Here is a 110,942-nt window from a genome sequence, read left to right as displayed (position 1 = left end):
ACCAGTTGCTAGTCTACCAACCTTTTGAAGAGAAAGGCTGAAAAAGCTTGAGTTTGCCTATTCACCAGTCGCCAGTTTGCCAACATTTTGAAGGGAAAAGGTTGAAAAAGCCTGAGTTCGCCTGTTTGCCAGTCGTCAGTCTACCTTCAAAAGGCTGAAAGCCTGAATTAGATTTTCAAAAAAATAAAAAAGTCAGTCAGTTCAGTTAACCACCGGTTTTTTTAAATGGTTAACTGAAACCAAACTGAAACTGCCGATTTTTTGAAAACTTCGAATCAAAACCGGACTAGCCGATTCGGTTAATCGATTTTTCAATTCAATTTCGGTCGGTTCGGTTTTTTTATTTTTTTTGCTCATCCTTAGTTTCAACATTAATATTTAACTAACGACAAAGGTGTTGTTTGGCATCATGGCGTTGCATGCCCGTTTCCATCCACGTATGCACCACATAGGCATTTAGGCTCCAATGGTCAAAAATCATATTTGGTTAGGCCGTTTTTAGTTAAAAACGTGAAGAAACGAAAAAGTGTTTTGAGCAGGAGTAGACCTGTTCATGGGTCGGGTCGGGCTTCACTCTGTATTAACAGATTTTTTTAAGGCCCGAGCCCGAGCCCGGCTCGACCATCAAGCCTACAACTTGGGCCCGAGCCCGACCCTCATAAAAAGCTCAAAGCCCAAGCCTAGGCCCGGGCCCGAAATTTAGCCCATGTTGTTACTACTACTGAAGCGGCTGAATAGAGAGAAAGAGAGAGTGAGAGAGAAATTATAAAGAAAAAAATAAAAAAATGTATATATTAAATTATAAATATATATATTTCAATAAATGTTATATTATTTATATATTTTATATAATATATAAAATACATATTATGTATTTTATAAAATATATAATGCTGAGTCGGGCTATGCCGAACTCGGACCGGGCTTTTTTGACAAATCTCGAGCCCGACCCGTAGCACAGTCGGGCTTACTGTGTTAGGCCTGAGGTCAGGCCCGCGGGTCTAATTACATGACCAAGCCCGACCGGGGTGCAGGCTGGGCCATCGAGCTACCCGACCCATGAACAGGTCTACGCAGGAGACCAACATTTCTCCCAACGCCAAGGTGATGTGGCTCTGATGTGTGTGCTGAGTTGGCAGTTAGTGAACATTATACAGTGCATCGTGAATTCGTGATGCACTATTGTTTCTTTGATGTTTTATGGAACCGAGCAAACAATGAGCCCTAACAGGAGAAGAAAAGAGTGCCGCCGCTCGTTGCTTCAGGTTTGGAGCTTGGAGCTCTCCCTTCTTCCATCCTCATTCTTGATCCATTTTTTTTCTTTTTTTTTTTTTTTTGTTTGCATTTATCTTAAGATTAGTATTTGTAGCAGTGACATTGGGGAAAGGAGTATCGAAGAGAGAACTTTTGAAAAATATAAGAAACTCAACTGCAGCCGCAGGTAGAGTTCATTCTCGTCTAGTTGATGGGTGTGTTTTTTCTTAATTTCAAGTATTGTTTGCTGCCATGTGAATGATTCTCTCCTTTGTTTTTGTCTATTTTTAAATATTATCATCATATTTTTTGTATTTTTTTTTGCAGGTGTCAAGAGATTTTATAGGAATTTATTTTCATAATGTATGTTAACGATTAATTCATATGCAATAAAATAATCGCCCTGTATCCGTATTGTTTTTATGTGTTTTTTATTTTAATTTTTTTGAAACTGGTTCAGAGAACCAATTTAAGGCCAGTCTATCCCCTAAATTACTCACTAACCCAAAACACCCCTTATAGGGGCATATCGACCCATATAGGCTGATACATGACAATTTTGATTCTTGGTTGAAGCTAGGCAAATATTGTTCATAGATTGATCATCAACCTACACTGGTACATTATACGATACATTGTATAAAAAAAACAGTTTCAAGAAAACGGTTTAAACCAAACAAAATATAGGTGAAAACGTTGCATGCTATCCTATGTGACAGCAACAGTGCCAAACAAACAAAAAACTGTTGTGGCCGTTTCAAGTGAGGTATTGCACTATCATTTCCTCCAGGAAACACCTCGCTAGAAACATCCACGATGCCTAACACCTACAAAATAAACCTTCACCAACTATTCAACCTTGTTAAATAATTTTTTTATGATAAAATATTTCCGGTTCGTACATTTTTATATTTTATGTTCTTCATTCATTTTACCACAATAATAGCAGAATGGCCTATGCCTTTCTTTTCCCCTAAAAATAATAGGTACCAGTACTTGTATTTTGGGGTTAGTAGCACTTAAGGCCAAAACTTTCAAGTGTAACATTTTAGTACCTTAAATTTTAAATCTTTAACCATTGTTTGCTTTTTAAAATTAAATTTTAGAGAAGGAAAAAAAATCTAAAAATACATTTTAATGTAGGGGTATTTGGCCGATTTGTAGATCTTGACACGTGGCATAGGTTGGATGCATCCCAACCATTATGTGGATCCTGACATGTGGCATTGGTCGAATGCACCCTAACCATCCATCACCAATCACTTCCAACTGCTACCACCTACTCTTTTAAGGCAACTTCAACTAGGGGTGCTCACGGTTTGGTTCGTGGGTCTTTTTTGTAACTAAACTGGTACTATCGCTTTTTCGGAAAACCGGTAACCGAAACCAATCGATTAACCATCAGTTTGCTTCATCGTTTTTTTTTATTTTTTTTTATTTTTATAATATATTATAAAAGTATATATAAATATATAATAAAATATTATATTTTAAATAATAGATAATATATCATATTATATATTTATTTATATATACAATGCATGTTTGTTAATTTATAATATATAAAAAATATTAAATATATATATAATATACATAAATATATATAAAATATATAGAAATATATGTATACCGGTCAGTTTGATTAACCATCGATTTTCTATATTGGTTAACTGAAACCGAACCGACTAGTTCAGTTAACCGATTTTTCGATTTGGTTTTGGTCATTTTTTTCGGTTGGTTCAATTTTTCGGTTTTTTTTTGCTCACCCCTAACTTCGACTACTAAAAGGGGCTCCCACATTGAGGTAAAGACACATTGGAACTTAAGCTCTAAGTCTCCTTTCTTGCTTGGCCTGACCCCTCGTAGCCCTTTGCTAACTTGACAACCGTTAGAGTCTTCGCCCCCGGGATAACTCTTGGGCCTTTGACATCTTCTTTCTTTCAATAAGTTGGACTCATCGGCCTCGGACGCTAGAAATTATGTTTTGCCCTTGGCTCTATATTTGGCAACAACAATTGGCTTTGTTTGTGGGAACGTCTTCAAAACTCTCCCTTAAGAAAAAAAAAAAACAAACAAACCTAATTTAATCAACTAGTGTCCCTATAATGGCTGACAAGCAAGACCCCATCCTTGATGTCCGAAACTTAGTCACAATTGACTAGTTCAAGCTGGTCTTGAACATATTGGACAACTTGGCCTAGCGATTGGACAACATAGGGCATCCGATAGGAAGCCACCCATAGGGTGGCCACCCCGTCGGAAAGCATGGACAACACAACAGACGATCTACCCATACCACACTAAGCCAGCACTTGGGCGGCCCGGAGAGAGTAGACCCCTCGAAGTCAAACCTCAACAATCGATAGGCTGGCAAACCTCGTTCCAAGACCCCTCAGCTCCCTATCCGAGGGGCCGATCCCATGGGGTCCCACACCAAGCACAAGAACCTCTGTCGTCAACACCATTGCGTGGCGACTAGTCGAGATGATGGTGGGCGCTCAAGCCACTACAACCCTCCTCCAAGGGTAGGAGATCGGTGCCACACCTCTCCCCCACTAGTTTTCGACCTTTGTAACCTTCTCAACGATCACTGTGCCCAAAAGGCTCAGGATGTGCCAATGTCCGAGCACTCTAGGAATGGAGTTGACTTGTTCCGCGTGAGAGAGAACTAGGACCAGGCCGAAGTGACGATACCTTGCATCGACCAGCGCCTCAAAGTTATTAAAGCATAGATTGGCGCCCTTCAAGATTAGATTCAACAAGTAAAGGAGGCCAAGGTGATGCCTCCACTAGATGTTGTGCCTTATCTAGCCAAATGGAGGCGTTCGTAGATTCCATCCTCTTTGAGCCCCTTCAGCCAAATTTCAAGGCCTCAATGTTGGAGACCTACGGCGGGAGTACAAACCCCGAGGACCACCTGGAAAGGTTCCAGGCCTTCATGCTCCTACATGGATACCCCGACACCCTCATGTGTTGGGTCTTCCAAGCCACCTTCAAGGGAGTGGCATGTTGATGGTTCTCCATACTACCTCCACACTCCATCACCTCTTGGGAATAGTTCGTGGACCTCTTCCTAGGTCACTTTATGAGCAGCCAAAGGTGTAAAAAAACCGTCATCTCCTTGATGTTCGTCAAGAAGAAATGCAGGGAGAGCCTTCGGGCATATATGAAGAGGTTCAACTAGGAAGAACTCAATGTCATGGACCTTGAACCCTCAGTCTCCATGCATGCAGCCATCAGTGGCCTCTAGCCTGGACCCCTTAGTTGGTCCATTTCCAAGACTCTGCCCAAACTAAAGTCAAGTTCTTGAAGAAGGTTCATAAGTACATCACTGTCGAAGAGGCCAAAGCCAACAAACGCCTCTAAGAAATGGAAGTCGAAGCTAGCCGAGGGCCTAGTGACAAGAAGAGGAAGGAAAGGGACGACCGCGGCAACGGTCCCACCAACAAAGGTGGAGAGAAGAAGTTGCCGACCCCTTGCTTCAAAAAGTACATGCCACTAAACTTCTCCCAAACGCACATACTAATGCAAGTTGGGAAGGAAGAATTCAAGAAGTGGTCGATTAAGTTGAAGAGGAACCTGAAAAGGGGGAACCCCAAGAAGTACTACAAGTACCACTACGACACCGACCATGGCATCAAGGATTGCTATGAGCTTAAGAACAAGATCGAGTCCCTCATTCATTGTAGGCACTTAGAAGATTTTATTGAAGGTGATGTCCCAATGTTTTCCTCATACAACTATAGGCCAAACCCTACAATCATCACCCCCTAGTCGAAGTCATTGAAGTCATAGCTGGAGGCTTGGCCTCGGGGGAGCATCCACCTCGTCTTGAAAAGCAGACACCCAGTAGTACAACATCCAAAACCAAACACCAAAGAAGCCGAGGTTGGAAGACCTCATTTCCTTCCCAAACAATGACCTACGGGGGGTATCTATACCCCACGATGACGCGTTGGTTGTATCACTGACCATCGCCAACTACATGGTGAAAAGAATCCTCATAGACAATAGCTCTTTGGTTGACATCCTATTCTATGAGACATTTGAGAATATGCAGCTAACATCGGACCAACTATAGCCCATTAATGTGCCACTCGTCAGCTTCTCTAGGGTAGTTGTCGAACACAAAGGAAAAATAACTCTACCGGTCACTGTATCCTCATAGACAATAGCTCTTTGGATGACATCTTATTCTATGAAACGTTTGAGAATATGCAACTGACATCAGACCAACTATAGCCCATTAATGTGCCACTGGTCGGCTTCTTCGGGGTAGCTGTCGGACCTAAAGGAAAATAACTCTACCGGTCACCGTAGGGATTGAACCTCGTCATATCACTCGGATGACTAAGTTCTTGATCGTGAAGATAGAATCACCTTACAATGCCATCATAGGGAGGCCGACTCTTCACACACTCAAGGCGATCGCCTCTTTTTACCACCTCGCCATAAAAAGGCAAGAACAAGGAAGCTGTACCACTCGAGGGGCTCAACCTCAGGGATGAACCATCCGGCTAAGGCTAGTCGGTTGAGGACCTCATCTCGGTTCCCTTAGACGAGGCCGAGCCCGAGAAAATGGTACGAATTGGGTCTCGTCTCCCTCAGGACACACTTTCCGAATTAGGAAGCTTCCTTAAAGCTAATACCGATGTGTTTGGTTGGTTTGCCACTGATATGCCAGGAATTGACCCCTCTATCATTATTCACAGGCTGAGCGTGGATCCGAACTGTAGGTCAATTCAACAAAAGAAGAACTTTGCACCAGAACATTGGAAAGCCATCAGAGAGGAGGTGAACAAGTTGCTCGGTGCCAACTTCATAAGAGAGGTACACTACCCCAAATGCCTATCTAATGTGGTCATGGTTAAGAAAACTAACGGGAAGTGGAACATTTGCATTGACTTCACATATCTCAACAAGGCCTACCCCAAAGACAACTTTCCTTTTTCGAGGATTGGTCACCTCATCAATGCCACCATAGGGTATGAGTTACTAAGCTTCATGGATGTCTTCTTTGGCTACAACTAGATAAAGATGCATCCCACTGATGAGGAGAATACCTCATTCACCATCGAGCATGACACCTACTGTTACAAGCTGATGCCTTTTGGATTGAAGAATGTTGGGGCCACTTACCAAATGCCGGTGAATAAGATTTTCAAAGAATAGATGGGGAGAAACATTGAAGCCTATCTTGACAACATAGTTGTGAAGAGTCTTAAGGCTACCTAGCATGCCTTGGACCTCGATGAGACAATTTTGGTATTGAGAAAATACAACATGAAGCTGAATCCCACTAAATGTGCCTTTGGGGTCACATCGGGGAAATTCTTGGGTTTTGTAGTCACCCAACAAGGCATAGAGGCCAACCCTAAGAAGATACAAGCCGTACTGTATATGGAGCCCCCTCGGTCAATCAAAGAAACCTAGAGGCTCATTGGTTGAGTCACGACCCTTAGCCAATTCATGTCCAAATCAGTCAATTAGTGCATACCCTTCTTCTGAGCCATCAAGAAGTTGAAGGATTTTCAATGGACAGAAGATTTCCAGAAAGTCTTCGATGAGTTAAAGTCCTATCTCGCATCACCACTATTGTTCACAAGGCCCCTCCTTAGAGAAACTTTATTCTTGTACTTCTTAGTTGGGGGACAAGGCGATCAACTTGGTGTTGGTTCGGGAAGACAAGGGAGTTTAGAGGTCAATATATTATGTTAGCAAGGTGCTCCATGAAACCGATACCAGATACCTAGAAGTAGAGAAAGTAGCCATTGTGCTAGTGATCTCGACCAAGAAGTTGAGGCCTTACTTTCAGGCCCACAACATCTTAATGTTAATCAATTAACCCATCGAGTCGGTGCTCTCAAAGCCTGATACCTTGGGTCGGCTAACCAAATGGGCTATCGAGCTGTCGAAGTTTGACATACACTATCAGATGAGACCTACAATAAAGGTGTAAGCATTGGCAGACTTCTTGGTTGAATGCACCTTTAGCCAAGGCCACAACTAAGCCCTAGAGAATGAGGAAGAGTAGTTGCCGACCTGGACTTTGTTCGTAGATGGATCCTCCAATGCCAAGGGAAGTGGAGCCAGCCTCATACTTCTCTCCCTAGATGATAACAAGATGGAGTATGCACTGCAATTTGGTTTCCTTGCTTCCAACAATGAAGACCTTATACTTAGCTTCATTGATTGTGAACTAGGTGAATGGAGAGTATAAGGCCAAATTGCCAAATATGGCCAAATATTTGAGCAAAGTTGAGAGATAATGGGACACTTTCGACACTTTGCTCTGCATTAGGTCCCATAGGCCGAGAGCACACGAGCCGATGCCCCGTCAGAACTTATAAGCTATTCAAGGTTAACCCTCGGCTGCACTGTGCACATCGAGAGCTTCACACATCCCAACATCGAAGAGAGACAAGTGTGCTCCATCCAAATTGAGCCTTGTTGGATGGATCTCATTCTTGCCTACTTGCAACATGAACAACTACCATTTGATAAGAATAAGTCAAGGAGAGCTGGATGGTATCAACACGGTACACCATACTTGAGGGCAAGTTGTATAGAAGATCATTCACCATGCCTTACCTTAGATGCCTCCACCGAGAGGAAGGAGAGTATGTGATCAAAGAGATTCATAAATGCATCTGTGGCAATCATATAGGAGGTAAGGTCCTGTTATAAAAAACACTTAGGCAACGACACTTTTGGCTGACCATCCAAAAAGACGCTATTGAGTTGGTACAAAAGTGTAACCGATGCCAAAGGCACTCCAACATCCTCTGTCGGGCCTACAACGACCCTCTTGACCTTCAGTAGTCCCTGGCCCTTTGCAAAATGGGGTGCACGTGAGGCTTATTGACCTTTCTTTTATGCCGAGGTCTATTGGGTTTGGCTATGATATCATAAAAACTTACAAACAATGAACTGGTTTCAAAGTATTAATCAATCAGATGGTATTTATCAAAATTCACTGAGGGTGTTGAATGGATTAACCTTTAGAGCATTCTAAAAAAATTGGAGGTATTGATTGGTCAAAGCCTTTCCGATATCATGTTTTTATAACACATCAATTAATGGTTTTGTTGATAGATCAACATCATGGATCGGATATTGAAGCTCATCCTCTAAATATTTCCACGCGTAAAGTTTGGACCCAATGAAAGATTAACATGTAAACAAAAGTTTGATGTCTACTTTGACAAAATTTCAAAGGATAGAAAGTGATTGGAAGATATATATACGATGACTAACTGGACTAATCTAATCGGCAATGGATATTTGGTGACTAATCTGCCAAGCTAAAAAGAAGATAATGTGCGTACAAAACACTACCAGTTTCTTTTGACTCGAGAAGGTAGACGTAGAGCTTGCTTCTTTCTCAAGGCAGTAGTAATGAAATTTCAATAGGACTTTGATAAAAATAATAGTATACAACGACAACAAGTAATAATGGTGGAATGAGGTGAAAGGATGGTTTTTGTCCATCCATGTAATCAACAATTGAGGTCAATGTCCTTTTATAAAGGTGAAGGGGTGTTTTAATATGTATGAAACTCAGAATCAGTTCAGGATGACCGTGCTTAAACCATCCTTATACCCACTTGTAGCTATATATATTGGGAATATTTCCTACGCATAAAAAGTATATATTCTTAATATACGGTTGTAAGAGGTTGTCAGTATGGTATAAGTACGATCTTGTGAGTAAGGGTGTCAATGAATCGGTTTTGAATTGGATCCCATCCAGTTCAAAATCAACTTGGATGGATTGGATGAATCAATCCAGTCCAAAATATTTATTATATTGGATTGGACTTGGTCTGTCCATAACAAATTTATATTTGATTAAGTCAATATTTGGTCCATTGATATAAGATAAGAATATATGTGTCAATGGACTGGGTTTAAGTTGAAACTAATATAAATCAAAATGAATTTGAATAGATTAGGCAGTCCAGACATTGAATTGGACCACTCCAAATTGATCCAAAACATTCATTGAATTGGATTGGACCTGGTCCATTTATAATGGACTCACATTGGACTGGATCGGATTGGACCACATCCAGTCCAATTGACACCCCTACTTGTGAGGACTAAATCTGATATCGTCCATCCATCAAGGTTGTTCCTACTGACTTTGAAAGATCCAGCTACACTCGGCCCAACCAAATTGCCACGAGTGGAAGGTTTTCCTTCACCTCCTTGCAAATTGGTTCCCACATGATAGGTTTGGCAGCTATTCTCGTCTTGGTGTCCAGTCATTGGGGGAGTAACTTCTTATTTGTATTCTATTTTACCAAAAGAAATGGGACTTCGTATCCTGTAATAATTGTTGGAACTTCTTATTTGGACTTTGTACCCTATAATAGCTTGTGTTTTATTTTATTCAAAATCGAAGTAGAAGGTTGGAACATGGAAATGAAAATGAGGCCTTCGGCTTTAATAAGACCCTACTTTCAATTAATGTTATGCATCTTTATCTTTCTTAATATAAAAAGATTTTTATTAAAAATAAAGAAAAAATGAGATCCTACTTCCTCTTCATTATTATCTTAACCCCATTCTTCTTCATCCTCTTATATTTGAAAGGCTTACGTCTCTTATGTTTTGAACTATGCCTTGCACCTCTAGGGAGTGGAACGTCTTGTATCATGTCTCTTTATTTTAACAGATTGATTATAATACAGTATGGTCAATCTTGAATCACTTTAACAAACACTTTAGATGGTTCTACATTAATTCTTATTTATAATGTAGCTCACCATGCATCGAAGATTGAACAACGAATCATCTTTATTGAAAGGAAAGAGAACAAAATCTTTTAACTCATCAGCTAAAACGGATGGGTCCCCTCAACTGAATGAGAAAAAAAAGGATATGGTAAGATTCTTAGATGCATGTGGTAGTACATTCAAACAGGGAGGGGGGGGGGGGTCCTACACTCCACAGACGTAGTTAGTTCAAAGGCGGGTGAAGGTAGAAAGATATGTTGCAACGAAGAAGGAGACCATAGAAAGTGTCAACTTGGTGGAGCTTGCATCCGATGTACTTCCACCTATTGATGGGCTGGTCTGGTATCCTCCTGCAACATGCTAGCCTAGCATTAATTACTATATTGAAAAAACTTGTAACAAAGTGACAACAATTTTTTTGGAAGTGAAATAGAAGCAACTGGTTTAAACTTTAAAGAAAGACCTGCAGAAATGCTTGGAATCGATGGTGTAATGCCAACTGGAGTGTCTGTTGGGGTAGCAACTGCAAAATAGACGATGAGGTTGAGAGAATGTCACAAAATTTTCATTCAAAGAGCTGAATATTGGTAAATAATCAATGTCCACCTAAGGACTAGGACTAGGAGGAAGCTAGCTATTGATTTGGGAGAATTTTGATATATATTGGGGAGCAGAGCAGGGGTTTTTTATGCCCTGTTTGCTTTTCGGTAAATTATTTATTCAGGTAAATGCATTTATCTGAATAAGTATTTCTTAGAAAAGACATCTGGGTAAGTGCATCTTTATTTTTCATGTAAATAAGGTAATGCCAATTATAGTCATAAAATTTCATTATTAAAAGGGGCATTTCTATTCCATTCATGTATGGTAGACTTTCCTCTACATAAAATAAAATTTTCCTGTTCCCACATAAATCTGAAAAATAGAACATGAGGTTCTTATTCAATAGGAACCAAAATCCCATTGACCAACTTTCCCCCTCTCAAAATCCGAAAAAAGAATTCCCCCTTAATTCTTACCATTACACCCGCTAAAAGGTGGAGTTGGGACGTTGCAAGCACTGGGGAGTGTCAAAGCTTGAGTCTGATTAACATTGGGCTCAGATGGCGATCCACCACTATTGAGAATCTTGCATAGACATCGTGGCTGTGATCTGCCGAGCAATGCAAGCTGGGAGCAGCATGTAGAAGATGGTAACGATGTTTTGCCTGTAATGTAGTTAAGGCATGGAGACATGCTAACCAGTACACTTAGGCAACTTGATTGTGCAGAAACTCCTGCAGATAGCATGGCCACGACAAGTACTACTACTAGACCTATCTCTATCTCTATACCTTTGGATGCCATTTATCTGATAAATGAATTGTGGAGAGAGAGCTTTAATTTGATAGGAATTTTGGGATTGAAGGAGAAAGAGAGTGGCTTTGTCTTATAAAAGGCATTAAGGCAAGATGCTAAAGATGAGACAAATGTGATGGGTACGCAGATGGCCAACTTCTTCTGTTTAACGGTTTTTTTTTGGTGAACAACTTAATAAGATATTCAAACTTCGAAGTAGGAAGTTAGAATATATTTATATAGGCATCTTCATTATTGTAGCTAACCACAATCGACCAGAAAAGAAAAGCTATTATAACTTGTCAATTAGGTAATACTTTGCTTTATATTATATATAGTTTTTTGAGGTTTGGTGGTCTTTTTAAAGTCTTCTCTCTCTCTCTAAGTGCCTCCACTGTTTTCTATTTTTCCTATGCAAGTTTGTTGGTTGGCATTCTTTGTCCATGCATTGATTAAAACCCTTGGTCTATCTTTCTTTTTCCTCTTCCTTCTTCTTCCTCTTTAAAATATATAAAAAAAGGATAGAAATATTGTTCATCTTTTTCTTCTTTCAAACCACTAAATAAATCTATCCACCTCTGGTCTCTATCTTTCTCTTTCCTCTTCCTTCTTCTTCCTCTTCTTTCTTCTTCTGTATCGTGTCAATGGCTTTTCGATACGCCCTTTCAGGGGTTGTATTAGGCTAGACATTGGTTCAGAGGGTAATCGCGTGCACAGCAGCACGCACCGCCCGGCAGCGGTGCACAGCAGGCCGGCAGCGCGCTACCGACCACCCAAACTCTCCTCACTCTTTTCTTGACTGGAAAACTGAATGGGTGATTTGTCCAAGAGACCACCCGAACTCTCCTCACTCTTTTCTTGACTGGAAAACTGAATACTTTATTTCAACTTGTAGCTTCTTAAATAGGAGATTACAAAAGGGAATTCCTTGTTGGATTCGGCTAGGCTAGGGTAATCCAACTCAAACTCAAACTCCTAATTACCTACTCCTAATAGTAACACAACTCTTACTTAAGATAAGATAAGGATAAGATAGGATAAGGGATAAGGGATAAGGAACGGTGTAGCTGGCGGCGAGTTGGCGGACAAAGCTGATGTGGTAAGATAAGTGTGGGCCCACCTTGATGAGCTGTCATGAGGGCCCTGCCCTATTGCTGCTATCAAGCGGTGCGCACATCTCGCAGTGCTGCTGCTGTGAGGAGCGTGTTGCTGTCGTGCGGTTCATGCTGCTGCAGTGCGGTGTGTGTTGCGCGATGCCGGGTGGTGCGTGCCGCGCGATGCCAGGCGGTGCGTGTTGCGCGCTGCCGGGCGGTGCGTACTGGGCGTTGCTGGGCGGTGTGTGCTGCTTGCTGTGCGTTGCTGAGCGGTGCATGCTGTTGTACGCGCTGCCGGGCGGTGCGTGCTGTGTGCTGCTAGGCGGTGCGTGCGCTGCTAGCCTGCTGTACGGCGCTGCCGGATGGTGCGTGCTGCTGGGTGGCCCGCTGTGCGTGCTGCTGCCTATGACTGCGCCACAGTGCGCTGCCGGGCGGTGTGTCCATAACATCACACCCCTCCTAGACTACGAGCTTGTCCTCAAGCTCGAATTTCGGATACGTGGCTTGGAACTTTACGAATGGATTAAACGGTTGCACACTATTTCTTAGTCCACCAACTGTATGAACAACAGGGGCTGTCCCATAGCTCAGTGCATAAAGCTGGTTCCATTCTTTTGCATCAATCCCATTCACGATGCCCTTCACCTTCCAATCTCATTTATTATTTGATGTAGACCCCAACCTCCTTCTTTAGTTTTCAGCCCCCAGGTGTAACCATGGCTTACAGTGACTACACGATCTGCTGCTTCCAAGCCAGCTGCAAGGACCTTGAAGTGTTCCCCACCTCCTGGGTCATGTAGTTTGAAGTAGTTTTGTGGAAGGTCCACATAACGAAAATCGTGTATTGGATCACGACCCCGGTGTGCTATGTTGTGGATCAAAGGAACGCACTGGGTATACTTACAGAAGAGAACCTCAAGAGCAGCCTTACAGAAGCGAACCATGCGTTTTAAAATATCCCCTCGGCCTCCCCCATATATATTTTTCTCAATATTGCGGAACATAGGGCTGTCTATGAACACAAAATCCATGCCACCAATATAAGCTTTGAGAGAAAGTTACCTCCATATCCTGCCCATCCACCTTATATCTCTTGCACACTCCTGTTTCTTGGATTTCTGCATAGTTACCATCCCCGACCAAAGGAGGAGACTTTACAGTTTCATCCTCTGTGCGCTGGTTATGAAAGAATTGCTCACAGTGGTACAGCCATCCCACTGGGTCGCTGCTTCCGCTGTATGAGGAAGACTCCAAATGGCTATCCTTAGCAATAACTACGGCTGTCGGAGCAGCGATCTGCTGTTCGCTAGATGCCTCCCCCCAGTCTGGACGGCGACTGTTTGTGTTGGCGATTCCCTCAGAACTCCATTCCTTGTGGGAGAGGAATGCTTCCAGCAGGCGTCACAGCTCCCAGACATCTTCCTTGACTTCATGAACCTCCATGCTGGTTTCTGCTAGCCTATGTTCTAGTTCGTTGACCTTGAATGATAGCTGCTCCATATCACCCGTGATGTTTGGCTCTGATACCAAATGTTATGGTCCCACGCGTAGGATCTCGTCACGGGTCGGTCCATGGGGAGAAAGCCCTGCTTTCCCTTGCATGCAAACCCTATTGCGGAAATTGAATGGGTGATTTGTCCAAGAGACCACTCGAACTCTCCCTTGGGGTGATTTGTCCAAGAGACCACCTGAACTCTCCTCACTCATTTCTTGATTGGAAAACTGAATACTTTATTTCAACTCATAGCTCCTTAAATAGGAGATTACAGAAGGGAATTCCTTGTTGGATTCGGCTAAGCTGGGGTAATCCAATTCAAACTCAAACTCCTAATTACCTACTCCTAATAGTAACACAACTCTTACTTAAGATAAGATAAGGATAAGATAAGATAAGGGATAAGGGATAAGGGATAAGGAATGGTGTAGCTGGCGGCGAGTTCGCGGGCAGAGCTGATGTGGTAAGATAAGTGTGGGCCCACCCTGATGAGCTGTCATGTGGGCCCCGCCCTACTATTGCTGCTGGGCGGTGTGCGTGTCTCGTAGTGCTGCTGCCGTGAGGAGCATGTTGCTGTCGTGCGGTGCATGCTGCTGCCGTGCAGTGCGTGTTGCTGCCTAGTATTGCTGCCATGCGGTGCGTGCTGTTGGGCAGTGCGTGCTACGCGTTGCCGGGTGGTGCATGCTGCTGTGCGCGCTGCCGGGCGGTGCGTGCTGCGGCCTATGACTGCGTTGCAATGCGCTATCGGGCGGTGTGTCTGTGAGAACACACTCACCAATTAGCTTTTGATAAAAAAAAAAAAAAAGCTTGGCACCAAACACAATCTGAATAAGTAGATCTATGAATTTTCTTAAAAAACTAGGGGAAAAATATAAAAAAATAATTTATTTTTGCTTCTGTTTACACTGATTTGATGGTAGGAAAACAACCATATGATGTTTGACGGACTCCATGTATCCATTGACCATTTATATAAAAAAATTTTAATGCTTGGAATTTATAGAAATTAAAATAAAACAATATACATAAAACATTTTTAGTAATTAAAATTTATTACCCGCACTTGCATAAAATTTTTCTCAGATTTATCATTAATGAATCTTCTACAACTCTCATGTATCTGATATATTTTTAAATTAGGATAACATAATATTAGTTGGCACCCCACTAGCGCCCCGACATGCACATCTCAGCGTGCATTGGGTATCTCTCAGACCTATCATATGAAGATGCTTCCAATACACCGTTGGGATGTGTTGTGGGGTGTGCTCTGTATGCCACTATAATAAATGTACCATGTAGAAACTTGCAATCATATTAGGTTATTTTTGGTGGAAAATCATATTAGGCTTTGAGCCACTGAATCTTTACTTTTCTGCTCATTTCAAAAAGGCAAAATAAATAAATAAATAAAAGGTTATATAGAGTTTCTCTCTCATGCCTCAGTGATGCTATTGGAATTACTTTATTGCAAATGGTTCCTAAAGATCACATCTCATATGTTATTTGCAGTTTTCTTTTTCATAAATGTGAATTAGTTGTCTACTAAATAATTGTAGAAAGTGATTCTTTTATTTAAAAATTCCTGTGTATTGTTGGTTTCTCTTCTGTGTGACTTGCTGAATACATACATCACTTGATGGAGCTGGAATGGGTGGTTCTCAGTGCATTAACATTTCGTAATTCAAACTGGTATATCTCAATTTTTTTTTGTATAGGCCCCATGAATTAATGGATGAAGCATCCTTATTCGAAGGAAAGAGTACAAGAATCAAATATATAACATAAGTAATGAAACCCATATCCAAATGTAGTCTCCCAAACAACCAAACAATAGATAAATACACCACCATTCAACCAGAAGACAACTTCCACACGCGAAGAACACGTGCAAGTACATGATGATTGATCAGAAGAATTCACAGATGAAGATAAACTCATAAGCCGGTGAAGTTTGAAGCATATGACGCAACGAACAGAAGGAAGAGGAGGAGAGAAAAGGTCATTTTGTTAGAACTTCCATCTGATGTGTTGCTACCTGTTGATGTAGTCTTAGATCCTCCTCCTGTAAACCAATAATCAAATTAAAAAGAAAAAAGGTTTGAATGAATACATTAAAAAAAATTGATCTGTTTGAGCAAAAGATAAATACCACCATATACCTGAAGGAGTGCTTGGTGTTGATGGTGTGGTCTTGTTTGCTGGCAGTGTTCCTGCTGGCGAAATAGCTACACAACCACAGATTAGACAAGTTGAGAGGATCAGAATTCAGAATTTCGTTCATAACAGAGATATGTTTGATCAAGTTCAACAACTTGGGCAAACTTAGTTGCAGAGTTGTTGGAGATTCATGAATTAATCACTTAGAAGCAAAAATTCTAGGGAATCTTCTTACCATTACACAGGCTGGCTGGCGGAGTTTGGACATTGCAAGCTTTTGGCATAGCCAAAGCCCGAGTTTGGTTAATTTCGATACCCAGTGAAGATGCACCTCCGTTAAGAACCTGGCATAGGCACTGTGGCTGTGATTTGACAACACTGGCAAGCTCTGAGCAGCAAGAGGAAGATGGGGTTGAAGAGTTCCCTGTAATGTAATTCAAGCAAGATGACATGCTGATTATCACATTTGTGCAACTTGAGGATTGCGCCGCAGTCCCTGCCCAGAGCATTGTAACGAGGATAGCCACAAGAGCCAACTCCGTCCCTCTGGGTGCCATTTGAAAGCACTGGGTATGTTTGAACTGAGGAGATGGGAGGCCAGAGAATTTGATCGGATCTGGGTTGCAGAAGAAGAGAGGAGTTATGGTTTATATAGGGATAATCATGAAGAACAGACAAACCCAATGCCAGCGTTGCCGTTGGTGGACAACTTTTCCTACTTGTGAACGGTTTTTTGGTGTAACAACCAAACCTCATCAAACTTCAGACAGTTGGAACTATGCACAGTTAATAGATATTTAAAGCGGAGTTGAAGCTATATTTTTATTGGAATATAGTTAATTAGCGAACGAATTGAGGAAAAGGATATGGAGTAAAGGGTTCCAATGCAATCAATATTGGATACCCGTGAGATCAATTATATATTGAATGTATATATAAGTACAACAGAGAGATAAGCATGATACAGTGATAAGGATAACAGAGATAACAGGAGTGATTACACAATGGATCTAATCCTGATCTTCAGGTGGTGCTAACCTCTTGATCCCAAGCTTCGGATAACTATGTTATCCGTTACAATTAGTTAAAAGTTGTTGATGATTTGGGAAGGAAAACGTTTCTGAGTCAGGGTGCTGATCTGTGATAGCTGGATTATAAAGATAAGAGAGAGTCAATGAACATATAACCTCTATCATATCTTAATATTTTTATTTTGTTATTTTGTTATAGTCGGGGACCCATGCGATCCACGGTCTTGTTAAGCAAGATTGAAGTAGAAAGAGCCTTATGACATTTTTAATTGAGCCAAGTCAATCCAAGCCAACTCAAGTACTGTTAAATGGTCAAGATGCTCATCACCTCGGTGAAGTCCTCTCTCTCTCTCTCTCTCTCTCTCTCTCTCTCACTCTGTGGTAATGTTCTTAGAGAAATCCTATGACAGGGAGCCAGATATGTTACTAGAACACTAGAATACCAGAACATGCCTACTTTGGTTTATTTAATGGACAAAGACTTTCCACCCTAGCTAGTCTGTTTTGCAACTGAAACTTCACTTAGGCTCAGTTTGGAAGGAGTACAAATACAAATATGTAGAGTGAAAAACCTTATATTTTATATTATTTTGTATGTATTTGCACTGTACATGTTTTTATTTGTGCTCCTTCCAAACTGAACCTTAGCTTCAGCAGCAGCAGCAGATGAGACGGCAGCTTCAGCTGGATCCCCTTGAATGTAGTCCTGCCACAGCCCAAAGTAAGGTCCTCCATGGCCCGAGGTTTAAGTTGGTTAGGCCGGGCCCATTCTTTTTAGGTCCCAAGGTGGATACATTGGATCCGCATGCCTCAGTTACCCAGTTACCCTTGCAAACTTAGCTCTGTACCCACCATGAATGGCAAAGGGTCCCTTTTGAAGCTCCATCTTTTGTTATTTAGAAAGAAATGCTGGATTGGCTTTCACTGGACTGTTTGGTTGAAACTTGCCCCATGAATTGAAGAGTCTAAGGCCCTAGCAAATTAAGTCCTAATGAGTTATGTCCCATCATGTGCAAAGATTCCTTGTCTTCCAGGATCTGTTCTAATAAACCCCTCGATTGTCTTGCAAACAACCATCTCCTACATTATATAAGATCTGGCATACTAACAGTTATAACATTGTTCAATGGATTCAGATCTACTTCCTTGATAATTCAATCACTATTTCTCAAATAAACCTTTCAAAATGTTCAGTCACTGTCTTCACATGGGAAGAATTGCATTAATGTGGACAAGGCAACCATCCAAACTTGCAATCCTCTATCTGGAAAAACTAGATGATTATGATGCATGGTTTTTCTTCATCTGGGTTTGGGTGCCACCAATTTGAAAAATTGTATCACCTATGTTTTTTTTTTTCTTCTTCAGATGGATCCTCAATAAATTTTTGAATCATGAGATCATTGAGAGAAGTATTGCAAGAGCAAGTTTTTTTTTCCTTTTTTTTAAATAAATATTCATTTAATGAATATGAAGTTTTATGATCTAGCTATCTAAAATTCAGTGAGTACACCAATACTTGTATGCTATAAGATGTTAGGGCCTTATTTGGTTTTTAATTAACAATAGTCAATGCAAAGCATGACCATTAAGAGAAGAAACTTTCATACCCACCAACAGTAAAACCATGCCATTCTCAATATCATTTCCCAATAATTATTCATAAGAAATGAATCAATCAGATTCTTATAATTAATTTACAGAAAGAAGAACATGAATCCACTTCATCAATACAAAGCTCAGACCCACACGTCTCTTTATTTAATGAGAAACCCAACAAACCCCCTTGACAGGTTTACAAAGAAACAACATATATAATATACTAGAGAAACACACTGGCTAGGAAACAGAAAGAATTTGGTTGCTAGAAGACTGAACAGTGTAATTTTTTTTTGGGAAAAAGGGAGACTGAATAGTTGAAGAGAACTCAAAAGCTAGCGAAAGCATATGATGCAGTGAAGAGAAGGATGAAGAACATAGAAGAAGTCAATTTGATGGAACTGCCGTCTGATGTGCCCCCAGTAGTCGATGGACCTGTCTTAGATCCGCCTCCTGCACCATGCCAACACTTAAATTAATATTAAGTTGAAACAATAATGAAGGATCGAATCAGATAAAGTTTTGAAATAAGTAAGCGATTACAGTATCATATACCTGATGGAATGCTTGGCACAGCTGGCGTGGCCTTGGATTCTGGCCTTGCTGCCGGTGCGGCTGGTGTAGTCTTTGTGTCTGGCGCCCCAGCTGGAGATGCTGTTGGGGAAACAGCTGAAAGTTACGGAAGACAGAAGATCAGAAATTTGATCAAGATCAATACTTGATATCATTATATGTTTTTCCATGTTAAAGAAAGAATATGATTGGTGGGTTGATTCTAAGCCAACTGAATTGCAGTGGATAGAGAATCTTATGGGGGGGGGGTGTGGATCACTTACTGTTGCACTCGCTGACAGGGAGAGTTTGGACATTGCAAGCATTGGGGAGAGTTAAAGCCTGAGTTTGGTTAATTTCAATCCCCAGTGATGAGGCACCACCATTAAGGACCTCGCACAGGCATTGGGGAGTAGATTTGACAACACTGGCAAGCTGAGAGCAGCAAGAGGAAGATGGGGTTGATGAATTCCCTGTAATGTAGTTCAGGCATGGTGACATGCTAACAATCACACTAGTGCAGCTTGAGGATTGGGCCACTGCTCCTGCCCAGAGCATGGCCACAAGGACAGCTACCAGAGCCATCCTCATCTCTCTACCTGCCATTTGCAAGTGTTGGTAAATGTGTTAAAAGAACTAAGGGAGAGGAGATATGTAGAGCAGAGAGCTTTGATTGGATTTGAGTTAATTGGGAAGAAGAAGAGTAGAGATGGGTATATATTGAAGCCATGGAGGAGATACGTGAAGAAGAGACGGATGCAGTGGACAGTGGGTTTCAATTCATGGGTCGACGTCTGCCTATAAAAAATGGTTTCATTGGTCGCCCAACTTTTCCTACTTTCTAACGGTCTTTTTGGTATACCAACCATAGCTTATATTTATATTACTTTTACAGTGGGAGATATGGAGATATCCATTTTGGGAACTTAGAAGTGTCAGTTGACAATATAGAAATGCTCATATTTCCCGAATTTTCTAATGTTATGAGGCCAAGCCTGGCAATTGACCGCCGTGAAAGTTGGGGACAAAAAATGGGGGGGAGAGGCGGGGGGGGGGGGGGGGGTGTCCTTGAAGTTTCTAAACTGAAAAACCTATTTCTTTGTGATACCGAAAAGACATTATATCCAAAAATTTAATAATAATCAATCTACCATAAACATCTTAACCAATCAGATGGTATTTATCAAAATTCACAGGTGGGTTTTGATTGATTAAAGCTTTTCTGGTACCATGTCTTTCCTATATAGATTTTCCCTAAATTAATTGAATAATAAAATTTTTAATGATATAGTGGTCCACCCAACTTCAATTTCTGCCATGAAGAAGCTCACTGATCATATTATCCATATAATATCTTATTCACTAAAAGACAAAACATTGAACTTTTCAGTTCAGCATCTTCAGCGGCTATCAAAAGGCCCTTAAAATATCCTCTTGATGGAGAGTTTTGTGTATGAGGATGGAGGAATCATACTGGCCACTGAACTGGTTCATCCAACACAAGAGGTCACCAAAATTAGCATCATAAGATGAATTTTAACCATCCTATCTTTCCGAGATGATCTATACTTACTACTACTAAAAGTATGAATAAGGGTGTGAAATTTTTCTTATTCACTAAAATACCCCTACTTATGAATATAGTCCCTCTCTAATTGTGAGGGGTGAAAGTATAATTTAAACTACCATTACTTTTTGAGAAATCACCCTTGACACATAGGATGTTACGCCACCCCACAAAAATCAAAATTGCCTGAAAACCAGGGATTCATCAAAACTGGTGATCCATAGATTTTCTGCCGGTTTCCCAGAAATTTAACATAATCGGCCAACTAAATAAAAAAAAAAAATCACTCATTCTTAAAATGCTGATGTGGATCCAATGTGGCACCGATTCTTGGAATATCGGCATCCATGCCAAATATGCAGTTAGGATCGGTTTTATTTTTTTAATGGGTAAGTAGGATAATCCCGCCCCTCTAAACTTGAAAGTCATTACAAGCTATTGGGCTCCAGATTGCAATATGAATACTGTGCCCCCTGAGGCCCAACCCATGTAACAAGCTGGACCACATAACGGCCCATTTCTTCGTGTCCAGGTATTTCTAATCCATATCCCGTTTTATATCTCTTTTTTACAGGTTGACTTGAAGACTTAATTTAATTCTTCCTACACTTTCTCAATTTATTGATGCTCCTTTAGGCACTTTCTCACGAGATCCTTTATTTTTCGAAACTACTTATACAAAGGCAATGGAAGAAAAAAAACCATGTCGTAATAAGTAAAATACTTTTTGGCAAAGAAAAAGGTTTTGGGATTGAACCCGACGTGAATCGAACACGCAACCTTCTGATCTGGAGTCAGACGCGCTACCATTGCGCCACGGATCCGTTGTGATTACGAAGTGTTTTCAACATAAAAATTCACTAAGCTAAACAGAGAAAACCTTCAATAAATTATCTGTGCAGGCAGTAAATTGAGTCTGCACCCGTGGATGCATTGGATGTGTGAATCCGCCAATCACAAGTGACTACGTTGACATTTCAAAAAAATACAAACTTTAACAGGTGTTTAGCCCTTGGCTGAACAAACCTCAATCAATCACCCGCAAAAAAAGAAAACTCAAAAAGCAGGGCTTCTTTTAAAGTTTAATCATTTGAACTCTCCCCTTCCTATCTCTTGTCTTCATCTCCTCCGAGCCCTAACTCGAGCATCTCGTTGGCCACTCACCACACATCGGGGTCCTTGACTATAGAACAACCACAAGAAATTTGGCATTCCAGCAAACAATTCATTTAAGCTATGTTTGGTTTGAAGGAAAAGGTAGAGAAAGGAAGGGAAATGTAAAAAAAAAATCTTTACAATTCTCTACATTTTCCTTTGTAAAGGTTTCCTTACATTTTCTTTCCCTTCTCTACCTTTTTCTTCAAACCAAACATAACCTTAATGGTTCTGTTCTGGTGAAGATGATCTAGAAGGGAATCGTTTTTTTGATGAAGTTCCTTCGTTTATAGGAGAGCTAAGGGATCTGAAGATGTTATCTTTTGGAGGAAATTTCTTCTCTGGCCAGATTTCGAACTCTTTCTCTAATTTGTATGAGTTGAAAATACTGAATGTAAGGCAAAACAACCTGACTTGCAGTGTGCTGACAGAGCTAATGCGGTTGAGCAATTTGACTACTTTGAATCTCAGTGGAAACAGATTTAATAGTGAAATGCCGCTCAAGCTTTCAGGTTTGCAAAATCTATAAATAATTGCACTGCAAGACAATGTATTATTTGGAGATGCATCGAAAGGTTTTAGTAGCTTATTGGATTTAAGGTATTTGAACTTCACATCAAATGCTTTTTATGGGAAGATTTCAACAACGTATGGCTTCCTCAAATCATTGCTTATTCTCTCCTTATCCAACAATCACATTTTAGGCGCGATTCTAGTGTAACTTAGCAACTGCTCTGATCTGGAAATCCTTTAGCTTTGTTCAAATCGTTTGAGTGGCCAAATTCCAATTCATCTTTCTCATCTCTCTCACTTGGAGGAGATTGACTTGGGGCAGAACAATTTCTCGGGGGAAATATCGAAGGAAATATCCAAATGCTCTTCTCTAACTTCTCTGTTATTAGATGAAAATCAGCTGGTGGGTTCCATACTGGACTCACTATCTAACCATGCTAAACCTCTACGTGAACCACTTGACTGGGATGATCCCAACAAATTTGACTCGCATCTCTAGTTTAAAATACTTCAACGTGTCAAGGAACAACCTAGAGAGAGAGAGAGAGAGAGAGGTGCTGGGTTCCGGTTCAATGACCCTTTTGCATTTGCAATGAATAGAAATCTACACCAAAAGCAATTGGATGTAAAATGTGAGAATGTATCCAACAACAAGAAGAGGAGAATGTGATGGGCAAGTTACACTATAGTAGTAGAAATGAATGTAAAACCAATCCTAGGACAGCAAGAACCTTTTCCCCAAATTTGTGTCAAAATGGGTTTGCCAACAACAATAATAACAAATAAACAATTCAACCAAGTAACAGAAAAACAAATAACAATCACTACACAACAACACACCCGAATTTTTACCTGAAAACCCCAAAATCGGGGAAAAACCACAAGACCTATGGTCGGTAAAAGTCTTCCACTAATTCAAAAATTAATGGGTACAAAAGTCTTTTCTAGTTGTAACTAGAGGCTTACAAATATCAAAGAACTAATCCTTAGCTCACAAGGACAGCATTAATATCAACAAATGCAAGGTGGATACAATACAAACAGAAGTTTAGATCTCACCAAGTTGTTGTAAATCTAAAATGAGAAGTAGAAAAATGAAGAAGAATCACCAAATCTGAACTGGAGTGAAATTCTTAACTACAACACTTAATATCATCAAGAACAGATTTGAAAGGCACCTCTGAACTTGATCTTAGATGAAATGATCTTAGATGAAATAAGAGCTAGCTTTTTCTTCTTCTTCACAAACCTCAAAAGAACTATAAAAACCTTTGGGTTCTGAGTTTGTTTTTTTCTTCATTTTTCTCCGTCGGGTGGTTACGAACTTATGCTAAAAACTGAAAGGTGGAAGCCTTTTTTTTCTTCCACTATCCGGCTCGTATATGAGAGCAAATGAAGGTGGGGTGGCCCCCTCCATATGGGCTGGACCCACACCCAAAAGAAAGAGGCTTATTCTGCTGGTTGTTGTTACAGTAGCCGGAGCCTGTCTTGCGACCTTATGTTTTTGCAGCTATGTTTTCAGTCTCTTATGGTGGCGGAAGTGCCTCCAAGATAGGGAAGCTGGGGAAAAGAAGCACAGCCCAGCACACGCAAGCAACAGACGGTGGCTACAGCAGTGGAGAGTACCGCTAGACGATTTGTCTCTCACCACCGGTGGCTTCATCGTTCACGGGGGCGCCGGTGTGGAGTGAAGGCGCCATGAGTGAGCTGCGACTGTTGGAGGTGCTAAGGTTTGAAATGAGTATAGGGAGGGGGAGATCGAACTCGTGTGAAATGAAAATGAACAATTTTATCTTTTTGTATCCGATCGGATGCAGTCAATTGATGGCCAAACCCACGTTACGGTTACACAGAACGTGCTCAACCGACATGGCCAAATGTGATTGACGCGGACTCCAGTGAATTAGCTCTTACACGGTTGGGTTTTGATCAGAGGTTTGGCAGGACAGGAGTGGTGTAATTGCATCTGGGAACCCACATAACTTGTCAGGTGGTAAATATCAGAAGATCAAGACCACCCATCATTGGATGGATCCCGCCTAGCTAAGAGGAGTTTAAATCAGCCCCCCACAACGTCCCACAGCAGATTCGAACATCTTCCGATAACGACATTATTATTTTTGGGATTATTATTGGGATATATTCCTAACACACGACAAGAATGTGGTGTGAGACGTTGAGAGGGGCAACTTTGTAGGGGGCTGATTTGGGTAAACCTTGTAGCAAAAAGAAGAAAAAAGAAAAAAAAAAGAAAAAGATACTGTCTGATTCTCACACACCATTTTCATAGATCTCATAAAGTATTTTTTTTTTAAATAGAAAATTTGATTGCCAACCCATCCCAATAATTTCCTTTGAAAAATGAAAATCCACACTTTTTTATAATATTTTAAGCTGAATGTTGGTCCAATCAATCATCAAGATGGGATTCACCAAATGGTGGGTTTCTGAACATCCATAGGAAGATGGCAAGTTGATCAAGTTATGGAGCCCAGACTTGTCAGTCTGTTATCAGTCCTGTTCTCCCAGATCCAAATCTTTTCTCGTGATCAGTAATTCAGTATGCCTTTTCTTCTCTTGGGCTGCACATACAGTGAAGAACTTAAAAGAACCGAAGATTTTGACCGGATTGTACACCTTTGTGTCTGGCTATGTATATGGATGTGCATAAAGAAGGGACATCTCTCTCTCGACGGGGAAGAAGCTGCAGCAGCACCTCACGAGAGACAAACCTAGATCATAATCTCATTATGATCATAAAGAGATAAACCCAGATCATGTCCATTATTCAATTAGTTCCAGTTCTCTGCATGAGATATCCGGAGCTCTCTTCTTTGCGAACCAAAGAGTATTTTCTCATTCTTTTGTTAGAATATATATTAGAAATTTATGTTGTAATATTATAAAAGTAAGATTGTGAAAGGTTGTAAGATCTTATATTTAACACAAAGCAAATCCACCAAGAATACAAAATACTGATTCTTTCCACTGATACAAAATCCAAACAATCCAGGACTGGTCTACAAAAATGTATAACAGTGCCACACAACAAATTCAAAGAGAAAAGGAGAAAAGGAATGTGACGATATTGGGCACTTCATATTTGAGGAGAAATCAAAAACCAATGAAGGATGAAGCATAAGATGCAGTGATGAGGAGGAGGAGAGTGAAGGTCAATTTGTTGGAGCTTCCGTCAGATGTGTTTGCCCCTGTCGTTGGAACAGTCTTTGATCCACCCCCTACACCATTTTAAGCCTACAGTTAGTATGAAATTCTAGAAGACCCAACCCAAAGATAAGAAATAAAAATCTTATACCTGCAGGAACGCTTGGCACTGCTGGTGTAGACTTGGAATCTGGTGCCCCAGCTGGAACTTCTGGTGTAGTCTCGGTATCTAGTGCTCCTGAAGGCCCTGCCGGAGAGGTCTCCGGTGTTCCTGCTGGAGATGCTGCAGGGGAAAGTGCTACCAAGGAACAGAACAGAGGGAAAGATCAGAAAATTTCTATAAAGAGAAACTTTAGTGGATGAAATAAGAAGGATTTCCAAGATACGATAGCAATATTCTGAGTGAATGCAGATGGGTCTGGCTTCTTACCATTGCACTGGCTAACAGGGGGAGTTTGGATATTGCAAGCATTGGGCAGAGTCAGAGCCCGAGTCTGGTTGATGGAAATCCCCAGAGATGGCACACCACCACCATTGAGGACCTCGCAGAGGCACCGTGGAATAGACTGGACAACGGTGGCAAGCTGGGAGCAGCACGAGGAAGACGGAGTGGATGAATTTCCAGTAATGTAGTTGAGGCAAGGTGACATGCTAACGATCACACTTGTGCAACTGGAGGATTGGGCTGCTGCTCCTGCGCAGAGCATGGCCAGAAGCATTGCTACCAGACCCATCACTGTCCTTCTAGGTGCCATTGATGGTGCTCGATCGAAATGTGTTAAAGGAGATCTTAAGGTGGAGAGCTTGGATTGATTGGAAGGAGAAAGAGAGGAGCTGCTGTTTATATACGGCGGAGAAGAGGTGTAAACTGTGAAGACGACAAATGCAGTGATTAATTGATTGCATTGATGGCCAACTTCTCCAACTTCCTAACGGGTTCTTTGGTATACCAACTAACCAACAGCAACTGATTTTCATTCAAAGGTCAGGATTGATATCCAATAATTAGTTAGAACTATGAATAATCTAGCTAGTATAATCAAACTTACCACTTACAATAAAAAAGAATGTTATATTTTACCCAAGTTACTTGTTTGATTTAAATTTTTGAGACTAATGTGGGGTTTGATAAATCTGAAATCTGAAAAGTTGAAAAAGATATTAAAAATGTTTAAAATTTGAAAAGAAGCATAAATGTTTTTTTACTTTACAAGGATCTAAATAGATAAGGTTGTTTGTTTTGTATCAAACCTTTGGTATTTGAAATTATCTGATTTTACTATTTTACCCCTAAAACAAACTATTTGATAATTTTGAGTTTAATTTGCACTATTTCATAAAATATAAATTATTAAATTAAAAAAATAATATTAAAAATATGAATAAATTATAAAACGTAGAAAAAACGATTTATTAAAATAAGAATAAAATTGAAAAATACATATAAATTTATAAATTAAAAATAAATAATTAAAGGTTAAAACAATAATGAAAATAATAATAAATTCCATGAAGCAATGGAAATATTTAATAATTAGAAAATTAATATATTAAAACTAGTAAAATATCTAATAATTATCAAATATTAAAATAATTAATAATTAATACAAATAAAATTTATAAAAAATAAAAACTAACTTATTAAAATAAGAATAAAATTGGATAGTACGTATAAATTTATGAATTAAAAATAAATCATTAACAATTAAAATAATAATAAAAATAGTAATAAAGTCTATGAAGCAATTAAAAAATATTTAAAATTAGAAAATTAATATTTAAAAACTATTAAAATATTTAATAACTAATAAAAATAAAAATAATTAATAATTAATTTTACATTAGTTGCAACAATGTTTTGTTTTACATTAGTTGTAGAAGCAGAGAATGGGGCGGAGATGACAATAGTGGTTGTGAGTGGAGAAGAGATGGAGAGAGAGAGAGAGAGAGAGAGAGAGAGAGAGAGAGAGAGAGAAGAATGGGATTTGAGAGATGATTTTCTTTTTGGTGGGTTCTCCATCATAGGGCTTCTTCGAGTTCTCCATTGCTATCTCCCTTCTCGTTCGATGGCAACAAATCGAATGGGCTTCTATCGGGTTTAAATAGGGATATAATATGCCATTATTAAAAGTATTGAGAATATTTTTAATAATGAGGATATTTTAGACTTTCGGTTACGTCTGAAATGAATCTTACCGCGTTCAGATTTGAAAATGCATTTTAGATCCTTTTTTTAGACTCAACCCAGACATAGGTGGTGTCTTAAAAGAAACAATTTTAGACTTAAGAGGTTGAAAAGTGTTATCAAACGTCACCTAAAGCCTAGATTTTGCATATCTAGATAAGTGGTTAAGAGGTAGACCAAAATTTTATGACATTTTTAAAATCTTCTTACATCAAGACATATGCTGCCATTCTGTCACTAGGGGAGCTTTGGCTCAGTTAGGAAGGAGTAAAAATACAAAAACGTAGATTGCATATCCTTGTATTTTGTATGTATATGTACTGTACACATCATGGTTTTGAATACTGGACTGGACAGGATGGTCAAACTGATTGACCCGGGAATTAGTTAGGTAACTGATTCCATTTCACCCCAAAATCACCCTTGGGCTAAAAATTGTTGATTTGCTTAGTGACCCATTGACTCGGGTGGTTGAACCATTGACCCAGACAGTGGATTTTTGCCATTATTTTATTTTATATATTTTTTATTTTTTTAAATTAGAATGGACCATTCATTCGAACTGAAAACTAGTGACCAAAACAGTTCCATGTCTGGTCCAGCTTTTAAAACCTTGGTACATATTTGTATTTATATTCTTTCAAAAGTAGGGGCAGGTTCGGGGTGGGAATCATATTTCCTGTCCTTGACTCCGATCAATTCTGATATAAATCCCTGTCCTCAACCCCGACCCCCATTAGGGATAAAAATTGTCCTCTATCTCCGATCCCTAATGGTGATCCCTAGGAGTTGAATCCCCAAATTTTTTTATTTAGCAATATTTTAAAAAATAAATGTATTTAAAATAAATAAACAACCCATAAGCAATGTTTGGTCATTAAAATCCCAAAAAGCCCAAATTTACTGCATTTGAGCAAAAAAAAAAAAGGATTTCTATTAAATATTTTTTTAGTAGCATTTTTCAAAGCAGCTTAGTCAAAGTAACTAAATCAAAAGCTTCAGCCCTCACAAATGGGTCATCAATTTCAGCTTGCTTGGAATGAGCCAGAACGAAGTGGGCTTTATTTACTTTAAATTAGGTTCATTTATCCTCGGCAACCCAGTGCACTCTCACCAATGTGGGGTCTGGGGAGGGACATATGTACCCAACCTTACCCTGCACATACAGAGTGGCTGTTTTCAAAATTTCAATGCTAGTCTGGTCACAATGGAGCAACCCAACCAATGCGTCAAGGTCCACCCTCTTACTAACCTTTTTTTAATATATATATATATATATATATATATATATATATATGTTTTGGGGTTCAGGCTGTGTTTCTGAATTCGGGCTTCAACTATGCTTAAAGAGTTGAGTTAAAAGAGCAGAGTGAAGTCTGAGTGCTGCTATTAGTTTTGCCACGTGGATTATGGTAGGGGGTTAGGGGCTTTTGGTCTGAATCTTGCTTATCAAACAGAGATAAAGAGAACCCCATGGGGCTTTTAAGGCACCAACCATGTGGTCCATGTCTCTTCACGTATTTGAAGCTTTTGATTCACCTCAAATCTAACGAGGAGCAACTTTTCCATTAAATATTTCATCTGAAGACAAAACCATACTAAGATTCAGTATCAGCGACTCTTAATATTAATTATATAAAATATTAGAGAAGTTCTCTAAATTAATAACTGCCCGTACAAATCCTACAGAGTAATTAATTGTTTAAGTGCCAAAAGAAACTGAAGCAAACTGAAGCAATGGGATGAATATATTATCTTTGTTGAAAGCAAGAAACTGAAGCAAGCTTTTGGTCCAGTCTTCCAGATGTGAACTCCCAATCTTTATGTACAAACAATCAATAGATTATCTTTGTTGAAAGCAAACTGAAGCAATCATTCCCCACACTGGTCTCCAAATTAACCACTTATGAAACAGGAATACATAACATAACAAAAGAAACAAATTTAAGAATGAATACAAAGCTCGAAGAATTTCCACTGAGAGCTCAAAAGCTGTTGAAGGTTGAAACATATGATGCAGAGAAGAGAAGAACGAAGAGCAGAGAGGTGAGTTTGGTAGAACTTCCATCTGATGTGTTCCCATTTGTTGATGGAACAGTCTTAGATCCGGCTCCTGCACCATGTTCACATTCACACATTAAGTTCTAATATAAGGGCCAGAAACCATCCACTTCTGAAATGGGATGAATATATAGTACTTTTAGCATACCTGAAGGAACGCTTGGCACTGCTGGTGTAGCCTTGGACTCTGGCTTTGCGTCTGGGGTTGCTGGGGTGGTCTTGGTGTCTGGGGTCCCCGCTGGAGATGCTGTTGGGGAAACGCCTGCCGTTTGCAAAAGAAATAAGATGAGAGGTTTGCCAACTGGCAAGAGAACTGTATTTAATCACTTTAGGTTACATGGGCAAAATGAACCCCAAGCAGTACTTACTGTTGCATTGGCTGACAGGCGGAGTCTGAACACTGCAAGCATTAGGGAGTGCTAAGGCCCTAGTTTGGTTGATTTGGATCCCCAGTGATGAAGCACCACCATTGAGGACCTCGCACAGGCACCTTGGTGAAGATTTGACAACGCTGGCGAGCTGAGAGCAGCAGGAGGAAGATGGGGTTGATGAGTTGCCTGTGATATAGTTCAGGCACGGTGACATGCTGACAATCACACTTGTGCAGCTTGACGATTGGGCCGCTGCCCCTCCCCAGAGCATGGCTACAAGGGCTGGTATTAGAACCAGAGCAATCTCCATTCCTCTGGCTGCCATTTGAACTGAAAAAGCTCGTAATATGTCAAACAAATATGGAGATGGAGAAATCTTTGATTCGATCTGGGTTGGAAGGATGCAGGAGGGAGCCATGGTTATATAGAGGGAGGGAGGGAGGTCAAGAACACTAGAACGAAGAGACAAACTAATGCAGTGGCTGGCCAACTTTTCCTACTCTGTAACGGGTTCTTTGGTACACCAACCGAAACTTAAATCTATCATTTTATATTCAAAATGCCAGGCTTGGAAGTAGAAATTATTTAAATAACGTATATAATTGGACATTCTATTTAAAGGAAATTAAGAAAGGAAACTCTGGGACGTTTGGGTCCATTCGTATTTTAATTTTACCAACCAAAACTTGTAGCTGCTGCTACATCGATCTTAAGCAGCAACTGATAGATTGTTGCTGTAGTAGTTAAATTAGTTGTAATGGGTCCCCAATCTCACATGCAGTTGTCACGGCGGGCATTTTGATATTTGGAAATAGATTGAATGGAACCAAATCTGGGAATCGATGACAATGCTGATTCATGAAGAAGGAACCTTCCATGAGACCTAACAGAAGGTGCTTCAGCTCAGGTTGGACTGACTGGTTGAAAGTCAGCTTGGACAGTCAACCAGCCTTGCCTAAGAAGTAAGAACAGTCACTCTTTCAAAGAGATAAATAGTTCAGACGACTAATCGCCTTTTTTACCAGTAAAAACTGTTGGATGATGGTGTCAAATATGCATCCTTCCCTTTTTCCTTTTTGAGCTTGCTACAATATATTAAAAAAGTTAATTCCAAGAAACCATGGCCAAATTAAAGGCTATATGATATTTAGTCTTTTTAACATCAAGATCACCATTTCCAAATGAATAACATGTTGGGATGCAAGTGTAAAATCCTACATTGGAAAGAGATAAGAATACAAAGGATTTATATATATATAAAGGATCGGTCCACAAGTTAATGACTTAAGCTTTGGGGCTAAAAGTGGTATTCAACTTTTATGTGCATAAAAGAATTAAATCTGTTGGTGCTGCTAGATGATTCCAGGTCTGCCATGATATCAAGTATAAAGGCATAAATTGAACCGGATACATAAATATCATGAATAGGATTTGTATTATTCTAAAACACAAGGGTATCTTTAAAGTTTCCTTATTTCAATTTGGGCTCTGTTAGTCTGTTTTCTCTAGTATCTTTTGTTTGAGTTTGCTGATTAGATTTCTCCCCGTAATGCAGGAGTTATGTATAGGGGCTTAATTGGAGTAAATTCAATGCAAATTAGGTCATATCTGAATTTGAATTCGAATTTATATCAAACAGATTCTTATAAGGGCCATCCAAATTCAAAATTGACTGGATATTTGAATATTTAAATTTGACCATTAATTCAACAAATCTCAATCACATCTAACTGATTTTTTACCATTACATAAAGAAATAGCCTGTAATATAATTTTATTAGAGAGAAATAAAGCATATTTAGGGCATCTTGTATGTCCATGAGTGTATCAAATTGAATCAGGCCATATTTGAATTTGATTTGATAAATTAAATGGTATGGGTTTCATATCTGGTTTTGATGGGATTACTATATTTGATTTGATTATGTCGAATCTTGAAGATGAAATTAGGTTTTCTTTACACCCTTAATTCTATATAGACTCCTCTTCTTTGACTTAATGTTGTGTATTTGCTTATTGAAAATAAAACAATTATTGAACATGGTCTTTCACAAACAATGAAAGAAAAAATGTAGCCCAATTGGCTCAACTGCCTACATAGAAAAAGCTTTTCTTTAGCAACTTCTGGCTGAAACTTAATCCATATTAATGGAAGGTGGAGAAAGGAATACGTAGGTCCCCTTTGGGCATTCAATCATGTTCTAGTCCTGGCCTTCTGAGTTGTTTTCTCAATTATTTGTTCTTATACGGTCATTACCTTCATATTATCTTTTAATAACTAAAATTTCTAAACTTTCATGATTCTTATTTTTTTTATACAAAATTTTGAAGGAAGCCATCTAAAAAAAGTTTCTAAATTTCTATATGTTAAGTATAATCCTCATAGATTGTTAGTGTAACTACACTATCAAATTAAAGAGATAAAAAACCTGCATAGAAGAAAGAAGACTTAAATATTTTCATTGGAATATGGCGTTCCAAATTATCGAAAAGATTGGTAATTTTCTCTCACTTCAAATAATTTGGGGGCCGACGGATGATAAGTCTCTCTGTCTGGTCTGGCATTCCAAATTGAAGCTTTGGAAGTTTCTACCTGCTCCATTTTTAAATGGATCTTCATTAGCTGATTAGCTCTAACTACAAACTCCTGGCCCATCCATGCAATGACTTAAACACAGTATTCATTTTACGAGTTGGGCTACCAAATCCCGTCTCCTTCTAGAGTTGGTAAGTAGCTGTTCACATTATAGATTGGATTTGAGATTTAATTTTCAGAATTAATCTTCTAGCGGTCGAGTATATCCAGCCCAGTAACTATTTTCCTCTCCAAAAAGGAAAACTAATTATCCAGAGCCACTGAAATATTAGCCAAATTTAATTATTCAGAAATTCATCTCCATTTGCAGAATTGCAGGGGTCTCATAATATTGTCCTCTCACACTGCTCTGATTTACATGTTTCTCGCTTCAGCAGAGCAGATTGGTCTGTTTTTTTTTTTTTTTTCTTTTATAACTGGAATATTAGAGTTATTTCTCTGTCTTTCCCGTTCAGTGTACTCTTTTGGTGTGTATCTAAGCATTGCTAAATGAAGTTCACCTTATCAGACTTTGAAAAAATTAATGTTGTTACCTTCGCAGATTTATATTAAAACACAATATGTCAATAACCAATGTTTTATGGAGATAATATAAAATGGGGAGCTTTCTCTACACACACTCACTTACTTTGCCATGCAAAGGGAATTTTATGACCAATGCAGACCGTCCATTAGACATAGGGGATCCCCACTGGATTGGCCACTACTAGGTTAATTCCACAGGCCACAGTCAATATTCGCCATATCCCGGGTGGGAAGAAAAGCCTAGTTTGCAATGCAATTTCATTCGTATTGGCTCAGTTTGGGAAGAGTATAAATATAAATACATACAAAATACAAGGTTTTACACTCTACAAATTTGTATTTGTATTTTTCTCATTTGCTTTTTGTAGTAGTGCAAATGAAATTGCATTGCAGACAAACCAAGCCTTAAAGACACTTTTGGAGCTCCAAACTAATTATATAATTTTCCATGCATGAGATTCCTTGATCGATCCCTTGGTGGTTTAGCAAAGCTTACTAAACGAACGGAGTCACGGACCATTGAACTTTTGAAGTTCCTGAATTATTGTTCTTTTGATTCCCAAAATTATACAGCGTGCAATAAACCATACATCCCCTTGTGTTCTCCATATGATGAGTTGTGAGCTCCAATACTAAACCATATACCATAATATCGTCTTTTATTGAAAGGAAACAGAATATACAAGAATTCTCTTTAGACACAAAAAATTAATCCACTCTCTCAAAGGAACCGTTCAAGCTGTTAGGGTGATCAGGTCCCTGATGAATAGATTTATTCTCTAACACAAAATACAATGTCTCTCACTAGGGGGAAAAACAATACCCCAAACTTAAATGCAACAAAATATGGAGCACAATACCATACAACAATCACAGATTCACAGGTCAGCAGGACTGATCAGAAGCTGGCGTAGTATGCAGAGAAGAGAAGGAAGAAGAGGAGAGGAAAGGTCAATTTGGTGGAGCTTCCATCTGATGTATTCCCGCCTCCTGTTGATGGAACAGTCTTGGATCCGCCTCCTGCACCATGTTGAACATTTATATGAAATTATAGTAAAATGAGAAAAGGGGGATTATTAATTAGTAATTTTGAGATTAATCATATATATTCCAGAAGGAATGGTTGGCACTGATGGTGTAGCTTTGGATTCTGGATTTGCAGCTGCAACTGCTGGTGTGGCCTTGGTATCTGGGGTCCCTGCTGGTGATGCTGTTGGGCAAACAGCTGAAAGTTGCAGAATAGATGGAGAAGTTCATCAGAAATTTGATCTAGAGTTCTATTAATTTATGTTTATCTATGTTGAAGAAAGAACGCTAAATTGCTGGTGGACTAGTAGAGGTGTTGGTTGAGCTATGAACTCAACAACCCAAAAGGAGTTACTTACTGTTGCATGCACTAACTGGCGGAGTTTGGACATTGCAAGCATTGGGGAGAGTCAAGGCCTGAGTTTGGTAAATTTGGATTCCCAGTGACGAGACGCCACCATTAAGGACGTCGCACAGGCACCGTGGATTCGATTTTACAACACTAGCAAGCTGCGAACAGCATGAGGAAGATGGGGTTGATGATAGAGTTTCCAGTAATGTAGTTCAGGCAAGGCGACATGCCAACGAGCACGCTTGTGCAGCCTGATGACTGTGCCACAGCTCCTCCCCAGAGCATGGTCACAGTGACTGCTGCCACCAGGGTCAACTCCATCCCTCTTGGTGCCATATTGTGTTATATGTAGTTGCCCAAAACGCAAAGGAGAGGAGAAGCTTACAGATTGAGGAAGGAGATGAACTTGGGATTGATGGTAGGACAAAGAGGCGCTGTGGTATGACACAAATGCAAATTAATTAATATGTTGTTGGCCAACTTTTCCTACTAACTGTTTCTTTATTTGGTTCAACTGCTAACTGATTATAATTTATAAACTATACTATACTATGATTGATAAATATATTAAATGGTGTCATTTGGCTATTAAATCGTGCTTACCTATTAGCTTCCTTCAGCTGGAGAAAACCTGGCAAATCATTATGAATCATAAAATGATAATAACATTTACCAGGAACAGGAATAGGATGAGCATTCACACTAGCAAGGGTCCAGGGATACTCTTTCTCACGGTATGGTGGATCAACACATTATTCCATAACAATGTTATCCCAAACCCGATTTTTGGTCAGAAAAACTGTTGAATTGACCAATAATTCATTACGCTATAGTGCCAAGGTCCAGTCCACGGGCCTTAAGCTTTATAGGCCCACATGCATATCCATCTCGCCCTTGCTGGGACCAACATTACGCATGACCTTTTTATATTTATGGTATTATATTGTATATCTATTTATTTATCTATCAATTATTTCTTACTATAGAAGTACGAATACACAATTTATTTCTCTTTTCACTAATATTTTTTCACCATAAAACCCTTCACTTGTCTTTTGTTTCACTGAGATAGCTTTTTATTATTAAAGTACAACCACAATATAAGTAAGGGCATATTGGTATATAAGAATATTTAAGTTACAGCGTTTTTGCCCTTCGATTCGTCTGTTACTTCATTCAAGTATAGTCATACTAGAACTATATGAACTGCCCACTTATTAGTTTTTTGACTTTTTTTTCCCTTTGCTTGAATTTAACAATCAGCAACATTATAACAGGAAAGTGATATCAAAGTTCTAGTGAAGATAATTAATGGCAATCTCCTTAATTGGGTTATTCATTATACATTCTAATTTAAGAGAGATTATGGTTCTTTGTGTATATCTCAACATTATTTTCGCTCAGTATTTATAGAATCAGACTGGATTGGCGGGTCTAACCGATGACACCATAAACCAGTTCATCAGATAATTCGGTCAAACTCTCAAAATCGGTGGTAATAAAAACTGGTCATAACCGGCCAACCGGGAAGCCAACGAACCATTCATGCTATCACAAAATTGGTTGTTTTTATTCATTTTATTATTTTTTTTTAATTTCAACCTACAAATCACTAAGTATGTATTTGGTATAACTTTTGTTTATTAAATAAATGCTTGTACTTGATTTGTCTTTAAAACTAAAAAAAGTACTTGATAAACTGTTTATGAACAATTAGGCATACTAGACACCACATCAGCAGAACAGTGAATAAATACCAATCATTGGGGGGGGGGGGGGAGCGTTAAAATGAAGCTTCCCCCACCGGTTAGTGCACACATAAATCAAAATCCACTTTTGTGAATATCATTGTGTATGAATAAATATGATGGAAAAAATACTGATTTGGAAATGATATGGTGATGTTTTAATAAACACCTATTACGAAACGTCCATATAATAAAACACACACTAAAACTATGTAGTTAATACAAAAAAATAATAAATAAAAGACTTAAATATACCTTGACTTTTCACAAATAGACTTAAATGTACCCTGTATTTCACAAATAGACTTAAGCGATACGCGTTCAGAACCCATTTCACGTCGTGAAATGCACCTCCGTTCATTCCTCTCTTACCCAAAAGCATTTCTTCTCCCATATTCTTCCATTCTACTTCAAACTGAAACCCTTGGCGCCGGCCCCCTTTCGTGACCCACTCACCGGAGATTAATCTAGTCGAATTCTGTCGGCCGACGTCGACGGCCATACCAACAGGAGGCAAGTACTCTATAAGTTTTTCTCATTTCTTATATATATATTTTTTGTTTTTTCTCATTCATTTTCTAACATTCATAGACCTAAACCCGCCGGAGTGGGAGCCCCCTGACGCCGTTTCAAACCCTTGACACCCCGGAATTCGAAAGCCCTCCAGAATTCAAAACTCTGCGGTCATAAGCAATTAAAATTCATAATGGTAAACAGTAGTTTGGAAGGAAACATAACTGCCATGCTAGTAACTGTTGGTGTGTTTCAACACTTTTACTATAAGAGGATATGGCTGACAATTTGCGTTGATGCAGCATGGAGTAATCTACATCAGATGAAGTTCGGGAGCAGGATTATAAAGAGAGAAGCCTGAGGTCTGAGTTCTTTCAGCAATTGGTCCTATCAACCATTTTCTAAAACCCTCTGCAACTTGAGCGGGTTATCGGAAAAAGTACCAAAGAAATGCAGCGATATCTTCGAAACACCTTGTTTATTGCTCATGTATGCATTTAGATAGCTGCTATGTTTAGAAGAGGGATTTTGGTAATAACCAAAGACAAGCAATATTTCTGTAGTAGTAGGAGTCATAATGTTGTGTAGCAAGTACTCAATAGATATATACTCTCATAAGCACTGATGCTCCTTTAAATCTTTTGTTTTCTATTGTTCTTACATGATCTTTGCAGATATGGCTTCCAGGTCTAAGGCTACATTTGGCATTCTTTATTTTAAGGACTCGTTTTTGCGATTAAAATGCCCCCAACGCCAATAAGAGGTAAGTCCTTGAAAATAAGGAAAGGAAAATGAAGCCTAAGACTTAAAAATTTTTACCATTGTTGAAACCAAATTCCTCTTCTGAGAGAGAGAGAGTGTAGATCTAATAAAGAGAGACAGAATATTGACAAAGAACCTTTAATATTTCATCAGAGAATACATGACAATCATTACAAAGGGAATTATGATCAAATTCATTTGTCGCAACTGATCTCTCGGCTTCAGCAGTGTCCTCTTCTTCCACTCCCTCCGCTAGGGCTGTTCATAAGAATGCCCAACCCGACCAAACCGACTAATCCGGACCGATCCAATTCGAGTCGGCCGGGTTTTCATTCGTACTGGCCGATTTCGGGTTGGGCACATACAAAAATCGATATCTCGGGTCGGTTTCGGTTTTCTTATGTGAAAACCGAATCCGACCCAACCTGAACCGAACTAGCCTTTCTTCTACTAGTTTGGTAGTTCCTACTTCCTAGTTTGAGTAGTTTCCTAATTCCTACTAGTCTTCTAGACTTCTACTAGAAATAGAAGGCTCATTAGGCAATTACAATTAGAATTTAACTAATTAGGTGTCATTTTTTAGGTTTTTATCTAGATTAGGCAATTACAATTAGAATTCAATTAATTAGGTGTCATTTTTTAGTTTTTTACCTAGATTAGGCAATTACAATTAGAATTCCTACTAGAACTAGAATGCCCATTAGGCAATTATAATTAGAATTCCTAGTTTCCTACTAGTCTTCTAATTCCACTTTCGTCTTCTCTTAAAATCTTCTATTCTCTAACTTAACTTGGTTGGTCCGCCCCCCTCAACTCAAGTCCTCAACTAATTCAGAGTTTATTCGGCTTTGTACGGGAGCAAAACTGAAACCGACCCAAACTGACTCAAACCGATCAGGTCGGTTTGGCCTATCAGTGAGTCGGTTTCAGTTCCCACCTCTGATAACCCGACTAGGTCGGGTCAGTTGGGAAAATCCCATGAAACCGACCCAACCCGACCCGTGACCACTCCTACCCTCCGCTACCTTGCTCCACCACTGAATCAAAAACCGGTACTAGTAGTGTAGCAGCAGCAATATAATCTTATCTTCTTTTCTTTCTCTTATAAACGAAGTCGTCGTCGTTGCACAGCTCCCACTCCTCCTCCCAGGCCGTTCCAGCCATGGCCAACCGCCTCAAGTCAAAACTCAAATTCTTGAGAGTTTTGAATTTTGGAGGGCTTTCAAATTCCAGGAGTGTCAAGGGTTTGAAACAGCGTCTGGAGGCTTCCACTCCGACGGGTTAAGATCTGTGAATGCTAGAAAACGAATGAGAAAAAACAAAAACAATATATATATATATATATAAGAAATGAGAAAAACTTACAGAGTATTTACCTCCTGCTGGTATGGCTTCCGGCGTCAGCCGGCGGAACTCGACCGGGTTAATCTCCGGTGAATGGGTTACGAAAAGGGGCCGGCGCCGAGAGTTTCAGTTCGAATTAAAATGAAGGAGAATGGGAGAAGAAACGCTTTTGGGCAAGAGAGGAAATAACGGAGCGGCGTGAAATGGGTTCCAGATGCGTTTCACTTAATGCGCGTGTGTCATGACACGCGTCACGTTCCGGTTTTGTGGGACGTTTTGGGGGCAAGTATGTGGGGTGACGGGCCAGCGTAAAAAATTTTAGGCCCAAAGTATAATTGGAATCGATGCCAGCATGGAATTGATGCCAATTGAATGTTTATTGTTGTGAAATAAATAAAAAATCTGCATTCGATTTATCCGTACTTTTCCATTATAATTTTCTATTTTTTTTTATTTTTATATATTTTTTAAATCCATGTAATAATATCTAAACCAATCAAATAGTTTGCAATAAAAGTTTTTGCAGGAAATGTTTGCCATTACGATGCGTCTCCCGCTATCAAAAAATGTGTATTTTGAATGTCTTTCCAGCTTCTTGGTAGTATGAGGATGAGTTTGCTGCGTCTTCAATAGTCTGAAAATGTTGGAAATAAGCTTTGGAGAGGTTTACGGATCGGTAGCCTGAAAAAGTTGGAGATAAGTTTCAGGTTAGTATTATTTTTTTTTCAGAACCGGTTTATTTTTTCCAATTTCTGAGATAAGTTCAAGGTTTTTTGTGTTGTTTTTTCGTTTCCAGGTTTGCCTTCTTCCTTGGATTTTCAACTGTGCCTTCGGTAATAGAGAAGAAACACATCGTTCAAGTTAGTTCAACTGCACCTTCTGACTTTGGATTTTTAACAAGTATAAATAGATATGATTAAACTTCGTTCAAGTTGGCTTTGTGATTTCCTATTGCAGATGAAACTCAAACCAACTCACTAGATGTCAAAAATCTGGAAAAAACGACAAAAAAGGAAAAACATGGTAAAAAACAGAACCGGGCTATCGCAGGACCCGTTTTATCATGCGGTGAAGAAGACGATCTAATTGGGTCATCCTAGACACACTTTCGGAAAACCTATTCGGATACGGTGCTGGTTAAGAACCCCGTGTATTACACAGGTAAAGCAATCCGTGTATTACACGGGCAATGCAATTCGTGGGCACGGGATCAACAGCCCGTGTAGGACGGGTAGAGCAATCCATGTAGTACACGGGTTGCTTAATAATAAGTAACTTATTAAATTACTTTTAGTATGGTTAAATAGTTTTTATTAATTAAATTTTTTATAATGATTGTATTAATAAGTTTTATTATATTAATAATTAATAATTGTATAAATAAAATAATTTATATTAATTACTTAAATAAATATAATAATAATATTATCAATATTAATAACAATAATGTAATATTATATTATCATATTAATCCGTTGATAAATTAATTAGACCATTTTTTTTTAATTCTTTCAAATTGTTTATAAGATTTGATTGTTTCATTGTTAATTAACAAAACCAGTGCATCCCACCGATCTCCACTAATAGTGAAACAAAAAGTAAACGCAGGAATCATACAGGCAATTTTTTGGTGGCCAACTTCTCCTATATTGGTAGGTTAAACGGGTTTCAAAGATGAGACCAATTAATATCAAAAGACGAAATCTCACTCGAATCGAAAATATTATTTGTAGAGATATCTAATCTTAAAGTATTATTAGCTGTGGACTTCTGATGTCCGATGCCCTCCCTCAAAAGTATCCAAATACATGAATCCCTAAGCAGTTGATGGCTATTGAGTATTGTCTTGAGATGAGACTTGAGGTGACGTACTGACGTGGTGTCTGGTTGTGATCGTATGAAACATATATAGTTGATCAACTACCCGAAGCTTCTAAGCCCAACCGAGTTCACGAGTTAACTGTCAAATCGGAAAATCTCGGGCGGAATGAACTCGATTAATTGGATTGCATTCTGAACGAGAGTACTCTCCGAGTTCTGAATTTCAAAACAGAACCACATGAAGGGTTTTTTCTCCATCAATCTCAAGATTTCAAGAGGTGCTCCTTACTTGTTGGACACCCCTGCAGTATTTTTTACTAAAACGAGAAGACCGGATCTCCTACCCACAAACTTTTTCCACATTCCATTTGTCGACGACCCAACATAGGAAGCAATTACAATAATTCCTCACTAAACAATTCTTAGGCTGTGTTTGGACAATAGAAATCCCACTCTGTTAATTAAATGATTTCCGAGCCAATTCCAATATCTTGCCCCGATTAATTTCTTCTTTTGGGTCCAATTCCTTAGCAGAGTGGAATTCCGAAAACGTACTAGTGGCCTAAAAGAATCCTTCAATTCCGTGCTTTTGAGGAGTTAGTTCATGAGTGTCATAATACAACCTAGTAATTAATCAAGATTAAACCAGAAAATATGGCTTGGAAGATAGAAGAAAAAACATTACCAGGAAAAAGAATTTCTCTATTTCTAGTACATAATACAAACAGATTAGAGTATAAAATATCGACAATACAATCACAAACTTTTGTTCTTTTCTGGGTAAAAATTGCCTTAAGCATCCAAACACTCACTGAAGCAAATGCAACAACCTGGAGCAGATTCAGAAGCTAGGGAAATTCGAAGCACATGATGCAATGAATAGGAGGAAGATAACAAGCTGAAGGGGCGATTTGGTATTACTGTTTCCGTCAGAGAACCCCGTCGCCGAGGAATTAGTTCCTGCATATATATGGTTTGAAAATGTATCAGATCTGTACACTTTCTGGTTCAAAACTGTAAATGACGATCTGATCTATTACTTGGTATAATTAATTTGGCTAATATCCTATATATACCTAATGGGAAGACTGATATTGACGGTGTTGGAGTTGTAGTTTCAGCAGTTTTGTTGGATAAATCTGATGGAGAACTTGCCGGTGAGCCCGCCGGAGAAGTTGCAGGTCCGTTAGCAGCTGTTGACAATAGCAGGTTGAGAAGTTGATGTTAGTATATGTATACCAGCTGGCTAACGTACGTCGTCTTTATTTAAAAGCTTTGAAGACATAAAGATATCGATCGATATAGCTGTTTCACTTAGATAGACTTACTTACCCTTGCACTGGCTAACTGGTGGAGTCTGAACATTGCAAGCCGTAGGTAGTTCCATAGCCCTAGTCTGGTTAATGTTGAAACCCAACGGTGTGGTAGTGCCATTGATCACCGTGCACAGGCATTCTGGCTGTGTCTTAACAACATTTTCAAAGTTGGTGCAACATGATACAGTTGGGGTCGAGAAATTTCCCGTAATGAAATTGACGCATGGTGCCATGCTAATAAGCGCAGACGTGCAAGCCAATTGAGCAACAGCTAATTCAACCCAAAGCATGGTCACAATGAAGACCATGACCAAACCCATCTCCACCCGTTTCAAAGCCATTCTAGGTTATTGGATTTTCTGGCAATGTCACCGGTCGGTGATATCAGAAAAGGTGGCTTCTGAGCTTTGTGTGTCAGGTCTCAGGTTGATGAAAATGGGGGGAATATGTTTTCTGGGTTAGAGTTGAATGAGAAGGGAGGGGGATGTGCATCAGCTATATAGACAGATCACAAACTAGTAGCTAGAGAGTAGAAACAAACAAATGTAGGTGTTAGTGGTGATTGGCAAGCTATAAACAGAATTCAAAGGTGAGAGATCTAGAGGAGAATTCGACAGTTTGAAATATTAATATCAATAGATAACGACATGGCCTTCGTCATCTTGAAGAGGCTGGGAAGGCACGTGCTATTGCTACCTATCCATAATATATACACAAGTTTTGGTGGACTAGATACCTTCAGAAATTTCAATTCAATTGTGAATCAAGTTTCAGATTGAGTTCATGAAGCAAAAGTAAGAATGCTCTTTAATTTTCTGTGGGCATTTTTCGAACTAAACGATTAGAAACTTCAATGGCAAGTGAGGATTTTGATTTTTGAGAAAACAAATGGAGAAATCTGGCACTGGAAACAAGTCCCCCACCCCACATGGCTAAACTAGGGGAAAGTCGTCCAGTGAAGGGATTTCTATTGACTGCATGCTTAATTATTATGAAACCAATTGCTTAACAATATTTATTTAATGAGAGAGTTTTTTAGTGTGGTTAAGATGCAATTAATGCACATGAAACCAGTTATATAGTATGCTTCACTTCTCATTGACTGCAGACTTGAATATAATATAGAATTCGTTCACACTACAAGTTGGAAGTTGGAACAATATATGATGGTATAGATTTGACTAACTGGGCACGAGTAACTGGGGCAGTAAGCCTACTTGTGCTGGAACTAAAATGGAAATGCTCTTATTTTGGCACAGGCTGAGGCTGGCCGGCAATCGGTTGAGCTGAGCTAATTAACCAATCTGATGGATGGAGGCTATGTATAAAGTAGAAGGAAATTTGGATCTGAAGACTGAAGAGGCCAAACCTGATTCTGAGTTCAGGCCGGTCTGGACACCTAGGGCCGGCTAGGAAACAAATACTACTGTCTACTATTTGTGCTTTTATTTATTTATCATTTTTATGCTTCATGGGGCTACACAAGGGAAGGAGGGTAGCCCAGCCTGCCCTTTGGGCTGCTCTAAGGGTGCCCGTAATTTCTCTAAAGTCAATTGGAGATGCCAATTAGCTAGCTGGTAAAAGTCAGTGGGGAGAGAGAGAGAGAGATTTGTTTAATTACAAGCTTTTTTTAGATCTGCAGATAAAAGGTTAGGTTTCAGCACATAGAATTATAGTACATGAAAATATTGATAAAGAGATGTTGAGCAAACAGTCAACTATAATTAGATCCTGTTTGGCCCAATATTTACTTTCAAGTAGGCACTTAACACGTATGGTGTTATTAGGGACCCTGATAAAAATGATATTGGCCTATTGGGTATGACTTCAATAGTAAACTTTCATGTAGTGTTGTCCCTATGTAAATTACCATACCGACCTTCCTTGATCCTACAATCTGTTTTCAAATGCCTTTAGCCTTCTTCCTTCTGTCTCAAGGGCCCACCATGAAAAAAAACGACCAGAAGGATTTGATGGGAAATAGAAGCAGTGATGAATAAAAATTATATCCTACAATCTGACCTGGTACATGAATTAAATTCATGGTCTCTCTCTCTCTATTTTTCTCATAAAAAGAAATAAGGGGTTACAAAATTGTGAACTGGGTTAGTCCAGGCTTAATAGGCGGCTTGGATTGGGCCCGCCCTGGGAGAACCCCTATGTAACCCCAACCCTGGTGACAGAAGGTGGTTTCTCTTTGGGCGGATGACACTACATACGTTATATTTAATATATATATATTAATAATAATTATACAAAATTTTAATTTATTGAGAGACAGGTCAGGCTGGGCCAGGCTAGAAATGATCATCCTCACCTAGATGCACTTCTTAATTCTTACTTATATGCTCAAATCCACATCGGGATTCTCGTAGAAAACCCAAAACATGTCTGGGCCTTTATTCTTACAAAGGCCATTACCCATTTAGGGGCGTGTAGAGATGAATTCAATTTTACAGATACAACTAATCTAAATATAAATGATTGAAAAGAGAATAAATAATAGGAAATTTGTCTCTCTCTAGATCTCTATGGAGGCAATTGCTCTCTTTATGGTTATTAAAAGATACTTATGTGATGCACCGGCCACTGTTTAAAAATGTATCTTTTAGGCTGCATTTGGTTTGAAGGAAATAGTAGGGAAAGGAAGGGAAAGGCAGGGAAACTTTTATAAACCTTGTATAGGTTTCCTTCCTTTCCCTTCCTTTTCCTATATTTTCCTTCATATATGTATATATATATATATATATATATATATATATATATATATATATATTAGCTTATTATATAGCTTATATATTAGGAGAGGTATATAAATCAACTGCTTAGCATGAGAACCTCTTGATGGTGGCTCAATTGACAAGATCTCTATCTAGTTGTAGTTGAGACCTGGAATCAAATCCTACTACCACTAGAGTTGGGGGTTAAGGGTTTGGGGGATTCACAACCCCTGTTGTGTAGTCCTATAAAGCCAAAAAATGTGCTTCGCATGAGATCAATAACCAAGTTAAAGAGAAAAATAATTTCAAAATTAAACCGATGAAGATAACAAAGGTTCACATTACATGTTTTTTATTACATTTTATTACTGAACCAAAGCAATCCATGAAAAAATCTACACTAAATTAATATAAAAAGAGATAAAATTTTGATAACTCATGGAAAGGAGCAATAAATCCTTTAGTTTGGATCATCCCATGTAATGGGTGGACAAACTTGGGTTTTGACACATTAGTTTGGATCCAAACTAGGGTTCAGATTTAAGTTGGCTCTTAACCTAACCAAATCCACCTAATTTATTCCTCTAGTTTATTATAAAGAGCCAAAAGGGTTAAGAGAGACTTAAGAGAAAAATAGGGATTTAATGGATAGGGAAGAGAGAGAGAGGTTTAAGAATGATATTATTAGAGAGTAAATATAGATTTTATGAGAGACCATGAAAATATATGAGAGTTTTAATTTTGACATGTTATATTTTTAATGGTTTAATTTAAAAACAAATATGCACATGTGTAGGAAAAGAAAGGGTAGAGGAGGTATATTTGAGCTTTGCTTTGAGAGGACCCCTATCTTCCACTATTTCTTTTTTCTATTATCTATTATATACTAGAGAATGACCACCCTATACTAAGTATAGGGCCGGTAATCTAATCAATTTTTTTGGGCATCCATTATTTATATTGCAATTTTAGGTTGTTTTTTATTTCAATTTTTTGTTATATAAATTTGTTATTAAATTTAAGATGTTAAATCAAATTTTATTTATAAACAACCTATTTGTTGGATCTTATAGAAATGATGCTCTTTTTTTTATATATACCATTTGAAGTGATGATCTTTTTTTTCTTTTAGAGTGGGTAAACACGTATGTTTGAAAAAGAATGTTTCCGTTTGAGAGTGGAAATAACTACTCTTTTGATACTCTTTATTAAAAAAATATGATGCTACTTTTCTATAGATAAGATCATATTCAATTTTGAATATCAAGGAAGCAAAATTGGGTCTACCTATCACTTGTTTGAAGCCCTTCCCCAAATGATAAAGTCTTCTTCATGTTTCAATCAATACCCCATCCACATAATAGGATGCAAAATGTGGTGTGTCCATATCAAATTAAATCACCTATGGTGAGCTTATAACAAAATAAATCACCTCTAGTGTGCCCATATCGTTTTTGTGTCAAAAGTTAAACCATTTTATGACGTTTTTGCATGGAGTTATAACTAGGGATGGCAATTTCTACCCTACCCAGTGGGTACCTGCCCTTACCCACCCTGACTGAGTGGGTTTTTTTTTGGTAGGTTTTGGGGCAGGGATGGGTTTTGGAATTCTACAACCCATATCGGTATGTGAACAATGTGGTATTAGGCTAAACCCGATACCCTCCCCAAGCCGCATATTGTTGGAAAGCACATAAACTATATGTATTAGACATTGAATTTAATAATAGTTTGAATTTTATGTGAACGATAATTGATAGTCCATGTTTTTTACATGTCTTAAAATCAAATAATTGGAAAATTATTGTTTGTTTGTGTTATTTCACTTATTTATTACTAATATATAACAAGAAATAATGAAAAATTAAATGCATATTCTAAATCCAACCCACCCCTACCCTTGAATGTGGGTCGGGTTGGGTCGGGGTGGATTTTGTATTTTTCATGTGCGGGGAGGGTTTGGATTCTCAAAATCCAATTCAATATGTACGGGTTTTGGAGCAGGTACGGGTTGGGATGTTTAGGGAGATAGGTAGGATCTAGAATTTACAACATAACATCATAACGAGAAGTAAAGTCAATGTGCAAAATTAAATAGAAATTATTAATTTTAATAATTACTATTTCTTAGGGAGAATGATGATTCATCTCAGGGTCAGAATTTTTAGGCCCAAAGTATAGTTGGGTTAGGTGCCAGTTCAGAATTGATGCCAATTCATAGGTGGGCATTAGTGCATAGAGTGGAGATAATTAAAATTTTGAATGTTTATATATCTATGGTAGAATTCAGAAATCTGCATTGAGCCTGTCCATACTTTTTCGCTATTTCTTTCACAATTAATAATTATTATAAGAAAAATTATGATGGACCATCTATCATGTCTACCTTATCAAACATTAAAAGCTTTTTTATTGGAAATCGAGGGTACGTTAGCTAGTGATGGATAGGTCCATAAATATCTTGGCTATTACGGCCAATATGCAAGATATAATTGTACTCTCTCGCTCTAACCTTAGAACTTAGAAGACTACTTTTCATTTTAATCTCAACCAGCCTCTCATAGTTTGTTACTTAACCCGTAATTGTATAACAAATATCATAATACTTTTTACAAGTAGAATTCGATAAGAAATTTCCATTAAAGTAATAACTTGAATATATATAACTTTTCTAGATTACAGGTTGTTAGAAAACACAAAGGCTAGTGAAGTTTCTATTCAATTTGAGAGCATCTAACATCGCCACATATTAGTAAACTATGTTTCATGATCAACCGAGACCACATTCACATTGCAACAGTTAGAGCTTATAGTATTTAGAAAAATAAAAGAAAAACTCAAAAAAAATAAGAAAAAAAAATATTCTTGAACAACTTAATATGTAGATATGGATTTGGGATTTAATAATAGAACAGAGGAAGATGATACAAAATACAAACACTGACTATGAGAGAGAGATCTTATGGCGAGAGCAGTAATTAAATTTATTAGAATCAATTCAGGCCTAAGAGAGGTTTTTATTTTGACTTTTAATTTTGATAATTTAATTTAGAAACAACTAGCCATGTGTAAGAAATGAAAAGAAGAGATTTATATGAGCTTCGTGGTGAAAAGATCCCTCAATATACATACATACGTAGAATTAATTATAATAATTTAAAAAAATATATATGAATAAATTCAATACAAATTTCTAAATTCCACTGACCCCCCATCAGATCCATGACTGCTCCCTAGTCAAGTACTCAATTACCCATTCTTGAGTCATAGGACAGGTGAGAGAGAAGATTCGAGACCGAGTACCAACTACAACTCACCGAGTCACTATGTACAAAACCATACTTGGCCAATTTCTTGTAATTCGAGAAGTAATCACCGGCACGTAATATGAACGACTACAAACATCTCTCCACGTATAAAGCTCAAAAGGAAATGTCATGTTCCCAACCAATAACAACCCTACCTAATTACTGTTTTCTTTTCAATCTTATAATGCAATAGAATATTTGACAAGGGGAAAATGTCAGCTCAGGTTGGTGAACTCCAAAACCCTCTCCAAATCTACCAGCTTTTCCCTCCACACGCTTCTTAAACCCATCCATCTATAAATTAAACTGCTTTCAGCTTCCCTTCTCCACCTCAGCAACCAACCTTAAACCCTTGTATCCCCTCAGAGCTTCTCTTCACTCCAAGAAATAAAACGTACAGACCCCAAAACACAGAAGAAACATGGCGGGGCTCAAGGTTTCCTGGCACATAACTGGTGTCCTTGGCCTGGTGTTGGCGACATCAGCGATGCTGGCTCACGGCCAAATCGTCTCACCCTGCACCAACGCCATGATTAGCAGCTTTGCGCCATGCTTCAATTACATAACTGGGAGTAGTGGCAATGGGTCTTCGCCGACTGCCGACTGCTGCCAATCGCTTCGGTCTCTTATGAGTACTAGCATGGATTGTACGTGCCTTGTGGTGACTGGAAATGTGCCATTCCAGATACCATTCAATCGAACTCTGGCAATCTCACTTCCCAGAGCCTGCAAGATGGATGGTTTTCCCGTCCAGTGCAAATGTGACCTTCTCTTTCTATATATCTTATCATTTTACCTCATAACTAAGCCAATGGCTTATACTCTGAAGCTTGCTTGTCTCATCAGTGTGTTTAGATACTAATTATGAATTTGTTTTCTCTCTGCAGCATCAGCATCTGGCTCTCCTCTTGCATCTCCAGGTATATAACAAGCGAGATGCTGATTTATTTTTTATATTGATGTGCTGAAGACAAAGCTAGGATGGTGTAGCTTTCTTTGTTTCCTAACTACACTCATGATCTTTGACAAATGGCAGGTCCTGCAACAGTCGGGATTGTTCCTCCGGTTGTGATACAAGCTCCTCCTCCTAGCACCAAAGGTAACCTGATGATCATTGTTTGCTTGGTTTAAGCTTAACTAATCATACTGAAATTGTGGGGGCGGGGGCGGGGTGGTAAATATAAAATTTTCAAGGGATGAAGATGGGCTTTGGCCCAAGATAAACCCCAACTCTCAGCTACATCAATATCAGGTCTCAATCCTGGGCTGGAAGAGTTCTTCCCAAAATTAGATAGCTTTGGGTAGTAAGCAGTAACTCCAGCTGGTTGGTTGTAGCGGAGAGGATAGAATTGAGTGCATTCTGATGCATTAATTGTTTATTACTTGAGTTTTCGCTGTGTTTACACTTTACAGTATGGATCACCAACACCAAAGCTTTTAGTGATATTAACGGCTTTTTTCTTCTGATCTATTGGGCAGCTTCTATCCCTGAATCTTCACCACCAGCTCTGCCTCCGGAGAGTGACACAACCGTGGCATCACCACCACCAGCGGATTCAGCGACTCCAACGTCAATACCCGGGATGCGTCCCCTTCTCAACCCATCAGCAGCTATGCCCTCTTACATTTACTCACCGTCGCTCTTCCTATTTGCTCTGGGAGTAATGGTTTTGTGTCATCATTAAGTCTGGACCTTGGATTCTACATATGGGCCGGCCTTTCTATTCTTTGGGCATGAATGATTGGATTGGGTTTGTTTTATTTCATTTTGTTTGGGAGACGTTTGAGTGACTAAATGCATCCTTTGATTGAGATTGTTGTAAAATATGGGCACAATAATGATGAATTTGCAGTTTCTTACTTATAATTCGTAATTGGACATGGATGGATGAATATAATGCGGTCTCGGTGCCACATGGCTAATAAAGCATAAATTTTCCTAATTATTTGGCACGAAGAATAGTGTGCAAATCCTCTACTAGAATTGAAAACTTTTTTAACCATCACAAAGTTGCCACATCATCTTGACATGTGAGATCTACGTGTACAGCACTGACATGGGTGTATTGGTCCAAAGGATATTGGATCATTCATTGCATGCCATGAGTACAAAGCAGATTCCATATCTCAATATATCTGGCATTTGTATATTATTGATTGCTTAAGTACCCCCGAGATGTTGCTTGGGCCAGAGTCTGAAATTCATGCCACAAAAAAGAACTTCCTTTTCATTAAAATAAAAAAAAAAGCATTTGACTCACAGCTAGCAAATATTTTCATATTCTGTTCGTTCTGAAATTTAATTTTTACAAGAATGAAAATTGCACCAAGCACAGCCTGCCTTTAGTGAATTCACTATCACAGACAATTTTAGGCTGTACAAATTTCGTTGCATTGGTGTAAATGCATGGGAGTGCAAAAAGGCTGAGTGTAAATTTTATTTACTTTTGCTTCGAATTTGAATTTTTGGTTTATCAGAAGTAGGGAATAAAATGAAGTGACCTCCACATAATGAAAGAGAATGGAGGTGTATTATCTGTCTCAGAATATGGTATGATGCAAAGTGATGTGGTTTCCATTTTATGTGAGAGAATTGAAGTAGTAAAAAAGTGATGCAAATTTTATATTAGTTTTTGAGATGTAAAATTTATACTGTTAATGAATGCACAAAAGGCAAAAAAAAAAATATTATATCAGGTAGGAATACAAGTCATATAAAAAAATAAAAGCAAAACTGAATCATGCATGTAAAAATTTTGCACTGAGTCAAAATTTGTACTGCAATCAAATGCACTCTTAGGATTTAGGAGTTTTACTTTGATACCAACAAACAGTTCTGATTGGTCAAAGTTCTTGCGGTACCATATATATGCTTCCGACATCGTAGAACTTGCCTACTAATTTTATGTAATTGTAAATGATTAAACATTATCAGATTGATCGGATCATATATGGATCAGATTGGGGTAATTCCAAATTGCAACAAATATAACAATATCAGATTCATATCACCCATAGCTAGATAGAACTAGATTCAACTTCCAATTCGGCTCTCGCCAACAAGATTTTGAAAATCAACCTTGAAACAGAATTGCTTTAGCCATCATTTTTAAGGTTAATGGTTCAACCGTTTAGGTCAAGTGGTTCAACCTGTGATATTATAAATTCAAAAAATATAAAAATATTTATAAATAATGAAAAATTACCACCAAAATTATATAAATGCAATGTAATGAGTCATATTAGGTTGGATCTAGGTTTTGAAAACATGTTTGATGCCCCATGTACTATAAAATATGACCTGTGAACCACTCCTGAGTTAAAAGGTTTAACAGTTAGACTGGCTGGAAGGGGGTTTTATAGTTTAATCCATCCCTGTGGTGGAGCTAAAATTTCTAAGAGTGGACTGAATACTACCCCGTGGATTGACGTCAAATTCATGGACAAGATGTAGTACTGATAGACTAACAGGGTGCTGCCATTTCAGATTTTTGAGGGGGAGTACATGTACAGTGTACTTATCCCAAAAGAGTCATTACCCAGATGATCTGACCATCTAATTCGATCAGGTTTTTGAAACAGTGATCGTCAATCAAGATGCATTGCATCCACTGGAAAATACTTGGCTCATGCGATGTTGGAGGACATGCATCCAACCTGATGAGGAGTAATTTGGCTGACTTGACATGGAACAACACGTGGACGTTAGCACCAAGTACCACGTGTAATTCGATTTAAGGAGATTGACCGGACAACAAAGCAGTGCACTCTACCTCGGTAAAGAAGGCCGAAGGCCGACCTGCAACCAGAGACCCGAACAGCCAGCCGACCTCCAGGGTACCGACCTGCATGGCAGATTAACCTTATACAGAATAATGCGCCTATCGGTTTCTGAATCAGGTGGTAGAACACCCCCATCCGGTGCGATGACTCCATTCTCCGTATAACTCAGGGAGATCGGATGACGATTACCAACGAGAGAGAAACATGCCCCTAAGATAACGGGCCGATAAGGCCCAATATTCCCTAGATATCTCCGGCAAAGAAATTAAACCCCAATGCCTATATAAAGGATTCAACCCTCAATCACGAAGGTACATGCAATTAAGTGCAAACTTGCTCTCATTCTCTTACTCTCTGCTTTCAACTAATTCGGCTAATTTAAACATCCAAATGCTCACCCTGAGTCTAAACACCTGGACACTCTTAATCTTTTTCTCCTTTTACAAATAGGCATCATACTTAGTCCTAGCCGTCCTCCAATAGGGAAGCGGGCAAATCCACGCATCATCACAACCAAATTTATTTTATACAATAAAATTAAAGTTTAGGGGTTTACGGATTTAAGAGTTTAAAATTTAGATATTAGGATTTTGGGTTTATACTTTGGTTTAAGGGTTTAGACAGAATTTAGAAATTAGGATTTGGGGTTTAATCGAACCGGCCGATTCGATTAATCGATTTTTAGTTTCGGTTTCGGTCGGTTCAATTTTTAAATTTTTTTCTCACCCTAGTAGGACGCTTGTACGGGATGGTAGCCAAGTATTACCCATCAGCTAACAGTAGACCGACTAATGGAACTCTCTCTCTCTCTCTCTTCGGGAATAACATTCTTTTTAAACTAAGGGAGCCTCCAGCCATTCCGATTCACTTATAAGTATTTCATGCAACACTTCTATCTGTTTCTCGGTTTCTCCTACCACTACCACAAAGAAAATCGGAAGACAGCAGTACCGAATCAGTCATGAAGCCTGTTACGATATCTCCAGCAGCGATGATGCTTGTCCTATGTCTCACTGCGGCAATGGCGGTAAACGAGGTGCCGTTCCGAGGCTGTTCCAACGAACTGGTAGCCTTGTCGCCATGCCTGCCTTACCTGGCGTCACCGCCGAACAACCGCTCTTCCTCGGCCTTTCCTCCGTGCTGTAATGCCTTCTCCGCCATATTCTCCGACACTAGTAGATCCGCCTGTCTATGCTACCTCGTCCGCCAGCCTTCACTCCTTGGTTTCCCTCTCAACACTACGAGGATCCTATCTCTTTCGTTTGTCTGTCCTTCAAGGAACGCCGATCAAACAACAGCCAATACAACCTCTCTGCGTTTTCTCTGCGAAAGTATTGCTTTAAATTCTTCAATCTTGTTCTTGTTTCGGCTTTCTTTCTTCATTTTTTCTTTCAGTGGTTGCTCTTTGCCGTTTCCTTTCGAGTTTCCGTTTTGCTAACTTGGCGGCTAGTCGTTTTGGCATCAAATTGAAAGGAGTAATGCGCTGTAGCGATGTTACTGGAGAAAATATTCTCCAATCCGATCTCATCGCTATGTGTCTATATTTGGCGACAAAACCAACCATCATTCTGATTAGGATTAATAATAATTTCTTTCTTAATAATAACTTCTTTTGATCTTTTCTTTTCTTAAAGAATTCTTCATTGCTTCTTACGATTTCAGAAAAGATGAAGCAATTAAATGATTAATTCCTCAACTAATTAATTGATTATCGATCATTTGCAACAGAGTCGGAATCATTACCTCCACTCGGGAGCACAACCGGTATGATTCTTCCATACATATTCTTTCGTCATTCTTAATGGATTGTATTTTGTAGACCAAAAATCTCTTTATTTCTTTTTGGGACCCTTTCTTTTTTTACAAAACTGTTTTCTGATTTTTTGTTTGAATCTCGCAGGTTTCGGGCCTGCAAATCCCTCTGATTCTGGTAATGCCAATCCATTATCCAGTAACTTCTCTTTCAGGCCTTCGGTAGTAAAACCGGATCCTAGTCCCTCCCAATAGATTCCCACCAGGCATGGTAGCTGTACATCCGGAAGGAAGCTCCTTGAATAACGAAGAGATGTTCCCAATGCATGGCAGCAAAGGCTGTTGGAAAGTCCGGAACTGTTCCTCGCGCTCCTCACAGCAATCTCACAGCATGTTCTGGCGGCCGCACATAAGAAACATCTCCTGTGTTTGTATTCGTTATTCATGGGAGACGGTGGGATGTAGCCGTGAGGTCCGTGTCAGGATTCCAATGATACTAAGGATTAAGCCAATCATGAAACGCCATGTCAATGTAATGAGTCCGGTCCGTCCGGATATGCTCCTCACAAATCACTCCTCACACCGACCTCACTGGGACATCCCACCATGAGGTGCGCAATTTAAGGAGCAGATCCCAATTCCAACGTAATACTGTAATAGTGCAACCGACCGACTTCACCTGACCACTACTGTGATTGGCATAGTACTACAAATAGAATGGTAGACGATTAGAACTCGCGATTCACCAACAGGCTCAGTTGGTAAGGTTTCTAGCTGGTTACGAATCTTGGGCTACGAGAAAAAAACCAAAAAAATAAAAAACTTGAATCTGACATTCATGAGTTCAAATGATTTACCAGGATTTGGAGTTTTCACCTAAGGGTAGACAGACAAAAAGATGAATTTGAATTTTTGTATCCGCTCAAACATGATCAAGCGGGAACTTGGGTTGATAAATACCAAAACTAATTCTAGTTATCAATCTGCAGGAAGCGCTGAGAATTCCCCAGCAGCAGCTTCTACAAGCACACCACCGGAATCTGTTGTGAGTTCATCCATTCCAGAAGATTACTCACCAGAGCCTGTTCCCAATATTTCTACATTGAAGCCGGCTGATAGCAGCAATTACCGGTCCTTACCTGGAATCTCTCTCTTTTTCACTCCCATATGCACCTACTTACTTCACTGAGCCAATTCATCAATCTTGTTTCATGATGTCTGTTGAGTTCCTTGGTACGGTCACAACTGCTTCTGTGAACAGATACTGAAATATACGAGCCTTGTATTGCTGTTTTAGTGGTTTAAATGCTCCAAGGGCTCTTTTACATAGATATCAACTGAAATTTATTATGTAGCTCTGCTATGGAAACTTAACCACATTAAAACATACAAAATGCATCAATATTGGTAGCTTACTTGTAAATCACAACAGGCACCAACCATGCTGGGAAGAAAATAAGGGGTTGACGTGTGCACTGTGACAAGGGGCTGGGGTCTTGGAGGGGTGGGCTGGATACGGCCCAACCCAAGAAGAACTCAGCCTCATCACAAGATTTTACCATTATACCAACCAATGAATGGCTCTTACTGCGGCCAAGCTAATCTAATCGGTACTTTTATATTCTTCTTTATGTTTTTTTCTTTTTCGGTAGGAAAACTCATGTAATCATGTTGCATTAAGATGAAATAGGCTCACTGGAAAGGGCTCGAGTCCATAAGGGACATGAACCGTGGTCTGACTCAGGACCTCTTCCAGAGAGAGCCTTAGAAGCTATACAATGAAAAACAAGGATGGCCTCCCGGCCTAAATATCAAAAGTCTACAGACTGAAGACACCCGGCTTGAATCGTGCAATCTTTCGCTTTAGAAAACCATCTAAGATGGGAATACAAGAGAATTAGATTAACCAAGAATGTCATGTACCAGCCTGTCAATTCCTTCACTGTGCTCTTTCTTCGACACATTGGCTACATCTAAAGAACAGATGGGGTGTATGTAATGACATCAGTTTGAACAGAGGAAATAGAGTCATAATGTTCCATGACAAACAGCCGCCCCATCTTAAAGGAAATGACAAAAGGACAAACAAAATGGAGAAGAGTGTCTTGGTGAAACAAAAAGAATTTCAGGCAGTATTAGGAGCAACAGTCTCTTTGATGGATTCTCGCCAGGCATATTCCCTTGCTCCATCTTTGTCAACAATCTTGATCACAAAATTCGGAGGTGCCACAACCAACCTGGACCGGATCTCCATTATGCATTTGTCGACCAAATCAATTGCTTCTTTAACTGACATCCCGCTGTGGTAGTGTCTGTCCATCATGGACAGAGAAAAATAGGATCCATACCCAAAAGCACCCTTCTCAATCTTGTGAAGGGTGGCAATGTAGTCGATATAGTACAAAGATGGACCAGTCTCCTTATCATAGCCAGCCAGAAGGATGTTAACAAAGTAAGGGCTCTGAAAAAACAAGGCACCAGTCAGAAGGTAAAAAAAGAAAAATCAGACTTTAAACATCAGAAGCATTAGATCCCAGATATGTGCATATGCAAGTACACATTTTTCTGAAAGCACCAAGGATGCTGTAAAATTGGTTCATTTCATTCTATTATGGACATCAATAAAGTTTTATATAAAAAAAGGGCAGCCCAGTGCACACTCCCAAGGTGGCCAGCTAAGGCCGGTAAGCAATGTCCATGAGTTTTGGCACTCCAAGGTAATCATGGCTTACACAATGCCAATGGGAAACCCAGGAATTAGAAAAATAATGAAGTCAATAAATTTGGATGATGAAATTAGAATTATCATATATCCAAAAGGCTGAAAAAATAGAATGAAATATATATAATACAAGATATAAAGTCATACTATGCATATAAAGCATTTTCAAAAAACCAAGGTTCAAAATTTTGACACAATACACCCCATATCAGGTGTATTATATTGTATTGGCAGGTGGCCGAAATCTGTCAGTTTTACATGTTAAACAACGGTCAAACTGACCACTGATCAAAATATGTAAGGAAAAAAAGGGTTTTTTATAGTACCACTGGTCAAACTATGTTCATGCGTGTTGGGTGTATCAATACTTCGAACCTTGCCAAAAACCAGCGAGTGTAAAATAATTATTTACAGGTAGAATAATGGAACAAATATTAAGGCTACCAGAGAGACCTGATCTTTTGACCTATGGTTCCTTGCACAGATGCTTAGGAGACAACTAAATAATGTAGCTTACAATGCTTCTGTTATTTTACTGGGCAATACTTTTGTTATACACAGTTCATTTATTTTATAACAAAAGGAACAAAAGATACGTGCTAATAAAGCAAGTCATGGGCCAACCACCAAGAAATCTAAAAATTGGTGTTGCACAAATACAGTTAACCTAAGTGTAGTACTCATCCTGATACTACCTAGGCAATAGGTAAATTGTTGCCTAGATTAAGTGGATAAAACTATCCACCTTGATACTACCTAGGCAATAGGCAAACTGCTGCCTAGATTGAGTGGTTAAAACTAAAAATGCATTAGGCAATGCATATATGTGATCGTGCACTTGTGCAACATAAAAGTGTACAGTGGCTAACCCAACAAAAGGAATCCGGATTTCCTTACAGAATTGGTCCTCACAGCACTTGCAGCTGTGCATTGGGAACATTTCCCCATGAATAAAACGTACAAGTACAGAGATGCTCCAGATGTGTGGCTGCAAGGGCTGTGAGATGGGTGTGAGGACCAATCTACAAGATGCCTTTATACCGAGCCCCTTGAGGCAAAAAGCCCAAACAAGTCCATGTTAGGGTTTTAAAATTCTTAAGCCCTAAAAATGATTTTTGTGTAAGCAATATCAAATGTATTGTGTTAAAAATCGAAAGGAGGGCAAGAGGCCCTCAACCATATACAAAAGAGTGCCTATAAAGATACACAGATCATGTACAATGCAAACCTTTGTATAACAAAACTCTATAAAAATCAAAAGATGATGAACCACCAATGATTGGAAAAAAAGCTGGTAGTCACTCCCACAAAAATCTTTGAGCACCTAGCCCAACTCAATACAGTTCTCTCCACCCACCCTATGATGGCTTCCACTGAAACAAACTTAGATTCAAAAATCCCTTGGTTACACTCCTTCCAATAACACACAACAAACTGCAAATAGCAGGCTGTTCCATAGAAAACTACCTTTATCTGAGAAGCAGCTAAATTCCAACCCAAGACTAACTCAGCCATGGAGGAAGGAGGGACCCCAACACACCTGAAAGCTTGGCAAAATGGACCAACTCTGATATGTATAGGGGCAGTGAATTAGAAGATGGTGGATAGATTCAGGACTTGAACCACACAAAATGTAGGTGCTATCCGGTTCCAAACCGCATCTCAAATCAGCAGACTGAATCTTATCCATAACAGCCATCCACACAAAGAACTTAATCTTGGATGGAACATCAGCCTTTCCAAACTCAATACCAGGCTACCTTTTCACCCAAGCCAAAAAGAACCTCATAACAAATTCTAGTTGAGAATTGACCCTCCTTTCCCTTTGACCACAGCCTAACATCCCTTGAGTTATTGAGATGGTGGACATAATACAACCTGCTCAACAGCATACCCAAAGCTTCCACCTCCCAATCATTCAGATTTCTAGGTAATCTGGGGACCCAAACAATCTGGCCATTTATTATTATTATTATTTTTTTTATCAATAACAGATTCATTAAATTCATTAAAACAGCATAAGAATAATTACAGCAAGGAAGACAAACACTTTATCTTCCAAACACAACTTAAATCCTCAGAAGAAAAGAAGAAACAGTTTAGTTACAACTTGGCCCAAAACATTGCATCCCCTTCTATCCCCTGTTTAGCTAATCCATCAGCTATAGAGTTAGCTGTTCTTTTGACCCAACTCATCCTGACTTCCATTTCCCGCACCGGCCACTTGAATTTCCTCCTCTCATTGCTGTAGTTCCATAATCTACAGTTGTCTTTCATCAGCCACCCTATCACCACCTCCGAGTCCCCTTCAATTATGAGTTTTCTGACATTCATCTCCTCAGCTTTCTGGACTCCTTCCATAATTGCCAAGATCTCAGCTCTAAGGGAATCCCCCACTCCTATTGGGCCTGAGAACACAGCAGAAATGATCCCGTTCTCATTGCTAAAAACACCCCCAATCCCTGATTGTCCAGGATTCTCCCTACAACTCCCATCAAAGTTTAATTTTAAAAAACTAGCAGGGGGGGGGGGGGGTCCAAGACACCCTCACTACTGATTTGGTCTGTGTGCAGTTTGCAATCTCACCCCACTTCCTCAACATGTTATCCACTGTGTAGTCTGTGAATAACTCTAAAGATTTCAGCCACTGTACAGCCCTTATATAGATCACAGCCCTCAATTCTTCAGCCCCTCTCTCATCTTTTGAGAAGATCCTAAGATTTCTTTCTTCCCATAATGATTAGCATACTGCAGCTGTGTCCAAAGAGAGAAAAAAGAAGGGGAAAATAGGCTTTGCAAATCTGATGGAGGGTTCCACCTGTGTCCAAAGAGATAAAAAGCCCATTCCCAATTTGACTTTGCAAATTGGCAAGACACCAGTAAGTGAAAACCAGTCTCCCCATCCACTTTGCACAAAACACACCAATGAGGTGACAAGCAAGTATTGGGTCTCTTCTTTTGGAGCAAATCACTAGTGTTGAATCTTTCCATATAGGCTTCCCAACAAAAACTACCAACCCTAGGAGGAATTGGTCTGCACCAAACCTCATTAACCGGGAAAGGGGAGGTTGCAAGACTGGTGGATTTGCATAAGACTTTGAAGAAAGAAGCACAAGAAAAAGAGCCCATGGGGGTAGGGGTCAAAATTCTAGAGTCCACCTTAGAGGAGTCTAAAAAAACATTATCAAGAAGGTCAAGGAGGCTCAAAATATTGTGGAGGTCTGAGTCCCTCGTAACCCTCCTCAGACCCAGGTTCCACCCAAACCTAGAACTGGAAGAGGAAGGGGTGATGAAAGAAGAAATTGGCTTATTTTTAAAGTTAGAGAGAGCATACAGAGAAGGAAACTGGTACTTGAGTGGAACATTCCCCGCCCAAGTTTGTTCCTAGGATCTTATGTAATTACCCGAATTCAAATCATACCTAACAAGTGGGGAGAAGACTAGAAGCAAATCATGAATGGCTTTCAAGGTGAAGTGCTTGTGGTCCTTGCTCTGATTCCAGCATCCCATCCATTTTGCCCCATCCCATGTATGCTTGCCACTATTCTAGCCCATAGCTTCTCCTGCTCCAGCTCCACAACCACTTTCCCAAGAGGGCCGAGTTCCTTTTCCCGATGTTCCCAAGCCCCAAACCACCATAAGCTTTACTCCTGGTCACCACTTTCCAGCTAACTCTATGGTCCCTCTTCTCTTCTCCTAGCTCCCAAAGGAAATCTCTCATCAACCTCTCCAACCTACTGGAAACCTTCACTGGAATTTTGAACACTGAAAGGAAATAAATGGGTAAGTTTGCTAGTGTGGCCTTGATCAGTGTAGCCCTTCCACCAAGAAAGAGGTAATTCTTTTTCCAAGAGACAAGTCTTTTTTCAAATCTTTCCACCACCGGGTTCCAAAAGCTCTCTCTCTTGGGATTATCACCTAAGGGCAACCCTAAATAACTCATAGGCCACCCTAAAACTTCACACCCAAGCACTTCTGCATTCTCCCTAATCTCTCCCTCCTCCATATTCACACCCACTACACAAGTTTTCCCGAGATTCACTTTCAAATTTGACATTTGCTCATTGATTTCCTCCACAAGACTCCAAACCCCATTCTCTGCAAAACATAATCAACAAAGGGCCAATACACATGGTCATATGCCTTCTTGAGGTCCAATTTGCAAATGAATCCAGGCACTCCTTGCTGCAGCTGGGAATCTATGCATGCGTTAGCAATGAGAGGGCCATCAAGAATTTGTCTCCCATCCACAAAAGCACTTTGAGAAGGTAGGACCAGCTTATCCAAAAGCCAAAACCTTTGTGAGTCTATTAGCCAGCAACTTCGATATAACCTTGCAGAAGCTGGTTATCAAACTGATAGACCAATAATCCCTGAAAAAAATGATTTTATAATTTTTGAAGAAGCCTAACCTCCACATTTATTACTCTCATCCCTAAAATAGCTGGGGCTGTTAACATAAAAGATTTCAGACCTATTAGCTTCCTCAACAGCTTCCATAAAATTCTGGCAAAAGTTTTGGCAGGGAGATTAAAAAAGGTCTTGCCTTCTGTGATTTCTGAGAACCAAGGTTCCTTTGTTCCTGGGAGGCAGATGTTGGACAGTGTCTTGATTGCAAATGAGCTAATTGACTCCAGAAAGAGGGATGGTAGGCTTGGCTTGGTGTGTAAGTTGGATATTGAGAAAGCTTATGACCACGTGAACTTTGGTCTTAAATGGAGGTACTGGATGAGAGTTTGTGTCTTCTCCTAAATTTTCAGATTTAATCAATGGGCAAGTGTGGAAGTTGGCTGTGGAAGAAGGCATGTGGGATAAGGTTCATCTTCTCCAATTTGCAGATGACACTCGGCTGAGCAGCTTGATTCTATGTTGGGCATTCTTTGCTGGTTTGAGGTTGTGACTGGGCTCAAAGTTAACCTTGGTAAGAGTGTGATTTTTCCTATTGGCATTGGCCATGTGGAGAATCTGGAGGAGTTAGCTGAGGTTTTGACTTGTCAGGTAAATCATCTCCCAGGAAAATTTTTGGGTCTTCCACTGGGGTCTAAATGCACTTCCTCTTCTGTCTGGGATCCTATGATTGAGAGAATGGAGAAGAAGCTGGCTTCTTGGAAGGTCAAATACCTCTCTGCAAGTGGTAGAATGACTCTATTAACAAGGAGATCGGATCTGCTCCTCACAGGTGGTGCCTCAGACGCACATCCTACCATGCATTGGGAACATCTCCCGTACTTATTAGTTATATTCACAGGAGATGTTCTCAATGCACGGTGGATGTGCCTGTGAGGCGCCCATTTGTGAGGAGCAGATCCCGCTTCATTAACGAGTACCCTTTCTAAACTCCCAACCTATTTTCTCTCGCTCTTTCCCATCCCCTCCAAGGTTTCTAAGAAGTTAGAATCCCTCCAAAGGAACTTCTTGTGGAGGGGTTGGGAAGAAGAAAAGAAAATACATTTAGTAAATTGGATCAGGTCTTTTTGCCTGTTAAAGAAGGTAGGTTGGGAGTGAGAAAACTAAAGATTTTTAATTCTACCCTCTTAAGTAAGTGGATTTGGAAATTTGGTTCTGAAAGGGATGCATGGTGATTCATCAAAAAAAGGGATGCATCTCTGATTGCTGCTAAGTATGGTGTGGATTGGGGTAACTAGAGATCTTTGGACCCCCTTCAGAAGTGGGGATGTTCCTTGTGGAAAGGTATTATGAAAATCTTCCCCTCTTTTTCAGAGGTCTGGAATATAAGGTGGGAGATGGAAAGAGGCTGAAATTCTGGAAGGACCTCTGGTGCTTAAACTCCCCCCTGGCTGAGCTTTTCCCTAACCTCAGTCATTGTGCCTCCCCCCCCCCCCCATGATGTATCAGTCTTTGACTCCGAGTGGGAGGAGGGATGTGCTGTTTGGTGTCCCCTCTTTAGAAGGAACCTCCATGACTGGGAGCTGGAACAGCTGCTGGAGCTATTACAGCTATTACAGAATCAGCAGGTTTCTATTGATGTGGATGACAAATGGAAGTGGAAATGGAGTGGTGATGGGGTTTTCTCTGTAAAATCTATGGCAGAGAAGCTAAGCCAGATGGGGTTTTCTCTAAGGCAAGTTTTCTGGTTTGGGTACTGGCTCTAGACAAATGCCTGTCTAGATCTAATCTGAGTAGGCAAGGGATTCAGATTCCTGATCTGAACTGTGGTCTATGTGGTTTGGTTCTTGAAACTGGTGATCATCTATGCATTCATTGCCCTCTGTCTGCTAAGTTGTGGGAGCATTTCATCACTTCAGCCGGCATCAGTTGGGTTATGCCCCGATCTGTAAAGGAGGTTCTGTGTAGTTGGACGCTTCCTGGGCTGAGTAAGAAAGGGAAGCTGGTCACTGTCTGGTCTGAAAGGAACAGTCGTGTTTTCTGTAACAAGGCTAGAGCTCCTGAAAATCTGCTTAAAACTGCTGTCAATAGACTTGCTTCCTGCTTATCTGTAATTTCAGAATTTAAAAATCAGAATGTCCTTCAGCTCCTTGAATCCCGCTACATTTGGGCTTTGTAATGTGGTAGTTCTCCTAGTGTTTTTCCACTGGGTTGCAGTGTTTTAAAAGCACAGGGCACAAAAAAAGCGCAAGGGCCAATTTACGCCTGAGGTGCAAGGCACAAGGCGAGGCGTGCACCTTTTTGAAGCAAGGCGCAAAATTACACAAAAAAAAAAAAGCTAAAAAATCAAAAAAATGTCAGAAAATTCAAAAGAAAAAGCCAAAGAATTTTAAAAAATGCAAAAAAATAAAAAAATAATAAACATAATATTCATAAAAAATATAAACTTAAATTTTAAAATAAATGTTTTTAAAAAACCTATTATCTAAAATTAAAATACATAAACATAACAAGTAAAGCGTATTCAAATGAAATCCCTTTTTCCCTCAATTGCATTACTTCAAGTAGCTAATGTAATGTAAAACATATTGCACTCTTGATTCTATGAATCGCCTTAGTACCACACCCCTCAAGGCAAGCCCAAACAAGTCCATGTTAGGGTCTTAAATTCTTATTTCTCACATAAAAAATAATGATTTTATAACTTTAATTGCCTTTTAAGAAGATAGTTTTTTGGAATGAATGAATGAACAACATTGGCAAATAGCGGTGCACCTAGGCGTGCCTATTAAATCACTGGTAGGTTGCTGTTGTATTGTAGCTTCTCTCAACAATAAAATTTTTTACTTTACCTTCTCAAAAAAAAAGTAATTTTAATTTTATCGTTTAAACATATCTTTTATTCCCCTATTTGCTAATGTTCATTCATTCATCCTAATAAAGATACTTTTAAAAGATAATTAAAATTATAAAATCATCTTTTAGGGATTAAGAATTTTAATACCCTAACATGGACTTGTTTGGGTCTGCCCCAAGGGGCTTGGTTGGGGGTCTATGGGCAAAGCCCACCGCCCAACCACCATGCTTAAAAAACACCCAAAAGTGCAAAAGTAAAAGCTTGAGCCATCTCTTCATACAGCAGCTCAAGATCATGGTGCTCTTGTTTTACTGCTTCGAGAACAATAATGTGTAGATGGCATGGAAGCTGGGGCTGAGCCTGGTGATAAAAGCCTACTTTATTGATGGTAACTCAAAAGTTTGAGACAGAGTGGTAAAGATCTCTGGTCTATGATGCCTTTCACTGGCTCTTGTACCATAAGGTGTGAAAAGAACTTTCAATTTTCTAAAATTTGTAAATAAGAACCATCCGATAAAGATGGTAATAAGGAGAGCTATGGACACTCAATCATAGATGACCATGTCAAAGAGTTTCAGGGAAGCCCCCCATGTTTTATATTATGAACCACACCCCCCATTGATGTAAGAGCCAAAGGGTCAAATCTGTATTTTCTGAATTTTAATGCTGTCTGCCTGTTTCTCTAAATAAAGGGTCCATTTGGTTCACAGTCGGAATCAGAATCCGAATCAAAATGGGAATTGATGAAGGAAGATTTGGCCCGACCTCTTCATTATGTGACACATGGCAGAAACGACAGCTCGGCAAAAGGGGCCAAGCCTAGGCGGGAACAAGGGGACACACCGCCGAACTGACCCACCTTGTAACAGCTCGGGATACACTTCGCCGAACTGACCCACCTTGCAACAGCTCGGGATACACTTCGCCGAACTGACCCACCTTGCAACAGCTCGGGATACACTTCGCCGAACTGACCCACCTTGTAACAGCTCGGGATAGACTTCGCCGAACTGACCCACCTTGTAACAGCTCGGGATAGACTTCGCCGAACTGACCCACCTTGTAACAGTTCGGGATACACTTCGCCGAACTGACCCACCTTGTAACAGTTCGGGATACACTTCGCCGAACTGACCCACCTTGTAACAGTTCGGGATACCTCCGAGCTCAAGACCGCCTCGCTCAGCACTTCGCATCATCTTCTGGGCACCAAAGCCAAACAAGTCGTACCATGCCTGACACTAGGGAAGTCCGTGCGCGAGGGCGCCACGCCTAACTGACTTGGGATCTAACGTTTGGCAGCAGCACTCTAAACGGCCACCTGCCACCGCCACTGACGCCGCCATCTCCAGTTAGATGGTTAGGCAGTGACGGTTCTGTCTCAGAAGAAAGGACGACGGCCGAGTTGACAAGCACAAGGGTAATCATACCCGATCTGACAAGGGCCTCGGGACGAGTACACGAAGTGACTATATGAGCCCCCTGCCCCCCGACAACGGAGGTATGCAAACTTTGCGCTATCTGGTATTACCTTGCTTTTGAAGGATTCTAACTTGAGCTTCGGAGACTCTACACCGGGTTCCCCCCGGAGCTTTCCCATCTCTTCCGTTTCAGGTTCCCAGCTACCCCGTTCAAAAGCAAGGCAGCGGACAGCTAAGACCAGCCGGATCGCGCTCCATCAATTGGCGCCGTCTGTGGGAAAACGCTTCAAAAAGCCTCCCTCCAAACTTCGATACCCCCTTTTTTCTTCAAAAAACCCAACACTCATGGCCTCCTCCAGCAACGCCGGACGTGGCACGGAGACAAACGCCACCGAGGAGCAACTTCAGGTCCCCGTAGTGTGCGTTGGACAGTTCACCATCCCCCTTTCGGCGGATGGGATCCCCATCCTGAACACGCCACAAGCAGTGGCACCCGTAAACCCTCCTACCACAAGCGTCCCCTTTCCTCTCCCCATTGAGACAACCTTCACTGAACCAACTGCTGTCCCCCTGGCAGCTAGCCAAGACCGATTGGAGGACCTGATGCAGTGCATGCGGGCAATGCAAGCCCAAATGCAACAGTTCCAGCAACACCAGCTTCACCAGCACCAAGTGCTGCACAACATCTCCCAGTATCACTATCAATAGCAGTTCCCCCAACTACCACTGAACCAACCACTACTTCCACCTCGCCACCCCGCTCCGAGGCCGATCAAGGCCTCCCCGCAGGATGGGCGCCCCCGCCAGGCGAAGGCCTCCCACCCCCAGAACCACCCCAACAGCCAGGCCTCATCCCCAGGCCGAAGAGAGAAAAATGTCATCCCCGCCTCGCAACCCGCGGGTGGGTCGGGAACCTCGCCCGTGAGGTCGGCACCCCGGCGCTCCAAGCCCGAGCTCCCGCTCACCGAAAACCGATTCAGCGCCCTGGTGGCAGACTACCAGCACTCCGGGCCCATCGAGCTCGGTAACACGGAGGCCAGCAGCACCAGAACAAGGCCCGCTCAACGGCGAAGGCGCCGGCGAAGTCGCCAAACCGCCACCCGCGCCTTGTCGGAATTTAGAGGCAAAAGCCACGAGCTCGGACGAGGTAGGGGCTACCCCGGCTCTCTCCGTTCCTTCCCCCCCCGCATCGGAACTCCTGGCGGTCCCCTTACCCAGAGACTTCAAGCTCCCACCTCTGGACAAGTACGACGGGTCCTTCGACCCCAACGACCACGTTGAAGCCTTTCAGTCGCAATTGCACCTCGCCAGGGCTAGCGAATCGTGCATGTGCGTGGCCTTTACCACCACCCTCAGGGGGGTAGCCCGCACTTGATACAGGACCTGGCCCCCGGGTCGATAAAGTGCTGGGCCCAGTTCGTGCAAGTCTTCACCACACACTTCGTCACCAGCCGACGGTGCCCCAGAACAGAGGAAAGCATCTTCAGAGTGGTCCAAAGAGAAGGAGAATCTATTCGGGGCTACATCAAGCGGTTCAACAAAGCATGCTTGCAAATACCGCGGTTGGACCCCGCAGTGCAGCTCGCGGCGGCCAAAAGAGGGGTGACGCACAAAGAGTTCAAATGGCACATGGTGGCCAACCAGCCCGCGACCGTGGCCGAATTCCTCAAACTCGCGGATAACTTCATGAGGACAGAGGAAGAAATCAACCAACGAACCGAAGGCGGGAACGAGAAAAGAAAGAGAGAAGGCGAGCTCTCCAACCCGGTGAATAGAAAAAACCCGACCCGGGAGCCGAAGCCGAACCAATCCTTCCGGGCCCCCCTAGCAGTTCGGACGGACTACACGCCGTTAAACACGAGGCGGACAGAGATCTTAATGACGATCAAAGACGCTCCGTACGTTAAGTGGCCACCTCGCCTGAAGGGAAATCCGAACGATAGAAACAAGAATTTGTATTGTAGTTTCCATAGAGACCATGGTCAAACCCGAAGTCTCCGGTCGACTGACGAAATGGGCCATCGAACTCAGCGAGTACGACCTCCAGTACAAACCGAGAACCGCTATCAAGGCCCAAGCTTTGGCAGATTTTATCGCCGAGTGCACTTTCAGCCACGAAGCCCCACAGGTCGAGCCCGAGGTCCCCATTTGCGGCGAACCCGGAGCTCCTGAGCCCATAGAGTTCGAACCCCGTGAAGTAGCACCCAGTGTGGCATCTCTCCTGATCAGGCGAAGAGCGAATTGGGATGAGGAGCCCTGGATCCTTCACGTGGATGGTTCCTCGAACCGACAGGGCAGCGGAGCTGGAATAGTATTGTGCGGCCCGAGCGGCACAAAAGTAAAGTACGCACTACGCTTTGAGTTCGCAGCATCCAACAACGAGGCAGAGTACGAAGCACTGATCGTCGGGCTGGACCTAGCGCGAAAGGTTAAGGCAAAACACTTGGTCATCTGCAGTGATTCTCAGCTCGTGGTAAACCAAGTGACCGGCGAATACGAAGCACGCGATTTCTCCATGATCGCATATTTGGCCAAAGTAAAAGCCCAACTCAACTTCCGGTCACACATCATCAGGCAAATCCCGAGGTCCGAAAACACTGAAGTCGACGCCCTGTCCCGGTTAGCCAGCACGAGTCACAACAATATGAGAACTGTGTACATAGAGGACTTACCTCGGCCTAGTATTCTCGGGGGGGACAGAGGAGGTCGCTCCCATCTTAGAAGCAGAGCCGAGCTGGATCGATCCACTCGCGAGCTTCCTGATAGACGGAACCCTCCCTGCAGAACGCAATGCGGCCAAGAGGGTGCAGCGCCAGGCGGCCAAATATGTCATAATAGATGAACAGTTACACCGACGGTCGTACACGCTCCCCTATTTGCGGTGGGTCAGTTCGGCGAAGTCTATCCCGAGCTGTTACAAGGTGGGTCAGTTCGGCGAAGTGTATCCCGAGCTGTTGCAAGGTGGGTCAATTCGGCGAAGTGTATCCCGAGCTGTTGCAAGGTGGGTCAGTTCGGCGAAGTGTATCCCGAGCTGTTACAAGGTGGGTCAGTTCGGCGGTGTGTCCCCTTGTTCCCGCCTAGGCTTGGCCCCTTTTGCCGAGCTGTCATTTCTGCCACGTGTCATATAATGAAGAGGTCGGGCCAAATCTTCCTTCATCAATTGCCCCCCCACTCCTTGCGCTAAGGGTCTTGCCATGGTGCGGGGAGTTTTCGCGAGGTAGGTGGTGGATTTGTCCCGTCCTTCAAGCCTTCACTGTACGAGACGCTTTTGCTAGGGTTCTTTCGGTTTTCGAGGAGGCTGGGAACGTGCTTACTCAAGAACGCTGGTGGTTGTGACCGCGCGTTTTAAATTTCAAACCAACTCCCGCCGCTGGGACGTGACAGCGGGTCATTTCAAAAAGGCACGCCACTGCTGTACGTGCGCGGTCGACTGTCAGGGAGACGTGCGGCGCGTCAGTTTTGAAAAGACGCGTGTCGAAGCGACGTCGGTTTCAAAAGACGTGCTGATGTTTCGCTTTTCTCGAAAAGACGTGCGCCCGTCACGCCTCGACCTTAAGGGTTGTGCGGTTAGTAAGAACGTGGGCCGTCGGATCGTCTCCGGTCTGCACGGTCGATTCTTGGTTACTGTAGATATAAATAGTGGGGGACCCTGGTTGTTGTCACTTCTGCGGTTTGTCTATTGAGTTCGCGTCCAACCCTTTTCCAGCTCACGTCAAGGCTGGCTATACAGTTCACGGTTCTTTGGTATTTCTTCAAACCTTCCGGTGAGTACTTTCTTGAATTCTTTTCCCCAATGTCTAGCTTTGATAGCTCAGACGATTCTTCGAGTAGGGCCGATGTAGGTTCCACCAACCGAGCCGTGTCCCCAGACTACCTCAGTGATCCTGAGGTGGAGTTTGAGGACTACGAACCAGTAGGTCGAGTCGCTTCGGGCAGTTTGGCGTCTACCTCCCGCCGAGGTCGGATGCTAGACCGGTTTGGCCCTTCGACCATGACGCCGGAGGGGCTTCAATCCATACTTCTGTCTTATAATCTTCCTGGGGGGTACACATATTTTATTCCTTCGGGTAGCTTTCCTTGGGAACACGGTCCCGACGAGATCGTGATTTTTCGAGAGCAGCTTGCTGCAGGGTTGCGACTTCCTTTCCATCCCCTTCTCGTCGAAGTCATAAACCACTTCGGTGTCACCATTGGCCAGCTTCATCCGAACTCTATTCGGAACCTGGTGGGGACAATTTCCCTTTTTTGCGAGCAGAACTTTCCCTTAGACTTAGAGATATTCTCCTCTATCTTGATGCTCAAGAGACAGGCGGGTTCTCTTCCTGGGGGGAGACGGGCGTATTACCTTTCTCCTCGCCAGGGTTTCAAGCTTCTGCACGATCTTCCTAATAAGGTCCCGGCTTGGAAGCGGGACTACTTTGGCGTGCGAAGTGCACAAGGATGGCCCTTTCAGACCGGGTGGGGTGAGGCCGCTCCCGATATGGGCGTAACTCTTGATAAAGAGACGGTGAAGGGTCTCCGGCAATGGGCACGGCAAGGCTTAAAGTGCCACCACTACTTAACGGAGGCTAAGCTTTTTGCAGCCGGCCTGAGTTCGGGTAGGTTTCTGGCTATGCGGCTTTTTTTTTTTTTTGATGTCGAACTCGTTTCTGTAGGTGTGATGGATGCGGAGAGAACTCGTGGGGGGCGTTTGTTCCAAGGTATGAAGAGGAGGAAGCGGGTCGCCAAGCGAACTCGTAACGAGCCGCCCCTGGATAAGGAGCCCCAAACTCCAGACCATACGCCAGAGGATCCGCCCAGGGAGCCCGAAGTGACTCCACCGGTGCACGAGACTGCCGGGGCGCCTTACGCTGAAACCACTCATACGGGCGCTCCTGCGTACTCAAGTGCTCCTGCTCACTCTGGGTCTGCTCATATGCGGGCTGGGCCCTCAGGCTCGGGAGCTCAAGGGGAGTTTAGGAGCGTGTTGACGCCGAACTACGCTCTTCAGAAGAGTAGGGACGCTACTTTCCCCGAGGAGGTCGCGGCGTGGACCGATTTTCCCTTGAATTAGGTCGCTTGCTGCGCCGTAACACATGCCATGGTGGTAAGTTATTCTGTCTTCCTTTTTTATTCTGTTGCTTCTGCTGTCATTTTGCTCACTTGTTTCTTTTGGTAGGTGAATTCTTCGATTCATGCCTTGGCAGCCCAAGTGGAGAGGAGCTCGCGACAGGCGCGAGCTGCTGAGGCTGCCGCTCATGCTGCTGAAGAAGCCTTCCGTGCTGCTGAGGCAAATACCCGGGCTGCTGAGGCGGCTACTTATGCTGCTGAAAAGGCTGCTCGCGTCGCGGTGGCCAGACAGGCGAGGTCTCAGCGTGACGCCGAGGCCATGGGGGTAGTTGTCAAGCATATGGCGGACTTGAATTTGGATTTGCAGCATCAAGTCGAGTATCTTCAGGAGGACATTAGGGAGAGAACACAGATTTTTTCCCAAGGCATTAAAGACGCCAAGAAGAAGGCAGTTGAAGACTACATTGCCTCCCCGCATTTTGACGATCTGATGGTGGACTCTTACAAGAGGGGGTTCAAATTGAGCCGGTGGATGATCCGGAATACATACCCCGACCTCGATGTAAGTGCCATAACCACTTCGCGTATAACTTAGGAGATGGCCAATGCTGCCGATGGCGAGCCGGACTCTGAATGAGAGGCAGGGCCTTTGGGTGTTGTTGAAGTGCCTTCCGATGGCGAAGAAGTGGCTCCGGGCATGTAAAATTTTTTTTTTTGCCAGTGTACTGTTTCTTGCAATGGAGTGTCTTTTTCCCCTTGCTCATCTTCCCCGAGCTGTTTCTTTGCCGGGCTTTTAAATTTCCGTGGCCTTTTATGCCGCGAACTGATTTTTGCCGAGTTGATAATGTGCTGAAGTTCCTCGGCTTGCCTTGTGGCACATGGCCTGATTTCGTCCACTTCGCTAGGTGGTTTATAGGTAGTATCGCCTCAAGTTCACGACGTTCCACGTTCGGGGTACTCGTTTGCCTTCCAAGGTTTCGAGTTCGTATGCGCCACCGAGCGCTGTTTTTACTTTATAGAGCCCTTCCCAATTAGGTCCAAGCTTGCCGATGCTGGGTTCGGGCACCATAATCTTACGGAGGACCAGGTCGCCGACTCGGAAGCTTCGTTGCTTTACTCTGCTATTGTAGTAGCGAGCTACCTGCTGCTGGTATGCCGCTGTTCGGATGTGCGCGAGGTCCCTTACCTCGTCCAGTAGGTCGAGGTTGGTGCGTAACTCGTCTCCGTTCGTCCGATCGTCATATGTTTCTAATCGCAACGTTGGTATTTCGATTTCCGCCGGGATCACCGCTTCAGTGCCGTAGGTGAGGTTGAAGGGGGTTTCTCCCGTGGCTGCTTTTTCGGTCGTTCGGTGAGCCCATAAGACACTTGGTAGCTCTTCGGCCCACAATCCCTTAGCACGATCCAGACGTGCTTTTAGTCCGCGCAGGATTGCTCTGTTCATCACTTCCGTCTGGCCGTTTGCCTATGGGTGCGCGACTGACGTGAAATTTTGCCGAATCCCCATGTTCTGGCACCACTCTTGGAATTTGATATCCTCGAACTGTTTGCCGTTGTCGGAGATTAGAACCCGAGGTAATCCGAACCGACATACTATGTTCTTCCAAAAGAAGTTCTGTATGTTTCGGGCCGTAACAATTGCCAAAGGTTCGGCTTCTATCCACTTCGTAAAGTAATCTACTGCAACAGCTAAGAATTTTCTTCCGCCTGTTGCTGGTGGGAATGGCCCTAGGAGGTCAATGCCCCATTGTGCAAAGGGCCACGGGCTGGCGAGGTATTTGAGGTCGGAGGCAGGTTGATGGTGGATGTTAGCGTGCTTCTGACACTTGTCGCATTTTCTGACGAGCTCGACAGCTTCTGCCTTCATCGTTGGCCAGTAGTATCCTTGTCGAAGTGCCTTTTGGGCGAGTGCTCTGCCCCCCAAGTGTCCGCCGCACAGGCCTTCATGAGTGTCGCGGAGTACAAACTCGGCTTCGGTAGGTCGCAGGCACCGCAAATAGGGGAGCATGTACGACCGTCGGTATAACCGTTCGTCTACTATGACATATTTGGCCGCCTAGCGCTGCACCCTCTTGGTCGCATTGCGTTCTGCAGGGAGGGTTCCGTCTATCAGGAGCTCGCGAGTGGATCGATCCAGCTCGGCTCTGCTTCTAAGATGGGAGCGACCTCCTCTGTCCCCCCGAGAATACTTCGCCGAACTGACCCATCCATTGGCGTCGTCTGTGGGAACACGCTTCAAAAAGCCTCCCTCCAAACTTCGATACCCCCTTTTTCCTTCAAAAAACCCAACACTCATGGCCTCCTCCAGCAACACCGGACGCGGCACGGAGACAAACGCCACCGAGGAGCAACTTCAGGTCCCCGTAGTGTGCGTTGGACAGTTCACCATCCCCCTTTCGGCGGATGGGATCCCCATCCTGAACACGCCACAAGCAGTGGCACCCGTAAACCCTCCTACCACAAACGTCCCCTTTCCTCTCCCCATTGAGACAACCTTCACTGAACCAACTGCCGTCCCCCTGGCAGCTAGCCAAGACCGATTGGAGGACCTGATGCAGTGCATGCGGGCAATGCAAGCCCAAATGCAACAGTTCCAGCAACACCAGCTTCACCAGCACCAAGTGCTGCACAACATCTCCCAGTATCACTATCAACAGCAGTTCCCCCAACTACCACTGAACCAACCACTACTTCCACCTTGCCACCCCGCTCCGAGGCCAGTCTAGGCCTCCCCGCAGGATGGGCGCCCCCGCCAGGCGAAGGCCTCCCGGCCCCAGAACCACCCCAACAGCCAGGCCTCGTCCCCAGGCCGAAGAGAGAAAAATGTCATCCCCGCCTCGCAACCCGTGGGTGGGTCGGGAACCTCGCCCGCGAGGTCGGCACCCCGGCGCTCCAAGCCCGAGCTCCCGCTCACCGAAAACCGATTCAGCGCACTAGTGGCAGACTACCAGCACTCCGGGCCCATCGAGCTCGGTAACACGGAGGCCAGCAGCGCCAGCACAAGGCCCGCTCAACGGCGAAGGCGCCGAACCGCCACCCGCGCCTTGTCGGAATTCAGAGGCAAAGCCACGAGCTCGGACGAGGTAGGGGCTACCCCGGCTCTCTCCGTTCCTTCCCCCCTCGCATCGGAACTCCTGGCGGTCCCCTTACACAGAGACTTCAAGCTCCCACCTCTGGACAAGTACGACGGGTCCTTCGACCCCAACGACCATGTTGACGCCTTTCAGTCGCAAATGCACCTCGCCAGGGCTAGCAAATCGTGCATGTGCGTGGCCTTTACCACCACCCTCAGGGGGGTAGCCCGCACTTGGTACAGGAACCTGGCCCCCGGGTCGATAAAGTGCTGGGCCCAGTTCGTGCAAGTCTTCACCACACACTTCGTCACCAGCCGACGGTGCCCCAGAACAGAGGAAAGCATCTTCGAAGTGGTCCAAAGAGAAGGAGAATCTATTCGGGGCTACATCAAGCGGTTCAACGAAGCATGCTTGCAAATACCGCGGTTGGACCCCGCAGTGTAGCTCGCGGCGGCCAAAAGAGGGGTGACGCACAAAGAGTTCAAATGGCACATGGTGGCCAACCAGCCCGCGACCATGGCCGAATTCCTCAAACTCGCGGATAAGTTCATGAGGACAGAGGAAGAAATCAACCAACGAACCGAAGGCGGGAACGAGAAAAGAAAGAGAGAAGGCGAGCTCTCCAACCCAGTGAATAGAAAAAACCCAACCCGGGAGCCGAAGCCGAACCAGTCCTTCCGAGCCCCCCTAGCAGTTCGGACGGACTACACGCCGTTAAACACGAGGCGGACAGAGATCTTAATGACGATCAAAGACGCTCCGTACGTTAAGTGGCCACCTCATCTGAAGGGAAATCCGAACGATAGAAACAAGAATTTGTATTGTAGTTTCCATAGATACCATGGTCATAGCACCGAACAGTGTAATAACCTCCGGGACGAGATAGAGGGACTCATCCGTCGCGGATACTTGAGAAACTTTGTACAGCACAACAATAACAATAAAGCAGGTCGGCAAGGGGAGCACGAAAAGGATGCACCCGAGTCTAGCAACAGACCTGCCGAACCGTTGCAGAAGCAGCCTCCGGAAGAGATGCCAGTTCGGGGAACCATCCATGTAATAGTGGGAGGATCGGTGGTAGCGGGGTGTACCTCGGCAGCAGCCCGGACTTCAGTTTGCGAAGCGGCCCTCGAAGAAAGGAACCCCCCAAAGAGACCAAAGACCGAAGAACCAATCTTTTTCACGGAGGACGACGCGCGAGGAGTCCATTACCCCCATGATGACGCGCTTGTCATTAAGCTAAGGATCAGCGACTTCGAGGTCTGGCGCGTACTCGTAGATTCGGGCAGCTCAGCGGACATCCTCTTCAAATCGGCATTTGACCAGCTACAGTTAAAGAGGAGCGAGCTGAAGCCCGCGAACACTCCCCTGGTAGGTTTCAGCAGAGAGGAAGTTAGGCCCCTCGGAAAAGTAACTGTCCCTGTGGAAGTCGGCACATGGCCTTGTGCGGTCAGACTCAACCATGATTTCCTGGTAGTCGCGACCCCCTCCCCATACAATGCCATAATAGGGCGGCCGGTCACGCATGTCCTACGGGCGGCGGTCTCCACCTACTATTTGGCCATGAAGTTCCCTACGGACTTCGGTATAGGGGTAGCGCGGGGCGACCAGCTCGAGTCCCACAAGTGCTACGTTGCCGCCCTAAAGGGAAAAACCAAGGCGGCCGACGACCTCGAGCTGGAGCGGCCGGCGGAGCAAGGTGAGGAGCGAGCTTCGCCCACGGAGGAAACAGTCGCAATCCCGACTTCAGCTACGGACCCAGCTCGCACACTAAGCATCGGAGCTTCCATCAAAGACCCCCTACGAGCCGAACTGGTGAGTTTTTTACTTCAACTACGGACCCAGCTCACCCCACCCGGTCTGAAAGGGCCATCCTTGTGCACTTCGCACGCCAAAGTAGTCCCGCTTCCAAGCCGGGACCTTATTAGGAAGATCGTGCAGAAGCTTGAAACCCTGGCGAGGAGAAAGGTAATACGCCCGTCTCCCCCCAGGAAGAGAACCCGCCTGTCTCTTGAGCATCAAGATAGAGGAGAATATCTCTAAGTCTAAGGGAAAGTTCTGCTCACAAAAAAGGGAAATTGTCCCCACCAGGTTCCGAATAGAGTTCGGATGAAGCTGGCCAATGGTGACACCGAAGTGGTTTATGACTTCGACGAGAAGGGGATGGAAAGGAAGTCGCAACCCTGCAGCAAGCTGCTCTCGAAAAATCACGATCTCGTCGGGACCGTGTTCCCAAGGAAAGCTACCCGAAGGAATAAAATATGTGTACCCCCCAGGAAGATTATAAGACAGAAGTATGGATTGAAGCCCCTCCGGCGTCATGGTCGAAGGGCCAAACCAGTCTAGCATCCGACCTCGGCGGGAGGTAGACGCCAAACTGCCCGAAGCGACTCGACCTACTGGTTCGTAGTCATCAAACTCCACCTCAGGATCACTGAGGTAGTCTGGGGACACGGCTCGGTTGGTGGAACCTACATCGGCCCTAATCGAAGAATCGTCTGAGCTATCAAAGCTAGACATTGGGGAAAAGAATTCAAGAAAGTACTCACCGGAAGGTTTGAAGAAATACCAAAGAACCGTGAACTGTATAGCCAGCCTTGACGCGAGCTGGAAAAGACTTGGACGCGAGCTGAAGGGTTGGACGCGAACTCAATAGACAAACCGCAGAAGTGACAACAACCAGGGTCCCCCACTATTTATATCTACAGTAACCAAGAATCGACCATGCAGACCGGAGACGATCCGACGGCCCACGTTCTTACCAACCGCACAACCCTTAAGGTCGAGGCGTGACGGGCGCACGTCTTTTCGAGAAAAGCGAAACATCAGCACGTCTTTTGAAACCGACGTCGCTTCGACACGCGTCTTTTCGAAACTGACGCGCCGCACGTCTCCCTGACAGTCGACCGTGCACGTATAGCAGTGGCGTGCCTTTTTGAAATGACCCGCTGTCACGTCCCAGCGGCGCGAGTTGGTTTGAAATTTAAAACGCGCGGTCACAACCACCAGCGTTCTTGAGTAAGCACGTTCCCAGCCTCCTCGGAAACCGAAAGAACCCTAGCAAAAGCGTCTCGTACAGTGAAGGTTTGAAGGACGGGACAAATCCACCACCTACCTCGCGAAAACTCCCCGCACCATGGCAAGACCCTCGGCGCAAGGAGTGGGGGGCAATTAATGAAGGAAGATTTGGCCCGACCTCTTCATTATGTGACACGTGGCAGAAATGACAGCTCGGCAAAAGGGGCCAAGCCTAGGCGGGAACAAGGGGACACACCGCCGAACTGACCCACCTTGTAACAGCTCGGGATACACTTCGCCGAACTGACCCACCTTGCAACAGCTCGGGATACACTTCGCCGAACTGACCCACCTTGTAACAGCTCGGGATAGACTTCGCCGAACTGACCCACCTTGTAACAGCTCGGGATAGACTTCGCCGAACTGACCCACCTTGTAACAGCTCGGGATAGACTTCGCCGAACTGACCCACCTTGTAACAGTTCGGGATACACTTCGCCGAACTGACCCACCTTGTAACAGTTCGGGATACACTTCGTCGAACTGACCCACCTTGTAACAGTTCGGGATACCTCCGAGCTCAAGACCGCCTCTCTCAGCACTTCGCATCATCTTCTAGGCACCAAAGCCAAACAAGTCGTACCATGCCTGACACTAGGGAAGTCCTTGCCCGAGGGCGCCACGCCTAACTGACTTGGGATCTGACGTTTGGCAGTAGCACTCTAAACGGCCACCTGCCACCGCCACTGACGCCGCCATCTCCAGTTAGACGGTTAGGCAGTGACGGTTCTATCTCAGCAGAAAGGACGACGACCGAGTTGACAAGCACAAGGGTAATCATACCCGATCTGACAAGGGCCTCGGGACGAGTACACGAAGTGACTATAAGAGCCCCCTGCCCCCCGACAACGGAGGTATGAAAACTTTGCGCTATCTGGTATTACCTTGCTTTTGAAGGATTCTAACTTGAGCTTCGGAGACTCTACACCGGGTTCCCCCCGGAGCTTTCCCATCTCTTCCGTTTCAGGTTCCCTGCTACCCCATTCAGAAGCAAGGCAACGGACAGCTAAGACTAGCCGGATCGCGCTCCATCAGGAATTCTTCGAAATCAGAATCAGAATGGTCTACTCCCATAGTCTGTTTGTTTCAGACAATGATGCGAATGAAAATTGAAATAAGCAGGAATGGGATTCCATTCTCAAGGGAGGGGTAGGGAATGGCCATTCCCTCAAATGGGGGAATGCCATTCCAGTAGGAAACTAGGAATGGGAATGGGATTCTGATTCCACACAACCAAACAGTTGGAATCGGAATATTCCAATTCCAGACCCCTATTCCTGTGAACCAAACGGGGCCTAAATCTTTCAAAAATCTGACCAGGAACCCTAAGATTACATATCATGAGTATCAAGTCACTGTAAAATTGTAGTCCTATTCCATAACTCTACAAGACAGCATACTGGATTTTTTCAGCCATATAAGAAAGTTAATCACAAATCTATCTATTGATCCAAAATAGAAAAAAAAAAAAAAAAAAGAAGGTATAGGTGTTTTAATTTATAAACGCTGAACATCTTTGGATTCCCAATAATCCACACAAAAGTTCACTTGCACCACCTGTCCATGGGTGAATGCATATACTGTCAAGAAATTCGTGTTTATACTCACCAATTCGGGGATATTCTTAAATTTTTTTTTGATAGATGGGGGATATTCTTAAATTTTACTATTTACAAAAAAAAAAAAGCTCTAGAAAATAACGGGGTATTCTTACAAAAGCAATTAGCATTGACAGACAAAAAACCCTAACTGAAACCCCAACAAATTAACAACCAATAAGAGAAGCCACCAAGTTAAAATTGAAACTGCAAACCACCAAAAAAAACTCAAGCTGAAAATAAAAGGAAAACCTTATCAACAGTTGGAAGAATCCTCGTCCAAACAGCTTTCAGATCAAAAGCAAACGACGACCCAAAATTTTACCACCTACATAGCTAAAACTAAAACCTAAATCCCAGAAATTAAAAACCCTAGACATTTTCCAGTATCAGATCACAACATCTACATGAACAAAAAAAAAAATGGGAGGACTTTATGTCTAAATCCACAGAGTTCTAAAATTGAATTAAGAGACGGGATCAAGAAAATAACAAGGAACCAGAAAACTTAGAAAAAAGCGGAACCTTTCTCAAAGCAGTGGCGAGCTCGCCCCGAGTGAAATTTGCAGCAGCTGCGGTTGTCAACGGAATCCCATTACGGAACTGATACAATGCTACGTTCTTCTGTATATACTCCGTAAACTGAACTCTGCATTTATTTCAATGAACATTAAATTTCTTCGAAAACAAAACAAAATACATTACAACTTCTTCACACCCCCAGTGACAAAAGGGAGGAAATTTCAGAATGAGAGAGAGAGAGAGAGAGAGAGAGAGAGAGAGAGAGAGAAAGCACCTGTCACCACTTTCACCGCTAGCGCCCAAGAGCTTGTGAGTGTCAAGGATCATGATCTTGTCTTCGTTCGATTTGTGAACCAATATGCTGTGTACAGCCGACGTATCGGCCACAATCAGAGCGAAACCGCTACCAACCAATCCGAAAACACACTCCATCTCTCTAGTCTCTACTTTGAGTTCTGCTTTTCGTCTTCTCTATACGTCGATATTTGCTCCGTTGATGAAGAACAGAGCTTTGAGACCGAGTGTGGGGACTTGAGGAACAAGAAACGAGAGTGGATTGGCATTTTTGGAATTAAGGTGAGTATTTTGGTTATTTCGAGTTTTAAGAGTTCGAAAATGGACCGATGACCGGCTCAAGGAGGCCCAGTACATCAAAAGGGTATTTTGGGCTCTGGGTACTGATTTTTGTATTACATGGTTTCTTTGATTGGGATGCTGAGAAATGAGAATTTATCTACGCAAAATAAAGGAAGGAAAATTCAAAGAGCGTATGGGACTGTATCAGACTTTGTCCAGGCGTAAAATTCATTTGGCTACTATACGGGGCGAATGGTCCGAATTCTGGTTCAATCTCTCAAACCATTTAATGTAGGCGCATTTTACTGGCCTGTACGGACTGATGCATGTAGAACCAGAGGGCGCCATCTTGTGCATATCATGGGGACACTCAAGACTCAGGCGTAGACCGGGCGGACCCAATCCAAGAGCGTCGCATAGCTATGGCAGAGGATCTCGCCAAGCCCTCATATGACTCGTATCTGGACCATTCAGATCCAACTACTCCCAAGCGACTCCAGCTATAAATACGAAGCACCCACCACAAGGTAAAAGGGCTAGACTCTCTGGACTCGATTTGGAGCTTGAGTAATCTCTAAGCGCTATTTCCTTTTGGAGAACTTAAGTGTTATTTAAATCCTCGTCTGGACCCTTTGGCTTCAAATCTCTGACTCACTTTACGTTGTACTAACTTGATCGTCGAAGTCCTCGCCTCAGGTACCCACCCGAGGCTTCTGACACCTCTGTCCTTGCAAGACCTACTTTGGACCCCTTGCACATTGCACTCGGTACCAGCCTTTGACTCCTACAATATCCGAAGAGACCTTCCACCTCGGACATAGTCCTTGGCCTCGATTTCTCCTCCTTCGAAACTTCAAACCTCGACCATCACCATCGAAGCTCGGGAGTGAAATTACCTTATTGTCCTCGGCCAATCCAAGCATCAACTCCATTCAACACCATCACGTGACATCAAATGCACATTAAATAATTTCAAAAATGGCAAAATTACCTTTTATGATATTTTTTTTACCATTTTACCCATTTTGTTTGTGTTAAAAAAAAATGAAAGAAAAAGAAGGGTTATGAAACCAAACAAGTGATCGTCCAGTTACAATTGATCATTGAATAGGGGAGCAGGAGCTACAACAATTGATCGGTGTCTGATTTCATAACCCTTCTTCCCCTTTCCTTCTTCTAACACTCAAACGAAAGGGTTGGTTAGAAAAATATCATAAAGGGCAATTTTATCATTTTAAACTTTTTACTGCGCACCTGATGTCACGTGACAGTGTTGACTAACGGTCAACCAATAGTAGGAACCTATTAGACACATTTTGAAAGTTCAAGGCATTGCAAAGACATTATGAAGTTTGGGGACTGACTTGACACAACCCCCAAAGTTTAGTATACTGTTTACGAATTTTCCCAAAAGAATATTAGAGGGTGTATTTTACAACATGAATGTTTTTGTTTTCATTTATTTTTAAAGTGGCCACATCAGCAAAAAATCAAAACACATTTTCATGAACTCTTGTTTTCAAAGGTAAAAACATGTTGGTTTTGTTTCAAAAAAGCAATATATGTTTTTGGAACCATTATAATAAAGGATTTTAAAACAAAAACAAATTTTGTAGTATAGAAATTATATTATTTATAAAACATGATAATAAATAATTGGATGAAAACATATTTTTGAAAACAAGAACTCAAAGAACATGTTTTTTTATGTTTTTGTTTTGAAAAACAATATGTTTTCAAACCAGATGGCTTTGATTTGTTTTTGGAACCAGTAACAATAAAAACAATTCACATTTTAGAACACCTCCTAAGTGATTCCAAGTATCCCATTCCATGAAGCAAATCTTGAACTCAAGAATGACTTTGGCATCAAGACCCAGTGTTTTTTTCATGGTTTTCATAACCGACCTGAAAATGAAACCACTTTGATCAGTGGTTCCTGGGTCAAATGGTCCGATCATCCAGTCCAGACCTTGGTCAGACAGTTTTGAGGTCTAAAACTGGACCCATAGCCATGACCGGTTCCTGAGTACCCTCATGCACCCTGCTCTACCCCAACTCCTGAGTATCCCATAATGTGTGATACCAAAACAAATACAGTGCTGTCAAAGTGTCAATGTGAGTTAGGTCTGGTTCAGGTCAAGGTGGTCCCGGTCTCAACTCGATTAAGTTTCGTGTACCATCAGTTTTGAACCAGTCCCCTTTTTTGATGGAAAATACGAACCAGACCTTATAGGGCCTATTATTGGGGCTATCTGATCTGGCCCAATAAGACCCAAATATACTTGACAGCTACACGTTCAATTTGTTATTGTACAACATAAAACTACTCAACATATTTGCACCATCACAATGAAATAAACATTAAAAGGCAAAATATAAATTGCCAGTACTTTGAGGGTAATAATACTTAGATACTTTAAACTTTCGAATGCAACCCACACTTAGGTCCTTACGTTAGTATTCCTCCACCAGTTAAACATCATGATGCATACTTTAAATAAAACAAGCACAGAACACTTTTATATGGAAAATTGGGTAGGGGCCGCGCGAACGCGTACCCCCACTACCACAAATTATGACGTACACTCTCCCACTTGGGGAGATGTTAGATGGGCACCCCTTCTCTGTGCAATGGAGGTCACCAACCTAAGCAATGGGCCTTTTTGATCACCCATAAACCCCGTCCAGGTAAGTATGTTTGGATTTCCTTCTTTCACTCTATTTATAATCCTTTGCTCCCTCCACTGTTAACTTCTTTACCCGATGTGGGAGGCAATATTAACTCAAAATGGGGGGTAGCTCTTCCCCACAAGTCACCCGAGCAAATTACAGATAAATCCTTAGGAATGCTTGCACTCCCAAGACAAATTACATCGGAATGGGATAGGGTCTCTTTAGCTAACAAATCAGCAGCTTGATTAGTTTCCCTGAAGGCATGGTTTTCAAAGTCGGACTAGATAAGACAGTCGGATAGGAAAAACCAAGTATTTTCTCTTAAAACCGTTGATTTTGGTCAGTAAATCACTGAACCGGCTGGTTAACTATTCGAATCATTCGAATAGTTTTGACCATTTTTCAATTTTTTTATTTTTTTGTCAGAATGGGTTGACCATTCGAACCGATAAACGGACCCCTGACCAGTTCGTTTTTAAAAACCATGCCTAAAGGTATGACGATATTCCACTCTGCGCTCCTTTATCATGTTGCATTCTTTTAGCACCATTTTGAGTCTCCAAAGCTCCTCGAAGTTCTTGATAAGGAATGAGATCACTAGCAACGAGTCTCCTTCAATGATGATGGGAGAATATCTATAGTTCAAAACTATAGAGTTCCTCACGATGATGGGAGAATCCTTCCCATTGAGTTCCTCACGACGTAAGAACTGACGTCCTTGCTGCCGCCAAAGTGCATCCTGCCACCACCGAACCGCCCACTATCACGTGGATGGTTCCCCGGACTGGCCTTTCTTCTGGGGGAGGTCGCTGCAAGGTTTCGGCCGGTCTGTTGCTCGGCTCGGGGACATCCTTCCTGTGTTCCCCTTGCCGACCTGCTTCATTACTATTGTCATAATGTACAAAATTTCTTAAGTACCCGCAACGGATGAGTCCTTCTATCTCGTCGCGGAGATTATTACATTGCTCAGTGCTATGACCGTGATCTTTATGAAAACTACAATATAAATTTTTCTTCCTCTCGTTGGGGTTGCTCTTCAGGCGAGGTGGCCACTTTACGTAAGGGGCGTCCTTGATCGTCATCAGGATCTCGGTCCGCCTTGTGTTCAATGGCGTGTAATCCGTCCAAACTGCTAAGGGAGCTCGGGACGGCTGGCTTGGCTTCGCCTCTCGGTTGTGGCCTCTTCTGTCGCCGGGGTTGGAGGGCTCGCCTTCTCTTTTTCTTTTTTCAACCCCGCCTTCGTTTCTCTGGTTGATCTCTTCTTCTGTTCTCATAAACTTGTCCGTGAGTTTGAGGAAGTCGGCCATGGTTGCTGGCTGGCTAGCTACCATGTGCCATTTGAACTCTTTATGAGTCACTCCTCTTTTGGTCGCAGCAAGCTGTACCACGGGGTCTAACCGAGGGATCTGCAAACATGCTTCATTGAACCATTTGATGTAGCTCCGGATGGGTTCTCCCTCTCTTTGGATCACCTTGAAGATACTTTCCTCGGTTTTCAGACACCTTTTGCTGGTAACAAAGTGCACAGTGAAGATCTGCACGAACTAGGGCCAGCTTTTTATTGACCCGAAAGCTAGGTTCTAGTACCAAGTGTGGACCACCCCTCTGAAGGTGGTGGTGAAGGCCACACATTTGCGGCTGAAACGCGTCGACGTGGTCGTTGGGGTCAAAGGACCCATCATACTTGTCCAGAGAAGGGAGTTTGAAATCTCTAGTTAAGGGGACTGCCAAAAGTTCTGCTGAAAGGGGGGAAGGAACTGAGAGAATGGGGACGGTTTTTACCTCGCCCGAGCTCGTTTCTTCCTTGCCTCTTCTGGTGAAAGATCAGTTTGTGGTTTTTAACTGATAGTTGTTAAGTGTTATAAGAAATAACTCTGAAAGGTTGGAATAGTAGTACATATAAGTTTATCTGGTTAAATGTCTTTTTAGCACCTAGAAAACCCAAGTATTATCAAGGCTTTCCTGGCACCTAGAAGGTCTGATTTCTTTAGTGGAATTCTTAGGTAGTGTGCCTAGAGAGAGGACGTAGGCCTGGTTTGGCTGAACCTCTATAAATCTACATGTCCTTTCAGTTTCTTTACGGATATTCTTTACACTTGTTGGTTTAGTGGAATTTTTTTTTCTTGTGTTTTTTGGGGGTAAAAAGCAAATTCAATCCAATAAAAGAACCAAATAAAGAACATTCAACAATGAAACAGAAACACACACACAAAAAAAAAAAAAAACAGAAACTAAGACCTATCAACCACCAACTATAAACTAAAACAACACAACTACTCCGCTGAATTCGACCACTATCACAATTCAAATAAGGCAAGTTAAACCGCAGGAATAAAACAAAATTCAGTGCTTCTTTAGATAAAAATCATGAAGAGCAGCCAAAGGAAAAACCTTTATTGCCTGAACGCAACACAAAAGTGAATTTTAGCTCCATTTCTTGAGAAATTAAGATGATTGAATCCTTTGACCAAATTTCTATATGTTTTGAAAGGTGTGAAATCAGTTGTAAACAGTTGATTCTAATATGATTTTCTAATCCTTTAACTTCTTAAAACAAAGGACAATACAACAATTGCTTCCACTTGGAAACTTAAAGAAGCCCAACTTCCACCATATTCAAGACGAGAGCAACAGAACCTCCATCTGAATGGCAAATATTTCCACAATTCATTAAAAGACTTAAATAAAAATGTTCTTGAATTGGGAAACCAGTTTCTCTTTCTGGATTCCACTTGCAGATAGGGTATGAAAGACCATTTTTTCTCCTTGGCACATAGAGCTAAACAATGGGGATAGCCCATCCCCATACCCATACACCTCCGAACCTTGGTCGTAACTGGATTTGATCCCTCATCTCCACACAACCAGCTAGGTATCATACCAATTATTCCGCTGTGGTTGCTAAAGATCCAACTAGCTAGTTCACGTAAAATAAGGTGAAATTTTTTCTTCATGAGATTTCAATTTTATAGATACAGAGAACCAGCTGTGAAATTAATTTCACAGCGATGTGTTCCCTCTCCATTAATTAATAGTGCCTTGATGCTTGGGCCAGATTGGTCCATTAAGTATTTATGTTTGGTTTGGGTTCAAATACTATTCGTCAAATTAACACAAGTGTGTGAACCAGACTACATGACCAATCATGAGTGAAAGAAGAAATGGTCAACCACGAATTGAGACATTATTTTTGGGCGAAACAGATGCCTTCATCACCACATATTTAGAAACTATATATTTTGGACCCATTCAAACACCACATCACCACTAATTGCACATATAAATAAGTCGTCTCCTCTCTAACGTCTATTGTAATACTAAGTAAGTAACTAAGAATTCAAAGTAAAAGAAGAGAGAAAGCGATGGCAAACAAGATTGTGGCAGTGTTGGTGGTATGCATGGTTCTTTTTGCTGCGGTGCAATTCTCCGAGGCAGCAGATGAAGGTGCTGATCCTAAGTTCGTAGAATGTCTCTACAAGTGCGGGGACGATTGCAAGGGTGGGGAGGAAAAATCTGCCTGTGACGCCAAGTGCGACCAGGAGTGCAAGGATAAGGTCAAACTTGGTAAGACACACGCACACACAGTTTCCTTTCTTTCTTTTCTTTTTAAGGTGATCAATCGAACGGAACAGATGCAAATTATGGACTCTTTGCCAATGCTAACAGCCCATCTGTTTTGTTTTGAAAGCAATAGTTGTATGAACACGGATTTGGGAATATCTCCTATCTGAAATTAATTCTTGAAGATAGAGATGTTTCATTCCATTATAATGTTTGTCTGGCCCATGCATGTACTATATTCATATGGCTTTTGCTTTCAGGGGATCCCTGTCAAATACGTTAGACCCAGTTGGTGGATTTCCTGTCAATGGGTTCGGTCTATGCATATGCATGATCCCATATATAGAGAACTACTGAACCCACCAAACCGATTATATATATAGTTTATCGTTTTGTGGTTTACTGGTGTCCCAACTCCCAATTTAGAATTGGGTGATGAGGATGAATTCTTTCTGTAATTTTTGTTGGGATGCCATATATAGCCCACCTCAGGCCACCGAGATAGTTAACGTTGGGGCTTCAATATTCATCACATTGCAATTAACTGCATCAACTAATACTCAATTTATTTTTGATTTTTGATGATGATTTTGTTTTAATTTCTTTCTTCCATCATCCGTGCAGGTTAACACCTGAGCAGTAGCGGACAATAAAGCTTAAGTCATGGACAACAACCACGTACCTTGAACGAGTGCAGAGAGATTAACCAATAAGGCAACAACAGTAGAGCTAGAGGAAGTTCCTTACATATGTTTCTCATTCCCATGTCGTAAATGGTGCTATATATAGCTTTCAGGCCACTGCATGTTCTAAGGGTGTAATAGTTTCTTCATACCTACAATGAAATAATGATTTTCTTTATTAATCTCACCTCCAACAACACTACTTAAAGACCTCCAATTTCTCTTATAATTAACAAATTCTTCTCATCAATACAATATATAGCAATGTTAATTAGTTTGTTATTCCTCTACCTAGCTAGGGCTATCTATCTATGGCTTGTGTCTACCCAACCTAACCAAATTAAACCTGCCCAATCAATTATTTGTTATTCCAGACGGTTTAAAATTCCTGATTATATAATGATCATTAATATAAAAAAGGTTTACTGGTTTTCTTGTAAAATTTTATTATATTTCTTCTCCAATAGGTAAATTTCATAAACAATGTATAAAATATTAATTTTGGTAAAAAAAAACGCTTGATTTATCAACTTATAAATAGTTTACTATTTTACTCTCATTTTCATTTAGTTTATATTACCAAATTAAAAAAAAATAAAGTTTTAAGCTGCTATTAGGATAGATAATTTATAGATGCCAAGTATGGTCATATATACCTGATTCTCCCCATTAATAATTAAAACAGTTCTGACTCTATCTTATAAGAACCAATTAATAATTGATTTGCGACGGGAACACCCAGTTCCAAACCAGAACTGAACCATTAAGAGCCCTAGTCTCTAACAGGGAGAGGAAAAGAAATTTTGTATGACGTATCGTAGAACATACAAATAGTTCAGGGCAATGGTTTGGCATAGATATATAGGCTGAGTTCACAACCCTACTTACTATTTGAGCAAGTTAATATTCGTTAAGTCAAGCTGCAAATCCATGGGAAATATCTAATAAGTTCCCACTAACCAGATATGGAAAGGAATACAATTCTTGGTTAAACAATATTAAAGAAAATCCGGAATACATGATTTTTTGGATTTTAAGAGGGGGAAAAGTTGGTCAATAAGAAATTCATATTCTTTTTTCAGATTTACGAGGGGACCAATGAAATTTTTTCTCAGTGGGTAAATAATTTTTCCATATGGGGGAAAGTTAACAAAACTTGAATGGGACAAAAATGCCCTTTTTGCTAATGAAATATTTATGGATAAAATTATCATTATTTTATTTACCTAGAAAATGAAAAAATATGGATAAATAACTTATCAAGAAGTGAATTAAACTTATGCAGTAAAAAAATATTACTATATGAAGCATCCACAGTGGAACCAAACTATCCATCAACAAAGTCCAACAATTGACAATATCACTTAGAGAGGAACCCACATGAAAAGCAAAATTTACACAAGAAAAATTATAGTATATTATACAATGTATATGACCCAGACCCCTTATATAGGTATCCCATGCTAGGGGATAGCTTATTATCTGCCTGAGTTGCTCCAAACTTAGCAATCTAAACCCATACATACCCTCACCCTCGCCCTAGCCCGGCCCGCCCTGGCGTGCGCATGAAAAGTCGATTGGTTAACTGGTTGACTGGTTCGATTAACCATCAGTTTGGTTCATTGGTTTTTTATTATTTGCAATATCATATATATATATATATATAATAGAAATATATATAAAATATTACATTTTAAATAATAACTAATATATTATATATTATAAATATATATTTATATATAATACATATTTATTAATTTATAATGTTTATAAAATATAATATATATAATATACATAAAAATACATAAAATATATATAAATATGTGTATACCGGTCGGTTCATTTAACTGTTGGTTTTCTATTATGGTTAACCGAAACCAAACCTGTACCTTCATTTTTTAAAAATATCGAACCAACCGGTTCGACTAATCGAATTTTTGGTTTTTTCTTGCTCACCCCTATCATTGCTATTGGCCGATGGAATGGAGCTGAGTTACGATATCTTAGGATAGCAACCAGAACATTAAAAATGCCGCTTGAAAGAAACAATGAAAGCTAAGCACAAACTTTGCACAAAAATGGAAAAATATGTAGAAAAGAAAACTCCAAAAAAGAGGCTTCTAGTCACCAATCAAGTTTTTAAGAACTGGACTGAACACAGAACTGTTTTGGCCATCGGTTTCTAGGTCAAATGGTCCAACCATCAGATTTGAGTGGATGACCCATTCTGGTTAAAAAATAATTAAAATAAAAATGACCAAAAACCATTGTCTAGGTCGATAGGTTGATGATTCAACCACCTGGGCTAGCAGTCAACGATTTTTAACCCAAGAACATTTTTAAGGTAGAAGGAAACCGGTTTTCGGGTCAACTGGTCTGGTCCGGTGCAATTTTCAAAACCATGTGACCAAAAAATATGTGACTATGAGATGAACCCATTCCATCTGGCCAATGTGTTTGAAAGAGCAGCCTAAACCGAAAATAATATTTTGAGCGTAGAAACCCCATTCCATCTGTTTTGAGCAGCCTAAACCAAAAAATATGTGACTATGAGATGAACCCATTCCATCTGTTTTGGCTCAAAACCCAAAACAGATGGGATATGAGGCCCTTTGTGTGGGTCCCACAACTTGCCACTTGTTACATATTTTGAGCGTAGAAACCCAAGTTCATTTTCGTGCATGGCTAAAACCAAGAATCACATCCTTGGATTTATTGTCGTGGTAGTGGTACCACCAATATGTCACTACATCTAATTGAAGGTTGGGACATCAATTCATCAAAAGCTTTGATTTTGTTGTTGAGTGCAGCCCTACAACACTCTCGTGGCAAAAGTGATGTGTAGAAACCCACCATCATATATGGCTCGAATGGACGCTTATGTTGTTTAGGCTCTTTCAACTTTATTTATGTCCCTTCCTTCCCCCTTCAAACGATATCACATTACATGTGAGGCGAGATCAACAAGGCCAAGGGCAATAATAATGAAGATGGTTTGGAGATACAACAAATAAATAGATTTATCCCTCGCCATGCTTCACGAATTTTTTATAAATTTATGTTGAAATTTAATATTACTAGAGATTAAATTTCACGGGCTTGATTGATTAATTACATAGATTGACTATACTTTTTATCACCATTCAACAGAGGTCAATAATATTAATAGGTTATCCATTTTGGTTGATCAAGACATGCTGATCAATGATATTTACTAAGAAGTAAGAACAAAGAACTCAATGTCCAAAATGATAGATCTATAAAAATAACATGTTCAATACTTTTTTTTTTTTTAACCTTGACACAGTTTAATGGAAAGATTTGAACCCTACACACAAAAAAGGGAAGAGAGAGAGATCATGTCTTCTAGCCTACCTGCGTAGATCTATATATAAAGATTTCTAACCTTACCTTGATACTACATGTGTAGATCTATAAAGAGGGAATAAAGATTTAAACCCTACATGCATAGATTTATAAAACCTTTACCTTGATAGTACCGGTAACAATGGCTTTTAGCTAGTGAATGACCATGTCTTACCACCTGTGAATAAATATTTAAACCCTACATGGTTGTATTTGTACTGTATATATTTGTATTTGTAGTTTTGTATTCCTTCCAAACTCAGCCTAAATAACTTTGAAATGGATTATATAAGGGTGTCATAATGCATCATATACTTAATTTTTTTGGTGTAATTTTGTATCCATCCAATACCATATTCAGTCATGTACTTGTCATATCTGGTTTGTAGGCACTTTAAATATTTCACATGGAATTGCAGCAAGAGTGAACGAGTAAAAACTTAGGCCGTGTTTGACAAATCTTTTGATGGTGTCTTCTAGGCTTCTTAAAGCCTAAAAACCCAATTTTTGAGCTTTTTTCGTTTGGCAAAATAAGACAAGAAGCTGAGAAGATGGGCCACCCAAAAAGCTTGTGCGTGCCCGAAAATCCCCAAAATTGAGAAGCTCCAACTCGAGCAATAGGAGTTCTTCGAAGAAAACCCTCATTCCTCAACGTGCATGCTTCTCTTCAACGTAGGTATTTTCCTCTTCCTTCTTCTTCTTTTGCTTTCTTTTTCTTCTTCTTCTTCTACTTCACCATAACCCATCCGTTTTTCATTTACAAGGACCTACAAACAATATTGTTCTGTTCTCAGGTAAAACCCATCTGCTTTCTTTCTTTTAATTGAAGTTTTTGTTGTTTGCTTTCCCCTATTTATTGATTTAATATCTAAGAACTTCAATTTGTTTATACTATTAATCTTTTCTTTGGTATATCTAAAATTTTTTGATCTTCTAATGTTTGCTCTGCTACTAAACTTCAATTCCTTTCTTTCATTTTTCAAATTTCATTTTAATTTAACTAGTGTTTAATTATCTTTCCATCAATTACATACCTTTTAAGTTTGATTTAACTAGTCATTGTTCAGCTTTGCAACCAGTCGTTGATCCAAATCCAACAATAGGTACCCACCTTCCAAGGTTTGCTTCTTTGGACAGGTCCGAAAGGCTATCGAACCAGACTACATTACCAATCATGAGTGAAAGAAGAAATGGTCAACCACGAATTGAGACATTATTTTTGGGCGAAACCGATGCCTTCATCACCACATATTTAGAAACTATATATTTTGGACCCATTCAAACACCACATCACCACTAATTGCACATATAAATAAGTCGTCTCCTCTCTAACGTCTATTGTAATACTAAGTAAGTAACTAAGAATTCAAAGTAAAAGAAGAGAGAAAGCGATGGCAAACAAGATTGTGGCAGTGTTGGTGGTATGCATGGTTCTTTTTGCTGCGGTGCAATTCTCCGAGGCAGCAGATGAAGGTGCTGATCCTAAGTTCGTAGAATGTCTCTACAAGTGCGGGGACGATTGCAAGGGTGGGGAGGAAAAATCTGCCTGTGACGCCAAGTGCGACCAGGAGTGCAAGGATAAGGTCAAACTTGGTAAGACACACGCACACACAGTTTCCTTTCTTTCTTTTCTTTTTAAGGTGATCAATCGAACAGAACAGATGCAAATTATGGACTCTTTGCCAATGCTAACAGCCCATCTGTTTTGTTTTGAAAGCAGTAGTTGTATGAACACGGATTTGGGAATATCTCCTATCTGAAATTAATTCTTGAAGATAGAGATGTTTCATTCCATTATAATGTTTGTCTGGCCCATGCATGTACTATATTCATATGGCTTTTGCTTTCAGGAGATCCCTGTCAAATACGTTAGACCCACTTGGTGGATTTCCTGTCAATGGGTTCGGTCTATGCATATGCATGATCCCATATATAGAGAACTACTGAACCCACCAAACCGATTATATATATAGTTTCTCGTTTTGTGGTTTACTGGTGTCCCAACTCCCAATTTACAATTGGGTGATGAGGACGAATTCTTTCTGTAATTTTTGTTGGGATGCCATATATAGCCCACCTCAGGCCACCAAGATAGTTAACGTTGGGGCTTCAATATTCATCACATTGCAATTAACTGCATCAACTAATACTCAATTTATTTTTGATTTTTGATGATGATTTTGTTTTAATTTCTTTCTTCCATCATCCGTGCAGGTTAATACCTGAGCAGTAGCGGACAATAAAGCTTAAGTCATGGACAACAACCACGTACCTTGAACGAGTGCAGAGAGATTAACCAATAAAGCAACAACAGTAGAGCTAGAGGAAGTTCCTTACATATGTTTCTCATTCCCATGTCGTAAATGGTGCTATATATAGCTTTCAGACCACTGCATGTTCTAAGGGTGTAATAGTTTCTTCCTACCTACAATGAAATAATGGTTTTCTTTATTAGTCTCACCTCCAACAACACTACTTAAAGACCTCTAATTTCTCTTATAATTAACAAATTCTTCTCATCAATACAATATATAGCAATGTTAATTAGTTTGTTATTCCTCTACCTAGCTGGGGCTATCTATCTATGGCTTGTGTCTACCCAACCTAACCAAATTAAACCTGCCCAATCAATTATTTGTTATTCCAGACGGTTTAAAATTCCTGATTATATAATGATCATTAATATAAAAAAGGTTTACTGGTTTTCTTGTAAAATTTTATTATATTTCTTCTCCAATAGGTAAATTTCATAAACAATATATAAAATATTAATTTTGGTAAAAAAAAACGCTTGATTTATCAACTTATAAATAGTTTACTATTTTACTCTCATTTTCATTTAGTTTATATTACCAAATTAAAAAAAATAAAGTTTTAAGCTGCTATTAGGATAGATAATTTATAGATGCCAAGTATGGTCATATATACCTGATTCTCCCCATTAATAATTAAAACAGTTCTGACTCTATCTTATAAGAACCAATTAATAATTGATTTGCGACGGGAACACCCAGTTCCAAACCAGAACTGAACCATTAAGAGCCCTAGTCTCTAACAGGGAGAGGAAAAGAAATTTTGTATGACGTATCGTAGAACATACAAATAGTTCAGGGCAATGGTTTGGCATAGATATATAGGCTGAGCTCACAACCCTACTTACTATTTGAGCAAGTTAATATTCGTTAAGTCAAGCTGCAAATCCATGGGAAATATCTAATAAGTTCCCACTAACCAGATATGGAAACGACATTACTGGATATAATATATATTTTTTTTGGGAACAAGCCCGAAGGTAAATTAAAATTCCATTCACCAATTCTTGGTTAAACAATAGAAAAGAAAATCTGGAATACATGACCATGTATTCTTTTTTCAATAAGAAATCCTTATTCTTTTTTCAGATTTATGAGGGGACCAGTGAAAGTTTTTCTCAAGTGGGTAAATAATTTTTCCATATGGGGGAAAGTTATCAAAACTTGAATGGGACAAAAATGTCCTTTTTTAATAATGAATTTTTTATGGATAAAATGGTCATTATTTTATTTACCTAGAAAATGAAAGAATATGGATAAGTAATTTATCGAGAAGTGAATTAAACTTATGCAGTAAAAAATACTACTATATGAAGCCTCTAAGAACCAAACTATCCATCAACAAAGTCCAACGATTGATAATATCACTTGAGAGAGAAGCCCACATGAAAAGCAAAATTTACACAAGAAAAATTACAGTATATTATACAATGTATATGACCCAGGCCCCTTATATAGGTATCCCACACTAGGGGATAGCTTATTATCTGCCTGAGTTTCTCCAAACTTAGCAATCTAAACCCATTTCAAAGTTGCTGGAAAATAATAAAGAAGGAAAATGAAACTTATCAGAAATCGATTTTCAAACCGTGAACTTGTAGGAGTGTGGTGTTGCAGAACTGCGGAACTGGGAGAATGATGGCTGAGTCGTGCCACTTGGTCACTCTCCTTAAAATCGTATTTGCCCCTATGGTGTAGTTGGGTGATCGCAAATCAATTGCCAAGATAAAACAACCCACAGGCCAATGGTAGGCGTGCACTCGCTTACTAGATCTCAACGAATCACAAAGAAATGATGCTCAGATTTGCAAAGAAGACTGAGAAGAAGAAAGTCGAAAATGTTGGTGTGTAAATTGGGTCGACCAACACTCCTTTTATAGAGTGTTCTTAGACACAGAAAGTAAAGAGACATGAACCTATTTGAAAACACATAGAAAGGAGAGAGTCACAAATAGGAAAAGAAGTTCGTTCAAAAAGTAAATTTGAATTTTAAAGTCAAACGATTAAATCGGTAAAAACAAAAAACTGATTCGATGCATCACGCACACATACATACCCTCGCCCTTAACCTAGCCCAACCCGCCCTAGCGTGCACATGAAAAGCACCCCCAACCATCCCTCACATGTATGGATAACCCATAGAAAGAGCAAAACTATAGATATAATCTACCTCCACTCCTTTCCCAAGCAATGTGGGACAATGAGTTTTCCTATGCACTTCAAGAGGAAAAAAAAAAAAACAAAACTAAAAAGCAAGAGAGGAAGGAGAGAGATTTTTGAAATTTTAAATCTCCCTCCAACAAAAGTCATTTAATGATCTATGTTCACTTTCATTTGCTTCATTAACTAATCTAAGGCTGTTCATAAAATGGAAAATTTTAAAATTTTTTAGACTGAAATATTTGAGATATACTATTGCCCAATGAAAAATTTATTATCTTTTAATTTTCATAAATATTAAAATAAATTAAAAAGGTGGAAAAAAAGTTCCCAAATCACCACGTAGGCCCTGGTTTGCGTAGAAACAGAAATGTGTTCGACCAACTTAGTTAAACTATATTGTATTACTTGGATTGCTATATGAAATAGAAACGGTGGAAATAAATTGTGTTTGACTGCTTTATTAATAAAAGTAGTTCATTAAAAAATTATAATCTCATTGATTAGGGGTGCTCACAGTTAACCAAACTGTGGACTTATTTATGAAACTGAACTGGGGTTATTGGTTTTTGGAAAACCGGGAACCAAAATGAACCAAAGTTGACCGGTTAACCGGTTGATTGGTTCGATTAACCATCAGTTTGGTTCATCAGTTTTTTATTATTTGCAATATTTTATACACATATATATATATATATAATAAAACATTAGAAATATATATATAATATTACATTTTAAATAATAAATAATATATTATATATTATAAATATATATTTATATATAATACATATTTATTAATTTATAATGTATAGAAAATATAATATATATAATATACATAAAAATACATAAAATATATATAAATATATGTATACCGGTCGGTTTGTTTAACTATTGGTTTTCTGTTATGGTTAACCGAAACCAAACTTGTACCTTTGATTTTTTAAAATATCAAACCAACAGGTTTGATTAATCGAATTTTCAGTTTTTTGTTGCTCACTCCTATCATTGCTATTGGCCGATGGAATGGAGCTGAGCTATGATATCATAGGATAGCAACCAGAAGATTAAAAATTCCACTCGAAAAAAACAATGAAAGCTAATTACAAACTTTGCACAAAAATTGAAAAATATGCAGAAAAGAAAACTCCAAAAAAGAGGCTTCTAGTCACCAATCAAGTTTTCAAAAACTGGAGTGAACACAGAACTGTTTTGGCCATCGGTTTCTAGGTCAAATGGTCCAACCATCAGATTTGAATGGATGACCCATTCTGATTAAAAATAATTAAAATAAAAATGACCAAAAACCATTATCTAGGTCGAAAAGTCGATGATTCAACCACCTGGGCTTGCACAAATTTGTAGACCCAAAACCTCTCCCTTAATGTAAAAGATAGCTTATACAATCACATAGGATAAAAACCGATTCGATCAAACTTAAAACCAGTTATACTATTTAAATGTTAACCAAAATTTTAAATTTTGGTAATATAGAGTTAATAAAATTGGTAGAAAATTTCTTAATTATTTATATGATAGAATGTTGAACACCATTATGTATGTATTTATCAGCTTTGACACTTTAAACTTTTGGTATGATAAATATTATAAGTAAATGTAGGAAATGCTATAGAGAACTAACATAATAAACTGTTTTGGGTATGAACCGCTTTTGGGGTGTGGGAATCAGAACCTAACCAATTACCACTTCTGGTATAAACATGGAACCAGAACCTTTGTAATTGGCTTGGTCTACTCAGGCCCGTCAAGTAGACCCAAATCGTTGATAGCCCTTTGAAGAATACAATGGATGGGAGGGCTAAGGCTGCAGCAAGGTTGGTATCTCTTTCTCTTCTCCTTCGTGATCTACTGCCCTAGGTAATACCCTTCCTACCCATACTCAATGTTCAATCTTTTCCTATGGTTGCATATCATTCTATCGTGTGATTTTGATTTTGGACACGCACCGATGAATAAATATCTCTAAACAAATTTCAACATTGTCATTGCAGGCGCATTCTTAGCAGCTCGAACCGCGTACTGTGGTTTTAGCAACGACTGTGATTGTGTAAGTCGTTGTTGCTTTTATATGCTAACACATTTTTCAAGGCTGCCATTTCTTTATTGTCATTGCGGGCCTTGTAATTTTGCTTTCTCTTCTAAATTCATCTGTACATCTTCAAGTATTGGCACTTTTACTATATAGCATTGAGCAGAGAGGATTCAGGCATTTGATTCGGAGCTGTTGCGAACCATGGCCTCACATACGTTGGAGCCCGGAATGAGCCACCATAACCTCTTTCCTTAGTATTCACTTCATGGACTTTTTCTTCTCCACCCATAACCTAGGGATCTACTGCCCTAGGTAAGACACTTCCCACCCATACTCAATGTTCAATCTTTTGCTATGGTTGCATATGATTCTGTAGTGCGGTTTTGATTTTGGACATGCATCGATGAATAAATATCTCTAAACCAATTTCAACCTTGTCATTGTAGGCGCATTCTTAGGAGCTCGCATTGCATACTATGGTTTTAGCAACAACTGCGATTGTGTAAGCTGCCGTTGCTTTTATATGCTAACACATTTTTTAAGGCTGCCATTTCTTTATTGTCGTTGCAGGCCTTGTAATTTTGCTTTCTCTTCTAAACTCATCTGTACATCTTCAGTTTTTGGCACTTTTGTTATATTGCATTGATCGAAGATGATTTGGGCGTTCGATTCGGAGTTGTTGCAAGCCATGGCCTCACATACGCTGGAGCCCAGAATGAGCAACCATTACACCTTTCCTTTGTATTCACTTATTGGACTTTTTTCCCCACCCATTTTTAATTGGATATTATTGACAGGTTATTGTCATGGGCACGCAAATGGAACTCGGACGTGATAACGGACTAGGAAGTGGCACAGGTATATCCACGTTGTAGTGTGCCTACAATCAAAGCATTTATCAGTCTAGGAGACAATATTTTCGGGTTGCGGTGGTGGCCATAACTTCCTCGGTCCTTATGTGTTCAAGCACCAAGAATGATGGAATTGCGTGGAGTGCTGCGCAACCTCTTAAGGCATTACTGCAAAAAAGCCAATGTGCTCTTCGCTGTAAGAATCTCACTTCCCCGCTACATTTGGTGTTGTCTTGTGGTTGTGGGTTTGTAATTCGCTTGTGTTGTATGTGCAGTTTAGGATTGTTCGAGGTCCTGCTACTTTGGGGAAGGACTTGTTGACTCATAAGACTTACCATTCCTTCCACCTTTGATAACGATGTGAGTATATGACACACTAATGTTCAATGAACTTTCATTTTCGTTTTGTTCCATTGGATCAGTGATTGACTGTTTCTCATCTCATTGCGCTTTATGTGTTGGCAAAATGGAAGTTGGCTACCAATGGAGACAGGGTTGTCAACGGGTGGGGTTCGTGTCCAACCCAGGTAAAAGCACTCCCGAACTGATCCTTTACCGGGACAAACTTGTAGTGCCAAAACCATCACTCTTAATGTAAAAGTTTGCTTATTCTATCAATTAGGATAAAAACCGAACCGATTAAACTGAAAACCAGTTTTAATATTGAAACGTTAACCAAAAATTTAAATTTTGGTATATTGTTAATATGATAGAATGCTGAAAACCATTATCTATGTATTTTTCACCTTTGACACTTTAAAATTATGCTATGATAAATATTATAAGAAAATGTAGGAAATGCAATAGAGAACTAACATAATAAACGGTTTTGGGGTGTGGGAATCAGAACCGAACCAATTACCAATTCTGGTATAAACATGGAACCAGAACCATTGTAATTGGATTGGTCTACTCAGGCCCGTCAAGCAGACCCAAATCGTTGACAGCCCTTTGAAGAATACAATGGATGGGAGGGCTAAGGCCGTACAAGGTTGGTATCTCTTTCTCTTCTTTTTTGGGATCTGCTGCCCTAGGTAAGACACTTCCCACCCATACTCAATGTTCAATCTTTTGCTATGATTGCATATGATTCTGTAGTGCGGCTTTGATTTTGGACATGCATTGATGAATAAATATATCTAAACCAATTTCAACCTTGTCATTGTAGGCACATTCTTAGAAGCTTGCATCACATACTGTGGTTTTCGCGATGACTGCAATTGTGTAAGCCACCATTGCTTTTATATGCTAACACATATTTTAAGGCCGCCATTTCTTTATTGTTGTTGCAGGCCTTGTAATTTTGCTTAATCTTCTAGACTCATCTGTACATCTTCAGTTTTTGGCACTTCTACTATATTGCATTGATCGGAGATGATTCGGGCGTTCGATCCGGAGTTGTTGTGAGCCATGGCCTCACACACGTTGGAGTCCAGAATGAGCCACCATAACCTATTTCCTTTGTTTTCACTTCTTGGACTTTTTTTCCCCACTCATTTCTGATTGGATATTATTGACAGATTATTGTCATTGGCACGCAAATAGTACTCAGTTGACCTCTCCCTAGACCTTTACCACAGCCGTAGGTATGTTTTAGATGGGTTGAGAGAACGAGTAATAATGACTTGGGCAAATAGTAAGTGGGGTTGTGGCCTCGACTTATCCAAGTCAAACCATTGCCCTCAATTATTTGTATGTTTTATGATACATTAATTATACAAAAATCAATGTGCCTAAACTGATACGTTAATCCAAATGGAGATAGGAAGTGTAGATTGAGCTGCTAGAGAGAAGAGAGTACCCTTGCCCCCATGGCTAAGAAGTTTCGAGAAAATCAAATATGCTTTAGATGGGATTGAATAGAACACAATAATTATGAATTTCGAGATAATCAGGTATGACCCGGCCGCTAATACTTGGCATCTATAATTATCTATCCTAATAGCAGCATAAAACTACATATTTTTTTTTTATTTATTTGGTAATATAACCTAAATGAAAATGAGAGTAAAATAGTAAACTATTTATAAGTTGATAAATCAAGCGTTTTTTTTACCAAAATTGATATTTTATATATTGTTTATGAAATTTACCTATTGGAGAAGAAATATAATAAAATTTTACAAGAAAACCAATAAACCTTTTTATATTAATGATCATTATATAATCAGGAATTTTAAACCGTCTGGAATAACAAATAATTGATTGGGCAGGTTTAATTTGGTTAGGTTGGGTAGACACAAGCCATAGATAGATAGCCCCAGCTAGGTAGAGGAATAACAAACTAATTAACATTGCTATATATTGTATTGATGAGAAGAATTTGTTAATTATAAGAGAAATTAGAGGTCTTTAAGTAGTGTTGTTGGAGGTGAGACTAATAAAGAAAACCATTATTTCATTGTAGGTAGGAAGAAACTATTACACCCTTAGAACATGCAGTGGTCTGAAAGCTATATATAGCACCATTTACGACATGGGAATGAGAAACATATGTAAGGAACTTCCTCTAGCTCTACTGTTGTTGCTTTATTGGTTAATCTCTCTGCACTCGTTCAAGGTACGTGGTTGTTGTCCATGACTTAAGCTTTATTGTCCGCTACTGCTCAGGTATTAACCTGCACGGATGATGGAAGAAAGAAATTAAAACAAAATCATCATCAAAAATCAAAAATAAATTGAGTATTAGTTGATGCAGTTAATTGCAATGTGATGAATATTGAAGCCCCAACGTTAACTATCTTGGTGGCCTGAGGTGGGCTATATATGGCATCCCAACAAAAATTACAGAAAGAATTCGTCCTCATCACCCAATTGTAAATTGGGAGTTGGGACACCAGTAAACCACAAAACGAGAAACTATATATATAATCGGTTTGGTGGGTTCAGTAGTTCTCTATATATGGGATCATGCATATGCATAGACCGAACCCATTGACAGGAAATCCACCAAGTGGGTCTAACGTATTTGACAGGGATCTCCTGAAAGCAAAAGCCATATGAATATAGTACATGCATGGGCCAGACAAACATTATAATGGAATGAAACATCTCTATCTTCAAGAATTAATTTCAGATAGGAGATATTCCCAAATCCGTGTTCATACAACTACTGCTTTCAAAACAAAACAGATGGGCTGTTAGCATTGGCAAAGAGTCCATAATTTGCATCTGTTCTGTTCGATTGATCACCTTAAAAAGAAAAGAAAGAAAGGAAACTGTGTGTGCGTGTGTCTTACCAAGTTTGACCTTATCCTTGCACTCCTGGTCGCACTTGGCGTCACAGGCAGATTTTTCCTCCCCACCCTTGCAATCGTCCCCGCACTTGTAGAGACATTCTACGAACTTAGGATCAGCACCTTCATCTGCTGCCTCGGAGAATTGCACCGCAGCAAAAAGAACCATGCATACCACCAACACTGCCACAATCTTGTTTGCCATCGCTTTCTCTCTTCTTTTACTTTGAATTCTTAGTTACTTACTTAGTATTACAATAGACGTTAGAGAGGAGACGACTTATTTATATGTGCAATTAGTGGTGATGTGGTGTTTGAATGGGTCCAAAATATATAGTTTCTAAATATGTGGTGATGAAGGCATCGGTTTCGCCCAAAAATAATGTCTCAATTCGTGGTTGACCATTTCTTCTTTCACTCATGATTGGTAATGTAGTCTGGTTCGATAGCCTTTCGGACCTGTCCAAAGAAGCAAACCTTGGAAGGTGGGTACCTATTGTTGGATTTGGATCAACGACTGGTTGCAAAGCTGAACAATGACTAGTTAAATCAAACTTAAAAGGTATGTAATTGATGGAAAGATAATTAAACACTAGTTAAATTAAAATGAAATTTGAAAAATGAAAGAAAGGAATTGAAGTTTAGTAGCAGAGCAAACATTAGAAGATCAAAAAATTTTAGATATACCAAAGAAAAGATTAATAGTATAAACAAATTGAAGTTCTTAGATATTAAATCAATAAATAGGGGAAAGCAAACAACAAAAACTTCAATTAAAAGAAAGAAAGCAGATGGGTTTTACCTGAGAACAGAACAATATTGTTTGTAGGTCCTTGTAAATGAAAAACGGATGGGTTATGGTGAAGTAGAAGAAGAAGAAGAAAAAGAAAGCAAAAGAAGAAGAAGGAAGAGGAAAATACCTACGTTGAAGAGAAGCATGCACGTTGAGGAATGAGGGTTTTCTTCGAAGAACTCCTATTGCTCGAGTTGGAGCTTCTCAATTTTGGGGATTTTCGGGCACGCACAAGCTTTTTGGGTGGCCCATCTTCTCAGCTTCTTGTCTTATTTTGCCAAACGAAAAAAGCTCAAAAATTGGGTTTTTAGGCTTTAAGAAGCCTAGAAGACACCATCAAAAGATTTGTCAAACACGGCCTAAGTTTTTACTCGTTCACTCTTGCTGCAATTCCATGTGAAATATTTAAAGTGCCTACAAACCAGATATGACAAGTACATGACTGAATATGGTATTGGATGGATACAAAATTACACCAAAAAAATTAAGTATATGATGCATTATGACACCCTTATATAATCCATTTCAAAGTTATTTAGGCTGAGTTTGGAAGGAATACAAAACTACAAATACAAATATATACAGTACAAATACAACCATGTAGGGTTTAAATATTTATTCACAGGTGGTAAGACATGGTCATTCACTAGCTAAAAGCCATTGTTACCGGTACTATCAAGGTAAAGGTTTTATAAATCTATGCATGTAGGGTTTAAATCTTTATTCCCTCTTTATAGATCTACACATGTAGTATCAAGGTAAGGTTAGAAATCTTTATATATAGATCTACGCAGGTAGGCTAGAAGACATGATCTCTCTCTCTTCCCTTTTTTGTGTGTAGGGTTCAAATCTTTCCATTAAACTGTGTCAAGGTTAAAAAAAAAAAAAGTATTGAACATGTTATTTTTATAGATCTATCATTTTGGACATTGAGTTCTTTGTTCTTACTTCTTAGTAAATATCATTGATCAGCATGTCTTGATCAACCAAAATGGATAACCTATTAATATTATTGACCTCTGTTGAATGGTGATAAAAAGTATAGTCAATCTATGTAATTAATCAATCAAGCCCGTGAAATTTAATCTCTAGTAATATTAAATTTCAACATAAATTTATAAAAAATTCGTGAAGCATGGCGAGGGATAAATCTATTTATTTGTTGTATCTCCAAACCATCTTCATTATTATTGCCCTTGGCCTTGTTGATCTCGCCTCACATGTAATGTGATATCGTTTGAAGGGGGAAGGAAGGGACATAAATAAAGTTGAAAGAGCCTAAACAACATAAGCGTCCATTCGAGCCATATATGATGGTGGGTTTCTACACATCACTTTTGCCACGAGAGTGTTGTAGGGCTGCACTCAACAACAAAATCAAAGCTTTTGATGAATTGATGTCCCAACCTTCAATTAGATGTAGTGACATATTGGTGGTACCACTACCACGACAATAAATCCAAGGATGTGATTCTTGGTTTTAGCCATGCACGAAAATGAACTTGGGTTTCTACGCTCAAAATATGTAACAAGTGGCAAGTTGTGGGACCCACACAAAGGGCCTCATATCCCATCTGTTTTGGGTTTTGAGCCAAAACAGATGGAATGGGTTCATCTCATAGTCACATATTTTTTGGTTTAGGCTGCTCAAAACAGATGGAATGGGGTTTCTACGCTCAAAATATTATTTTCGGTTTAGGCTGCTCTTTCAAACACATTGGCCAGATGGAATGGGTTCATCTCATAGTCACATATTTTTTGGTCACATGGTTTTGAAAATTGCACCGGACCAGACCAGTTGACCCGAAAACCGGTTTCCTTCTACCTTAAAAATGTTCTTGGGTTAAAAATCGTTGACTGCTAGCCCAGGTGGTTGAATCATCAACCTATCGACCTAGACAATGGTTTTTGGTCATTTTTATTTTAATTATTTTTTAACCAGAATGGGTCATCCACTCAAATCTGATGGTTGGACCATTTGACCTAGAAACCGATGGCCAAAACAGTTCTGTGTTCAGTCCAGTTCTTAAAAACTTGATTGGTGACTAGAAGCCTCTTTTTTGGAGTTTTCTTTTCTACATATTTTTCCATTTTTGTGCAAAGTTTGTGCTTAGCTTTCATTGTTTCTTTCAAGCGGCATTTTTAATGTTCTGGTTGCTATCCTAAGATATCGTAACTCAGCTCCATTCCATCGGCCAATAGCAATGATAGGGGTGAGCAAGAAAAAACCAAAAATTCGATTAGTCGAACCGGTTGGTTCGATATTTTTAAAAAATGAAGGTACAGGTTTGGTTTCGGTTAACCATAATAGAAAACCAACAGTTAAATGAACCGACCGGTATACACATATTTATATATATTTTATGTATTTTTATGTATATTATATATATTATATTTTCTAAACATTATAAATTAATAAATATGTATTATATATAAATATATATTTATAATATATAATATATTAGTTATTATTTAAAATGTAATATTTTATATATATTTCTATTATATATATATATATATATGATATTGCAAATAATAAAAAACCAATGAACCAAACTGATGGTTAATCGAACCAGTCAACCAGTTAACCAATCGACTTTTCATGCGCACGCCAGGGCGGGCCGGGCTAGGGCGAGGGCGAGGGTATGTATGGGTTTAGATTGCTAAGTTTGGAGCAACTCAGGCAGATAATAAGCTATCCCCTAGCATGGGATACCTATATAAGGGGTCTGGGTCATATACATTGTATAATATACTATAATTTTTCTTGTGTAAATTTTGCTTTTCATGTGGGTTCCTCTCTAAGTGATATTGTCAATTGTTGGACTTTGTTGATGGATAGTTTGGTTCCACTGTGGATGCTTCATATAGTAATATTTTTTTACTGCATAAGTTTAATTCACTTCTTGATAAGTTATTTATCCATATTTTTTCATTTTCTAGGTAAATAAAATAATGATAATTTTATCCATAAATATTTCATTAGCAAAAAGGGCATTTTTGTCCCATTCAAGTTTTGTTAACTTTCCCCCATATGGAAAAATTATTTACCCACTGAGAAAAAATTTCATTGGTCCCCTCGTAAATCTGAAAAAAGAATATGAATTTCTTATTGACCAACTTTTCCCCCTCTTAAAATCCAAAAAATCATGTATTCCGGATTTTCTTTAATATTGTTTAACCAAGAATTGTATTCCTTTCCATATCTGGTTAGTGGGAACTTATTAGATATTTCCCATGGATTTGCAGCTTGACTTAACGAATATTAACTTGCTCAAATAGTAAGTAGGGTTGTGAACTCAGCCTATATATCTATGCCAAACCATTGCCCTGAACTATTTGTATGTTCTACGATACGTCATACAAAATTTCTTTTCCTCTCCCTGTTAGAGACTAGGGCTCTTAATGGTTCAGTTCTGGTTTGGAACTGGGTGTTCCCGTCGCAAATCAATTATTAATTGGTTCTTATAAGATAGAGTCAGAACTGTTTTAATTATTAATGGGGAGAATCAGGTATATATGACCATACTTGGCATCTATAAATTATCTATCCTAATAGCAGCTTAAAACTTTATTTTTTTTTAATTTGGTAATATAAACTAAATGAAAATGAGAGTAAAATAGTAAACTATTTATAAGTTGATAAATCAAGCGTTTTTTTTTACCAAAATTAATATTTTATACATTGTTTATGAAATTTACCTATTGGAGAAGAAATATAATAAAATTTTACAAGAAAACCAGTAAACCTTTTTTATATTAATGATCATTATATAATCAGGAATTTTAAACCGTCTGGAATAACAAATAATTGATTGGGCAGGTTTAATTTGGTTAGGTTGGGTAGACACAAGCCATAGATAGATAGCCCTAGCTAGGTAGAGGAATAACAAACTAATTAACATTGCTATATATTGTATTGATGAGAAGAATTTGTTAATTATAAGAGAAATTGGAGGTCTTTAAGTAGTGTTGTTGGAGGTGAGATTAATAAAGAAAATCATTATTTCATTGTAGGTATGAAGAAACTATTACACCCTTAGAACATGCAGTGGCCTGAAAGCTATATATAGCACCATTTACGACATGGGAATGAGAAACATATGTAAGGAACTTCCTCTAGCTCTACTGTTGTTGCCTTATTGGTTAATCTCTCTGCACTCGTTCAAGGTACGTGGTTGTTGTCCATGACTTAAGCTTTATTGTCCGCTACTGCTCAGGTGTTAACCTGCACGGATGATGGAAGAAAGAAATTAAAACAAAATCATCATCAAAAATCAAAAATAAATTGAGTATTAGTTGATGCAGTTAATTGCAATGTGATGAATATTGAAGCCCCAACGTTAACTATCTCGGTGGCCTGAGGTGGGCTATATATGGCATCCCAACAAAAATTACAGAAAGAATTCATCCTCATCACCCAATTCTAAATTGGGAGTTGGGACACCAGTAAACCACAAAACGATAAACTATATATATAATCGGTTTGGTGGGTTCAGTAGTTCTCTATATATGGGATCATGCATATGCATAGACCGAACCCATTGACAGGAAATCCACCAACTGGGTCTAACGTATTTGACAGGGATCCCCTGAAAGCAAAAGCCATATGAATATAGTACATGCATGGGCCAGACAAACATTATAATGGAATGAAACATCTCTATCTTCAAGAATTAATTTCAGATAGGAGATATTCCCAAATCCGTGTTCATACAACTATTGCTTTCAAAACAAAACAGATGGGCTGTTAGCATTGGCAAAGAGTCCATAATTTGCATCTGTTCCGTTCGATTGATCACCTTAAAAAGAAAAGAAAGAAAGGAAACTGTGTGTGCGTGTGTCTTACCAAGTTTGACCTTATCCTTGCACTCCTGGTCGCACTTGGCGTCACAGGCAGATTTTTCCTCCCCACCCTTGCAATCGTCCCCGCACTTGTAGAGACATTCTACGAACTTAGGATCAGCACCTTCATCTGCTGCCTCGGAGAATTGCACCGCAGCAAAAAGAACCATGCATACCACCAACACTGCCACAATCTTGTTTGCCATCGCTTTCTCTCTTCTTTTACTTTGAATTCTTAGTTACTTACTTAGTATTACAATAGACGTTAGAGAGGAGACGACTTATTTATATGTGCAATTAGTGGTGATGTGGTGTTTGAATGGGTCCAAAATATATAGTTTCTAAATATGTGGTGATGAAGGCATCTGTTTCGCCCAAAAATAATGTCTCAATTCGTGGTTGACCATTTCTTCTTTCACTCATGATTGGTCATGTAGTCTGGTTCACACACTTGTGTTAATTTGACGAATAGTATTTGAACCCAAACCAAACATAAATACTTAATGGACCAATCTGGCCCAAGCATCAAGGCACTATTAATTAATGGAGAGGGAACACATCGCTGTGAAATTAATTTCACAGCTGGTTCTCTGTATCTATAAAATTGAAATCTCATGAAGAAAAAATTTCACCTTATTTTACGTGAACTAGCTAGTTGGATCTTTAGCAACCACAGCGGAATAATTGGTATGATACCTAGCTGGTTGTGTGGAGATGAGGGATCAAATCCAGTTACGACCAAGGTTCGGAGGTGTATGGGTATGGGGATGGGCTATCCCCATTGTTTAGCTCTATGTGCCAAGGAGAAAAAATGGTCTTTCATACCCTATCTGCAAGTGGAATCCAGAAAGAGAAACTGGTTTCCCAATTCAAGAACATTTTTATTTAAGTCTTTTAATGAATTGTGGAAATATTTGCCATTCAGATGGAGGTTCTGTTGCTCTCGTCTTGAATATGGTGGAAGTTGGGCTTCTTTAAGTTTCCAAGTGGAAGCAATTGTTGTATTGTCCTTTGTTTTAAGAAGTTAAAGGATTAGAAAATCATATTAGAATCAACTGTTTACAACTGATTTCACACCTTTCAAAACATATAGAAATTTGGTCAAAGGATTCAATCATCTTAATTTCTCAAGAAATGGAGCTAAAATTCACTTTTGTGTTGCGTTCAGGCAATAAAGGTTTTTCCTTTGGCTGCTCTTCATGATTTTTATCTAAAGAAGCACTGAATTTTGTTTTATTCCTGCGGTTTAACTTGCCTTATTTGAATTGTGATAGTGGTCGAATTCAGCGGAGTAGTTGTGTTGTTTTAGTTTATAGTTGGTGGTTGATAGGTCTTAGTTTCTGTTTTTTTTTTTTTTGTGTGTGTGTTTCTGTTTCATTGTTGAATGTTCTTTATTTGGTTCTTTTATTGGATTGAATTTGCTTTTTACCCCCAAAAAACACAAGAAAAAAAAATTCCACTAAACCAACAAGTGTAAAGAATATCCGTAAAGAAACTGAAAGGACATGTAGATTTATAGAGGTTCAGCCAAACCAGGCCTACGTCCTCTCTCTAGGCACACTACCTAAGAATTCCACTAAAGAAATCAGACCTTCTAGGTGCCAGGAAAGCCTTGATAATACTTGGGTTTTCTAGGTGCTAAAAAGACATTTAACCAGATAAACTTATATGTACTACTATTCCAACCTTTCAGAGTTATTTCTTATAACACTTAACAACTATCAGTTAAAAACCACAAACTGATCTTTCACCAGAAGAGGCAAGGAAGAAACGAGCTCGGGCGAGGTAAAAACCGTCCCCATTCTCTCAGTTCCTTCCCCCCTTTCAGCAGAACTTTTGGCAGTCCCCTTAACTAGAGATTTCAAACTCCCTTCTCTGGACAAGTATGATGGGTCCTTTGACCCCAACGACCACGTCGACGCGTTTCAGCCGCAAATGTGTGGCCTTCACCACCACCTTCAGAGGGGTGGTCCACACTTGGTACTAGAACCTAGCTTTCGGGTCAATAAAAAGCTGGCCCTAGTTCGTGCAGATCTTCACTGTGCACTTTGTTACCAGCAAAAGGTGTCTGAAAACCGAGGAAAGTATCTTCAAGGTGATCCAAAGAGAGGGAGAACCCATCCGGAGCTACATCAAATGGTTCAATGAAGCATGTTTGCAGATCCCTCGGTTAGACCCCGTGGTACAGCTTGCTGCGACCAAAAGAGGAGTGACTCATAAAGAGTTCAAATGGCACATGGTAGCTAGCCAGCCAGCAACCATGGCCGACTTCCTCAAACTCACGGACAAGTTTATGAGAACAGAAGAAGAGATCAACCAGAGAAACGAAGGCGGGGTTGAAAAAAGAAAAAGAGAAGGCGAGCCCTCCAACCCCGGCGACAGAAGAGGCCACAACCGAGAGGCGAAGCCAAGCCAGCCGTCCCGAGCTCCCTTAGCAGTTTGGACGGATTACACGCCATTGAACACAAGGCGGACCGAGATCCTGATGACGATCAAGGACGCCCCTTACGTAAAGTGGCCACCTCGCCTGAAGAGCAACCCCAACGAGAGGAAGAAAAATTTATATTGTAGTTTTCATAAAGATCACGGTCATAGCACTGAGCAATGTAATAATCTCCGCGACGTGATAGAAGGACTCATCCGTTGCGGGTACTTAAGAAATTTTGTACATTATGACAATAGTAATAAAGCAGGTCGGCAAGGGGAACACAGGAAGGATGTCCCCGAGCCGAGCAACAGACCGGCCGAAACCTTGCAGCGACCTCCCCCAGAAGAAAGGCCAGTCCGGGGAACCATCCACGTGATAGTGGGCGGTTCGGTGGTGGCAGGATGCACTTTGGCGGCAGCAAGGACGTCAGTTCGCGAAGCAGCCCAAGAGGAGCAGAACCCTCCCAAGAGGCCGAAGAAGGAAGAATCGATCTTTTTTACAGAAGACGATGCACGAGGTGTTCATTACCCCCACGATGACGCGCTCGTCATAAAGCTAAGGATCAGCGACTTCAAAGTCCGGTGTGTACTGGTAGACTCAGGCAGTTCGGCGGACATACTATTCAAATCGGCGTTCAACCAGTTGCAGTTGCAGAAAAGCGATTTGAAACCCGCTCACACTCCTCTAGTAGGCTTCAGCGGAGAGGAAGTCAGGCCCTTGGGAAAAATAACAGTACCTGTGGAAGTCGGCACATGGCGTGCACGGTAAGACTCAACCACGATTTCCTGGTGGTCGCGACCCCCTCCCCATACAACGCCATAATAGGGCAACCAATTACACATATTCTGCGTATAGTGGTCTCCACCTATTATCTGGCAATGAAGTTCCCCATGGACTTCGGTGTGGGGGTAGCACAGAGCGACCAACTTGAGTCTCGCAAATGCTAAGTTGCCGCCCCTGAAGGTAAAAACCAAGGCAGCCGACGATCTCGAAATAGAGCGACCCACGGAGCAGGGCGAGGAACGAGCTTCGCCCACTGAGGAAACAGTCGCCGTCCCGGCCTCGGCTACAGATCCGGCGTGAACACTACAGATCGGTGCCTCCGTCAACGAGCCTTTGCGAACTGAATTGGTGAGTTTCTTACTCCAAAATTTAGACATTTTTGCATGGTTCGCGGCAGATATGCCTGGTATTGACCCCGGCCTTATAACTCACAAGCTTAACACTGACCCTGTAGTCAGACCCATTAGACAGAAGAAACGCAACTTAGCCCCGGAGCACTGGAGGGCGGTCGAAAAGCTCCTCGCAGCGGACTTCTAAGTCGGCAGACCGCTGCTTGCCTTTCTTCAAGGCAATCAAAGGCAAAGGGTTCGAATGGACCCGAGATTGCCAGCTCACGTTCGACGAGCTGAAGACTTACCTCGCCACCATACCAACCTTAGCCAGACCCGAGGAGGGCGAGGTCTTAGAACTGTACCTCTCGGCGAGCGACGAAGTGGTCAGTTCGGTATTAGTAAAACAAGTAGATCGGGTCCAGCGGCCCGTCTATTATGTTAGTAAAATTCTGTAGGGAGCAGAAACAAGGTACCCGCAGATAGAAAAAATCACCTTCGCACTAGTGGTATCAGCTCGAAAACTCCGCCCGTACTTCCAAGCTCACACCGTCATTGTCTTAACCGACAAACCCCTAAGACAAGTTTTACTGAAGCCCGAGGTCTCCGGTAGGCTGACGAAATGGGCCATCGAACTCAGCGAGTATGATCTCCAGTACAAACCCCGGACCGCAATTAAGGCCCAAGCTTTGGCAGATTTTATCGTCGAGTGCACTTTCAGTCATGAAGCCCTATAGGTCGAGCCCGAGGTCCCCAGTTCGGGCGAACCCGGAGCTCCCGAGCCAATAAAGTCTGAACCCCGTGAAGTAGCAGCCAGTGTGGCATCTCTCCTGGTTAGGCGAAACGCGAACTGGGATGAGGAGCCCTGGATCCTTCACGTGGATGGTTCCTCGACCCAGTAAGGCAACGGGGCTGGAATAGTCTTATGCGGCCCGGGCGGCACAAAATTAGAATACGCACTACGCTTTGATTTCGCGGCATCCAACAACGAGGCAGAGTATGAAGCATTGATAGCCGGGCTGAACCTAGCGCGAAAGGTAAAAGCAAAGCACTTGGTCATCTGCAGCGATTCCCTGCTCGTGGTCAACCAAGTTATGGGCGAGTATGAAGCACGCGAGCTCTCCATGATCACATATTTGGCGAAACTAAAAAAGGCCCTGCTCAACTTCCAGTCACACTTCATCAGGCAAATCCCGAGGTCAGAGAACACTGAGGCCGACGCTCTATCCCGGTTAGCCAGCACAAGTCACAACAACATGAGAACCGTGTACATAGAGGATTTACCTCGGCCTAGTATTCACGGGGGGGTAGAGGAGGTCGCTCCCGTCCTCAAAGCAAAGCCGAGCTGGATCGACCCATTCACGCCTTAGCGGCCCAAGTGGAGAGGAGCTCGCGACAGACGCGAACTGCTGAGGCTGCCACCCATGCTGCTGAAGAGGCTTTCTATGCCGTCGAGGCGAATACCCGAGCCATTGAGGCGGCCACTTATGCTGCCGAAGAAGCTGCTCGCGTTGCCATGGGCAGGCAGGTGATGTCTCAGCGTGATGCCGAGGCCATGGGGGTAGTCGTCAAACACATGGCGGATTTGAAGTTGGACTTGCAGCATCAAGTCGAATATCTTTAGGAGGACATCAGGGAGAAGACGCAAATTTTTTCCCAAGGTATTGAAGACGCCAAAGAAGAAGGCTGTTGAAGACCATATTGCCTCTCCACATTTTGACGATCTGATGGTGGATTCTTACAGAAGGGGGTTCAAGATGAGCCGGTGGATGATCCGG

At 40.8% G+C, this 110,942-nt stretch overlaps 9 protein-coding genes, 5 long non-coding RNA genes and 2 other non-coding genes across 32 annotated transcripts; 4 read left to right on the top strand and 12 right to left on the bottom strand.

The window, feature by feature from the left end:
• Nucleotides 1-10,120: 10,120 nt before the first annotated feature.
• Nucleotides 10,121-11,399, bottom strand: LOC148848092 (non-specific lipid transfer protein GPI-anchored 5-like). The gene is made up of 3 exons (XM_088952380.1): nucleotides 11,015-11,399; nucleotides 10,459-10,518; nucleotides 10,121-10,345 (listed from the first exon to the last, which is right to left on the bottom strand). The coding sequence occupies exons 1-3, from the start codon at nucleotides 11,340-11,342 to the stop codon at nucleotides 10,224-10,226; spliced, it is 510 nt and encodes a 169-aa protein (XP_088808506.1). The 5' UTR covers nucleotides 11,343-11,399; the 3' UTR covers nucleotides 10,121-10,223.
• A 4,221-nt stretch (nucleotides 11,400-15,620) lies between these two features.
• Nucleotides 15,621-16,699, bottom strand: LOC148848091 (non-specific lipid transfer protein GPI-anchored 26-like). Its single transcript, XM_088951674.1, has 3 exons — nucleotides 16,318-16,699; nucleotides 16,085-16,150; nucleotides 15,621-15,987 (listed from the first exon to the last, which is right to left on the bottom strand). The coding sequence occupies exons 1-3, from the start codon at nucleotides 16,637-16,639 to the stop codon at nucleotides 15,860-15,862; spliced, it is 516 nt and encodes a 171-aa protein (XP_088807800.1). The 5' UTR covers nucleotides 16,640-16,699; the 3' UTR covers nucleotides 15,621-15,859.
• A 2,042-nt stretch (nucleotides 16,700-18,741) lies between these two features.
• Nucleotides 18,742-19,954, bottom strand: LOC148848090 (non-specific lipid transfer protein GPI-anchored 5-like). The gene is made up of 3 exons (XM_088951174.1): nucleotides 19,549-19,954; nucleotides 19,268-19,381; nucleotides 18,742-19,165 (listed from the first exon to the last, which is right to left on the bottom strand). Exons 1-3 carry the CDS (start codon nucleotides 19,868-19,870, stop codon nucleotides 19,041-19,043), a joined length of 561 nt encoding a protein of 186 aa, XP_088807300.1. The 5' UTR covers nucleotides 19,871-19,954; the 3' UTR covers nucleotides 18,742-19,040.
• A 1,629-nt stretch (nucleotides 19,955-21,583) lies between these two features.
• Nucleotides 21,584-21,655, bottom strand: TRNAW-CCA (transfer RNA tryptophan (anticodon CCA)). The gene has a single exon. It is a non-coding gene; the product is annotated as a tRNA-Trp (tRNA).
• Nucleotides 21,656-25,411: 3,756 nt separating this feature from the next.
• LOC148848088 (non-specific lipid transfer protein GPI-anchored 15-like) lies at nucleotides 25,412-26,479 on the bottom strand. Its single transcript, XM_088951993.1, has 3 exons — nucleotides 26,095-26,479; nucleotides 25,816-25,962; nucleotides 25,412-25,738 (listed from the first exon to the last, which is right to left on the bottom strand). Exons 1-3 carry the CDS (start codon nucleotides 26,417-26,419, stop codon nucleotides 25,614-25,616), a joined length of 597 nt encoding a protein of 198 aa, XP_088808119.1. The 5' UTR covers nucleotides 26,420-26,479; the 3' UTR covers nucleotides 25,412-25,613.
• A 3,100-nt stretch (nucleotides 26,480-29,579) lies between these two features.
• Nucleotides 29,580-30,699, bottom strand: LOC148848087 (non-specific lipid transfer protein GPI-anchored 26-like). Its single transcript, XM_088950944.1, has 3 exons — nucleotides 30,279-30,699; nucleotides 30,059-30,172; nucleotides 29,580-29,962 (listed from the first exon to the last, which is right to left on the bottom strand). The coding sequence occupies exons 1-3, from the start codon at nucleotides 30,697-30,699 to the stop codon at nucleotides 29,835-29,837; spliced, it is 663 nt and encodes a 220-aa protein (XP_088807070.1). The 3' UTR covers nucleotides 29,580-29,834.
• A 3,345-nt stretch (nucleotides 30,700-34,044) lies between these two features.
• On the bottom strand, nucleotides 34,045-35,200 carry LOC148848086 (uncharacterized). Its single transcript, XR_016101401.1, has 2 exons — nucleotides 34,788-35,200; nucleotides 34,045-34,627 (listed from the first exon to the last, which is right to left on the bottom strand). It is a non-coding gene; the product is annotated as an uncharacterized LOC148848086 (long non-coding RNA).
• Nucleotides 35,201-41,809: 6,609 nt separating this feature from the next.
• LOC148848085 (non-specific lipid transfer protein GPI-anchored 5-like) lies at nucleotides 41,810-42,625 on the bottom strand. The gene is made up of 3 exons (XM_088948529.1): nucleotides 42,301-42,625; nucleotides 42,045-42,161; nucleotides 41,810-41,928 (listed from the first exon to the last, which is right to left on the bottom strand). Exons 1-3 carry the CDS (start codon nucleotides 42,623-42,625, stop codon nucleotides 41,810-41,812), a joined length of 561 nt encoding a protein of 186 aa, XP_088804655.1.
• Nucleotides 42,626-48,620: 5,995 nt separating this feature from the next.
• On the top strand, nucleotides 48,621-50,172 carry LOC148848084 (non-specific lipid transfer protein GPI-anchored 20-like). The gene is made up of 4 exons (XM_088951552.1): nucleotides 48,621-49,073; nucleotides 49,200-49,232; nucleotides 49,349-49,411; nucleotides 49,792-50,172. Exons 1-4 carry the CDS (start codon nucleotides 48,734-48,736, stop codon nucleotides 49,995-49,997), a joined length of 642 nt encoding a protein of 213 aa, XP_088807678.1. The 5' UTR covers nucleotides 48,621-48,733; the 3' UTR covers nucleotides 49,998-50,172.
• A 2,813-nt stretch (nucleotides 50,173-52,985) lies between these two features.
• On the top strand, nucleotides 52,986-55,172 carry LOC148848083 (Bifunctional inhibitor/lipid-transfer protein/seed storage 2S albumin superfamily protein). Its single transcript, XM_088948231.1, has 4 exons — nucleotides 52,986-53,426; nucleotides 53,824-53,859; nucleotides 53,996-54,025; nucleotides 54,837-55,172. Exons 1-4 carry the CDS (start codon nucleotides 53,057-53,059, stop codon nucleotides 55,034-55,036), a joined length of 636 nt encoding a protein of 211 aa, XP_088804357.1. The 5' UTR covers nucleotides 52,986-53,056; the 3' UTR covers nucleotides 55,037-55,172.
• Nucleotides 55,173-55,688: 516 nt separating this feature from the next.
• Nucleotides 55,689-79,368, bottom strand: LOC148848082 (proteasome subunit beta type-2-A-like). The gene is made up of 3 exons (XM_088948866.1): nucleotides 78,790-79,368; nucleotides 78,519-78,642; nucleotides 55,689-56,308 (listed from the first exon to the last, which is right to left on the bottom strand). The coding sequence occupies exons 1-3, from the start codon at nucleotides 78,945-78,947 to the stop codon at nucleotides 55,973-55,975; spliced, it is 618 nt and encodes a 205-aa protein (XP_088804992.1). The 5' UTR covers nucleotides 78,948-79,368; the 3' UTR covers nucleotides 55,689-55,972.
• Nucleotides 79,369-81,629: 2,261 nt separating this feature from the next.
• Nucleotides 81,630-81,790, bottom strand: LOC148848081 (U1 spliceosomal RNA). The gene has a single exon (XR_016101543.1). It is a non-coding gene; the product is annotated as a U1 spliceosomal RNA (small nuclear RNA).
• Nucleotides 81,791-85,075: 3,285 nt separating this feature from the next.
• Nucleotides 85,076-86,193, top strand: LOC148848080 (uncharacterized). Its single transcript, XR_016100489.1, has 2 exons — nucleotides 85,076-85,331; nucleotides 85,953-86,193. It is a non-coding gene; the product is annotated as an uncharacterized LOC148848080 (long non-coding RNA).
• A 3,328-nt stretch (nucleotides 86,194-89,521) lies between these two features.
• On the top strand, nucleotides 89,522-91,831 carry LOC148848079 (uncharacterized). Of its 9 annotated transcripts, none has more exons than XR_016100540.1 (4): nucleotides 89,695-90,049; nucleotides 90,142-90,171; nucleotides 90,515-90,970; nucleotides 91,592-91,831. It is a non-coding gene; the product is annotated as an uncharacterized LOC148848079 (long non-coding RNA). The 9 variants fall into 9 exon arrangements; XR_016100542.1 differs by having other exon boundaries at nucleotides 89,704-90,053; nucleotides 90,445-90,970; XR_016100538.1 differs by having other exon boundaries at nucleotides 89,707-90,053.
• A 7,297-nt stretch (nucleotides 91,832-99,128) lies between these two features.
• LOC148848078 (uncharacterized) lies at nucleotides 99,129-101,484 on the bottom strand. Of its 9 annotated transcripts, none has more exons than XR_016100529.1 (4): nucleotides 100,907-101,484; nucleotides 100,789-100,818; nucleotides 99,990-100,445; nucleotides 99,129-99,368 (listed from the first exon to the last, which is right to left on the bottom strand). It is a non-coding gene; the product is annotated as an uncharacterized LOC148848078 (long non-coding RNA). The 9 variants fall into 9 exon arrangements; XR_016100531.1 differs by having other exon boundaries at nucleotides 100,911-101,484; XR_016100535.1 differs by having other exon boundaries at nucleotides 99,990-100,479; nucleotides 100,911-101,262.
• Nucleotides 101,485-104,766: 3,282 nt separating this feature from the next.
• On the bottom strand, nucleotides 104,767-105,884 carry LOC148848077 (uncharacterized). The gene is made up of 2 exons (XR_016100869.1): nucleotides 105,629-105,884; nucleotides 104,767-105,007 (listed from the first exon to the last, which is right to left on the bottom strand). It is a non-coding gene; the product is annotated as an uncharacterized LOC148848077 (long non-coding RNA).
• Nucleotides 105,885-110,942: the final 5,058 nt, after the last annotated feature.

The sequence above is a fragment of the Nelumbo lutea genome, chromosome 6 (genome assembly GCF_056320005.1).
Source record: "Nelumbo lutea isolate HS-2025 chromosome 6, American lotus-T2T, whole genome shotgun sequence".
Classification (NCBI taxonomy): domain Eukaryota; kingdom Viridiplantae; phylum Streptophyta; class Magnoliopsida; order Proteales; family Nelumbonaceae; genus Nelumbo; species Nelumbo lutea.
Note: the sequence above shows the minus strand (reverse complement) of the source record. Positions and strands in the feature narration are given on the sequence as shown.

What these genes read in the sequence shown, in the direction of transcription:
- LOC148848092 (XM_088952380.1), bottom strand. Translation starts at nt 11,342, where the DNA reads ATGGCATCCAAAGGTATAGAGATAGAGATAGGTCTAGTAGTAGTACTT. An exon ending in ACCTTTTAGCGGGTGTAATG is followed by an intron (nt 10,519 to 11,014) that starts GTAAGAATTAAG and finishes TCTATTTTGCAG; the next exon opens with TTGCTACCCCAACAGACACT. An exon ending in GATTCCAAGCATTTCTGCAG is followed by an intron (nt 10,346 to 10,458) that starts GTCTTTCTTTAA and finishes AGCATGTTGCAG; the next exon opens with GAGGATACCAGACCAGCCCA.
- LOC148848091 (XM_088951674.1), bottom strand. Translation starts at nt 16,639, where the DNA reads ATGGCACCCAGAGGGACGGAGTTGGCTCTTGTGGCTATCCTCGTTACA. An exon ending in GCCAGCCAGCCTGTGTAATG is followed by an intron (nt 16,151 to 16,317) that starts GTAAGAAGATTC and finishes GTGGTTGTGTAG; the next exon opens with CTATTTCGCCAGCAGGAACA. An exon ending in AACACCAAGCACTCCTTCAG is followed by an intron (nt 15,988 to 16,084) that starts GTATATGGTGGT and finishes ATTGGTTTACAG; the next exon opens with GAGGAGGATCTAAGACTACA.
- LOC148848090 (XM_088951174.1), bottom strand. Translation starts at nt 19,870, where the DNA reads ATGGCAGGTAGAGAGATGAGGATGGCTCTGGTAGCTGTCCTTGTGGCC. An exon ending in CCCTGTCAGCGAGTGCAACA is followed by an intron (nt 19,382 to 19,548) that starts GTAAGTGATCCA and finishes CGTAACTTTCAG; the next exon opens with CTGTTTCCCCAACAGCATCT. An exon ending in TGTGCCAAGCATTCCATCAG is followed by an intron (nt 19,166 to 19,267) that starts GTATATGATACT and finishes GGCATGGTGCAG; the next exon opens with GAGGCGGATCTAAGACAGGT.
- LOC148848088 (XM_088951993.1), bottom strand. Translation starts at nt 26,419, where the DNA reads ATGGCACCTAGAAGGACAGTGATGGGTCTGGTAGCAATGCTTCTGGCC. An exon ending in CCCTGTTAGCCAGTGCAATG is followed by an intron (nt 25,963 to 26,094) that starts GTAAGAAGCCAG and finishes GTTCCTTGGTAG; the next exon opens with CACTTTCCCCTGCAGCATCT. An exon ending in AGTGCCAAGCGTTCCTGCAG is followed by an intron (nt 25,739 to 25,815) that starts GTATAAGATTTT and finishes AAAATGGTGTAG; the next exon opens with GGGGTGGATCAAAGACTGTT.
- LOC148848087 (XM_088950944.1), bottom strand. Translation starts at nt 30,699, where the DNA reads ATGGCTCCCTCCTGCATCCTTCCAACCCAGATCGAATCAAAGATTTCT. An exon ending in GCCTGTCAGCCAATGCAACA is followed by an intron (nt 30,173 to 30,278) that starts GTAAGTACTGCT and finishes TGCAAACGGCAG; the next exon opens with GCGTTTCCCCAACAGCATCT. An exon ending in AGTGCCAAGCGTTCCTTCAG is followed by an intron (nt 29,963 to 30,058) that starts GTATGCTAAAAG and finishes AACATGGTGCAG; the next exon opens with GAGCCGGATCTAAGACTGTT.
- LOC148848085 (XM_088948529.1), bottom strand. Translation starts at nt 42,625, where the DNA reads ATGGCTTTGAAACGGGTGGAGATGGGTTTGGTCATGGTCTTCATTGTG. An exon ending in ACCAGTTAGCCAGTGCAAGG is followed by an intron (nt 42,162 to 42,300) that starts GTAAGTAAGTCT and finishes TATTGTCAACAG; the next exon opens with CTGCTAACGGACCTGCAACT. An exon ending in AATATCAGTCTTCCCATTAG is followed by an intron (nt 41,929 to 42,044) that starts GTATATATAGGA and finishes ATATATATGCAG; the next exon opens with GAACTAATTCCTCGGCGACG.
- LOC148848084 (XM_088951552.1), top strand. Translation starts at nt 48,734, where the DNA reads ATGGCGGGGCTCAAGGTTTCCTGGCACATAACTGGTGTCCTTGGCCTG. An exon ending in TTTTCCCGTCCAGTGCAAAT is followed by an intron (nt 49,074 to 49,199) that starts GTGACCTTCTCT and finishes TTCTCTCTGCAG; the next exon opens with CATCAGCATCTGGCTCTCCT. An exon ending in TCCTCCTCCTAGCACCAAAG is followed by an intron (nt 49,412 to 49,791) that starts GTAACCTGATGA and finishes TCTATTGGGCAG; the next exon opens with CTTCTATCCCTGAATCTTCA.
- LOC148848083 (XM_088948231.1), top strand. Translation starts at nt 53,057, where the DNA reads ATGAAGCCTGTTACGATATCTCCAGCAGCGATGATGCTTGTCCTATGT. An exon ending in TCTGCGTTTTCTCTGCGAAA is followed by an intron (nt 53,427 to 53,823) that starts GTATTGCTTTAA and finishes CATTTGCAACAG; the next exon opens with AGTCGGAATCATTACCTCCA. An exon ending in TCCACTCGGGAGCACAACCG is followed by an intron (nt 53,860 to 53,995) that starts GTATGATTCTTC and finishes TGAATCTCGCAG; the next exon opens with GTTTCGGGCCTGCAAATCCC.
- LOC148848082 (XM_088948866.1), bottom strand. Translation starts at nt 78,947, where the DNA reads ATGGAGTGTGTTTTCGGATTGGTTGGTAGCGGTTTCGCTCTGATTGTG. An exon ending in AGCGGTGAAAGTGGTGACAG is followed by an intron (nt 78,643 to 78,789) that starts GTGCTTTCTCTC and finishes AAATAAATGCAG; the next exon opens with AGTTCAGTTTACGGAGTATA. An exon ending in TCGCCACTGCTTTGAGAAAG is followed by an intron (nt 56,309 to 78,518) that starts GTTCCGCTTTTT and finishes TTGTTTTTTCAG; the next exon opens with AGCCCTTACTTTGTTAACAT.